This window comes from Drosophila serrata, unplaced genomic scaffold (assembly GCF_035046125.1).
Source record: "Drosophila serrata isolate PLE 108 unplaced genomic scaffold, ASM3504612v1 contig_182, whole genome shotgun sequence".
NCBI classification, from domain to species: domain Eukaryota; kingdom Metazoa; phylum Arthropoda; class Insecta; order Diptera; family Drosophilidae; genus Drosophila; species Drosophila serrata.
Window position 1 is genome coordinate 30,728 of NW_028257080.1, and position 137,819 is coordinate 168,546.

The 137,819-nt window shown below is 38.8% G+C and overlaps 5 protein-coding genes, 2 long non-coding RNA genes and 2 pseudogenes across 13 annotated transcripts; 6 read left to right on the forward strand and 3 right to left on the reverse strand.

Moving 5' to 3' along the window:
- Positions 1-10,191: 10,191 nt before the first annotated feature.
- On the forward strand, positions 10,192-15,154 carry LOC147644442 (uncharacterized). 3 transcript variants are annotated; one of them, XR_015270494.1, is made up of 5 exons: positions 13,485-13,744; positions 13,796-13,866; positions 13,941-14,580; positions 14,759-14,898; positions 14,967-15,154. It is a non-coding gene; the product is annotated as an uncharacterized LOC147644442 (long non-coding RNA). The 3 variants fall into 3 exon arrangements; XR_015270493.1 differs by having other exon boundaries at positions 13,251-13,744; positions 13,941-14,898; XR_015270492.1 differs by lacking the exons at positions 14,759-14,898; positions 14,967-15,154 and adding an exon at positions 10,192-10,318 and having other exon boundaries at positions 10,460-13,744; positions 13,796-14,291.
- Positions 12,155-14,131, reverse strand: LOC147644443 (uncharacterized; annotated as a pseudogene).
- A 7,189-nt stretch (positions 15,155-22,343) lies between the features above and the next one.
- LOC110178787 (uncharacterized) lies at positions 22,344-97,203 on the forward strand. Of its 2 annotated transcripts, none has more exons than XM_086827613.1 (7): positions 22,344-22,969; positions 50,337-50,362; positions 66,547-67,073; positions 84,020-84,122; positions 88,617-88,639; positions 95,386-95,717; positions 95,785-97,203. In XM_086827613.1, the coding sequence occupies exons 3-7, from the start codon at positions 66,659-66,661 to the stop codon at positions 96,106-96,108; spliced, it is 1,197 nt and encodes a 398-aa protein (XP_086683739.1). In that variant the 5' UTR covers positions 22,344-22,969; positions 50,337-50,362; positions 66,547-66,658; the 3' UTR covers positions 96,109-97,203. The 2 variants fall into 2 exon arrangements, with proteins under 2 accessions (XP_086683739.1, XP_020801697.1); XM_020946038.2 differs by having other exon boundaries at positions 50,337-50,358.
- On the forward strand, positions 68,736-74,634 carry LOC147644444 (uncharacterized). The gene is made up of 2 exons (XR_015270495.1): positions 68,736-69,508; positions 70,310-74,634. It is a non-coding gene; the product is annotated as an uncharacterized LOC147644444 (long non-coding RNA).
- A 2,107-nt stretch (positions 97,204-99,310) lies between the features above and the next one.
- Positions 99,311-101,345, reverse strand: LOC110178758 (uncharacterized). The gene is made up of 2 exons (XM_086827618.1): positions 100,678-101,345; positions 99,311-100,566 (listed from the first exon to the last, which is right to left on the reverse strand). The coding sequence occupies exons 1-2, from the start codon at positions 101,227-101,229 to the stop codon at positions 99,589-99,591; spliced, it is 1,530 nt and encodes a 509-aa protein (XP_086683744.1). The 5' UTR covers positions 101,230-101,345; the 3' UTR covers positions 99,311-99,588.
- Positions 101,346-101,597: 252 nt separating this feature from the next.
- Positions 101,598-104,064, forward strand: Bulli (regulator of MON1-CCZ1 complex protein bulli). Its single transcript, XM_020945987.2, has 7 exons — positions 101,598-101,788; positions 101,842-102,325; positions 102,380-102,772; positions 102,831-103,089; positions 103,144-103,543; positions 103,604-103,808; positions 103,875-104,064. The coding sequence occupies exons 1-7, from the start codon at positions 101,681-101,683 to the stop codon at positions 103,952-103,954; spliced, it is 1,929 nt and encodes a 642-aa protein (XP_020801646.1). The 5' UTR covers positions 101,598-101,680; the 3' UTR covers positions 103,955-104,064.
- A 105-nt stretch (positions 104,065-104,169) lies between these two features.
- Positions 104,170-118,051, reverse strand: Vps8 (vacuolar protein sorting 8). Of its 3 annotated transcripts, none has more exons than XM_086827615.1 (5): positions 118,037-118,051; positions 108,056-108,279; positions 106,679-107,986; positions 105,761-106,621; positions 104,170-105,696 (listed from the first exon to the last, which is right to left on the reverse strand). In XM_086827615.1, exons 2-5 carry the CDS (start codon positions 108,155-108,157, stop codon positions 104,266-104,268), a joined length of 3,702 nt encoding a protein of 1,233 aa, XP_086683741.1. In that variant the 5' UTR covers positions 108,158-108,279; positions 118,037-118,051; the 3' UTR covers positions 104,170-104,265. The 3 variants fall into 3 exon arrangements, with proteins under 3 accessions (XP_086683741.1, XP_086683742.1, XP_086683740.1); XM_086827616.1 differs by lacking the exon at positions 118,037-118,051 and adding an exon at positions 108,550-108,564; XM_086827614.1 differs by lacking the exon at positions 118,037-118,051 and adding an exon at positions 108,405-108,519 and having other exon boundaries at positions 108,056-108,352.
- On the forward strand, positions 114,454-115,366 carry LOC147644445 (uncharacterized). The gene is made up of 2 exons (XM_086827619.1): positions 114,454-114,581; positions 114,650-115,366. Exons 1-2 carry the CDS (start codon positions 114,568-114,570, stop codon positions 115,266-115,268), a joined length of 633 nt encoding a protein of 210 aa, XP_086683745.1. The 5' UTR covers positions 114,454-114,567; the 3' UTR covers positions 115,269-115,366.
- Positions 115,229-116,068, forward strand: LOC147644446 (nucleolar complex protein 1 pseudogene; annotated as a pseudogene). The gene is made up of 2 exons (XR_015270496.1): positions 115,229-115,418; positions 115,479-116,068. The product of XR_015270496.1 is annotated as a nucleolar complex protein 1 pseudogene (transcript).
- Positions 118,052-137,819: the final 19,768 nt, after the last annotated feature.

Genomic DNA, 137,819 nt, shown 5'->3' on the forward strand with positions numbered 1-137,819 from the left:
TCTGCATACATAGGTCATGGGAGAGAAGGCGGGGCGCTGGGCTATTAATAAGGGCTTTGTCTCAGTTTTGGCGCCTGTTGCCAGGGGATATTTACCCAAAACAGACAATTCATCAATTGGGAGCTCCCCGTCTGCCCGCCATTCAAACTGTCATATGCAGCTGAGATGAGGAGTCGGGGAATGGGGAATACGAGATGCGGAGACCCTACCAAGTGTCGTCTCCCCATGCCCCCATGGAGCCCCGGTCTAGGCCCTCGATAATTGCACTGTCACTTGGCTGAAGACATGGCAATTTGTGGCCATAAAAGCGCGCAAATTTGTTATGAGTATGCACTGGAAATTATGGAGAAAATAGTAAGCTATTAAAGAGATTTAATTGGATTTTATAGAATTTAAGAGAGACTTGAAAAAATGTATGAAAACAGGTCAACATCATGGTACTTTAATGAATGACTTTAAATGTTTCATAGTCATTTTAAAGAAATGATTTATAAGTATTGTAATACTTTACTTCCCTTAAGATTATTAAAAATGTATTCAGATCTTAGCATTATTTCTTCATTTCTTCTCCACCAAATGATGTTCAATAATTTCCCTGACTGTATCTGTCTCAGTCTTTATGGGGACCGTTGATGAAATGGAAATGCAAAATACTCAGATACTCAGACACTGCGATTCAGATACAGAATCAGAATCGCAGAGAGCTAGGGCCAGGGCGCATTGAAATCCATTTAATCGAGCCATCATTCTCTGGTCGCCGTCGTCGTTCGCTGTTGATTTATGAAATATTTTGTGTGCGCGCCACAGTTCGCCAAATGAAAATCCATTGCCCATCGTCCGATTTCATGGGGCACGCGCATTCTGCAGATACCAATGCAGATCCGCGTATCCGAGAGATACTTTGCTTTATGGATGAGCTCTGGCTAAGAGCTCCATCGCTAAGCAGCTAAGAGGCGTTGCACATAATTTGCTTTGATCTGTTTCGCATTTGGCCAGCTGTCAACCGGGAAGATCTGGATACGGGGGATACTGGGGATACTCGGTTACCTCCTGGATACGGATACCTGGGAGAGGAAAGAGGCTTTGTTGATGCCTGACAATGGAAGCGAAATCTTCTGGGTAGAGAGCCTGCTGTTTAGGCGTAGGTTTTAATGCCAATTGGACAGATAGTTTTCGCAATCAACTTGCATGTCCACATTAATTTGTTGTAATAACAAATTGAAAGTGCTTGGAATTATTTACGAGAGCACACATACAAGTCCATATATGAGAGAAAATTAAGATTTATATTTAGAATGCCATTTAAGGCGTTTCCTGTGGCCATAAACTATGGTATTTATGAGATAAGAATTGGAAAAGTAATATATAAAAGAAATTATATAGATATAAAATCGTTTTATGAGCGAATTTCATTCGCTAATCTTGCTAATAATTACTTATATTTTGTATAGATTCATTTCTGTAATTATTCTTAGACAACAAAGACGCTTTATAAACTTAATAACCCATTTGCATAAAACCTTCGGGACCTAAACGAATTTTATGTTGATTCCAAGTGACTTTTCAAAATTGCTTCTAATAAACTTTTTTCCCCCCACTCTACCACTGTACTTAAGATCAATGATAAAGCCTAAAACAAACACTCGAACCAACAGACAAAAAATAACCGAGAGCGCGTCACGTTTTCCCAAAAATGTTTTTGATTTTAAAGTGCTCCACAGAGACAGAGAGAGAGAGACTGGAAAATATGTTAAGAAAATAAAAACGAATCTCGAGCGGCGGATGTGTAACAAATTGAGGTTGAACCAAGCCCACATTATCACTGTGATAAGGCCATCGATCGATCGATCGGAGGCCTACCAGCTCTCTCATCTGTGACTTGGACGTGGTCTTGGGCTTGGGATTTGATACACTTTGAGATCGACCATCTGTCAGTTTCGCGGGGGGAATACTCCGAAGGCACTTGAGACACTTCTCTTGAACTTCAACGCCTGCCAGCCCGCTGTCAAAATATTTCAATGGGTTCTCAGTCTCAGTCGCAGTCGTTGTCCCGATCCAGATCCAGATCCCAATCCCAATCCCCGTTTTTTTATGGCCAGAGTCGCGTTGTGCGGTCTTTTGATGAGATCTCAATATGACGGCTGTCCAGCCCGTTTGTCTGCGTTTGTTAGACAAATTAAATGTGTTATTTCTCAAGTTTTCAATACAAACATTGAACCTCAGAGAGCGCAGACTGGGACTGGCACTTCTAAGTAAGTGAAACTTGTTCTAGGGGACCTTTTCCTTTTCCCAATTTGCCACGGAGCCGCATTCCCATGTCGCGTTCTGTAACCGCAGATGATCGCAGATCGGGGAGAGATCGGATGATCTTTGTTGCATTTTTCTTGTATTTATAAGGTTTCTGTCATTTCTGTTAAGGATTGAGTTATTTGCTTGCTGCCTCACTCGCCTGTTTTTTTGTGTTGTTGTTCTCTTTCCTTTGGGGATCCCCGCCTTGTGTTCCATGCAGAAAATGCGGTTGTTTGTTATTGTAAGGCGATACTTTTTGCCATCGATCGGCGACGATAACGATTGTCGCACTTCGTTGCGACAACATGAAACGCACAAATATTTGAATAAATCATAGATGGCCAGAGATTTTTTATTTATTTACAGGACAAACAAGGCGAAAGGTATTTTAATCAATAACGCAAATTCCATCAGGACAAAGAGGAGAAGTCTGGTTGGGTTTGTATAAGGACTTTGACGGGATTTTATGATAATTAAAAAATATTAAACTATTTTAGGAGTTGAGGTAATCATACTTGGGCATTAAATCTTGAAGACTGTACAAGGGAAGACCTATTGAAATTAAAGATGAGGTTTAAATTCAAAAGAAAACTATTGCTCCTAGACAAATAAACTATTTAGTCAAAATAAAGGCAAGTATTAATTAATTCAAATTCAACCTCAAAAAATACATTACATAAACATAAAGTAGCCTACAAAATGTAGTTAGGAAACCCCACTCCCTGGAGCTGCCTTTCTATTTCCTTACACTCAAATTATTTACCATTCAAGGCTGGAAAATCTAGCAAATTTCCCCAGTAAATATCGCCTTTAATGGCATTAATTTTCAATGGACAGCAGAAAGCCTTTGTTTGCATACGATTCAGACTTGTAAGCCATTAGGTTTGGTCCTCCTTGCCCACAGAACTTTCCCACAGCAATCAGAACTAATTTAATTCTGATAAATGACAGCTGCAGTCAACAATATTGTTATTGCAGGCACAACTTTCCCCAAAGCTTAGAGAGGACAAACAATAAAATTGCAATTAAGGCAGCTTGTAATAAACATTTGATAGCTGTTATTATTTACCAATAACAACGACAACACAACACACACAGGGAAATGGGAAAATTGTTTGCCAGCAAATTGATAAAATAGCAATAAAGTTAATTTTGCATTGGCCGGCATCGATATCCCTATCTGAGTCCGAATCAGAATTTGCTTTTATTGACAGTGTCTTATCATAACTAAAATCATTTGCATGCAAACAAGGCGAGGGGCAGTCTGGGAGGCGGGTGAGAGAGAGCCGAACATGAAAATTCAATAAGCATAAGACTTTCGAATTTACGACGAAATTAACAATAATATTGCAGTTGTTGAGGGCACAACACGAAGGCTGCCATCCGATGGGGACACTTCTATGTGTCGCCCCTGCACTGGCCCCCCATTGAGCAGGGGTTCGGTCTATAAGGAAAATAAATAAAAAATAAGAAAGGCACACAACCAGGTGAATTTTGTTGGGGTAAGAACACTTATTTACCCATTTAAATTTCAATTATTTATAATAAACTGCAAACTAACAACGAGCCATCACTCTAAGGTAATTAAAATGTTTGTATTTTAAAACTGTCTTTTATGACATAACCAGGCTCCCAATCCAAATAATTACAAATTAAATCATAAAGTGTATTTGTGTGTTCGCCTTGTTCTGGCATCCCCTGCTTCTTGGCTTCCTTTTTTTATGGTTTAATGCATTTATTTAATAAATTCATAGAGAATTCCGCACAACGCCGCCGGGGCCTGGGCCATCACGCACACAGAAAGTGGCAGTTGAATGGTTCCGTTCCGTTCTGGAGACCATTGAGGAGTAGTCGCCAGCCTCAGAGCATCGATTGTAAACGATTTTACGAGCTCGCCTGCAATAATCTACGCAATTTTATTGACACTCTGCTCCTTTGTGGGACGAGTAATTCATGCGTTTATCTCGCCGCGGGATATCTTCAGCTCCAAAGGAGGGGTACCCTGGGCTGGGGTGACCCTTAGGCGGAGACAGGGACTGGGACTGAGAGTGGGGCTGGTACTTTCTCCGATAAGACGGCGACCCACTTGACTCGAGTCGGGGAATGTTACAGGTTGTCCCATTTCGGTAAAGGTCTCCCATGACCTATCTGATTGTCACCTAGCGGCTGACTAATGAACAGCTAGATGAGATCGGGATTGGGATTGGGATTGGGATTGGGATTGGATGGAAGCTCGGTTTAAATGGCAGCTGGCTTTCAGAGTGTCTCCTCGTCTGTCTACGGTATCTGTCGCCGTGTTATCTGTATTTGGAAGTTTTTGGAAGCTATCTGGTATACGGCATCTGAATCTATGTGTGCTACTTAACAGAGGCTTTAAAGAACCCCTCTAAGGTCCCTCAGAAACCTCTCCTCCCATTTATAACTTTTAATCGCTTGTCATAAACTGCAATCGTATTAATTTGCCGCTCCGTCTGACATGCAATTATATGTAAATAAATATTTATTTAAATGCTTACTTATTTATGGTTTTTATGGCCTGCCAGTCAAACAGTTCGTTTCATTTGCCTTTTATTTATTTCATTTAAAAGGCCAGTTGAAATCTGTTGTTGTTTTATGGGAACTCCCTCATTAAATTCTCTACCTTTTTTTTTCCTTTATAGTGGCTTTCCAATCAGCATTTCTAAGACTCAATTAGGCAAGGGAAAACATTCACAAACCCAAATATTTGTAAACTTTTTTCTATCGATTGTTTCTCACACACACACAGACTGTGCGTAATTATTAACCTTTAACATTTTCACGCTTGAGCTTTTGGTGGGAAACAGCAAAGAAATATAGCTACCAAATGGGAATGAAAAATATCACAAAAATAACCCAAGCCAAGGGAGTAGCCCAAGTCTTTTTCTAGATATTATTAATGGACGTCTATTTGTCAGAAGGGGATGCGGATGCGCAGGCAGCCGTGACTAATAAGGCAGCCGCGTTGCTTATTCGCATTCGCATTCGCATTCCCGCTCTACGGAAAGTTTAACCGGACTCACTGCTAATTGCCGTGAAGGCGCCGCCGCTGCTTCTGAGGAGGGGGAGTTGCAGGGGAGAAGGTTATCCCCATGCAAATTGCGGCAACAAGTGCCAGAAATCCCGGCATTGTCCTCGCACTCCCAGCCATCTCTCCATCGCCAGGCCAAGGCGATTCCAGCTTAATTATCATAGCGCTTTCGGACACTTTCGGCATACAGAGAGAAGAATTTTTGCATCAAAGTTGATTGAAATATATGGAAAATATACCAGAAAACTATGTGATCGATCCTTTAACTAGGAATTTTAAAGTTTTTCTTTGCCATATAAATTCATTTTAAAGATAATTCTGTTATGCCCTTTCTAGACACAATTTCTTAGGCATTTTAGCTTTACATATTCCACACTAAAATATGTGGTTTTATTTCTCTCTCTGTGTAAACTGTTGGATTAGCAGCTTCCCGATTTGAGTGTGTACAACCAATCAGCAGCTGCAAGTCGCCAAATGAGCTGCAGAGCTTCGAGTCGGAGAGTTGGCGGAGTCAGTGCCTCCTCATGTGTCACCCGGAGGCTGGCTGCAACGTGTTGCGCTAATTTTATATGCAAATTATGGCAAAAGCGCGACTTGTATGCTAATTTAACTCCTCTTGTTCGGCCATATCACCCCCCTCCTGCCTGCCTGCCTGCCGCCCCTGGTTAGCACTCCTTTATTTTAATGATCCTCCTCGCACAGGCTGGCAAATATTTGGGGAATGTGAGACAGGCTTCTCTCTTATTTTCCTTTATTTTTCATTTTTCGAAATGTTTGCGTTTTTATCTGGCGCAAAAGTGTGAAATTTTGACGCGACGTCAAAGCAATTTTTCGCTTCACTTTGCCGCGATATGTGGATCAGTCTGGGTCCGCAAATTGGGGATTGGAAGTGGAGACTGGAACGGAGACTGGAACTGAGAATGGGAATCCGGGGAGCACTCCTTTCACCGCATCAGGGCCGTTAATGATTTTTGAATACATCATGCTGGGCCTCATTTTAACACACTCTGGCAACAGGGGCATGCTTAATGCCGTTGCTCTTATTTTTCCAGGGATATTTCTTAACTTTTTACACTTGGCAGCCTGTCAGGCTTTCTCAGATATGTGTGTGTGATTTTTTACAAGTCCTTTCGACTGTGTCTTAATTAGATGTGCCAGCAAAGAGGGACAGCCAACGGGGCGTATGATAAAGCTTAACAAATGAAGGCTCAATTAAAGAAAGCATTAATTATAAATGCAGAAAATCCTACATTTTTAAGGTTTTTTTTTATTTTTAAATTGAGAGAGGCCTCAGAGCATTTATAGAAGCACAATTAAACTGCAAAACTGGGTCACTGTAGAGTTATTTACCCTCCAGCCGCCGCCACTATGTGCAATCAGGCAATCTTGGCCATATTTTTTGTTCGGTTTTTTTCGAACATATTGCGAGGGTAACGAAATAGAAACAATTTATGAAAATTTGTAGAAAACGCCGGAGCGCAAATCAAGTGTTACTAAATTGTGAATAATGACTCCATCGTGGCTAAAAAAAAACCAAGAAATATAAAAAGCGAACCGCGCGACGGCTGACCAATTTCTGAGCGCTACAAAAGACCAATACAAAGTCTAACGAATCTAATCAAAAGATAAACTCACGCGCATCGACGAGGAAACCCTCCTCTAACGAGTATTTTAAAGTTTCAATCAAAAATTCGATACACTTTGCATGCGCGAAGAGCAGGGGATTTTCGGGATGGCGATGCTGCGGCACAGCTCGTGCAGCTAATAAGCTGCGGCTTACAGAAATGCGGCAATAATCATCATTTATTTTCGGCTTCTTCCAGCTTCTTTTGTTGTTGTTGCCGTTGTCGTTATTTTTTGTTTTCTGGCTGTGGCCGCAAACATGAAATTATGATTTTTATTGAAGAATTCGCACAGCGGGCGGTGTAATTAATCAGCGCTCGATGGAGTCGATGGAGTCGATGGAGTCGAGCGGAGGCAGCGTGAAACGGGCGAGGTCGAGTGTCAGCAGAGGCGGCAACAAGCCCCCCTTCTTCTTTTGCTTTTTCTTCAGGGCGTAGCAACTCCCCCCACCCCACCCGAAAGACAGTGGCTGCCGCAGCACAGGGGTCAGCTTGAGGCCGCCACGTTGCGTATGAGTAATTTCTGGTTGGTGCCGCCATAGCAACCCGCTGCGAAAGTGAGCTTAACGGTAGTTTCCACCGGCTAACAATTCCATTGCGTTCAACGCTGTTTGATTTAAATTGTTCCTATTGTTGGCCAACTGCCGCCGCTTTTTTTTTGTTTTTGTTTTAGGCCACACAGAAAATACAAAAGAGAAGCAGTCTTAAAGGTGTTTTATAATATTGGGAAGATACCGGGAGCTTGTTTTTAAATACAAAATATATTTATTCCCATTTATTCTCTACTTTCTTCTTTTGTTTAGAATTTAATAAGTGTTTCAAATTGATCCTTTAGTATTGCAAAGTCATCATAATATACATATTAATAGTAAAGTGTGACCTTAAGAATTCGTAACAATACATTTTACAACACTTATTTGTGGTTTGTTTAAAATTATTTGCAAGCCTCTTCGTATGTTGGTTTAATCTGAAACCCACAATTTTAGAGAGGTATCAGAAGCTATTTAATTATGTTTTATACATATTCATAAAACTATTTATCGACCATTTTCTATAAACAAAAACTTGCAACCCTAAGTCTTTCCTGAACTAAATTACATTGATGCAACTCTAAGATTTGATGACATGTTGACAGCTTTTGTCATTGTCATCTGCAGAAATTTTCATCACTTTCATTCTCGCATTAAATCTTAAAGGACTTAAAGGAGAATTCAATCAGGAAGGTAAGCCGTTTAAATTGTTCAGTTCCTGTAGCTCTCTTTCATGGGTATTTCCTTAATTTTCGCGTTCATAAAGAAGAAAACATACGAAAGGGTTTCAAGGAGTATTCTGGAAGGAAATATTTAATTCGATTGATTTAACAAACGGTAAGGCTTTTGTAATTATTATTTGATGCAGTAATTTCTTAATATTTCCTTTAGAAAACCATGCCTCCACGTCGTTGTGTAACTCGTTCTGCTGCCCAACGTCGAGCTGCTTTGGCTTCTTTGGGAAGGGTCTTTATAGCTAGAAGAGCCCCCACCATCCGACGTAGAAAGCCGGTGGCGGTTTCTGGACCAAGGCGTCCAAGAGGCCGTCCACCAGGACGCAAAGCAACTGTGCCGGCCTTGGGACCAAAGCGTCCTAGAGGACGACCGCCTGGACGGAAGCAAACAAGGCCGGCCTTGGGACCAAAGCGTCCTAGGGGACGTCCCAGAGGATCTCTGAAAAAGCAACCGCTGCGCCACACCGCTATCAAATGCGCCCTGGGAATCATGATGATCGTATTACCATTGATAATACCCGTTGTATTCCCCCTAACATATTTATTTAAATAAAAATATTGGTAAATAATTGTAAAGACAATGATTTCCTCTTCCTAAAGCACTCCCTTCAGCTTCTGCTGGGCACAAGTTGGTCCAAATATGTCCCAAACTTGGCTCAAACAGTATGAAACAACTTTGAGCCCGCTTGTTAGTCCGTGCCACTTAAGCCAAACCTAAATTACGCCAAAATCGATTGCAATTGCGTTGATTATCGCTGTCCAAGCTGGCCGTTGCCGAATTTATCGCCGCCAAATGCATTTCACGCGAAATTTATGTAGTTTACTGCTCCGCTCCCGCTTCCACCCCACCGAAAAAGCCAAAAAAGAAACCTAAATACAACGTACACATATTGGATTTGGAAGCTGGATCGGTGCGGTGGCTATTTGGCCACCGGTTTTAAGCGACGCAGCCGGCGCTCTTTTCGAACTGGCCCCGCTTATCGTGGCAATTACAACCCGAGATTTATATGGGCCGAGGGGTTGGCCAAAAGGTTGGGCCAAAACGGGAGGGCGGGGAGGTACACCCGCCAAACACCCGCACGGAGTTCAAACGAACGCAGCCGTCAGCCGGCAGAGTTAATCGCCAAGTGTTTCTCTTTTATTTTAACTTTTTTTTCTTTTTTTGGCCACAAAATGTCGAATTAAATGGATTTTTATTGAAATCAAGTTGCCCGTCGATGGCCGGCAATGCCGCGGGGGCTGAGTCAGGCGGCAAAGCACCGCTGATTGGATCTTAAAGGATCTAATTGGTCTCCGCGAAGTCGAGACAAGGCTAAATCACTGAGTAGCCGCAGTGGCGGTGGTCGTGAGGGGTCAATTGCTCCGGCCTGATCTACGACAATTGCAACGGGTTCTCTGGCCTGGCTAACAGAGCGCAGAAGTGGCAGTAGCCGCAGAGAGAGATATGATCGCCAGGGCTTCATAAAGTTCTTGGCAGTCGAAACGCTGAGAGATTGCCAGATAATCATTTAAAGTGTATTGAGTAATTGAACCAAAAGCCTCAAATTAAATGCCAAAAATTCAAGTGATTGCCGTCTCTCTTTGGGTTCTTTTTTTTACTAGTAAAGTTAAGATTTCTAAGGTGGGTCGGGAATTCAAAATTATAACATGTCAAATGTTTGAAAATTTAAAACAAGGCCTGCTTGGTGCAAATAAATTGAATAAAATCTATAAATCTACATTTCTGGGGCTAAATCTAAATTTAAAAACTTCATAACTAACCTTAAAATGCATTAATTTCAATTCGGAAAGCATTTCTAAGATAGTTTTTGTTAGATAAATAAAGCTGCATACCAAGCATTACAATTACAAAAATTAAAATTTGTTGCGAATTTTTAACAATTTTAATGATGTAACCCCTTATAAAAACTTGGAAAAAAAAAACGAAAAAAAAAGTTTTTCTCCAGAAGATGGCTAGAAAGATTCAGCTAAAAATGCTGATCAAGAATATATATAATTTATAGGGTCGGAAATGACTCCTTCACTGCGTTTCAAGCTTTAAACTAAAATATTAATACCCTGGAATATTTTTCGATATGTCAAACTATCGTATTTGTAAGTTATCTATATTTCCTATACAATATTAAGAGCGATATATATTTTTCTATATATAACATCACTTTTTGCCTCTTGTAATAGTAAGGACTTTCCCCTGTACCAACTCTCCTCGTTAATGCATATTTTCTTCTATTCCAGGAACCGAAAAAAACCTCGAGGGCTTTACCAAGATCCGACCAATAGAGACATAAGCATATTAGACACCATCGTTGGCCATATGAAGTTATTCACGGCCAAGTGCATTACTAATTGGCAGCAGATTTTTATCTAATCCAGCGCCATGAATTACAATTTTAACTAATTACAGTGGTGCCTGTGAGGAGTGGAACTTAGCAGGTGAAGGATGCGGCGCATCCATGTGGGCAGAGCGGCGGCAGCAACTCCTCGAGTGGCGGCGTTCAATGATTTATTGGTTTGTAATTTCCATTCGAGCCCACGAGCTGAACACCAATGAGCCAACGAGAGTTCCAGCCTGGTCTTTGGTCTTGGCCTAGACATGAGCTGAACATGCGACAGGAAAGGCAAACACGGTCCGAAAGACGCGCCGCCAGCGGTATTCCAAACTGGGCCTAAAACGATGATGGTCATGCACAGGGAGGATCGGATCCAACTGCTGCTCCTACTGCCGCTGCTGCTGCTTCTGGCCAAGGTTGACATCGGAGCAGCGTCAACTAATGAAGATGCGCGATGCATCATGCTCAGGCGCTTCCTTCCAGTCTCGAGTGCAACTCAGGATGCTGATGGCAATGGTGATGGTGCTGGTGTACTCTGTGCTCTGTGCCTGGTGTGCTGCCCAGTCAAAGCCCAGAAGCAATTTTCGTAATCAGAGAAATTCATAAAAATTAAAAGAGTCATTTGCATGTTGTTGCTGCACGAGCCTGAGAAGCTGCGACCAAACAGGGTACAGGGAAGACATGGTAAAAGGTATGGTAAGTAGACAGGAATCCATAACCCACAGAACACAAGAAAATTATAGCATCGGATGAACCAAAATCGTATGCAAAAGGTACAGGAAGGACACTCTGACCTAATAGGGTAGCTTAGCATTTTCAATTAATCATATGCAATATATAAATATTACATGTAATTTATTTTTAACACGAAATGAAACTAACTTTGAAAAGCCAATGTGTGTATATATTAAAATCTTTCAAATATCATAATTAAGCCAAAAATGCATTAATTTCAAATCAAATAACTTTTCTGTGCTAGATTTTTTATAGTTAACAAAACTGCATATTAAGTTTTGAAATTTAAAAAATTCAAATTTTTGACAAATTTTGACAATTTTAATGATGTAACCCCTTATAAAATTTAGAAAAAATCGAAAAAATTGTATTTCTTCAGAAGAAGTCTAGAAAGATTCAGCTTAAAATGTTGATCAAGAATATATATAATTTATAGGGTCGGAAATGACTCCTTCACTGGGTTGCAAGCTTCTGACTGAAATTCTAATACTAAAATTATACAAGGCTATAAACATTTCAAACATCTTCCAATCCTCTTATCCATCTTAACCACTACTCACTGTAGCTTGGTAAGTGCAAGAAGGATTTTTTTCTTGCCATAGTCTTGGCCTCTCCTCAACTGGTTTGCGCCAAGAGCTCTCGGCATTTGGGTGTAAAATAAAGGAATGACTAATTTTTCAACGTTTCGACGAATGATAAATGTGGCATGTGGCGAGCCCGAGAGCAATCATGTTGCACTGTCACTTGGGGCACACACACACACACTCCAGTACAGACTCACCCAGACACTTGCAATCACAATCGCAATCCCAGAACACGTCTCCTAAGCTCTGGCTGCCACACTGGAATTGTTGCAACGTCATAATTATCCAGCCAGTGCTGCTGCAACCCCTTCATGCAGCATCCCGAATCCCATGACCATGCCCCAAACCCTTTAACATACTGATTCCCAGGCCATTGCCAGCCTCAGACACATACTCCATGTTGTCCTCGGCCCTGAGAATGAGTAACGACTGTGCCGGTAAATGGACACAGACTTCTGCGAAGTACAGAGCAGGAAAGTCCGTAGGGAAAACGGGATGCAAGGATCTAAATTTAATATGGTAATTATGAGGATTAAAATAAATTAAAATACTCTTAAAGCTATCTCTATTGATTCTATAATTATTACATCATTTATAAAGCAATGTATTGTAATGTTTTAATATCTAATTACAGGCAAATCATTTAGGATATAAATCGCAACTGAACCCTTCTTTCCCCCCTGTGCATCTCCTACAGCCTAAAACATCTTGTTGATGCTATATATTCATATAACATATATTCCCTGCTGTCTCTCGAAACTTATCAAGCGGCTAACTGAAAGAACATTTACATTTTACGCGAGTGACGACGATCATCCAGTTGAAGTCATTAAGCCAAAGGGATCAGGTAAAATGTTGTCAAGGAGATTTAGGAGCCTCGCCTCGCTGAGTTATGCGCGGAAAGGATTCGACAGGCTGGCAAGGTGGTCTTCCCTGGATCCTTGTCCAAGTAATACAACATCGAGCGGAGGACCACTTCAAGTGGCAGCAAGTAACTGAGGAATGCCCTCGAGGAATCATTTTATAGTCATCATCGGAAGTTGTCCGGCACCGGGCCGAGGGAACCTAAGGAACCAGTCGCGCTAAACTAGTTTGGCGCATTTAATGAAGTCATTAAAGGCCGCGCGTGTGGCGCGATCTCAAATTACTTGGCATAACCGAAAATTACATACAAAAGGAGGAGGGGGCAGGAAGGAGGGGCCAGGAGAACCTAGCCATTGGTAAGGACGCGCCCAGAAGAGCTTAAAATAAACCCAGCAGGAACCGCTTACAAGCCGCCATCGAGACGAGGGGGCAGCAACTAATGGAGCTGGAAAACTGTTGACTGGCGGGAGTGGGACTCGGACTCGGACTGGGACTTGGACTGAGAATGGGAATGGGTCTTGCTCTTGGTCTCTGGTACTGGGTACTGGGAACTGGGAACTGGGAACGGGACTGGTGGAACTGCGAGTGAGCGACTGTCAAACCGGTAGACATGAACGGCGGCCACGAGAACAACAACGGCAGGAACAACCTTCAGCGCCGACTGCATCCGCGAACTAATGGACTGTGCAAAAATGAGTGACGCAGCATCGGATGACAAGTGTACTGTGAGAAAATACTATATAGTTTGTTTATATAGAATATTTTAAACACAGAACAACATATGGAAAACAAATCACACGACACTGCCTCAAATCCTATTTGTTTTTAACCTTTCTATACCAATTCCATACTATTACATCCTAGTATTTCCCAGTGTCCTTTGACTTGACTTGTCTAGAGTGCGGACATTGGATCCTGTGGCGAGCTGCTCACTGCTCCCAGCTCAATGCTCGCAGCTGCCCTCGCGGATGGCGGGTCTTTATATGCAATGGCCATATTTAGATAAGGTAACGACAAAATTTTTACAATATAAATGCTAAGTCTGCGCCTCCTTGCAGTCGTAAGAATGATGTAAAACGCATTGGGAATGAAGTGCAGTGAAGTGAAGTGAGCTGAGAGCCGAGCTGAGGTCCGATGAGAGTTAAATTCGTGTTGAAATAAATTAATTGCGCTAACTTGCAACTCATGCGGCACCCGTTGCAGGTTCCATGCTGCATGCTCCATGCTCCAGGTTCGAGGCTGCCCAGATGCAGATACATAGATGCACTGGGCCAAGGCATATTCACCAACTTGAATTTGTCGTCGGAACTGGGGGAGATTGGCGGCTGAATCTTGGTGGCTCGCGGTGGCTCTCGGGTGGAATGGAAGCTCGCCTGCAGCATCATGAGTGCCATCGATCAAAGTCTGTGTTTGAGAGGGTCTTACTTGGGGATGCGCGCCAGCTTCTCTTCTTTATTTTATTTTTTATTTTATTTGCCGTTGTATTTTGTGTCTCGCCTCAAGTCAAATGTCCACAAATTAATTTTCTTTATTAAATTTCAGCATGAAAAATGACGCGAAAAACGCTTCCGCATGCGCACCGAAAAAATCGGCAAGAGTCTTGCCAGGTGTCGACCGCAGTTGGCCATTTTAATTTGGCTAAGACAATGTGCCGTTTCTAGAGAGAGAGAGATTCCTGGCGGTAGCCCGAGCGTTTAATTGATGGGAAAAGCTTAGAAGCAAGTGCCACACATCAGAATTCCTCATTTCGTGTTGATTAATTCTCTGGCCATCATCCGCAGTCTGGCTTTGGCTTCCTTAACGGGTTATGAAACGCCTGCTGGACTATTGATGAGCCGGAATGGTAAGGCTATGATGGTTAATAAATAGCGGGGCTGAAACCAATTGAGCTCAGGCAAAAGGTGCAGTGAGAAAAATCCATTCAACATTATATACTTTGTTCAGTATTGAAATACCCCTTGATACCCCTTGACAATTTATAGCCATTTAATTAGCAGTTTCTGATTGATCTCTTTGCAAAGCCTGATCTCGTTTAACAGATATTAAAGATCATCTAAAGTAGCAACCAATTCCAGCCAAGTTTAGTTAATTAACGAAAACCAATTACCCAAACTGCTCAAAGCCAAGAATAGACAACGAATCGAAGCCGAATTAAGCCCCAGTGAGTACTCATAATGAAGAGATTAGACAACAAAAAGGTCCAAGTCATTTCCACACAACTTCAATTAGGCCGAGTTCAATGCAAAAAGGGGGCCCCGAAAGGAATTGGAAATAATAAGGCGTAACTAAATGGGCGCTTTAGTCTATAATCATGACACAATTTCCGCCGGAGTTTGTATTTGTATTCGGAGCAGTATTTCCCGCCCGCGTTTGTCAGGAAGTTCCCTTCGGACACATGAGACTCCGACTCCAACCGTTTGCCGATGAGTTTGCAGAAAAATCGGACTACTTACACGCGGAGCTGGAGCATCGTCACAGTTGAGAGTTCAACTTGAAGGGAAGCGACGACTCCGTCAGTCGTAAGTAGCAAACCTTAAATGGAGGCGATGATGATTTGTAATAAATTGAATATTAACCAGCATTTGTTCAGGCTCAGAGACCAAATTGCCAGCCATATGAGTAGTAGGGAGTGTTTGTAATGGGGGTACTCTGAATACAGAGTACAGAGAGAAAATTAATGGTTCCTTAATTATAAAATGAACTTAAACTTGTAGGTTATACTATAAATAAGCTATCCTTAAAGCACAGTTAACATTATTTTAAGATAATGATAGTTATTACTATCTCCTTGATATTATATTCAATATTTTCTCTTTGCATAAATGTAATAAAAATATTATTATGTAAATTCATAAAGCCCAGGAGGAAGAAGGTAGCCGCGAGTGTCACTCATTTGCACTCGTTTTGCTGGACGGGGAGCGGCAGATATGACAGGTGCACCAGGTGAGTTTGCCCCTCGTATCCACAGTTTCTGGTGTGGCACTCCTAGGCCTATAATTAAGATACCCAAGTGGTGTAATGCGCACATTGTTTCGGTTCAAGGAAAGGGTATATGTATATAGGAAGTTCGTTCCCCGCTCTCCTGTATAATTTGTGAACAATTACGCTTTGTAATAGCATTTAATGACTTCATTTTCCGAAATAGCGGCGTCTGCATTCCATTTGCGATCTTTATCGCGACTGCTTTGGGTAAAAATGTATATGGAAAAAGCTCTCAAGTTATGTGGGAAAAAATGAAAGAGAAATTCTGAAAGTTAAGTTATGGTGAAACCAAAGAAAAACAATTTAAAAATCAGAGAGAAAAGAAAACAACTCAACGACTCAAACTTAAAAGAGTAAATTAATTACAGAATATATTAAAATCAATGTAGAAACCTTTAGATATTTTTTATAAAATAACTATTCTTTTAGAATAACAAATTAGTTAGAAAACTTCTTCGTTTGCTGGCCAGAAAAAAGGAACATACTGACTCTACTGATAGGTATTATCCCCACAACTGTCCTCGGATGTTAAGTGCAAAATAACTTTGTTCAAATCGCGGCCCGGTTGCTAAACAAATTTGTAGTGCAAATTGCAAAAAGCTTTTAGCATTATCTGAATGGTAATCTGATCCGATTATCATTGGCAGCACCAAAGCACTGCGCCTAGGCCTAGACCTAGGTTGTCGGATCAACTTTTAGCCGAGATCGAACGGCCCTAATCCCGTCGCGGTGTCATTAAAAATATTTAAAGCCAAACCCCAGTGGAGCTGAAAACGAAAACTGAAACTGGTACTTGCACTGGGACTCGGACTGGGACTGGGACAAGGATCCTGATCCTCCCTAGTAATAATCGTAAACATCACTTTGCATAATAAGAATGCTCCATCAATTTGTGGACTATCTAAAGTGATATTAATTAAAAGATCATTTATATCGGTGTGCATAAAATAGCAAAATGTTCATGAAAGGACTGGCACTCATCACTGCCAAATGGAATCAGGCTCTCGCTCCTCGATGGGACTGGCCTGGCGCAGAAGAAGTTGTCGCTCAGTTGGCGCGTTGATATTTATTGATACTGACAATGGAGGACCCCGCCGCAGGTCTTCCTCCTCCTCGGCATCTCTCTCTCGAGGATGGGCCTGACAAGTTATGCAAATCGTAGAGACGACACCAAGATCAAAATAAACTTTACGCATGCAGGGACTCTCTGCAGGTGAGTGGGCAGAACGCACGACGACGACGACGATGAGGATGAGGATGACGACGACCACGACGACGACATCAACATCATTGCGGACAAGGTCATTCCGAGGAATGGGCAACTGTGGATCGGCCTCCGACTCTGGCAATTCCTCAAACTAAGTGACTCGGGCAGATGACCAACGAGGAGAGGAGCGACTCTGTCCGAAACGAGTGCAAAAGTGAAAGATTGATGGCGAAATTACTTTAAATGCCGGCGATGCCAGGAAGGTGGAGCAGGTGACAGGAGCGGATTGGGTCTTATAGAGGTGTGATAGAAGGGTTATAAAATTTCCTATAAATTATAAAATACTCTCTAGCTTATTGGGAAATAATAATTCAATCTCCAAACACTGTACCAGTTTAAATACCCTTTAATAGAGTTAATCCCCACCTGATCTCCACTTGGACTCATCCATGACAGTGCAAACCCTAAAACGTAAACAAGGCAGGCCAAGTCTTAGACAAACGTCCCGGTCTGTTGATCAATCTGTGCGACGCCTACCCAAAACAAGGAATCCTCTTCTTTGGCCTGGCTAAGTCTTCTTCACCCATCTGCGGCTCAAACTCTAGTTCCATCTGCGAGTCCAACTCCAACTCCAACTTGGAGATCCGTTCCCATCTCCTCTCCATTGGCGACAGGCGACAAACCTGTCTGGTGGCGAAGAGAAGAGAGTTTCTTGGGAGTCCATGCTATACTTGGCCACTTGGCTACATTGTAGACGGACTTTGGGCCGCGGCTTTGACTTTGGCTTTGGCTTTGGCTTTGGCCCATCAACTTGTCCATGGCTCATGGCTGAGCGATGGAGATGGGAATGCACTTAATAAAAATGTATAGAGGAAGATATATATATAGGAATATAAATAAATATAAAATACTTAAAATCAGGCAGGTTAAAAGATGGAATATGTATAACAATATAATCCTCGAAACCTTAAAAAAAACTATTTATAAATTCTTTTAAAGTATTATTTTCTTCTTGTGTATGATAGCTTTAAATCAGGATGGCTCTAAACTGAACTGACTGGGATCTTATTGGATGGAATAGGATGGTCTCTGGCCGGTCGGCTGGCTGGCTGCCTTCAATCAGTCGAACGCAATTCGAGTTGACAACATGTCGCAAATGCGTGAGGCTTTTGGGGGAAAGAAGGGGAAGGCAGCAGCCATGTTACAACATAGACCGCTCTTATGATTATATAGATTATATTGCCTGGCAGCAGATACATCCTCCATCCTCCATCCTCCAGTCCAGTTGGCCGCATGTAATCCACATAGATGCCCCTCGTCGATTCCCGCGGCTTGCGTGATTGAAAGATTGAGTGCCAGGCACAATTAAAGTGCTGCCCGATGATGATGATGTATGTATAGCAATTGTCACAAGTCCTAATTTGGTTTGCCTGGCTTAAGCCCAATGCAATGGAACAGGTGCGAGAGAGAGCAGGTGGCAGGAAAAAATGAGGACATCTATTTGAATAGAATTTATTTGATAAATCAGAAATGCAAAGGAGGGACTCCAATGAATAGTTGAGAAGCCTCAAGGCTTCCTCTATGGCAGTAATTCTCTTACATCTTTAAAGTGAAAGCAACAGAAATCAATTTCTTATAGAGCTTTATTACACTTGAAGAAAGGTAGAGAAAAGTATGATTAAAAAGCGGTCACAACATCATGTGGAGATTTCCAGAAATATTTAAAATAAAACGCATTATGAAGTCTACTCTCTCTTGAATATCTTTCAACTTCTGAAGGATCTTCTAACCATTAAAACTTGTTAACTACCCAAGTTCAAATGGGCAATATTTTCCCTTGTGTAAATAGCAAAAAACTTTGCTGACTTTGCCGACTCATCCAGCGTGTTTATGGCCAGCAGAAACCTTCATTATTTATGTGCTTATCGCGGTGATAAACCCGACTCAACGGCATTTGCCTGCGGACTGAGCTTGGTACTTCCCCTCTTCTTTTTTTTCAGTTTTCTTTCTAGGGAGTTAAACAAATCATTAAGTACATCAGGGGGATGGGGGGAGCTCAATCAAACGCCCATTCTGGGGAGCATTTGTGCACCTGTCGTCGTCGTCGCCGTTGCAGCCAAAGGCGCCTGGAAATCTGCGGAAAATTGCGGAAATGCGCTTCTGCGGTGCTTATTGGTAGCAGCATAAAGCCAGATTATTGGAGGCAACAATAAAGCTGCGCAACAATCAAAATAATACAAGATTTACAACGAAACGCAGTGGAGTTGGAGCCGGTTCGAAATAAGCGGGAGATTCCAATTGGAGATGGTGCCAGTAAACAATTTATAATTGAATTTAATCAATTTATGAAATATAATAATCTTGAAATAAATGAGAAGTTGCTTGCTTTAAACTTGTATATACTTAATTTAAAATAATGTAAATATATTTCGAAATAAATTATTTAATCATGTAAAAACTCAACCCATCGATATCGATTTTTTTTTCGATATTTTCCATTTCCGATTTCCACTCCCCATTGGCAATCGCCCATCCCCAATTCCGATTCCGATGGGAATGCAGATGGGCTTTTGCTTGCACACAAAAAGTGCAATGAAGATGCACAATAAAATAAATAAGCGCATAAAAGGTGAGCAGCGAAAATTTGCAGTAATTTGAGATTACGTTGGCATTATGGGAGGCAAAGAAAAGACCCGCCACGAGACCTGCAGTAAACCGTTGCCAACTTTTACTGCGGCGACAGCAGAAACTCAAAGCAACCCGGCCAAGACAGCCAGCGATCCAGGTCCACAAAGCCGCAGCTGTTAATGAATGGCAATGGCTTTGTTGGTAATGAAGTGTTGGCCATAATGCCGCCATGACGATGACGACCAAGACAAGACCCGAACGGGGAAGCTCCGCCAGACATTCAGACTTTTAGCCAGAAATGACGACATTGACACAGGGGACGATAAGCCAGATAAGGAAGTCCCCAAAACCCATTGAGTTGGTCTAGTTGGCTTTTGTCTCGACTGCCAGGATGTGCTACTGGGGCAATTAGCCAAGGCCAAGTCGGAAAACTAATAGAAAAGCATGGGAATAACATGAGAAAGGGAAATATATTTAATTTTCTAGGAAAAAGCAGCAGCAGGGATAAAGTCTCTCGTACCAAGAAAAGTAATCCCAGATGAATAGTTTATAAATATTAATTCTTCCTAACTCTTTACCCATTAAATCAAAGATTTATCTATAAGAACTATCATAAATATATTTGCTTTGGAATTTCTGAGCTCCAAATCGATTCTCAATCACCGTGGCCGCACTAAATCCTTAATGAATCTTCTGCAATTCGTTTAGTCATCTCGGTACTGAGCATAAATTATAAACATATATGTATGCACAAGGCTTAATGGAAAACTTTGATATGGTCGTAAAAAATATGACGTAAAATATTTTACAACCCAAACATGGCTATAAAGCTCAACTACACAAAATGTGTGCCAAAAAGAGAGGAGAATCCGAAGAAAAAATACTACACAATTCGATCCTCTCCGAACTTTTAACTTCTCCTTTTTTTGGAGTAGTAAAAATCAAAGAGATTTCAGTATTTGTAGTTAAATATTTGTCTTTGGTTTAAGCCGGAGTTGGGAGCTCCATCTCCATCTGCATTTGAATCTGCATCTCCCTGTGACCACTGCCATTGTCTTGGCCAGTTTCTCTCTCCGGGTTTTCTTTTTTTCTTCTACCAATAGCTGGGAGGCTTGACACATGCAAGACACAAATCATGATTTGCCGGGTAGATGTTACAGCTGCGCCCCTTCTGTGGACGTCAACAATGAAATTGTCAAGTGTTGACAAATAAATTTGAGGATTTTCGAGGAGATTTACTTATGCTAATGAAAGACACTTGTCACAGATACTCGCACTCGCACTCGTCGCCACTTTGCGGCATCGCCTTGAAGTGCTCCGGCCACGTTGCTTCGCATAAATATGTTTGCTTTTGGTAGTTTTCCTCGGCCTGAAGCTTGACTGAAGCCTGGCTAAAACTTGGCTTTCAGCTGATGCTTTGAGCCGGAAAAAGTACCGTAGCAAATTTGCAAAGTGAAAGAATTTGAGTAGAAACACTAAATTAGCAAGTACCAAAGAGGAGAAAGAGGAGTTCCTAGAAAAAAATTGTAGGACCAGGAGAGTTCGTCACATAAATATTTATGAATGTTTGAGGTTGTGAAATGAATTGCAGTGCCAATGATGGCACTAGTTTTAGAGATTCAACAGTTCTCAAAACATAACATTTAAAATTTCCAAATAAATGTAAAGAAAAAGCTGCAGATGTAAATAAAATCCATTTTTAGTTTTAGTCATTTTTCTAACCGTGTAGCGTCTACCAAAAAATTTCAAGTTGATTGGAGGTCACATCCGTCGCTCAACCTAATTAGAGTCCACCTGCACACGAAGGGATCCGAGATCGGAGTATATCTTTTTTCGATCCCTACGATGCCCAGTCATTTCACACGCTCATCAAATTGACGCCTCAGCCCCATCAGATTTGAGCCATAAATCCCCAGCGCCAAAACACTGGTAAAGAAATGAAAAATCTCAATTGCCTTCTACCTGTGAACTCTGGCCGATAAAAAACAATAAATTTGTGAAAAAAAAGATATATATACAGCCAAACTACTAAATTGCAGGCACACATATCAACTGGAGTTGCGATACGTGCCTATTTTGGGGTACACTGATAGAAAATATGAATAAAAACATGAAGTACGGGGTAGGGTAACTATTTACTTTAAAAATTTAATAAATTTGAAAACATATTTTTTTCCTATAGAATAAAAAGTACAGATATGTATGTAAAAAACCATTTAAAACTAGTTACCTTTCTCATACGCTTATTTTACCAGCGTAGACCAGCATAATTGAGTAATTAACTCGAAAGTCACTCGAAACGAAACCAGTTTTGCACTCGACTCGTTTCATTCCCAGGCATTCCACTCGACTCAGGTGCGCACCAGTCAGTGATGTCAGAATTTTTTAAATAAAAATTGCTAACTTCGAAGAAATGGTCCTAGAAACTACGAAATATTGTTTAATAATTCCCTAAAACAATCTATCAAATTAAAATGTTAATTTTCACCAAATAAATATATAATTTAGGTAAATTATGTGAGTATTTGGATTCAAACTCACTCACAATACTCAAGGAAAGAGTGAGTGTACCACAGCATAACAACACTAGTATGCGCAAGCAGGTTTTTGAGTGAGTTTATAGGAATAAAATGGAATTGAGTGTTTCGTATGTCAAAACATTCCCAAAATGGAATCGAAACAAACCTACAGCAATGTTGCTGCCTCCGTCGACGCCAGCAGCGCTGTCGCCGCTTATGCTGGCGCAGCGCAGATTGAGATACGTTCGCAGCGGTTCAAGATACTTTTGTTCAGTTCAAGTTGAGCGCTTTCTGACGTTCGTTCAAACGCATTTTCGCGGCCGCCTGCATTGCGCTTTCCGTTGGCGAGATTTTCGCGAAAGTTAACCAAACGCCGGGAATTGTTTTTACTGCAAAAATCTAAATAAATAAAGAGAAATCATACAAATTCTGTGCTTGTTTTGTGCTCTCAAGTGCCTGCATCTACACACACATACACACCACACACACATCGTTTTGTTTTAAAACCCATTTCAAAAAGTGCCAAAGAGAAATGTTCTATGCAAAATCTTTATAAATAAATAATAAATCAATTATTAATTAATCTTGCACAGCAAATGAAATATTTAAATCCATCTGCCTGTCATATATTTTGAATGAAAAATTCATAACCAGTGCAGATTGCAGCAGCAACAAAAATAAATAAATAAATAAAGTTGTGTGGGGCGAAAAGTTTTGCCTTTGGTTTTTCCGCACTTTCGACCACTTTTCGCTGTGACGCCTGCGCAGCTGACTGAAAAAATACAGAAAGAAAAAGCAAATCTAATTGGATACTTGGCTGCCAAACGGACACCGGAAACGGAAGTTGGCTGCCATTTGCCATATAGACTAACTAGCAAACACAACAACTGGCCCAGGTAGGTGAACACCACAGGGACGGGGCTTTGGCTAATTAGCCAACTGCAACTAGGGAAATTCCATTGTTCAATATATAAATAATAGTTAGAATATAAATAGAAATGGAATACAAAATAAAACAAGAGGAATACTCGTGGGATTCGCATAAAGTTTTTGACACAGATTTCATGTGATAGTTTTTGAATTAAAAATAATTATGTTAAGTGATTTTTGAATGTATAAGTATTGAAAATTGTCCTCTCAAGTAAGGTATTTATTCAAAATTAACAATCAAAGTGCTTAAGCGTAATTTAAAATATATATATGTTAAATTAAATCAATATAACTTACCTTTCCAGCAGAGCGGAAAATAAGTACAATCTCTTCACGTTTCCCAAGGCTACAATCAACTTTAAATCGAATCAATGTGTTTGTAGCTCGTAATATAAAGCTAGTTCTTGTTGACACCTATAAAATAATTGTTTAAAATACATTTTGTAATTATTTTACACGATTAGGGAATCTTGTTGAAAAATTTTGGTTGATTTACATTTGAAGCCTTGCAGGGCATTAAAATTGGATTCTTAAGCTTAGAACGCACTGAAGGAGTCATTTCCGACCCCATAAACCATATATATTCTTGATCAGCATTTTCAGCTGAATCTTTCTAGCTATCTTCTGGCAAAAAATTGCAATTTTTAAGATTGTAAATTGAGTATGCAGATTTGTTAAACTAGCAAAAACTAACACAGGACTGCTGTCCGAATTTAAATTAATGCCTTTTTGGCTTAGGTATGACTTTTTTAGGATTTGATTTTTAGGACAAATTTTCATATAAAAATATTGGTAAATATCGACTAAAAATTGGTATTGCAATTTCAGTCTGAAGCATGAAACGCAGTGAAGGAGTCATTTCCGACCCCATAAATTATATATATTCTTGATCAGCACTTTCAGCTGAATCTTTCTAGCCATCTTCTGGAAAAAAACATTTTTTTCGATTTTTCCTTAATTTTATAAGGGGTTACATCGTTAAAATTGTTTAAAAAAAATGAGAAAAAATTAAATTTTTTAAAGCTTTAAATTTAGTATGCAGATCTATTACCCTAATGAAAAGTAGCTCAGAACAGCTCTCCAAATTGCAATTAATTTATTTTTGGCTTAGTTATGATATTTTTAAGCTTTGGTTTTTCCAAAATATTAATAGCTATTCTTGGAGAGAATAAGTTGCAATTCAGTTGCTTACTTTTTTTTAATAAGAACTTTCACTAATATTTAGAAGATATAAAGCAAGCTAACCCGAAAAAATTCACACGATAACGACAATGACACCGAAACAAAAACAAAAAACAAAAAAATTAAAACAGCAAAAAAGAAACTCAAGCAGGCGTTTGTCACAAGCTTCAAAACATGCCAAAATAATGTCAGTCCGTCGGTTTGAAATTGTTGGCGTTTCTTTTGTGTTGTTGTATTTTGTTGCTGTGGTTTGTATTTTCTCGATGTTTGTTTATTGCCTTTGCATCTCTGGCATCTCGTCGTAGCCTGGCTTTTTATGGCCTGCGTTTTATAGTATGATTAAATTTGACAGTTGACAGCGTTTTGGCCTTATCGGACTGGCTGGAATCGCTCCACTTGGCGTGTCTTGTGTGTGTGTGTTGTGTGCGTTAAATGTTAATTGTTGACAATTTTCGTATAAATTGACAATTCAACTGGCGTTTTTCATGTCTCTCTGCGTTGAGTATGTGTGATGTTGGCCTAATGCATTATTAACTAGGCCAACATCCGAATGACTACGCACATCCGATTAAGCCTCACTTTACAAGGGCGTGATTTAATGGCCCGACTTTTGTTTACATTTCTTGGCGTTTTTATTCTAGCTGAACTGATATTTTTTTGGTTGTAATATCATGGATAATGAGGGGCAAACTTAACAGGTGATTTACATTGACATTAGTTGCTCTATTTGCGGTTGGTAATCAAAGCTGTGAAGTACAACCCACTTGGCATTGAGACTAAGAGGTTGAAGATATTAGTTGAGAATTGTAAAGATACTTTTAATGAGTCTTTGTGAGTTAGTTGTTACAGGCAATAAATTATATTATGGTTAATAAAGATAATTTACTCTATTTCTGAAGAGAAGTTGTTAATACAATTACAGAGATACTAAATAAAGCTTAGAATTTTATTAATTTGACCTTCTTTGTATTAACTTATACAATTAGAACATGTATTTCTGATTTATAATTAGCAAAATATATTTACTTATATTTTCCTTATCTAACTCAAGTCAAAGATGCCCCATTTGAATAATTATCCCCACTATAATATCCAATTAATCTCAATATCAGCATTAGCTGACTTTTCTGTACTGCAATAAATCAAACCGAAAGATACCAGCTTAAGCTCCTATCTAAACTATTCCCATAATTGTTTATCTAGGCTGGCTGAGATTATGCTGTTGTGAAAGATAGAAAGAGCCCTTAGTTTAAACGTGCTGAAATGTTCAAAACAAGCTACCAAAGTGACAAAACTTTTCTTCTTTGGCAAACTTTGCTTTTTCGCACACATTTACACAAAGAAACAAAAACAATCTCTCCCTTTTTAGTTTCCGACTTTTTGTGTGCCCAAGTCATGCAATGTTTCTTGCTGCAACAAGCATAAACATAATAAAGAAAACATTAAAAAGTAAATATAAAAAATATACGTATATAAAGTAACAAAATGGTGTAAAAAAAAATCAGCACAAGGTCAGGCCTCTGAGAAACACCTCGATAAGCGGAGCTGCCCTTTGGCACCCAACTCGTGGCTCTTAACTCTCAACTTTTAACTTTGAGCTCTCAACATTTGCTTAAGTGCCGGCGACTTCCGTGCGACAAATTTTTAGATTTTGAAAACATATTTGCAACACGTACACGCTCGCCAAATCGAAGCTATATATTTTTTGTAAACGAGAGACTCTTTTTAGACTTTCTTGGGGCTCAAATTTAAATAAGCAAACGAACTCTTGTCGGCCAAAGATTTTTAATTTATGAACCCCATGGCTATTATAATTCGCACTCTCAGAGGGTTTTTTTGCATAGATACAGTGAAGATTTGTATATAAGAAACTTGAGTTACAAAGAAAATTAATACTTATTAATAACATTTAATCATAGAACCTAAACTAATATGGTTGGCATATGTATTTATGTTATTACTCTAAAAATATTAAATGCCTCCTCATTCAACATTCATATCTATAAGCAAACCTTTTTAGACAATTTTTTATGGATTTCACTGTAACGTGTGTTCCCTGTACCAATGTGTCATTCATGTTTCGTTCTTTCTATGGCCATTTGTTCTAATGTTTATTCAAATTTCGCTGGCCGATTGTCTCTCGCCCGGCTGCTTGAGTCTGTCCTGTGTCTATGTCTATGTCTGGGCCTGAGTTTGGAGTCTAGAAGAGCAGAGTCTAGACTGCAGACTGCGGAAGGAAGCCCAAGATGGAGAAGCTCCCGCTGCCTGCACTTGAACTTGAGACCCTCACAAGTGTTTGTTCCCTCACAGAATCCACCGTTTGTGTGGGTTCGGTGGTTGGTGGCAACCCTTTTCCTTTTTTTTGTTTTGCACATTCTTCCCCTCGCATGTGTGCAGCTAGTAAAAAACAAAAACATGAATGAAATAAGCCTGGACGAGGGTGATATCGTTGACTCTGCTGCTGGTACAAACTCCCCCTAGACCCAGGCCAGAGAGTGAGATTCAGACCCGGAGCCCGAACCCGAGCCAGACACCTTTGTTTGCCCAGATCTTGATGTCTGGGGCGAGAGTGAGCCGCTTAGTGGCTTCCCCAATGGGCAACGGACGCTTGTCAACTATTGTCGAGGCCTTAATTAGAGATTTCTATTATCTGCCAGCCATTATGCCGATAGATTTAGCTGAGTTTGCTCATTTATATTCGTATATAACATATATATAGTGTGTATAAATTATATACACCAGACAGCAGACAGGAGAGTTGGGGGAATTGAACTTTGCCACTTAATTGAAACTTTTGCCTGCTCCACTAGGCGTATGCGTAATATGCGTATAGTTGCAACTGCCAAAAAGTTATGCCAAGGAGTTTGTTCCTTGAACTTGCTCACTTGGCTTAAATATTAATTACAAGTGCTTATTGCCAAATAATATTATGAGAGTCTGGAGGATATCATGATGCTGATGGTTTTGGGGGAAATCCAATTAGAGAAGCATTTGATTTTGAGTTCATTTATTACGATAACTTGTTTGTGATTTAATTGAACAGAAAGGTAACTTGTAATTTACTGATAGTTAAAGTGGATATTTGCTTGCAGACACATAATTTGCTAATAGTTTAAGTCTAAAAGAAAGTTAATTGAGCTTGAAATTAATTCAATAGAATTATATACTCATCCAAAAACCCAATTAGCACTTCACCAAGCAAACAATACTGATTACCATCTTATTTAATAATTCTAATTATATATTTCACCATTAAATATTATTCTTAAAATCTAGAAAAGTTTAGCATAGACAAATAAATTAATTTTCTTGAAGTTTCTTAGATAAACATGATAATTTCAAACTATTTATGTGCTTCAAGCCAAAATATATCAATCTTAGACTCTTTAAAACACTCGACACATTCTAATTAGAAATATCTAAAAACTTATCTAGAACATGTAAATATATTCCACACCATAAGAAACCTTAAAAAGAAATGCAAAAATCGAATATCAAGATAAGTTTTCAAACTCTTTTAATGAACAATACAACTTCAGCCTATTTATGTGTTTTATTCAATCATAAGACATTTCGATCTCTTTTTAGACACATTCAGCTAATCAAAAATAATGCAAATGAAGCTAATTTCAACTATAATGTGTTTATATATTCCGCTAATACAAAGTATGCTCTGCTTAGAGATATTTCTTCGATTTATCCCACAAGAAAATCAGAAGAAAGAACACGCCGACGCCAAATACGAAATAAAAAAGAAAAGAACGACTTTGATATGGGCTGATGATGAGCTCTAATTTCGAAATTATACAAGATTGGCTGAGTGAGAGAGGGGCTCAAGAGCCAAAGAACTGGAGAACTGGAGCTGAGGATGGAGATCTGAAGAGGCTGGAGCTGTCAGCTTGGAGCCCAGTTTTTGGTTTCAGGTTGTGTCTTTGTATTTCTCGTTTTTGTTGGGCACATAACAAGTTAATTTTGATGTAAATTTGTGTTTTGGTGAACGAATAATGGCAAGAAACCGAGCGAGAGGGGGAGAGGAGAGACCGGTTAACATAATCACTTAATTTTGTGATTGTGTATCTGTCTCTCTGCCGGTATCCGTATCTGTGTATCTGTATCTGAGCCGTCGTTTTCAGCTCGTAATCATAATCATCGCTATTGGAATTCTATACCCAAAGTTTAGTCGCAAAGAAGTGTCAATATTATTAAGTGATGATGTCCCCCTCACCCCGAACTAAGGCTCAATCTTTTGATAAACGAGGCAATGCTGTAAATAAAAACAAATGTTAGAAAAAAGGGGATAGAAAGAAAAAGTCCAACAAAAGATAGATAAACAGAGGCCGAGCTGAGCTCTAACTCATCCGAGTTGATAAATTGTATCTGTATTTATGTGTGTCGCTACCAGCAAATAATTTACAATGTTTGAGCAGGCAAACTAAAGCCGGCAAGGCCAACAAAAAACTGTAAAGAATACAAACAAAAAACAACCGAAAAAACATAAATAAATAGAAATAGCAAAGGCAGCAAAAGCAAAAAACACAGCACAATAAAAAAAAGAAGTAGCTAACATAGAACCACAAAAACAGAACAACAAACAAAGTAAACTCACTCCAAAAACAAAAAACATAAAAAGGGAAAAAATTGAAACAAATGCTGAATTATTAGCACACAAATCGCCGGCAGCAGCAACAGAAGATGGCGAATATGTGGATGCTGCAGCTAGTGGGTTTTGTTTATATTTTTATTTTCGTTGATGCTGCTTATTCATGGCTCTGCCAGCCAGTAGTCACAATAAAAACAAGAGCAAATTGCTGCTTTGCCAAGAAGCAGGCAGAAAAAAAAAGTTGTGCAGAAATAGCAACACGTGAAAACCGCAACAAAAACCTGGAATTGCAGGCAGGGGAAAGATAAATATGCATAGGATCGAAGTGGGAAATACCCTCGGAGAATGCAAATCCTAATAAAAATCTTAAAACAAAACCTTAACCTTAACAAAATAATATTTTGAAACTTTAAAAATCGACTTTCTTTTGAGCTTAAAGTCTTGGAAACTAGTTTAAGCTTAAAACTAGAGGCTATAGGTTATAGACTAATCTGTTCAAGACTTATATTTACTTCCATAAATCCCTCTTTTAGGGTAGAAAAAATGCAGAAATAAAAACTAAATACACATCCGAGTAAAAAAGCCACTCGAATCTGACGAAAGTAAAAACTAAACTCCATAAAACTCGCCAGCATTTTTGCCTTCATATGAATGAGAGACAGAGAGATGTGTGGGGGTGGGTCAAACCGTGAGTTCTGGCCCGCTTTATCCGCCGGATTGAGATACTCGAGATCCTTGAGATACGCTGGCAGAGAGTTAAACTCTTCGAGCGGCCCTCGGAGATGCAATTACCCTCGCCCGGCCAAATGCGTCCTCTGCAGACTGCAGTCTTCCCTCGGTGTGTGCGAGTGTGTGTTTTGTACTGTTTCTGATGTGCGGTGTGTGGAGTGTGCAGTATATGCAGTGTGTGTTGTGTGTTGTGTGTTGTGTGTGGGTAACCATGCATTTATGACGATTTTAAGCTCGCAGGCATCATCAGCAGAATGGAATGGGGATGGAATAGGTTGGGGATGGGAGACCAACCAAGCGAGCTAAACAAGCAAGCGTTAAAACCAAACTAACTATAAATAAAACCAAAAGCCAACAATAGCAAAAGAAAAAAGCAAATAAAAATCAACAGAAGATGAACCTAGGACAAAACATAGCTAGGGAAATGCAGAGGAAAATCTGTGGAATAATAAGCAATTATAAATATATAGATGGTAAAGTTTACCTATAGAGTAAAGAGGATATAAATATTCTACCTTGCCTTGCTCTTCATCTAATATCCCTATATTTATATAAAAAAAAAGAGTATCTCATAGATACTTTAGCTAGATTTTCTTCTTGTGTAGCAGCAGCTGAGAAAACGAATACACTGGACACGGCAGAGAAGACAAAGCAAAATAATAATACAAATAAGTATAGATGCATAGATATGCGGATAGTTAGATGGACGAGCGGAGGATGTGCCGCAACAGCTCCTTCCTTGTGGGTTCTCCATCCCCATCCTCTCCCGTGCACTCATCATCATCATCCACATCCACATCGTCGTTGTCGCTGGGCGATCGCATAGAGCCGTGGCCATAATTGTTTAGTTAGCCCAAGCTGGCCAAAAGCGTCTCCGCCCCAGACGCGACTCTCTGGCTTTGGCTTTAGCCCACCTGAGAGCAATGCTATCGGCCAATAAGACACTGTGTGTCTAAAGAAGTTTGAGCAATGGTTTAAGAAATATTTTTTTAAATATTAAAGAAAAATCTAGAAGGGATTAGGGGAACTACCAAGGAGAAATCTTGTCTAGAACCTTGGTTCTTTAATATTTGCCAAAGGTATAAAAAAAAGTATATTTGTAGACAGTGCAGGACACTGTGCCTAGTCGCTGCTGTTCTTTTGTGCAATCATGTGCAGGCAATAAGCTCAGGCTGAAGCTAAAACTGAACCCGAAGTTGGAGCTGGAGCTGGAGCTGCTCACTCCCTTTGGGCATCGGCTAAGGCTCGAATCCCGGGCTCAGGCTGCTGCGGCCTCGTGGATCGTGGCTAAAACCTGATTATGAGTGGCCCCAACTGTTTTGTTGGCTTACATGTTGTGTATTCTAACACGCTGCGGACGTCCTCATCATCATCGTCGTCGTCGTCGTCGCCGGTCTTGGCCATCGTCTTGGCTGGGATCTGCTGGGCAAACAAAATGCGTCTTTAATGCAAACATGCAGCAGCAAAAGCAGCAGCTTCCTTTGAAGTTTCTGCCGGATGGAGGGCCAGAGGGAGGTTGGTTGCATGTGCGTACAAAACTTTAAACAGGAATTTTAACAACTTGCTTTGTACTTGGCTTGTACTGCCTGCTCTCTCGGCGTTCGAACAACCGCAAACAACATAGCGCAACTTGCAGGCCCCAACAACTGATTTATAAAGAAAATTTCTATGGGCCCCCAAAAAGGAAGTGCATGCCGAGAGGCCTAAAGGGGGGCTCCGGGGGGTTTTAGCCTGATCGAATGCTGCATGCCAGACAACGTGCCAACAGTCAATAGCAAGGAAAAAACAGCAACAGAAAAAAGAAGGCTAATAGGCAAGGCAATAGCGATCGCAGCCAATTAGAAGATTTCATATTTATGCCACAATGCATTTCAATTAGGCGGTTGAAGAGACGAAAGGTCATAGTTGAAGCAAAGACATAACGCCCACAAATAAATCACATAAAAATAAAAGAGTTAAATTTCTTTGTATGTGGAAACAATGTGTACATTTCACTTTCAAATAACTAAACAATTATATTCCCTTCCTCAATAAATCTCCAAGCTGCCCATTAACATTTCCAATAAAACTTTAATATTCAAATGCTATTATTTACAAAGATTGCATTTACTTAAGACGAGGTCATTTAAGCTCTTTCCTCCCCTGCACCTAATCGGTTTTTGTTCAATGCAAACATCTTTATGGCCACACCATCAATCATCGCACAGATGCCCATCTCTGTGCATTTCAATTAGCCGAACGCTGGGGTTAAAGGTGATGTTGAAAAACGGCACATCAAAGCGCCCCCCTGATCAATACTGGAAATATGAAAAGGCATGGGGAAAAATAAACAAAGAAGAGAAATATTAATAAACAGGGGCATAAACAGAGGCAGCTGCTGCCGCGGTATCAAACATCTCTGGCAGTTCCAACTGTGGCGCCAACAAGTTGTTGCCTTATCGCGATAATTAACAAAAGTTTAATAGTCGCCCCCCGGCGCTCCTCAGCTGCTGCTGCTCCAAGTCTCCATGTGGTCAGTGTTTATTATTATTTTTTCGTTTTTCTTTAGTTTTTCGGAGGAGTTTATCTCTTGTAATTAAAAATTGCCACTTGCCGCACACATTTTAATTACGGATGCAAAATTGCCAGATGCACGCAACGCAACGCAACTCTCTCAAAAAAAAGCGAGAGTCTTGGCCCAAAAAGAAGGTCAGGGCCAGAATATTATATGGTTTTTGTATATATATACATATAGTTTTCTGTGCTGTGGCTGCAACCTCTCGACATCGATAGATGATGTAGCTCTGCACTTTCGACAGCTGCGGCTGTCTGACTGTCGGCGCATCGACATCAAAGTCACGTCTGTTACACATTTCTCATAATTGTTGAACTCGAGTGCCGCCACGACTGGCAAAATGCGTGCAAACTCGAAAAAGGAGGCAGCATTGAGATGTTCGGCTACCGCTCAAGTGATGACACATCAAGGTGGCCCACGGATGAGGAAAATCCAGCAAAAAACGAGATCCGGCTCAAGTACGCAGCTCCTTTTACTTTGTGGAGGAGCTACGCCGAGATGGAGTGTTCACAAGCTGACAGAGAGGATAGTTTTTAGGTTGGCTTTTAGTTTTTCTTATGAGTTTTCTTTGAGAAAATCTCTGGGGAAAATATGTCGTTAGAGTGAGTTGAGTGTGTTGGATTATTAAATATTTTCAGCACATTATATCATGTGTGGTTTGGGGAGACAAAATAAGAAATATACAATGCATTTAACTTATTCATTTTATATTTCCATCTGTATCTACCTAATTAATTCCACCTTTAAATAACCTTTTAAATGCAAATAACTATTTCCCAACTAAAGCATAGACAATGACTTGTTGCAAAACTAAAATTCAATTAATTTCAATAGTAAGTTCTTGACAGTTTCGAATTATTGCTTAGCTCTTTACTTATTTTGTACAACCTCTATTTTAATTTGCAATTTTCTGGTGTCCTTGACATCGGATTTCACAGAACGTACTTAACTTTTACATTGTTTCTGCTAAAAGTATCTCGTTACATCGCCATCCTCGCAGCGAGGTAGGTATTCGTGTCTGGGCGAAGTCTCTGTCTCAGCGACAGGCATTTAGCAACAATAAACCAATAAAGAAACGAATAAACCCATAAATGACATCAGTTCTATTAAAAATAAATAAATCCGCAAGAGCTTTGACAGGCGAACAGCGACGACAGCGGCTAAAAGCCAATCATCGAAGACTTGGGCTTTGGTCAGTGGCATAGAGATTCTTGTGGGTGCACTTTAAATAAAATATAATTTTAAAGTTAATTGGAAAAGTAGTAAAGAAAATTATTTCTGGACTAGCAAAAGAAAGCAACATGAAGGAAATAACTTAACCAAAACACTCTCTTAGTAATATGAATACTCTGCAGACATTTCTCAGACCTAAATCTAGAGTGTTATATGAAAGTAATGTAAAAAGACATTACTCTAATCAATATTTTATTATCTAATTAAATGTAATCTTAATTTTTTCCTATGTGTAAGCTAAGGTAAGCCAAGACACCTGTGCGCTCCAATCGGCGAACGAAACGTGTTCGCACGACGCCAACAATAGGCAACAACTACACCAACCTGACCTTTCTGCAAGAAAATAATACAACAAAAAAAGAAACCTTAAAAATGAAAAGAAACTTTATGAGAGGAGAACCCGGGAACACACCCACCACCCGAGAGAGAGACTGGGACTTCACATTCGTCATGCCCCTGGGAGCTGGGAGCTGCGCTATGTGGGTGAAAGATGGGTTCCGGGATACGTTGGGGATTCCAATGGATACTGAGGACGGAGTTGGGGGCAGAGAACAGGGCCAAGAGCTCATCAAATTCTCGCATGTTGCCCTGTCAAACTGCTGGGTGACAACGCACAACACACAGAGCCTCGTTTCGAGATACTCATGGGGCCATGCCAGCACCATCTGCAGCTGCTGCAATTCCTTTGAAAAATTCCACTAGCTGCCAAGAACACTGAGCGAAAAGTAGGGAACAAAATCAGACAGAAAAAAGAGAATGAAAAGGAAGTAGAAGCAGCGAAATGCATTTTTCTACTATGAAAATAACAAATATAAACTGGAAATAAAGTATATACTTTCTTTCTCACTTATTGAACTTGAAATACTTTAAATAATAAAATATAGATATTATTAAAAGTAGTTATTGAAAGTTGTTTGCATAATTGTTTTTTACAGTTTCCTTCCTGCTATAAGCCATAACATTTATGGGTTAAATGAGTGCTCTAAAATCATCCAAAGGATTGTCGCTTTCCCTCAGTGGATTTTTCTGGCTTTTGTTTGTTTTCGCGCGCCTCCCCATAATGTTTTTATGATGACCCACGGCGCAACATTCTCCGCGCAGCCTCCTCTCTTCACCAGCGCCCCTCGAATCCGCCTTAATCCGCTGCTGTCTTTATTTTTGCAACTGGCTGCAATTAGCTGCAGTTGCCTGCAACTATTCTTGCCACACACGGATGGATACACACATTCGGTGCAAGTCCATGGTCCGTGGTCCGTGGTCCGTGGCCCAGCCATGCCAGACTGGATGGCGTTAAGACCGCCAAGCGTAAAATTAATTTTACGAAAATATAAAAAAAACGCAGGGGCGAAAAATGCAATGAAATTTGAGCATCGATTGTGGGTCAGACCCATTGACAGGCCAACCAGCTGGCCCCAAAGATATGTAACTCCCTCTGCAAAAAAAAAAAAAAAAATTGAGAGAAAGACAGGGAACACTCGATACATTTTAGATTAATTAAATTGTATTAATTAATTTGATATTACTTTTAGGAGAACTATTAAGAAAGTATTTAAACAAATATTTATTGAAGAGGAGAATTATTTGCTTAAGATTACAATTTCTTTTGAAGAGGAAAGAAGAAGACATTTTCTATGAATTTACCGCCCCATTACAACTCTTTGAGAATCGCAGAGGAAGGCCCTACTTATAGGACAACTATTAAGAAAGTATTTAAACAAATAGTTATTGAAGAGAATTATTTGTTTACGATTACAATTTCCTTTGAAGAGGAAAGAAGAAGACATTTTCTATGAATTTACAGCACCATTACAACTCTTTGAGAATCGCAGAGGAAGGCCTTACTTATAGGACAACTATTAAGAAAGTATTTAAACAAATATTTATTAAAGAGGAGAATTATTTTCTTACGATTTCAATTTCCTTTGAAGAGGAAAGAAGAAGACATTTTCTATGAATTTACCGCACCATTACAACTCTCTGAGAATCGCAGAGGAAGGCCCTGATTTTATGAATTTACTTTATTTGTAAAACATAGAAAAACAAATAGAATTAGGCCAATTTTTTTACTTCAACAATGGAATTCTAAATATTCCTGTCATGAATTTTTATGTTGTTATTATTTTTTAAGATTTTTCATTTAGTTTTGGGTTCCTTAAAATGTATATCCCAACCCTCTTTAAAGTTCCTCCAGCACCTAAGCTCCACCGTACCTATAAAACAGGCTCCGGAGACGCCACTGGCAGCTGCTGATTCTCCAGGTAGCCGGAGAAAACGCGAAGATACCGCAATCCATTTCAATTGCCGCGTCGCGTTTAAGATTACGCAACCGATTAGCCAGGCAGCTGGGAAATGCGGCCCAAAGGAGAGCGAAAGAGTTAATGGGGATTATGGGGATACAGGGGACCCATGCAGGCACGCGTAGCTCCACTCGGAAACTTGTTTATTAGATGACCAGTTAGGTGCTATTTTTCCCGGCACGTGCCCAGCCATTACTCACGTACTTTTCGTACTCAAATGACAAAAACCCATGTCGTACAATATTTCGTTTTCGTACTCATAATCTGTTTCCCTGTTTCAGCAATTTCCCTCTTTGAAGCTTATTAAAAATCAATGTTACAAAAATTTCATTGCCACCAAAAATAATATAACAAAAATTCTGAAGTTCTGGCATATATTTTCAGCAAGAAGAAAGAAAGTCAGCAAGAAATTTAGCTGAGCTTCTTTGGACTAAAGGTTTTCATTTATTAATCAGTGGAATAAAACGACAAGTTTGTCAATAAAAAGAAGGGAGGAAAAAGGCGGGAAAAGCTGTTGGGGATGAAGGTGAGGGCGTAGAGCTGCAATCAACCCGGAGACTCAGACACAGAGCAAACAAAGTGCAAAATGCTAAAAGTGAAGCTAAAACTGCATAGCAACAAGAGACTGGTAAGGGGAATTATAAGTCGACGGGAAGATAACCTTTTAGAGGAGTTTTTAATTAATTTAATAATAAATATTAATAAATTTAGATTCAGTTACTAATGAGAAATTGGTGGCATTCTTTAAGAACTGTTTACTTTATAAAGATATTAATAAGTTTCTAACAAGGTAGTTCTCTAATCCACAAGAAATTGTTTTTACCTATAAATCTTCCTTTGAACTATTTATAATTTTTCTGGAATTTGAAAAGTCTCCTTAATATCTTCATATATCCCCCAAAACACCCCATCCTTTACAGGGTATCACAACAACTCAAACAACATCCCATTGCAGTTTGCAGTCAAAGTTGACTCTTTTACGCATTTTTAAGCGCTCCTCCTCGTCGCCTCCCCCGACACTGGCACACCCCTTTACATACACCCCCTCCCAGCTACCCCCCTTCACCTAAATGTAGTGTGGGAAAAGTAGGCGTGGCCATTGGGCAATAAACGGTATATTCCAACTTTAGCTCAAGCTTTTGCTTTTGTTGTTGCCTCGGCCTGCGCCTGGCCTGGCCTGGGCCTGGGTTCGTTGATTTCATTTGGTTTTACTTGTGTATTTACTCGCTTTTTTGTTTTATTTTTGCCTCTTGCTGCAATTAATTGAGGAGCGACGACTAAAAGGAAGAGATTTTGGATGCCAGAGGGGAACGTGACGAAGGGCGATGGTTTTAGGAGGAACAAACAAACAGAGACGTCATGTGAACTGTCTGGGACAGTCTTTGTATCCCATATCCTGTGAGAGCAGCTTGTCCATTAATGGGCTCCCCTAATCAACTCAAGTAAGTGAGGAGAGCGACACATTGAAAGGGACACAGTTAGAAAAATAAAGAAATCAATTATATTGTATTGTATGATAATTTCAAAAGACATACTTATAATAGAACTACAGAAAATGGGTTCACCATTACAACTTTTTGAGAAGCGCAGAGAAGGGCTTGTTGCAAGAGTTTTCTACGATTACGATTATAATTTTTTGAAAAACGCAGAGTGCAATAATTAAGTCCTAACTAACAGAAATAAAATGTATTAATTACAATCAAAGGTTTATAAAATCCTCAGGAATTTCCAAATCAATTCAATATTCTTCCTGTGCATTCCCCTCCAGAAAAAAAAATAGAAGGAGGCAGAAGTAGGAAATCAGACAGTCATGCCTGCTCATCGGGGATAAAGAACGTCATGATCGAGTCGACGGTCCCCCGGCACAAATTGATTCATTAGTCAAAGTGACTTTTTTATTTAACCAAGTCCGAACTGCATTCTATGCGATTCGATTTGCGTGCGCCTCTCTTGGCATTCATTTATTTATCAAATTGCATTTGATTTGTCAATTAAGTATGCTATTTATGCTTATTAAGTCTGGCGCCATAAAGAAATCAAATGCTAAACACGCCCAGTGTGTCCAGAGAGAGAGAGATATTCATGAGCCATGGAACCGGTTGCTAGCCAATCTCGTCGTGGGCCTCTGGTCAAGAGCCGTTCTAGGCTGGCCAACTGGTTGATTGGTCTCCAACTGTTATCAATAAATGAGCCGCTGCTTGCCGTTTTGATTGTGTCACATTTTCGTGTTTATTACGCCCTCTCCCCGCAACAAAATCTATTTTTATTACCAAATTAATGTTGTATTAGATCGCTGGCGAATCAACAGGCGGTCCAAAACGAAACCAGTTGTCCCTTTAACGGTTACACCGCTCTCCCACGCAATTCCCAGGCCTTTTGGCCATTGGTTTTTTCCAGCTCATTCCCACAGCAACTTGGCTACTTGGGTTGGCCAATACTATGTTGACTGCACCCTACGCAACACATGGCCCAAACGAGCGGCTCACACACACTTTTATTTCGCTTGCCATTTTTGGGCCAAGTTGCGTGCCAATCGACGGCTAGATTTCCTGCTTTTTTCCTAACGGGGTAGAAGTTAATTAGAGAGCTAAAGCAAAGAGCATCTTTTGGCGAGTGAAAGTCTCCCTGGGGGTTGTCTTCACTTATCGGATTGTGTATTCTTACAATTAGTAGTTTTAATTAAAAGAGACTTAGGAATTGGTTATAAATTTAAGGTGCAGTCTTGAACAAAGCAAAATGACGGGACAAATAATTTGAAAAGTAATTTAAAATGCCATAAGTTCTCAACTTTATAACCAATTTTTGGAAATAACTTTTGGAATTCTTATTTATATTTTAGAATCCCTCCAAATAATCTATAAACAATGGGAAACTCCGGATAATTGTACCACAAACAACTGCTGCTACTTATTCCCAAATACTTTTACTTTCCACCCCATAACCGAACATAAAGCCACAAAGTCCGGCCAGAGATCAGCAACTGTACGATATCTATATGTAATCTATATATAGTGACAGCCGCAGGGGAGCGGCCCGAACCATCGGAGTGTCACCTTTTGCGGTTCTCCCCGATCGCTGCCCGGTCCCTGATCACCGATCTGCGAATCCCCGGATGCCGTAATCCCCACTCTTTCTGGCGTCCCCTGTCAGGCGTAATTTTATACGATCAGCTTTCGATTTGGCTGAAGCCTGAGGTTAAAAATTAACATGACCAGAGCCGGCGATAAGTTGCGATTGGTATTGGGGGGGCTCTGTGGGCTCTGGGCCTTTGGCTTTTGGCTTAAAGGCAGCAGTACTACCACCACCACCACCACGGCCTGCCGGCAACTCGCTGTAATTTTGTGGTTTTCGTACATAAAATAAAAAAAAGAAGAAATATATATAAAAAAAAAAATAAAAAGAAGTACAGGTAAACCCAGAGAGGATGCGGGGGAAATGCCAAACGTTGTGTCGGGGCGGAGTGCAATTGATATGGCCAACAGAGGCGAACGATGAAGCGGATTCGCATTCGATTGTCAAAGGCAGTATTGGCCATGTAAAATGCATATATACTGGGATATATATATATAGATATCTGTATATATCTTTAGTATCTGTAGTATCCGTGTGTGTGTGTGAGTTGCCTTGCGGTTATGTCCCTTTCTCCGCACAGATGAGCTGTCTTCCCCCTTCCCGGGTTTTTATGCGATATGAATTACACAAGTTTCCTGGCACTTTTGTGCGAGCGTTTTATGGTCGTTTTCCTCTTTATTATAGCCACCGTTGTATGTGTGTAAGAGTATACATATATTTATATATGATGTATAGAAGTGTGCGTTATAATATAATAATTAAATGAATTGCCAAAGTGTGTCCGTAGCAGACGTGCGTCGTTCGTCAGGAACGTAGTCGGAGCAAAGCATGCAAATTAGGGATGGGAAAATGCTTACTTTTTGGGGGAGGAAGACGCTAGGTGCTTATATTTTAAATAGAATAGATAAAAAGCAGGAAATTAACTTTTAAAAAAAATTTTAAAAGAAGTATTCAAAAGGTCCAGAAACATAGAAAAATAATTCATATTGCTTAACAACTGATTTGTTTAGCACCGACTTTGATATACATCCTTCCCTTGTAATTTAATGTTTTTAAATATGAATTTATACTTCCTCTACAATTTCCTTGCAAACATAATTTAAAAATGAAATTATTTAAATTTTTCTATTAAAGGATGCATTATATTTTCAGCATTCCAACAATTTGTTCATATTATTTCACACATTGCTCATTTTAAAGTCTCCAAACTTTGATGGAAATATTTCTATTTAATATAAATTTATAAAATATACAAATATTATTAAATTTTGTCTTCTAACCCCTCACGATCTCCTCTCTAACCTTAGTACACCAGTGTGAATATTTCCATGAAGTTTTTTAGAAAGCCAGCAGGACAGAGCTGTCGACCAAGTTCCTTTCGTCGTTGGCCTGTCGAAAAAGGGTTTTATTTTTGCTGCGGCCTTTATTTGTTTTTTATTCTCCTTCGCTTTTTCCCTCGGCTCTGTTCTTTTACACTCGAGGTGTCAATTTCAACGCCCTTCTTTTGTTTGCCGGATCTACATATATAATCATGTATATGCATATGGATATTATATGGCCAGTACATGGTTATATATATGGATATTACCCTCGTTTTTTAATTTCTGCCAAATTATGCAAAATGTTCGCTCGCTCGCCCTCCAAAAGGGCTTAACAAATAAACTTCTCTCACTCTCTCCCTGGGCGGTGGTGCACTGGGAGAAAAGTGCTGCAGGTTCTATAATCTATAATTTAAGGCAGAAACAATACCACACCCCCTCTTGAGAACGTGTGGGAGCAACGAAAAACGCCCACAAATATGCTGCAGCATAAATATTGGTATATTTTGTGGATTAATAAAATACGGAATTAATAAGCGGTTCTATGGGGGAAGCATGCACTGTAAACAAGTTGTATAGTGAAAATGTATTTAATATAATGAATAATATATAAATGTTAAGATTTTAGTTTTTTTATTCTTGCAATTTGAAATTTAACTATAATATAGTATTGGAAATCAATCACTAAGCTTAAAATATTAGCATTTTTATATTACACTTTCATCGACAAATCAAAGTTTAAAAATTTCATAACTAAGCCAAAAGAGCATTAATTTCGATTCGGAAAGCTGTTCTGTGCAAGTTTTTAAAAGGTTAATAAATCTGCATACCCAAATTTAATTTTTTTTAAATTAAAATTTTTGTCAATTTTTGAAATTGTCAACAATGTAAAAAACTGCTATAAAATATTAAAAAAAAAAATTTTGAAAAATGTTTCATTTCCTAGATGCCTAGAAAGATTCGCCTGTTGATGCTGATCAAGAATATATATGATTTATAGGGTCGGAAATGTCTCCTTCACTGCTTTTTGAGCTTCTGACTGAAAGTATAATACCCTGAAAGGGTATACATATCCGCATTCTTTAGGTAGATATTCAATTCCTACAACGGACAGCTTAAAATACTCATAACTAAGCCAAAAATGCATTAATTTTTATTCGGGAAGCTGTTCTATGCTAGTTTTTGATAGCTTGACAAATCTGCATACCTAAATTAAATTTTTAAAAGGTTTGAATTTTGTCCATTTTTCAAAATATCAACAAGGTCAAAAAATCACTTAAAAAGTCAGACAAAATTTCAAAAATTGTATATTCTTTCCTACATGCCTAGAAAGATTCGCCTGTTCATGCTGGTCAAGAATATATAGGGATTATGGGGTCAGAAATGACTTCTTCACTGCGTTTTAAGCTTCTGGCTGAAAGTATAATAACCTGAAAGGGCTAAAAAATAAGCCTAGAAAAATATTTTAAATTAAGGGTTTTTTTCAATATTCATATATATTAATATTAATTATTATATATTTGTTAGCCTGGGTAAATGATTTCAGTTAATAAATAAAGAGTAGATATATTTACAACTCCATATAAAAACAGCTAAGTGTGGATAAGCTCAAAAAAATATCTTAATAAAAATCCCAACAAATATGTTTTATTTTTTTATGATTTCCAATTATAAATGGAATTTTAATATATTTTTTTCAAGTGCATTCCTAGCCAGTCTGCTCTGTGGGGCGTTGCGATATCAGCACCTCATCCTTCGACTCGCACACATGTGTCGCCTCTGCTGCTTTGGATAAATTTCTGGCTTTTCTTTTCCTTTTTTATTTACTTCTTTTTTACTTTTTGCAATGTATTTTCCTTTTTCATTTATTTTTTGGGTGTGTGTGCTTGGGGGCGTGGCCTGTTGCATTTGCATGTGGTGTGCGTTCCCCGTGCAACTGACAACTCAATAAAATGTCGCTATTTTAATTTCGCCTGTGATGTCGTCACGCGGATGTGACATAAGGCCTCTCCCTCCTCCACTTTTGCTGATTCAGTTGCAGCTGCGCCGCCGGATGATGATGATGTGTATATGGAAGCCAGGGAGCAATATGCGGTTTATGGCTTTGATACCAAGGAGCACCAGTACCAGGAAAATGCAACACAGTTGAGAATGTTTGGGGCTCGGGGTTCATTAAATGAAAACTAAACTTAAGCAGACTCAAGGCGCGGTTGCAGCTCGTAAAAACTTGCTTAAACTTTAGTTTTTCACGAGCAATGAAAAATTAAGAGGCAACCAAGATGCGTTTTATAACTTATACAGAGAAATGGATATATCTTAAACATTTTTTGTAGTAAATATTTAATGGAAAGTAAGGAAAAGTTGAGTAGTGAGTTCCTCTTTTCATATAAATTTAAACAAAAATGTTATCATTTATTATATGTTGATTATACATTTATAAATCACTATTAAATCGGAAATAGTTACACTATTATTGTTACCATTAATAATAGGATCTCCCTGTTCCTTAGCCAAACCATTAAACAGGTGTAAAAGGCTATTGGCTCCCCCGCTGATGATTCCTATTAAGTTTCCCGATCTCCAGTGGTTTCAAATGAATGTTAATTACAACCGTTACGGTTCTTGTTGCTGCCTCATCAATTTGCATTCCCGGCGGAAATCGTTATGGAACTTGAATCGCTGAATCGGAGCAACTGAAGCATTTTTTGTTGGGTTTTTGGAATCGCCAAATTTCTCTGCGGGCTCTCTTTATGTTTTTTCAACATTTCCTTTTTTTGGTTGCACTTAACCCCTGCGCGGTGTCTGGTGATGTTGCACTCACCGTGTTTTACTCAATATTAATGAAGTCATTAAGACGACATCTTCCTCCAGATCGGCGCGTAATGCGAGCGAATTATTAACAACCTTCTCTGCACGAAAACAAGCTCAACTTCGAGGCACCAACTTCAGATACAGCTCAACATCTCCCCCAGATTCGGCGGGATCCCTGAACCAAAGTTCCGCCGACGGCATCAATAAACAACAACAACAAAAACAACAACTGGGGCAGCGGCAAAAATTAATACACGACTACAAAAACAACAACAAAAAAAAGAGTCCAAGAAACACAAGCGGCTTTCATAAATTTGCATGTCGCTGTCACGGCAAGACGGACAGGGGGCAGGGGGCAGGGGGCAGGGGCAGGTGGAGGGGCTGGAGGAGCAGCAGCAGCAGGGGCGGGTTATGAGGGGGCGTGACAACAAGTCAATTCGACGCTCCACCGCTCGAAATGTGGCACAAAAATCTGTTTTCGGCAGGCCCAGAAAACTCGGAAATCTTTAACTGAGCAGACAAGTTGCAGGAAAGTGAAAACGAAGTGTTGGTTACCCTTCAAAATAATAGCAAAATTTAATTTAAAATTATAAAAACATACAATATATTTCTACATCAGTTAAATATATGAATTTATATTTATATTTTTAATTAATGCTGTAGGTTTAACAATGTTTACATTAATTTTGTTCGGTTTTGTCTTTAAAAGTTGAGTTTTTTGATTGGTTCTTACTAAAGATATAACTGTTATTAAAATTAAATAATTAATTTGTTAATTTAAATTCATTATTAACCATTTTTAAATTCATCCACTAATAATTCCTTTATTTATACATCAAAGATTGGCTAATTTTCCTCACAAGTACCTGCTCCTTTGAAGTGCATTCCCTGTACTCAAAATTAAGGAAAGGGTACTCCTACTCCTACTCTCTACATTAAATGTAAACACCGAATAAAAAAAGAGGCAGGAGGGAAAAAATTATTAAGACCCGGGCATAAAGAACTGCTGGAACAGCGCAAAAAATTGTTGAACGCATTAGAAGATTGATGCTGGCGGCTGTTTGCTCAGGGTTGCGACTCCCTGCTCCGCCCTTCCTTTACTTTACTTCACTTTACTTTTTCGGTGGACTTGGCCGAAAGTGATTGCAATTTTTGCTCTCTTATTTTGGCCATGTTTACTTTGTGCATGAGCAGATTTCCTCCTTTTTTTTGTTGGATTTTCGGGTGGCGAGTAAAACGAAAATCAGGAAGGAATGCAAAGACTTATTCAAAGTTTCCCAAGATGTTGATTTTTTGGGAGGGGGCGATATTCTTTTTCCATTTTAGCCACTGTGGAACTGGGTTAATAAGATCGCTCCGGACGAGAGACTACCGCTTTTTGAGCAGCATTTAATAAATAGCTGCTTTTAACCGAGCAAAGTGACTCTCATTTATTATGCATCAAAGATAAACCTAACTGAGATTAATGTCTCACTTCAGGTCCCGAGATATAGGAGAAGGAAATAGCCACTGTTTGTATTTTTTTTTTGCTACCATTCACCTGGCTCTAATCATCTCACCTGGGAACCACACACACAGACACACACACACACTCTTTCTCGGGGGGTAATTGATACCAAAAGGGTGAGAATCATGCAAAGAGATTATCCGGCACACAACCTGCACCAATTATGTCCACACAAGGTAATAATAAAATAAGCTGCACGTTTTATTATTCAGAATATATCCAGATCAACTGGGATCGGGATCGGGATCGGGTTCGGAGATCGGGTAAATCCAATTACCGCCGCTTGTTTGCTACATGCTGTGGATATAACGTGGTATTTTAATTTTAATTTGCGGGGCAGCTGCAAAAAAAATACAATACAATAAAAAACGATAAAAGAAAAGCTGGCAGCACGCAAAGTTAAAGCTGTTGAAATTGCGCCAACCTTGGATCCCGAGTGGGTTCGTTTTTTTATATTCACTCTCCTGCTAATTTGAATTAATTTTGTTGTCAACACGTAGTCATATAAGGATGTGAACAGTTAGCAGGCAATCTGCTGGGTAATTGGGTGGCCGAAGGAAGTCACTCAAGTTGGCAGTGCAGGTGATCATGGGAAAATTAACCTTGCCTTGAATGAGATTTTTTTCGGTAGATTGTGCAGTCACTGGAAAATGCCACTGAGACTTTAGGAACAAGGGAGAAGTCCAAGAAAGGAAATCAAAAAGTGTGGAATTGTTTATTTGGAAGCAGAAACAATGCTCTGAAAAAGGGGTTTATCTTTGAATTTAAAAGCAAAGTTCAGCTGCAAACTATAGGTAACAAAACTAAAACTACAACGTCTTTGAAAATCACATAATCCAACCTAGATAATACCCATAATCAAGAACTGATAACTACTCTGCCTGTAAAAGCTCTCCTCACTTTCCTCACAAACACTTTTCCGTACCGCCTCAAACCGTTTCCAATTCTCGTAAATCTTTGGTAAAAAGAAACCTCATCTCGTCTATTGATGGCCAATAGAGAAACTACTCCTCCCTCTGGCCTGAGTCTATGTAGGTTGCCTTGGAACGCCCAAAAATCTCAGCTAGGTCGTTGCGATTCGGGCCGCCGTTAAATACAGACTGCAGATTCTATAAATCAGGCGTATTTCTCAACACCTTCGCCACCATGCCGCCGCTCTCAACCCGCTCATTAAAAACCATTAAGGAAAATATTTCGCTGGCGAAAAATTATGGCGTAAATGATACCCAGAACCGCCCCCCAAAAGCCACCCTATAAACGACCTCCAAGATCCCACCGAGACCGACACGAAGCCCGGCCTAAACGCGTTCCAGTGTCTTAACTCGGTTTCTGTGTCATTTTCTTGTCTGCAACTCCGGGTTTTGAGCGTCAAATAAATTTAAGTCTACACCTAAACAGCCGGCAAACAAAATAAAATAAAGCACTTGGAAAAAATACTAAAAAGAAACAACATTGGGGAGGCACTGGGAAAATTTGAAGAGTGATATAAAAAAAGAAAAGTTATGTTTTTCATCACATGAAGTAACCATATTTCGTAAAGAAACAACACTTACTTTCCTTTTTTCAATACTTAATTATTATTTTTGTTGCATATAACTTTAATGATTTTTTAATTCGTTTGTTTTTAATCTTAAAAGTTAGTACTTAAAATTCCTCTCAGTGCCTCAGTTCTTTGCCATTATTTTTTGTTTTGTTATTTTTTTCGTACTGAGTGCTCTTTGCAGCGAACATTTGCAACAATTTGTTATTGGCCATTTAAGCCGTTTGTTGTTGGCCATAGTTGCTTTTGGCCGTTGGCGTAGCGAAAAATCTGTTGAGTGTTAATGACATTTTTATGTTTTAACGCTTGAAAAGCTGCGGCCGCTGGGAAATGGCAGACAGTGGGGGAAAACTCCAATTGAAATTCCCGCACCTGGCAATGCTCTATTTTTTTTCTTAACTTGTTTCTTTTCTTTTATTTTCTTCATTTTTTTCAAGAGGTGAGGTGAGGTCTGGTTAACATTTGTAGCTGGTTTGAGTTATTGGCTTAGCCTGTGCTCATCCCAGGCCTAATGGGGGTTTGTTGTTGGCCAAAATGACAGGTGACCTGGCTAACAAGTAGATGGGGTTCATGTTCTTTATCTATGCCGCACAAAATGGTTAGCAAAATGATGGAAATACTGCGAATATTAATTCTATTTATGAATTTTGAGAGCAAAAAATTCAATAAATACTAATATTTTCAATACAGAGTTAAGAGCTCAAGAGGCTAATTAAACACATGAAAAAAAGGCAATAAATAACAATAATTTTCCAATGCAAACTTCAAAGTTCAATTGGTTAAATGTCAGGGATCAGCATTATGTGCATTTTTTTCCTATACAAATACTGCCAGCTCCGACGCTTTCTCCTCTCATCGCCAAAGCAAATTCAATTCCGTTCAGTTTTTGGCCTCAGCTTGTGTCAACATTAATTAAATTTTCTGCGCGCATTTGCAAAACTTTTTGAGCAGCTAATTGGATTTTGGCCGAGCTGCATTTGCCGGCAACAGAAATAAAGCAACAACGGCGACAACAAAATAAAGCAAATTCGCGTGCAGCCGCGGACTAATAACCGCCGAAGCCAAAGCCAAAGTCGGGTTGGGTTGGGAAAAAAAAGGTATATATATATGTATATAAAAACCAGTCGCCCGCTGCAAGTTTCCTGCCTTTTGCTCCTACTCCTGCTCCAGCTCCTGCGCCATCCTTGCCTTGACTTTCCGCTCCTGGGGAAGTTTTTCAAGCGAAAAAAATGTGTATATAAAAAAGGGAAATACTCCTATTAAATGTATTCCTTTGTTTCAGGCTTCACTGGTGCCTGAAATTTCGCCAAAAATGTTTTCTCTGTCGGCCATTCGGCATTTAATGATTTACGTGGCCCAAACAAGTCCATGGTCAGGCAGAGAAAAAAACAACGATCAGGTTTTCTTAGTTCTTTCTTTGAAAAAATATAAAAATTCTATAATTTGATGATATTTTAAAGCTAAATAAAAGTTATTCTCTTTAGTAATAAAAATATATTTAATATTAAAGGAAACGAGAGGAAGACTTATAATACTAATATTGAATAGATCTTATTGTTCATTGTAAAAACCATTTTGTTTAGTAAATGCAGTTAAAAAAATTTAATATATATTTTCTCAAAAATGTTCCGCTTTTTCAAATATAATTGAACAAGTATTTACCCAATTCTTCTAGCATTTTCTCTCAGTGCACACCAAGCAGGTGGTCCCCGGGCCTTTGGACAAAACTGTTTGACTTTTGGCCGCGGTGAAGTGCGTGTGCGGGTGGGAAAAGTCTGGCACTGCAATTAACAAGTGCAACGACTCCGTAGCCTTCTCCTTTTCCTCCTTTCCGATCCTCATCCTGCTCCGTTTCCTTGGCAGTACTTCCTTCTTGCCAAAAACAATGGCCCAAAAAAAGAGAACCGAGAAAAGGAAAAGAAAACGCTGCAACTAATAACACTTAACCGTAGCCCGAGTCAGGTCTTAATTATGGCAAACAACTTTTTGTTTTTAGTTTAGCCGCTAAAACGCTTCCTGTGAGACAAAAAGCTGCCAGCTACTGAACTTTGAATGCACCTCTCACTCCGATTTTCCCTGTGAGTTTTCCGGGAAAACTGCAGTGTGCATGTCGCTACATATCAACAAAAGATGCAGCAGCCACCTCCACACTTCCACACACTTGCCAAGCGTTTCGGTTTGGTTTCGGTTGCATTTTCCGACTTTTTTTTCGGTTTCTGCACTTTTTGTACGTTTATTTTTTTGCAGACTTCAGTCAATGCACTCTCTATGACGTCGTAGCCGTCGTCTGACTGCACAAAATGAAAAAGTTTCGCAAAAAAAAGTAATGAAATCCAAGGCCCAAAAGGATAAACTTGAAGCGAAAAAAATAAACAGGGGATTTTGGTAGAAGCCTGGGAACTTTGGTAATACCTTGTAAAAAGTTTTAGCAAGGAATAATACTACAAAGATATATAAAACATATCAAAGAAATTTGGGAAAATATATCTATAGAATGACATGCCATTAAGAAACCGTTTTGAGCTTAATTTTTATAAAATTTTTTAATGAAGTGCCCATATTTGAATTTATTTTTAATACTTATATAAAAATATCTCATTAAAAATTAAAAAGAATAAATGTGTCATATTTAAGATATAAATTGTATATTTAAAGAAATCTTTAACATATTTTTGTTAACCTTTACCAGTTGGTTGAGGGGTTACATCATTCATAGTTTCCAGAGTATCAAGAACAGCAATTCCACAACCAACAAAACAACACAACAAAAAAGTTAAAAAAAAGCACTCGTTGCATTTTTCTTGTTTTAATTTTTTTGGTTTTGTTGTTTTTTTTTTTGCACAAAAAGCAAAAAACAAGAATGATTATTAACGCCTGTTGGGTATGCCACAGGACGATGTCTGCAGCGGTTGCAACTGCAGCAGCAGAACAAGCATCAGCTACAAATCCATCAATGCACCAAAAGAAATTCTTAGGTACTAAGAATATTTATATATTATACTTATTATAATATTGTATACGATATTATTTAATTTATTAATTTATTATTAGAGTGCCCATTGTTTCCCTCCTGTTTATCTTTTACATTTTTATTTATTTTTTTTTTTTAACTATTTCCTCTACTATAAACATATTTTCGTTATTTATTTTGTGTTTTCTGTCTAAACAAGTATAATTTAATATGGTTTTATGCACATTTTTACCCAGAAATAATTTTTTAAATATATATACTAGTATGTAAAACATCTATTTTTATTTTCTGTGTAAATTTCTGAGTTGTTGGTTTTGAATTCTGACTGCTGGCTGCTAGGGTTCCCGCTCTCAGACTCCTCGAGAACCGAAAGGCGGCAGGCTACTGTGCAAACACAGAGCCGTGTTGCTTTTTCGGTGCATTCGCCTGCAGCGGCCTTTGGATGCAAAAATGCAGCCGGGCAAAAACAACATGTCACAGGCCCGAGGCAGGCGGAGGATGAGATGATGATGGCTGCCTGGCTTGGAGCTATAGAGTCCCCGGGCCCCTCTCACTCATTAGGCCCGTGCGCTGCACTTGTGCCTGCGCTGCACCGTATCCTGCCAAAGTTGGCGGGACCACGTCGGGAGACGTGGCCTGGCCTGCATCCTGGCCAAGTCTCTGCCTCAGTCTCAGTCTCAGTCTGAGGCAGTTGAAAATTACGCTCTCAGACACAATTGTCTTGGGCCTCGGAGACTTGTTCGCCTGAGGAACGGGGACCCGAAACGACAACAATGCCTGCATTTAAACGCAATCTTCGCAATGGCTAGACAGACTCAAACGCAGACATTTTTTTGCCTATCCCTTGAGGGGGGTGGAAGAAAAAAGAAGGGAGGCAGCGGAGGCGTGGCTAGGTGGCAAAAGCGTCGCGTCATCGTCGCGTCTGGAACACTTGAAATTTTTGTATATGTTCATTAGAATGTGCCCCATGACGAGCACAAGGAGGACGATGCTTGAACGCCCTGAAGTAGGCAACACTTTTGGCACATGCACTGCTTTGATGCAAGTGCAAACGGGGCATTACGAAGGTGGTACAGTTGTGCGTGAAGAATTTTACGGAAACATTTATGCATGTGAAAGCATGAAGAGTTGAGTCATGGTTCTTAATTTACTTCTTCAAGTAGATTGGTTAAATACCTTCAATTGAAATCACAAGGAAACTAATTCTAAATAACATAGATTTTTCTTAGGAAGTGTATGCTAGGAATTCCGAACAATGTGAATTTGTTTTCCTTTTTTTCTTTTGAAATTCAACTTGTAATTATATGTATTTAAAAACTAACTAATTTTATATCATTTATATATATAATTTCTATAGACCGATAAGAAAAATATTAAAAAACCCAATTAAAAACTACTATTCGGTAAATACCTTACCGTAACCACACTTTACTTTATGTTAAAATAAATGCAATTCCATTTAAAGCTATAAATACGACATAAATATTTAATAATATTTTTTTCCTTCCTCTATTTCAGAACCTGTCCATGGATTTATGAGGTATGTACGTTAAGCCCCGACCACAATATGCGAATAGTATTTAAATCCGTTCAGGGGCACAAAAGCCGCTTACGATTAATGCTCGCAACCTGCATATAAAAAAAATGTAGAAAAAATTCAAACCAAATAAAATTATAAACGAATCTATTATGACAAGTGCGTGGGCCCTACAAAGTCTTTATTCCCCCGTTCGCATTTTTTTTGTATTTTTCTTTTATATACACATATTTTTTGAACAAAAACAGCAAGAGAATACGGGGGCTGTTGTGTGTCCAAAATGATGCTGAAGTGTGTTCAAAGCCGAGGGGGAGCCCATCATCATGTCAAACGGCAGCAGACAAGAAAACCTAACGATCGAATTAATAATGCCAACAAAAGGGAGATCCGAGATACCTGTGCCTTTGCCTCTGCCTCTGCCACGCCCCGACCAACAATAGAGACAGCCGTGATTGACAACTATGTTGAAATATCAAATTATAATTTCATAAATAGATGGGAAATGGGGGAAGCTAAGAGGCTTTAAATCGGGTAATTGCCTGATCTATTAGGCCTGGGTGTGGATGTGGCCGAAAGAGATCTCCCGACCAGATTGAAGGTCAATGACAACACGTACAAAACATAATTGATTATTAAACTGACGGACAGTCGGTCCCTAAACACTATTTAATAAAAAGGGTGCGGGTACGGGCACGGGTACGAGATTGCTGGAAACATGTTTTAATTTCATGCCTCGGATATCGGACATTAAGGCCCGAGGAATTTTAATTGCCACTGGTCGGGGCAGCCTTGGTTTCCACTCCACTCGTGAACTAGAAAATAAAAACACACCAACTGCAATTGGCTTTGGCATTCACATGCTTCGTTATGGCCATATGAAAGTGCCACATAATTCTGTATCTCTCACCCCGCAGTGCCGGCGGCCAAAACAATTTTCACACCGCCACGGTAATATAAAACTATATATATATCTATCTATATGTGGGCTCTTCACCATTTTTGGGAAGCTGAAAATGAAAATCCAATCAATGCCCGCCTGCCAATATCCATTGCGGTTAATGTGGTTTTCTGGCCTCGACTGTTTGGCGTTCGGGGCGTAGTTATAGTTTAAGAGCTTCACAATCGTATGTGGGCTGCCAATTTTATGTTTGGCCAAGATTTCCTTGGGTAACTCGGAAAAAGAAAGTGGTGAAGATTTTTCTTCTTATACGTTTTTATCACAAGAAAGTACTTGAAAAGGAACTCTCTTAATTTTGGATTAGTTTTACCCTTAGAAGCTCCGGAAGCGGTTTAAGATTTTAATAATATTTTTCCCCCTTCATAAATCAACGAGTATATAAAATATAAGCCATGACAGCCTCAGTTCAGTCTAAAAGGCCTCTCCCACCGAACACCACAAGAATCTTTGCCTTAGTTCTACTGTAGGGAAGCCAACCTCTTGGGCTTATAATTATTGTGAAGTAACCCGTTTGCAAGCTGTGCAGAATTTTTAGTTTACGAGCACATAAATGTAATTGGATGCGCAGAAAATATTACAGTATATATCCATGAGAAGAGTGTGTTTATAAATTTACCTACTGGGCACTGGACAAAAATATAACAATATTCTGGAATTCAATTTGAAGACTTTAGTGGAGTTTTTATCATCATATTTGTAAAGAAAAAATCGTAAAATGTTGTTATATTATTTTAACCTATTTAAATACTTTAAAATTAAATAATTCAATTTCTATATTAAACAAGTCTAGCTTTATCCGTCGTATTAATTCTCTCAGTGCCCTGGTCGATTTTTCTAGCCTGCAATTTGCTTGAAGCCAGCTGTGTTGCAGCTTCCATCTGGAGTTCCTGGAGACTCTTGCGCATGGGCAAAAGGCGAAACGTGTCATCATCGATTATATCGAAGGGGGGTATGGACTTCAGTATGAGAATGGTGATATGGAGCTCTCCTCTCTCTAGGGGAGCAGAGAGGAAAAATCGGGAGCTGGGCAAACAAGTGGCTGTTGCTATCGCTCTGTGTTATCGCTGACGTTGGCAGTCCCCTGGGCGCGTAACTCAAAGCGACAACACTTGACACTAATTAATACATACGCACCGACCTGGGAGCTGGCTTTTTTCCACACCGTTTTCCCATTTTCCATCTAACCAGCTGCCGCCACCCACTCGGCTTGTCGACGCGCTCTCTCCCTCTCGTCGCATTTCAATCAAGACCACGTCAGTCATTCAGTCAGTCAGTCAGTCATTCAGTCTGAGCTGAGATTCTGGCTTGATAAAGTTGTTTGAAAGTGTTGCAGCCTGCACACACAAAGACACAGACACGCATAGTTGAGTGCCTAACTGGCACATTGACTGCAGCAGGCAGCAACGTGCAACCTGCAACACAGGCAACAGTAACTGCAGCAGCAACATTAACCTGCAACAGTTGCAGAGAGAGAAAATATGTGCAAGATATTCTAGCTTTATTAGGAGGCTTGTTTTCAATTCAGTCAATTAGTTCCTTTCAGATTCATGGTAAATATTCAATATACTTTATCTTCCTTTAAATTTGTTTGGTTCATATTGAAGTGATTTAAATTGCTTGTACCTATTCTATTTATTCCTAATTTTCATTCTATTTCAATTGATAAAGTTGCCTGTGGTTCTTACCAGTATTTCACTCTTCATAATCATTTCAAAAATTAATAAATCTCATAAATTGATAAATGAGTTCTTCAAGAAGCCCAAATATTCTAGGTAACCATTATTTTTCCATGTGTATAAAATAGAAATAGGGAAGCAGCCGTCTAGAAGAAGAGTGTGTGCCATTGTACTGGGCGATGCTTATCAGCTTGTCGACGTCGCGGTCTCCTGGCCTCACGCAGCAGCAGCACCACCCCCAGAGACACACCATCAAAGACCTTCTACCAGCCCCCCAGTGGGTGCTGCTTGATAATGTTTACCGTTGCACTTCCTACGCCGATTAAGGTTAGCGCACTTTAAGCAAACGATTGAGTGGCTACTTGGTGTCAAAACTTTAATTAAAACTTGGCTACCACAGAAAGTTTGAAGGATAATGCTAATGAGGCCATCGAAAACATTTTCTAAAAACGAATTAATAACAAATTAAAAATACTCGGCAGTTTAAGGAAGCTTAGAGGTAATAGAAATTGAATTTATTCTACAAAGATAAAAACCTAAAAACTTTGGGTAATGCTGTAATGTAAAGCTGAAGGAATTTGTATAATAATTTTAAATGATTAAATTTCAGATAAATATTAAGGAATATAGAGGTCCTACTCTTTAATAAATAAACAAACAATAAAGCTGTTTAATAATCCAATTTATATAATATTTTTCATTTTGCTGTTAAACTGCAAGTTTCTATAAGTTTTATATATAAACCTTTAAAGAACTTAAACACCCAACTTTGCGAACTTTAATTCAATGCAAAATATGTGAATTTTAATTTGAATATTTTATCCTGCTCAAATTAATAGAAATGTCAGACAATAATAATCCCGCTGGATTATTTTCCTTCACTCACTAGACACAATTATTAAATTTTGTGAGCCATCTTCCCCCCACAGAACATTAAAACCCCTCAGAATAGTGCCTTCAAAAACTTATTAAGTAATTTAAACAACATTTCCATTCAGACTCGCGTTGATTTGACTTTAATTTGAAATTTTACACACCAATAAGCCACATTTAGCTGTCAAATTTCCAAAGCGAAATATGCAAATTAAATGCGGCAATTCTGGCATTTCCTCTGTTATTATAGCCAACGTGCCGCTTTTTATTGACCAATTAAAAATGCTTGTGATTCCGGACTGGGACCGAGGAGGAGGTGGGAAATGATTCATCTAAGTCCGAGAGCTGTCTCTCAAGTCATCAAGGAATGCATATACCTCGTTTTCGGGCCTCTGGCATTTCTTAGCTTTTATTTACTTTATTTTCTTGACAATGCCACAGACAATGATCGATGAAGTTGCGCCTTGGACTTTAACATTTGTGCCCGAAATCGAAAAACGAAATCGAAACCGAAATCGAAAATAAATTTTCAATTGATAACAAAGGAAAATCGACACAAACTGGCATTAATTTTGGGCTCTTTAAAGCCAAACTTTGACACCCGATGCCTGAATAAATGCTTAATTAACACTCAATGGCGCGCCTTAAGCGGGCTTTCATGGGTTAATCGGAGGGGCGGAGGCGGTGGGGTGGGGGTGGCGTTTGTTGCCAGCTAAATTGCGGCAATTGAAGGCGCAACGAATGCAACTCAAAAAAGTCCCAAGCCGAAATTAAAAGGCGTTTTTATTTTGCCTGTTTTTATTTTTTTGTAACCAAAAAAGTAAACAACGCCAAATTGACATTTTGCCTCTCGACAGGCAGCGAAAAATGGTTTTTCAGTTGGTTTTTCGGCGATTTTTCCAAAGTTTTCCTCGTATCGAAGAAGGCAAGGCCCAGCAGGTCGCCGTTGAAAATGACAGTTGCAGTTATTTTCGTTAGAAATCAACAAAAGCCAAAGCCAAGTCACTAAAAATGACTGACTCTTTGCCTGACTGAGTGACTTTTGTTTGGCCAATTGGCGGAAAGTGAAAAGCGGCAGCGGCTCAGCCACCTGAGGGCAAGGAGTTGCGCCGGCGCATTGCATCATGGCCCAAAGCATTTAGGCCGCGTATCTGTATATCTGAGTATATGTGTGGGTGCACGAGCAATCGATGATCGGATAGCGTTGAAATCTACTCGCATGTAACGTTTAAATTTGTTGGAAAGTTTACAGATGCACAGAAATTAAATGATTAAATTAACCAAATATATCCTTTTAAGAAATATGTAATTTAATGATGAAAAACCAGACTGCAGAATTTTAAAACTAGGCCCTTTTAGGGATGGCCAATATAAAGTATTGACCAAATATTGGTCCTAGGAACTTTAAAATATATAATAAAATAAAATATAACACTTGATAATAATATCTTTAATTTACCATAGATTTTAGATTTTTTTTGTATGTGTACCACCTATAGCTGTGGCTTTTCATGCCTCCTTTTTAGATTGTTTTTTTGTTTTTTATTTATTTTTCGCTCTCTCGGAGAGCAAACAAGAGTTGCACGATTTTCTTGTAATTTTCCAAGCAATTTCCAAGTACGAAGAAACCTCCGCCAAGTGCCAGTGCCATATAAATCCTCAATGTTTGTTTAATTTCGTGTGTATTTTTTTCGTTAGCCTTCCTCTACTGTTTGTATTTTTATTTTGTTTTAATTTGTCCCAAGAAAAAAAAAAGCGAAACGAAAATAAACTTGCAGGAACAACAACAACATTGAAATTTGGCTAATTGTGTGGCGATCATTGCTCATTACGGCTCATTATTTGTTGTGGCTTGTACAGGTTCTTGTTCCCAATTTTTTCCAATCGCCCGCAAGAGAGGGCGGAGAAACCCATTTTATTGTCAATGATCTTGTAACCAGATTAGCATAGATATTGTATCCCCCATTCGCGATTAGATGGCCGAGCACGATTTTGTTTTGGGACAATTGTTTGGGAATGTATGTAATGCGGCTTGTTCCTAACGTGGAACTTAACAACTTGGCAACATTGTTACCGCTAGTAAAAGTTTTCAACAGGAAGCGGCCTGGCCTGGAATGCTCCCTAAACGATTAACAAAACAAAATAGCCAGAATTGCCGGAGATGCCTTTAAATTCCAAATTCAATCAGCTTATGAAAGATTTGCATATTTATTCGATATAGATAGATGCCTCTTAGGGTGTGTTTACGACGGTAAGACAGAGAGCCTTTAAATATATTTGCATTTAATTTCAGTTGAAAGGCTATTGTCTGCTTAAGGTGTATTTTTTATTAAGCAATGGCGTAGATAAATCTTTTATGATTAAAGCCAAGAACTTGAAAAGCCAGAGGAATTGCCAAAGGGTTTATATAAATTTATTCTTTAAGCAGTAAAAATTCTGAATTTAAAATCCTAAAAATACCTTTTAATAAGGGAGTTTTGTAATAGGAAACTCTAGATAGTTTTTAAATATATTCACTGCCCACTGATATGATCTAATTTCTGCCTAATTTCAATGTCCAACAACCTCCTCATTATGTGAGATATTCATCATAAAACCCAAAGCCTAAATCATTTGCCATTCGATTCAGGGAGACAAGGTTCCAAACTTGGCATGATTTCATTGGCAATCAACAGGGCTCATAAAGACCATCACTAAATGGGGGCATAAAAGCCTGGCCAATAAAAGCTAAAGTTATTTTCTTTGTTTTCAGAGCAATTTGGTAACGTTTCTCTGTGCTTTTTTTCTAAGAGATTAAAGTATAAATTACAAAAGAAACTTGATTTCGCATAGGCAAAAGCGATTCCGATCTGACGGATTCATAGTCATAAAGATTTCAACGTATTTTCAACGTAATTCCTTTCGCGTGATTGGAAGATGCCATAAAATCTTCGGTTTTTTTTTCTCCTTTCTGGATTTTATGGGTCTGAGTGAGCGTTTCAAATGCCCGACCATTGTTTCAAATGGCAGTGAGTAAATAAAATTGAGCAGCTCGTCGGTTTTACAAAAAATTATGTTGATTTTGCATATGAGAAGCAATGGGCTTGTGGCATTAAGCCTGAGTTTTTACGACTTTCGCTTTTAATGGCCAACGGGCTCCGGAAAGTTGGACTCTGCTGTAGGTCGCGTTGCCAGGTCCCAAAAGTCGCCACCATCCGCATTGCCAGTGCCACTTATTATGAAATATTCGATATCCCAGATATCCCATTTCTGCTCCGGCTGGACTTGGACTGGAATCTTGAAAAATCTACGAGGCACGAGGCATGGACCGTGAAGCAACTGGAAAAATTCAGAGCAAAATGAAAGCGAGAAGAAAGGAGCCTACACGGTGAAAATAATCGATATTTATATCAAATACTATACCTGAAGAACCTAAAATTGGGTGGAAAGTGTTTAAAACAAAAACAAGTTAATAACAAATGTTCAAAAGGATTTTCTTTTAATGATCCTCATACAATTTTTACTTTACTATTACTTTATTTCCATGAAGTTTCTAGGAAATTCTCTCTAAAGTAAAGTATCTCAACTTATATCAATCATCTTAACAGGTTTTTAGTAGCATCTTTTAATTTGTATCTTATTTAAAAATGCAGATACACTCTATTTTAATGATTTCTCATAGAAAATTCTCATCAATATGATCAGCAAAAGTCTATTCAATAATTTGCTGTGCATTTTGCGGGGTCAGGGATTGAGAGATTGAGGCTCTGCAAAGCGATACAAATCGAACCGAGGCGATCATCGACTGGCTAAGTGCAGAGTCGCCGATCAAGTTGCACTTTCTGGCTGCCGTTGCAGTGGATATGTTGCTGCTGTGGATGTGTTGCCGTTGCAGTTGCAGCATTTCGAATCTCAGGAGGACCTGCCTCCTCTCCTCCTCGCCAGCCAGCTCTGGAGTCTTGTGAGCTTGGAATTTTTGGAGTGTGCTGCCAGCGGCACAAAATGCTCGACATAAAGGGCAAGAGTTCAGGAAATTGTGACTGTGGCAAAAATATTTTCGCTATTCTTCACAGTTTTCCCTCATTTTTTTCGCTTTTGCCGCGGTGAAACTGTAGCCGATGCTGGAGCTCCAGATGCAGATGCAGATGGAAATGCAGATGAAGCCGGGCTTGCAGATGAACACTTTATAATTTTTTTCCTACATGCCGGGGCTTTTGGTTAAGCCAGAAAGTTGGCGGAAAATTGAAAGTAATTGTCACCTTTTGAGTTATTTTCATTTCGATTTCCTTTCGTTGGTCGATCGGGTTGGCGGCATGGAAAGTGTGCCTTTTGTGATGAAAGAGAATGGGGTTCGGGGTGAAGGTGAATTCGAGATGAAAGTGTGGCGAATTAAAAGAAAATGAGTTTATGACCAGTAAGTAACTATGATCAGTAATTCAATGAACATTAACTAACTATGATCAGCAAATAACTATGACCAGTAATTAACTAAGACCAGTAAGTAACTCTGAACAGTAAGTTCCTATGAGCATTAACTATGATCAGTAAGTAACTATGATTAATAAGTATCAATGAAAATTAAGTAACTATGAGCAGTAAGTATGTATGATCAGTTACTAACTTTGAACACTAGTAAACAATGACTTGCAACTTTTGTAACACAACACGTATCTGAGACATGCCTGGCAGCAGTCACTTCGTTCCGGGGATGTTAGAACCAGTTGGGAATCATATGCAAAGATGTGCGAGATTTGCTTTTAAATAAATTTAAGCTATTTAAATGAAACTATGGAGTTATTCTTCAATATAATTTTACTAGTATATAAGTCGGAGCATGGCAAATCGGTGGACTATATATATACCTATATATATCTGCCATATGAACGATCGGACAATTTTAAGAAAAAAACTTATAACTTTTCCAGTATTCTACAGATTTGCATCAAATTTTATATATAGCCGTTATATATTAATCTAGAATTTTGTGTACCATTTTATGAAAATCAGACTACTATTTCATATATCTACCATAGAAAAGATCGTTTAAAATAGAAAAAAAAAATGCAAAACTGTAAATATAAAATGTATAGTTGAATGAAATGAAGACAGGCATTACTTAATTGTTTTTTAGCATAAAAATATATAATTTATATTGAATTATTTCCTATTGATCGAATTTCAATCTACAAAAATATAAAAACTTTGGCGGGCCGAAGTTAGCCTCCTTTCTTGTTATTTGATGATTTTTCTATAGGTCGCATCTTAAAAAACTCATAACTAAGCCAAAAAAGCATTGATTTCGATTCGGAAAGCTGTTTTGTGTTAGTTTTTAATAGGTTAATAAATCTGCATACATAAAATAAATTTTTAAAATATATAAAATTTTGTCAATTTTTCAAATTGCCAACCAGGTCAAAAAATCACTTAAAAAATCTGAAAAAATTTCAAAAATTGTATTTTCTTTCCTTTATGCCTAGAAAGATTTGCCTGTTGATGCTGATCAAGAATATATATGGTTTATAGGGTCGGAAATGACGCTTTCAGCTTCTGACTAAATTTACATACCCAGGAGGGGTATAATGATTTAAAGACACATAAGTTTTCTCAAAATCTATCTTGTATGATATAGGAGAGGTGGCTTCCCTCAAAAGCATTTATTTCTAATAAATAACGATAGATAAAACAACAAATTAAATTGATATAAACAGCTAATGACCCAAATATATTTTGTACAAATAAAAAGAAGCAAACCTAGAATATATATATTCAAATTAATGTCATACGAAACTTCTTGAAATATAGGTATGTCTCAAAATAAAAATAGAATCACAGAAAGTGAAAATAATGAAGACCCGCGATGCACACCCATTCCATGCTTCGTGTTGAGTTAATTTCAGCGATACATCTTCCATTTAATGACTTCATTCCCGACTTCATCTGGCAGTTGCATCTCTAATCAGCAATTGTTGCTAAGAATCTCCATCTACATGACACAACCAATTAATTTCCAGATGCCTTATGCAAGTCTAAGACCAACTCAACTGTGTTTCCAGTTACCAGTTTGTTGTGTGTGTGTTTGGAGTGTGTTTATTTTTGCACAACCAATCTGCCGCTCTAATAGAGACCTGGAAATCATAGGCACCCCCGCAAAGACAACACACTCGACACACTCACTCAGGCAGTCAGTCAGTCATTCAGGCAGTCATTCAGTCATTCATTCACTCACTCAGTGAGTCAGTCAGTCGGCGCAGCAGGCGGGGTTGCAAGTTAACATGGCTGCACATTTCGCCAACGGGATGCCGGCTACATGCGCCGCATCGTCGTGCATGCAACACTTACCAGTAACAAAATTAAAGGCAAATCGCAACCAATCACAAAGATTACCCCCACACACACACGAACAACAAACAACAAAATGGCCAAAAACGTACTGCAAAAAAAAAGGCAAGATGCCTGAAGAGTGGCGAGGAAAAACCATACAAACGTGGCCCCAAAGGCGCCGTTCCATTGGTATTTTAAACACTGCCAAGGCGCATAATCAAAACGCTTAAATTATAATAACTTTATTAAGTCCCGGCTCGAGCAGCGATCCACCCGCGCCCTTTTTTTCGCTCTCCTCCCAGATAGATCCCCACAGCCAACAGGTGTAGTGCAGAAAGAAAGCAACAAATGGCAAACAGGTAAACTCAAAAAATAGTAAAACATGAGGAGAGAGGCTGACCTGGGGTTGGAGAAGCTTAAATACCCTGGAAATATATAGTATCTATATAGTATAGAGACATTTATATATAGCACAGGAAGATATTTAAATTATTAAGAACAAAAAGAGTTACCTATTCCAAAGATTTATTATCATATTAATTAACAGATTCTTAATAAAGAAAAAAAAACACAATAATAATTAAACTATTACAATAATCAAGGATGTATTTTTTTCCAACTATTCTTTATAAAACCTAGATACCGTATAATGACTAGAACTGCAATCTATTTGTTAAAGTACATTTTCTAATCATATACAAAACTAATCATTGTGAGACCAAAATAAGGCTCTATTAAAGATTTGTTTCACCATTTTAAGAACAATTTTCAACTCCAGAGTCATGTCCCATAACCCTATACCCCCCTTTACAGGGTATCACCGGCAATTGTCTGTTTTTGAACGCTTTTATTATTTCTTTTCGAGTGGATTTTACTTTGTACACACTCGAGAAGCATTGTTGGAGTTGCCGGTTCGGTTGGTAGACTCGCTCCCTGCCTGCTGACTGCTGTTTATGATTGTTTTTTCATTTTCTCAAGTGATGAGTAGGATATCTGTCTGCCGGAGAGCTACAGAAACGGCAAGAAGAAAAAAAACACAGGCAACAGCAACAGCAACAAGCTATTTGCGACTCACGACTTTTCATGCAATTTTTGAATTTAAAATTCTTCACACACTCTTTTCATTATGTGGCTTCATTCCAGCTCCACCAGAGATAGATCCATCCCATACCCATCTTGATCTCCTCTCCTGCCCCATTGGACTGGGTACCCTTGTAGGGTAAAATCAACGGCCCGCCATCGAAGTCGAAGGCGAAGGCAGCGCAAAGTAAGATGCTACTCTTGTGGCCATCTTTGAAGTGGTTGTTGTAATGGGTGTAAGCCAGCCAGGGTGTGTGTGGGTTAGGAAGAGGTGTGTATTTGTGTTTGTGTTTGGTGTGTGTACGTTTGGGAGTGTGGTGGAATCATCGAGGGAAGACGCAGAATCACGCGCCATTCAAGTTTGAATTGTCGCTCCAGAAATAAACACAGTGGTTACACAAAAAAACTACATAAATAAATAAATAAATAAACATGTAAATAATTCTACAAAGATTACAAAAAATAAGTAAACATGTTGGAGAATAAGTATAATATTTATTATGGAATTGTCTGGATGAAAATTACAATTATTTCTCTTTTCTTGAAATCAAGCCTAAGTTTAAACTCCATTATCAAGCTAATAATTCCCCTTATTCCTGGTTTTATACTTTTTAATGACCCACTGATCTCATGATATAAGTATATACACAACTTCAATATTAAGTATCAATTTTGTATAGTTTTTCTTCATTTTTTAACCTTAAGACTTTCCCCTTTAAAACTTCCTCAACATCCTCGACATAATCTTTTATCCACTGCTATTATCTCTTGACCAAAGTTTTCTATAGCCAGTTTAAGCCTTTTTGTTAACAACCAAAACCACTGTGCAATCTGGCCAAGACGATGACTGGCCGCTCGCCCGGCTCAGTCAGTTGAGCTGCCCCTGGATGTGGCTCAGCTGCTGATGATGACTTCGAGCTGGTGCTCTCGGATCGGATTCGAGGGAACGAAGGGACCGCCGCGCCGGCTCTTGGTGGTCCAATTCAACGAATTGACTATAATCAGTCTAGTGCCAAGTACGTTTCAAGTGTCTACTCATGCACTTCTGTGTAGCGTGTGGTGGTGGCCAACAGCCGAGAGCCAAGAGTCCCGAGAGGGCCAACAGCCAAGAGCCACCATCCAGAGCAGGCCGGCCGGCAAATGCTGGCTTATGGCTCTTGGTCGGCGAGTTCCAAGTGGTTTGCTCTCGTATGCAAATGGTTGCTCCCGCTCCCGATCCCGATCCCTATCCCAATCCCGATCTCCCTTTACATACAAACCCCCGGTCCCCGGTCCAATTCCCACTCGAGGACGCTCTCACGAGTGCCGCGGCGCACAAAATTAATTTATTACAATGCAACAAATTACAACACTCATTAATATTTTAGCCAAGTTCTGTAAGGTGCACATAGAGAAATTTAGTACTTGAACAAATATAAAGTAATAGGATATATAGTGCTAGTTGTCAAAGGGAAAAGGGCTCTTAACTATTATAATATTGTATATCATATTTCCCTGTCGAAATACAACCTCTAGACAAATTTTCCTCTATATTAAAACCCAAAGAATTTCCTCCCAGTGCACATTGCGTACTTGCTGCAAGAGTTGTAACATGTGACTGGCCTGGAATTTAATTCGCCGACAGGTCCAAGGAAGCTTGTAACCTGCATGTTGACTGGGCCGAGTAAAACTAAAAAAAAAAAACTTGGCTAAGGCCGGTTAAGGAGCTCGGAGGGGACAAGGGCGTGGCGTCTGGCTGCAAGTCTCTCATACCTAATAAATCTGTAATTTGTAATTAATGTGAAAAATTGCCGCCCGAGACGGGGAACAAGCCTAAATTGTTATTATATGGCCAGGGTCCAAGTTCCAGTCCCAGTCTGGGTCCGAGTGTGGGTCAGACTCATAACTCTTCCACAAGTTCGCCAACTCGCCTGAGTGTGTGTGTTAGCGTTTCATAAATATAAATTAAGCCACTTGGCTAACGCACAGAAAAAGTGAAAACTTGGTCAACTTGAAGATTTACCTTACTTTGCCAAAAAAAATATTAAAAAAATGAGAGCATGAAAACCAGAATAAAGTCTCTTTATTGCACTTAACGTCGCAGGTCGCTTAGATGATGGCCCCCGAGATGATGCCACATGGCTCCATTGTCTGCTGAAAGCCACTCATGCGGTGTGATTAATATGGAAGGTGGCCAAAATACTGTAGAAGCCAGGCCAAGACAGCCAAGCCAGGCCATTCTGTATAAAAATACATTTGAGAAATGGCTATTTATAAATGGAGAGACAACTTAATCAAGAGAATGGCAAACAAAGTTGCTAAGAAATTTCTACAAATAAATAAAAATGTTTCGGAGAAGTAATCAAGAGATCATGGGAAATAGAAATAATGCTGTGTTATTATTAAGAAACAGAAAAAATATATTAAAGTGGAATTAAATTTTTGAATATCTTATTATTAGTAAAATATTTCAATAAACAGACTCCCCCTTAGGCCTCCTTCTAAAGAAATAAATGTAAACATTTGTTTTACCTCAAAGTGCTTTCCCATTCACCTCTTCATATTTCGGTTCCTGGAGTTCTTGAAAACAGTCTGCTTTGATGTTTCTAAATTTAGAGTTGGACAACTTTCTGGAACACAATTCCTCCATTAAGTAAAAAACAATAAAATTGTTTGACGGGCGGTAAAAATGTCTGCATGATTGATAATATTTGAAAGTTGAAAACAAGCTAACCCCACGACCGCAACGGGAACCAGGAAAATAGCTTTGATATATCCAAATATTCGCGATATATCCCCCAACGATCCCCCCGCCGATTCGATGCGGTCCTAAAAGCAGCGGGGGCAGTTCAATTGCTACTCGGTTGGTCACTCACCGATTGAAAACAATTTATTCGGTTATAGATGCACTGAGAGGAATATATTATATAAATCAAAAATTTAAAATCTCATAACTAAGCTAAAAAAGCATTAATTTCGATTCGGAAAGCTGTTCTGTGCAAGTTTTTAATAGGTTAATAAATCTGCATACATAAAATAAGTTTTTAAGATATATAAAATTTTGTCAGTTTTTCAAGTTGTCAATAAGGACAGTCACTTTAAAGTTTGAAAAATTTTTTAAAATTTTATTTTCTTTCCTTTATGCCTAGAGAGATTCGCCTGTTGATGCTGATCAAGAATATATATGGATTATGGGGTCGGAAATGACTCCTTCACTGCGTTTCAAGCTTTTGACTGAAAGTATTATACCCTAAAAGGGTATAAATATTTGCAGTCTATTTAAATTACGATTTTTCCAAAGTCCATAGTTTAGAAAAGTCATAACTAAGCTAAAAATGCATTAATTTCGATTCGGAAAGCTGTTCTGTGCAAGTTTTTAATAGGTTAATAAATCTGCATACATAAAATAAGTTTTTAAGATATATAAAATTTTGTCAGTTTTTCAAGTTGTCAATAAGGTCAAAAAAGTCATTTTAAAGTTTGAAAAAATTTTTAAAATTTTATTTTCTTTCCTTTATGCCTAGAAAGATTCGCCTGTTGATCCTGATCAAGAATATATATGGATTATGGGGTCGGAAATGATTCCTTCAGTGAATTGTAAGCTTTTGACTGAAATTTGAATACCCTGCAAGGGTATAAATATTCGATTTCTTTTTATATAAAGATTTTTCTACAGTCCGCATCTTAAAAAACTTATAACTAAGCCAAAAATGCATTAATTTCGATTCAGGAAGCTGTTCTGAGATAGTTTTTAATAGGTTAATAAATCTGCATACATAAAATACATTTTTAAGATATATAAAATTTTGTCAGTTTTCCAATATGTAAACATGGTCAAAAAGTCACTTAAAAAGTCTGAAAAAATTTTGAAATTTTTATTTACTTTCCTTTATGCCTAGAAAGATTCGCCTGTTGATGCTGATCAAGAATATATATGGATTATGGGGTCGGAAATGACTCCTTCACTGCCTTACAAGCTTTTGAGTAAAATTACAATCCCAGGCAAGGGTTTCATACAACACCGATTTGAAGGCAGTTTTAAAACTACAATGAGACATAATTTTCTCCCAGTGCACTAACCAAAAGGTATCGCAACCTGAGTGAGTGATTCAATGGAGCAAAACGTGAGCTAAAGACGTGATCCAGCAGCAACAATTGGGGAATAACAACAAAAAGCGGCATTTATACGCCTGATGAGCGAAGCTACGGGGCGGTCGCCGATCGGTCGGTCGGCCTTTTGAAACGTTATAAAAATTTTGTGTTATTCACTTGTGATATTTTATTTTTTCCCAACGAATCAATCACAATGATTATGATAAATGATTTCGGTATTTTTCGTATTTATATTCACTATTTTCGTTCAAAGCCGCATTGTTGTGCTGGAATGGTATTTATATACCTCGGACTTTTTGCATTATTAAGCCGAATAATGGGCGTTCAGTGAGCTGAGAGCTTGTAATTGCCGGGCTTATAAATCACGGTGAAAAGATATAATTTCGTTACCGATGATCTCTTTGGCCCACTCTTTGATTAGCACATTTGTCTGGGAGTTTCACTTTTCAGCGCTCTGACCCATTGAACTACAAAATTCTGGCGGATATCTCTTATGTTTTAATGCTGATTTATTTCTTCCAGTTTTTTTTTTTCATCTGTATTTTATCAGTATTTTTTAATCTTGTTAGAAAACTTCATTAGTGTCAACTTGGCAGTTTTCTTGGGCTGATTAATGTGTGTCCAACGGAGGTAGAGGAAAAACTTTTCGGTAGCTTATGGGCAATGAGGAAAAACCTGTCTCCTAACCTGGACTTTGGTGGGGAGGAAAACTCTGGCGGCACGCCCCTTTTGTGTTGGTCAAACGGTATTAAGTCTTTTACGGTGGAATTATTAATTGGGGTGGACATTCGGGGGTGTGCATACTAATAAGGTGGGTTTGAATAAATATAATCATAAGGATAGCCATAAGGTGTTTATTCTCTGGTTTTTTACAAGAAAAAAACAACTTTCAAAATACAGTGGATATTGAAAAGAACAAACATGATCAATATTTAATAAGTTTTCTTAAAATAAATATTGAAATATACATAAGAAAAGAAGAGCAAACTGAGGAACCAAATTTTCCTGATTGCTTAAATATAGTTTATATTTTTACTGAATCGTAATAAACTTGTTACTGTACCCGCTTAACAAGCTCTCTTAACCGACCAGTTTTCTGGTCACCAAATTTGACAAGATTTGCCAATATTTGTAAATTATTTGAATTTCTGTTTTGAATTATGAATCTATTGGGTAACTGTGAGCTAACAAGTTTGTCCACTCCCATTGCAGAGTCGCCCCCTCCCAAGACGAGTGACACTGCTCCAGATCCCAATTGCGATCCCCCAAACCAGATCGATGTGGCCGGAGACGACCGTCTGAGGTTCGCCCGAGCAGGTAGAAAATGGCGGACACTTACCAGGATGCGAGCAGCACAATGCGCCCCGTGTTTCCCAACTCGCGACTTGGCTCCTTGGCCGGCGCATCCTTGGGCGGCCTGGAGAGTCAGCTGCCGGGACCGCTGCCGGATGCGGATCCCCTAAGCACCACCGCTGCTTCCTCGGCTGCCTCTGCCGCCGCCGAGGGCTACAATCCGCTGGACGATGACCAGTGGTGGGCCAATGCCATCGAGGTGGACACCTTCGACTCACCGCTGGCCTTCGACGCCAGCGAGAATGGACTGTGGAACGGGCATTTTGTGCCACCGCCACCCCGGCCACCGTTCCTGGATGAAAGCGTCGCCGCCGACGGCCTGACCACCTGTGATCTGTGCACGTGGGCCTGGCAGCGGAATGCCTACTCCCTGGATGGATCCATTGGTAAGTCCCTATAGGATATAAGCCCTTTCTATCCCTTGCACCCTGCGCTCCTTGGCTTTTTCAATTAAAAGTCTCTGGCAAGACAATAATCTGGCGGCCGTGCATCGATCGCTGATATCAATTTATCAAACTGATGTTGGGCGTGCGTGGCTCGATTGCTTTTCGGCAAGCGAGAGAAAGAGCGACTCCTCCTTCACTAAGTTGTACACGGTTAAAATTAATTATTTTATCTAATGGGAGGCATTAAAAATATATAAAGAAAAATCGAAGAAGTTTCAACTAGAGAAGAATAGCGAGAGTTTATCTACAAGCCCCCTGACACTCAGTATCTCTAAAACTTTAATATATTACATTTTTAATAAACCTTCAAATATTGTTATAATTTTTCAAAGACCTTCTGAAATTTTCTCCCAGTGCCCCTTGTGTTTGCAAATTTAATTTGTGCACATAACTCTTTGTGGCAGCTTTGGGTTTAGGCGTTGTTTCGCCAAAGTTCCAAACCCCAAACACAAAACCGAATCCAAGCCCAAGATCCAGGGATCCACCAGGCACGAGCACTATCGCCCCGGCACATCGCCAGTCATTTGTCTCTGCGCTTGTAAAAGCCGAAACAGTTGAGGGAAACAAGGAGGCCAAGGCGTCCCTACCCTCCCGACTTAGATGCGGAAAAGTTTATGAAAATATGAAGCAGTGGGCGTGGTGAGCATGGTATCCGAAGATGGGATAGATAGGCTGGCGGAGCCCAAGACTAAGCTCTTTAATTTATCGAAAGAGAGAGAGAGAGAATAAATGAAGCCCGAGCCCGATCGGGGCAATGGAAATTCGGGAAATGGAGTCCCGAATTAAAACTCAGCCAGCTCTCATTAAAATCAAGCTTTCATTTGCGACTAAATGCAAATCGTTGGTGCCCTCCCCGAGGGAGAACCTGTTGGCACTCACCCCATAACCCAAATAATACTCGTAATAGCACAAAGCGAATGCCAAATGACCGTTGTTTTTACACTGCAAGTAGAGTATAGATTAAATTTATGTGTTATATTATTATAATATATTTAGGAATATTTATGAATACAATTTTCATCTAAAATGCATTAATGCATACTTCCCCTTTTTATATTTTAAAATATTTATTATAACACCTTACCCAACTCAAATGAATCTCTTGTTAGCTCATTTCTCTCCGTGTTCCCATATGGCCAGGTCTGTGGACTGTGGTATATGGCATGGCATTTAGCCGTTTGCCGTATTTGATTTCCAGGAATCGCTTTCAGGGCAAATTGAAGTCATTATACATAGTAAAAACGTTCGCAGAGTTGAGCCGAGGTTCAAAACGCAGCCTGCGATGGGTGCCTGGCGTTATTAGGCTAATTATAGAGCCGGACTCGAGCTCGGACTCTTTCACCATATGTACATATATATATACATATATCCAATATATATATATATATATAAATGACTTTATTCATGCCGACGACGACTGGGCGACTGTTTGTCGCGCCGAATGTCTGGGATTTCCTGTGGCCCAAACGACGTGTCAACTAATTTGCAACACTCACCTGGACGTGGGGCGGCAGCACCACTTCCATGGAAGTACCTGCGGCAGCCTTTGGCAAAAATATTATATATTTTTTTTTAACATTTTTTGGCGAAGGGATTAGGCCGAGAGTTGAGAGAGAGAAAAAAAATTTGACTAATGTCTTAATTTTGTGCTTAGGTGTTTGTGGCGGTTCGCTGCGGTTTGGAAGTCCAGCCATTATGGCTTTTGCAATGCGCTACACTAGAGATGGACTAAACAGTTAGAGATATCGGTATGAGGGCGATAAAAAGTTAAGAGATCGATAATTTACTTTAAGTGGAACTATTTAAAGATTTGCTATTTGAAATTTTCGTAAAAGGAGCTTGTCTATGTTTTAACTTTAAACTTCGACAGCATATAATTTCTTTGGGGATATCTTGTCGACAAAATCAATATTTTTCATATCAAAAGATAGATAATACATTGATTTTAAAGTAAAAAACATATTTTATCGATATTATATCTCAGTTTTCTAAGAAAGATTCAACACAATTTTCATTCACTTCTATTTTACATCGAATATTTTACCTTATCAATATATTACATAACATTTTCCTATCCGATATACATCCCTATAATGCCTGAATAGGCGGAAAAGTCGTGCCTGGACTGCAGCGAATGCCATTCACTTCGCTTCATCTCGTCGGTCCTCCAAATTGAGCTTTTGCATGTCGTGCCCAAAGTCTCCGGGACTTTACTTTGTTTCTGACTATGTTGTTTCCTCTGGACTGCTGTGCTGTTGTTCCTCGGTTCTCTGCCGGCCGAATTGACAGCTGAATAAAATGTTATTATATTTACACCATAATTTGCATGGCAATTAATCAAATGGCATGCAAAATTCGACATCGGCCACGGAAAGGTAAAGGCAATCCCAGGCGACACATTCGCCTGGTGTTGGTGGGTGCCAGGCCAAAGTATTTCTGGGAATTGTTCTAACAAAAGTTTCAAAGCGAAGCGAAAAGCAAAAACAGCCTAAAACAAAAACAAAGCACAAATAAAAACGAAAAAGTTTCGACCCGCCTAAATGTCTTTATTAGGATTCCAGCTGGCTGAAAATGGAGCTCGTTAAGGTTGCCTCGAAATAAAGATGGTATGAGATTTTTATGAAAAAAAAGAGGAATTTATTTCATTGTGATAGAAATCAGCAAATTCTTTGGCTAAAAACAAGCTTTAATGGGTAGTATTTCACATTTGAAAAAGTAAATATATAATTACTTGATTAAAATATTTATTTAAAAAGTAAACTTCCGTTTGTTCTTACATATTTATAGTTTACTTTCTAAACTAAACTGTGCAAATTATAGTCGTAGCAAGCCTTAATTATAATCATAAATAAGAATTACCAGCGGAAGCGATAAATGCAAAGGAAAACAGTTTAGTTGGATGCCAAAACCAGTTGGTGCTAAACTCTCTTCCCTCATCGAAAAACCATTTCAATAATAGGATATCCCCATTTTCCTGCCACTTCCTGCCAACTTAAGCCAGTCGTTTCTCACAATTTTATGCTTTATGGGAGATTTAGTTAACCGCTTGATTATTTCAACAGCATATTTGGTGTATAATTTATGCCCCACTTTATGCCCCTCGTCGCACCCATTGACCAAAAAAAGGTAATAAAAGAATAAAGGGTAACAATTCTATATTCTGCAAATATTTACAGCAATTTGTGGCACAATAATAAAAATGAAAGGTCTCTCGGACGGCGGACTGAAGCCAAACCAAAAGACCCCAAAAAAGGACTCGTGTTTGACTTTGTGCGGCTGTTGAATAAATGTTTTATTGCAATAACAACGATATCCAACAACAACAACAACATCAGGGGAACAATGAGAAAAGGCAGTAAAGGAAAAGAGAGAAAAAAAACATAACATAACATAAACAACAAATACAGCAGCTGTTGTATTTTGATACTTTTATTATTATTGTGGTGGTGGTGGAAATAAATTCAAATAAATATATTTAAGTTGCTGACTTTGGCCTCAAGTGTTCACCGCCTTCCCCTTCTGGTCTATTAGAACCATTGTCCTGGCTACACCATAAATATTGAAGGACCCATAGACGAGAGCATTTATTGACAGGATTTATGCAGGCTCAAAGCAATTCGGCAAACTTATTTCCCTACAATAACAGGATTAGGAGAAACATGTGATTTTTTGAGGGGAAAACAATAGGGGGAGTAAGCTGCTTCGAACTTTAATAATATTCCGATATTAAATTGTAGGTAAATAAATTCTAGGATGAAAACCAAATAAAATTTCATATTTAGATAGATAGATAGATTTAAATAAATATTTTCTTCATATATCATAGGAACTTTTTTTACAAAATTGCTAACAACTACTTATAAAGCTTTTTTCCTTTTTTTTAACAAATCTTAGACTAAAATCCAAACACTTCTCCATAGTTTCCTAGTAATATGCCACTTCTGAAGTAGAATAAATGATGATGGATTATCTTTTAAGTGGCGGAAACTCACTATACTCTCCTCCCGAAAAAAAACGACTCTACAAAATTTTCCGCTTCGCCTGTGTTCACTGGCCATTGGCCATAGCTCGTTAACGCCAAGCTTTTGGGCCAAATACATGACTAATCTAAAGATTATGAAATTTATGCAAAAACCGCAAGAGACGTGATTCCTATATTATTTTCTGTTCTTTTTTTCGGCATCTGCTGGGAGATATTCAAGCTGTAAGCGGAAATGAGTGACTTCCTCTGGTGTTTTTGTTATTTTCCCAACTTTTTCTCTCTCAGTATCGTTCGGTTCCTTCTGTGTGCTCTGAGTCGTATAATTGTTGCAGCCAGAAGAACGCACTGTGGCCTGAAGCCATAAAAAGTAAACATAACACACAGAAAATATAGCAGCAGTCAAGAGGAGTTGGACTGGAAGTGAGAAAACTTATTTGCTATATTCAGGGAATTTTCCATAATTTCTGCTTCGTTTGTTGTTGGAGTTTTCCTTTTATTTATGGTAGGTACTTGTGGATTTTGAGGGGAGTATTGTCTTGAAATTTATTGGGATATGTAAAATAAGGTATACAAAGATTAAAATAAATATATTTGTGACTTGTAGTCTTTGAATATGAATGTATCTCAAAGCTTAGAAGGAGGCTTAATAATTTGATTACCTCAAAAAGTATGCAACATTTCTTACCCACTTAGAATAAGGTATTCAACAGTCGACTCCCTAGACTATTTCTTTAGTTCTGATTTGTTTTTTCGCCTTTTTCCTTGGCGTTTTTTGTGTGGTTTCCCCACCTCGAGCCCAAATGCAAAATGTTAAAAAAGATAAACAAGAGACGGTCGGAAAGAGATCGAAAAATTATTATTACTGCCAGTGCATCAGCATGATTATGATGGTACTGTCCCTCTCTATCTCTTTTTGTTTGTGTGCGATATTTCCATAATATTTTTAAACTTTGTTTACATTTTGCATTTTTATTGTGGCGTCGTTTATTCAGTTCTTGCCCCGCTTTTGTTCCTTTTTTAATCAATTAGGGCGAGCGACTTGCGTGGAGTAGAAACCAAACCCATGGTTCCACAGTCCCCATAATCCACGGAGCAGAAAAATGAGATCGTAGCCCCGAGAGAAACGTGCCTGGACCACACACACAGTACCCTCTATATGGTATATATGGTTTATATGGGGGCTTAAGATGCGGGCACTCACACACAGAATCGGCTAATAGAATTGCTGAAATGCTGATTAAAATAGTTTTCACTTTTTAATTACGATTTATGCGTTTAATTTCGCGCCACTGTCTGCGGCGTTTTGTTACTAATTATTTGTGAAACGATATCCGAGGCTTCGCTACTCCATTTCGAGATCAAAAGAGAAGGAACCATCGCCAGACAAACATTGTCTCGTCGGTGACGAGGGAACACATCAAAGGAAACTGTAGACTCAGTTTTCCCGCCTCGCAACGTAAACATTCTCTAAAGAGGGGGAAAATCACTCTTCATTTGCTGGTGAAAAATAAAAATTAAAAATCAATTTTTTTTACACTTTTTCCCTCCCACACACACACACACACACACACCTTCCTCATTAGCAGGAGGGAGGAAAACTTATGAAATATTTTGCACCGAAGCGACAAAATTCTGTCGGCAAACTTTGCCTTATTTTTAGTTTAACGAAAAATCTAATTTACTAATGAGCCGTGAGCATTCGTGAAATGCACATAAATTTCGCCTAATTGAAAATCCATGCGCGGATAATTATGTGCGTCAGTCAGCATTAAATTTTCGGGAAAATGCCCGGGCCCTGAGGGCGGCGGAGAGGATGTGGAGAGAATGGTTTCGGTTTTCGGGTTTCGGGGGAAAATTTGTTTTGTGGCTCTGGGGAAATCCGGCGTTGAGTGGTCTTCGAGGTCAGTGTGAGTGACGGCTGGGTGATGCCTGATGGGTGGCTATCCCCGAAATTTAGGAGTCGAATTAGGACTGGGAATTTATTTACTGGTCATTTAAAGATGCACCCGCGGCGGGTTTCCACAGAAACTCAACCAGCTTTTTGGCCAAGAAGCTTCTTCTGGGCCTGCTTCCCAGGAGCCTTAATGGGCCTTGGGAGTTGCACAGGGAGAAAATGTTCACATAAGCTATCTTTTGTAGTTACAGAATGTTTTCTTTGCAAGCCTATTGTAAAGGGAAAATTATAGTCCAAAGGTTTATACGAGAAGGAAAAGAGGAAGCAACTCCAATTGCAATGTGATCATGGAAATAATCATAACATATTATATATATTTTTTTCAAATCCCACCAAAATCAGGTAAAAAATTCGTTTTCTCTCAACCCATTTTCCCAATGTATGCTAAACCTCTAACCCACAGAAACAAAAAGCTTAAACCATCCACTTAGTGCCACCGAACACTTAACCCCCAACTGTCCATCAAGTTTCGCGAAAATTAAATTTAAATGTAGCCAAAGTCGGGCTATTAGAGATCAGTGAAAATGGCAATAAAAATGCAGCAGTCGCAGAAGCTAAAGGCTTTCCACGGGTAAAACAATTTTCCCAAAAAAACACACAGGTGTGTGCAGTGGGAGTGCGACCCTGCCTCTATTCATTAAGGTAAAACGGGCATTTTCTGGTCGAAGATCATAAAACTTTTTATGAACTGACAACGACGGCAACAAACTGTCCCCTCCTTGAGGCGGTGTTTACTGTAACACCTAATGTTTGACTAATTTCAAATATGTTTTTACGACAGCCTACCTGGTAAGCCAACAGAAAAAAGCCCAAGTTGTCCCGTTTTTTATGAGAGAACGTTGCCTTTTCTACTGTTTAAATTTTGATTAAGGCGATGCGTGGCGTTGATAAGGCTCATGTAACTGTTGACTTTTTTTGGGTCGTTCTGGAGTGATCGTAATATCACGATATCAGGGAGAGACCCGGAGGCCTCTTACATTTTGCATTTGCATAGGCGACCGATATGGATCAACGGAAAACACTAAAATGTCTCAGTCTCCCCCTCAGCTCAGTTTTTTTTTTCCTGCATTTTTTTACGATTTGCCCCTTGTTTGTTTAATTGTCTTTTACGTCGACATTTAAGGTTGACTTCGTTTTATTATTTACGAAGTTGTGTCAACAGTTTTTTTAGTACGGATATATAGGTTGTACATAAAGCATTCTATGCCCATTACAACGACATATAAATACACTAGAGTTTGATATAAATTACCTTAGGAAATATATAACAAAAACACATCTAAATCATGTTGCCTAAAATATATTAAATTCAACCATTAATAATTTCAAGGCTTTCGAAAACTATTAAAAGATTTCCAGAATATGTATATACTATCCATAAGATTAACCTAATGCGCCATATAAATAATCATCTAGGCGAACCAACATTTTCCATTTGCCGCGATCGAGTGGGCGTGTCCAAAGTAGAATTTTATGCATTTTCCAAAAATACAGAATCTTCTGGGCTTGCCTGGCCTCATAAATAAAACATAAGCTCTCTTCGAGGGACACATAAAAAATAAAAATATGTTCAACAATAATAAATACCAAGAAGAACACAAAAAAAATAGAATAGATAGCTTTCTGCACCAATTAACGTAGCTCAGGCATTTATGTGTCGTTGCTGAATTTAAATTCTGATTTGCGCTTCATTAAATCACAAATTTGAATTTGTTTATTTTGGTTTCAATCATAAGCAAATGTTGTTGCTGGCTTCTCGGCCTAATTGACTTTGCCTATAAAGTTCTTCGTTGTCGGGTACGAAACTAATTAAAATTCAACTTGGCAAAAAGTTTTCGCCTAAGCAATAAATATTGTAAAATATGTACTCTGACACGGCTTCGCCCTCATCCGTTTCCTGGGAAATGGCGGCGCATTCCTTGGTTTTCCCATGTGGTTCCATTTGTCATTCGAGTGCCAAAGTTTTTCCACTCGAGTCTGAGATGGAGCCGGAGCTGGGAACTGGGAGCTGAAAGCTCTGCTCTGGGAAAGAACTGCCATTGATAGGTTCCATTTGAAAATGTTGCCAAATGTTACCAGGGGAAAAGTCTCAGGGAAAACTTTTGGCTTTTTGGGGAACTTAACCCCTGGAATAAAGGAGTGCAATTAATCAGTGCGTGGGAGGCTATAGAAACTAATGAGAAGTACACGTAGGGAAATTGAATATAAAACCCCAGCAGGGTTATAATATTAAATTATTATTTATTATTATTATGGAATAAAATGCTAGTATATTTTAAATATTTATCCTTCACAGAAAGTCAGAAAGTATGCTCGAATAATAATATTATGTCAATCTCTCATTCGAAAACCTAAATTTCTAAGGTTTTTCATACACTTTTGTTAATTTTTAAATATTTGTTCATATTATTGATCAACTATTAAAGAAAATACCGTTTAAAATATATTTCATTACATTTTGTAGACGTTTTCACAATTTCTTTCCCGAAACAAATTATTTTCCCAGTGCCTGAGCACCAAAAAGTCGTTAAAAGTAAGCATTAAGTTTGATAAATTGCTTCTCATTTGAATAGAACTGCAGAGTTTCGGCACCAAAAGGGGATCCAATATCATTAAACAATTAAAATCCCTGCCCATGAATCTTGGTATTTTCCCCACCGGGGAAAAAGGGAAAGGAAAATCGAGAACTCATTTCAAGAAGCGAGAACAAAACACCTGAGAGTTACACAAACACAGACGAGAGGCATTTATCACGCAGCACTAAAAGTCAACTTGCAGGAACTGGAACCTTATTTACCTGTCTAGACCTAGAGCCCTACCTGAACCCCGTGGAAAACAGGACAGTCCCGAAAATAAGAAGAGAAGGTGGAAATGTTTGTGTGATAAACCTAATGAGCAAAGGGCAGTTGGGGAAACTATAGATAACGATCGGAGAAACGTTTGCCTGAAAATCGTGTGCCGTGTGGCATATAAAACTGTTGTCACTTCCCTGCTGCCTCTATGACTTTTAAATATTTCAATTTGTGATACTGCCCGGATCGAATCTCCTAAGAAATGCCTAAAAGGTTTCCTCCGCTTTCGGGTGAAAAGATATAAAATTCAATTAAGACATTTCAACATTAAATGAGCCGCTAAAAGAGTGAAGATACAAATGAAGTGGCCCCGTGAAATATCTAAGAAATATGCATGAGAAATGAGAGATTCCTGGGCATAATTCTGCCTCTAAATAATTACATGAATGTTTAGTAGATAATTTGTTGGCATTGTTATGCAAATTCTGAGGAGCTCTCCTTCGGCCATAATTGAGACATTTTGATTGTATGGAAATCCCATATCTACATTCTGAAAACATTCGCATTTTAAATGAGAGAATTAAGAATGCCGCCTTGGCTTCGGCTTTGGCTTTGGCTTCTCCTTATTAATAATGATAACTCTTATGTAGATTTTATGTATACTGCCTCTCTCTCATTTCTGTCGGCTTTATTTTATTTTATTCTTTTTTGTTTTTTAAGTTTCTTTTGGGTTAGTTTGACAAATGGCGGTGGTCCAAAAAGTTCCCTGGTGTCTCTGTTTAATTTGCCTTGGCTCTCAGCGATCGCTATCAACTCGGGTAATGCCTAATTTATGTGGCAACTCTGGTCGACTTTAATTTATGTCTGGTGCCTGCTTATATAACTCTCTTTTCTCTGCTGCTCCACACACAAGCGTGTTAATGCACTAATTGTTTTCGGCAATTAATCAATGTTTATGTGGGAGAAAAGTCTGTCTGTGTCGCTCTCGTGTCGCAAACAAATAAATAATAATTTACGTTGACATTACATTAATCCCAATGCAATGTCTAGGCCAGAAACGGAAAACTTCAAGTCCCCCCGCCAGGGGGAAATTGAATTTTCCTGCTCTTTTGCATAATTGAATTTACTCCCGTTTCCCGCTTTCGCTGGCAGTCAACAGATTTTGGCTTTTACTTGCCAAGTCAAAGTCATTTAATGGCATTATGCCAATATATATATCTGCAATGAGTGCCAAGATAGCCAGAGAAAATTAAAAAAAAAGAATAACAAACAGATGGAAAAATGGGAGTAATCAAGACAGGCTGTAAAAGAAAGACAAAACTTGGCAGACAGTTTGTTGGCAGATTTTTAAGTGAAAAGTTTGAGGCTTCTCAGGGGGTTTTCCTTGGGTAAAAGTTCAATTCAAGTCAAGGATAAAACAAAATATAGAATTTAATTTGGGTTAGACTTGAGAAATTTTAATTAAATTACATTTCAATATAAATTTCATTTGTTTTTTATAAATATAAATATAGCTGGGCTTTTCAATGTCAATAAATCTAAATTTACATCTTTAAGCTATGTTTACTATCCTCCCCTTGGAGCCAAACAAAATATTCCACCACAAAACAAATAGTATTCATTATTGTTTCTATTTCAAACAAAATTATTAAAAACTAGAACTGAAGCTAACCGTGAGAAGACGAAGTTTGCATACCCTTCTGTTAGCCAAAAGATCATGGATTCAAATGTGCAATCGATCATAACTAAGCCAAAAATGCATTAATTTCAATTCGGGAAACTGTCTTATGTTAGTTTTTATAAGGTTAATAAATCTGCATAGTCAATTTAAAATGTAAAAAAAATAAATTTTTTTCATAATTTTTTGTTTAATTTTTAACATAAAAAATGTTTAAAAAATTACATTTTTTTTTTACTATCAAACATGGCTAAATCGACCCGGCAGTTGATGCTGATCAAGAATATATATGATTTATAGGGTCGGAAATGACTCCTTCACTGCGTTTCATGCTTCTGACTGAATTTATAATACCCTTAAAAGGGTATACAAAAAAACACCCCCGCAATATAGAAAAAACTTCCTAGAGCAGTTCACTAAATTACTAACAAAACCACTTGCCACTGCGGTAAAATTAAGTCATTAAACCCTAAAAAAAAGGAAAAAACTGAAACTGAAACTGAAAAAACTCTGAATAAACAAAGGCTAATGATGGTTACAGTAGCCTGTTTCTCTCACCTGCCAAAAAACAAAAGCAGAGAAAAAAAAGACAAGAAAAAAAGGTAATTTTCAAACAGGGTAGCAACTGGAATATGGTGTGGTATTGACCACAAATTAACAGTTGTAACATGGGCCTCATGGATACAAAAAAAACACACTGAATGAAAATGTTACCTGCAGTGCGTAATTACGGTGCACATTACAAACACACACGGGGATACACATTTGCACTTAATTGTGGCGCTTAATTAGACCAAAAAGGTGCAGAAACAGAGACGAAGCCAGAGAGCCAACTCAGACAATGGCCCAAAGCGCCGCTGCTGATGAGTGTCGAGTTGTGTTTGAAGAGCGAAGGGTTTTTGAGTGCGTTTCCACATGCAATTCAATTCAAATGTATTTACATGACATCCCACTCTGGGACAACTCAATTTCGCTTAATTGTTTGTACGCGTAATTGTTGGCCAAAAGGATTCAGCATTGCTGCCCGCCGCTAATGATCCCTCTCCAGAGGAGAAAGAGTTTCTTGTGGCTCCCCACAATTAAGTTTCGACTTTCGAGAAGCGAAAATTCATCCAAATTGCATGTGAAATTCCTGCGAGCTCAACTTCTGTCGAGAATTTTCGGCATATGTCGCATCTTTTGCGTTCACTCGCAATCCGCAGTCGCATTCGCAATTCTGTATCTGTATCTTGTATCTGGTGGCGCCGCCGCTGGGGGTCCTGTCGATCCCCCACTCCGCTTAACCCTCTAAAGCCTCTCCTCTGCCTTCTGCTGCTGCTGTCTCTGCGCCTGCGCATTCAGTTTAATTTTTATTTCATTTTCGCTGACAATTTGCAGCCGCTGACCGAAAGTCAAGTGCAGTGAAAGAAAAGATGAAGCTAAATATAATATATTTAGGTATTAAATAAATATATTCTTCGGGAAATTAAGTTAATAATATATTTTATAAGATCTAAAAGTAATTTTTATAATTCCCAAATAGTTTAATCCGGTTACTTGTTATACAAGTGAGATGGTGTTCTGCTTACCCAAGTTTACAACAACTTATAATTGATTTTAATAAACTTCCTTTGAAATACAATCAGTATAATATTTCTGGCAGTGTCTTTTATTTAACGACTTTCGGTCCGAACGCATGTTGCACTTTGCCGTTGTTGTTGCTGTTGTTCATTTGATTATCGCCACTGTCGCCATGTAATTTATTATATTGGCTTAACCAAAAGTATCCCCGAAACCTGGCCCTCTTTTTTATTTCTTTAACCTTTGGGGTAACCGCCGCGTTGCTGACATTATTTAATTTGTCATTTAATTTTCGAGTTGCCCTTTCTTTCCACTTGAAATCGACCATATGTTTTGCAGAATTTATATGTACATATATACTTATAAGAAAGTTTTGTAAGGGAATATCTGTATATGTGCAGTGACAGATATATGAGCTTCCGCGAAAGGTGATGTGTATTTGACTTTTAGCCCACAGCTGTTATTTATTTATTTTTTGGCAAAAGAATGGCTTCGTTTGAAGGGTTTATAATTGTTTAACCTTTGCTTTCTCTGAATAAATTCATGTATAAATTGGGAAATAACTCCCTTTATTTATTGGATAAAAGGGGAATACTTTCTCAAAAGAACATTATTTAAATAATATTGAACATTTACTTTATAAACCTGCACACGCTTTAAACCTGTCACAATACTCTATAATAATTATATAGAAATTTAATTAATTAAAGGCATTCATTCACGGTGTTTTAATAATCTCTCTCTCCCGCCCCACTCAATTTATTATCTCGAATTTAATTTGAATCGCGGTATCGCCCACCGTCAGCGCTGCGGCGAAAATGCCAATGCCAAAAAAGTCGCTAAATCATTTCTTAATTGCTCAATTTGAAAACAAATGCGACCATTTAATTTAATTGTGTGGACTGTTAATTGAGTCGTAGTCGCCGATGCCTTTTATTGCTGCACGAATGCAGGCCCCAGTATCGGCCACGCCCCCCCCAGCTTCCTAGCCCCCCAGTTCGATATACGTTGTTAGATAATGCCCAGGAAAACTTGTTGTGAGCCAGCCTGCCCCGTTTCATTTTCGGCATTTTTTGGCCAGGCAATTAAATCCCAAAAAAAAAAAAAAAAACAAAAATTGAGGCACACACACACACAAGCATTGGAAAATGAAAACTGCGACAGTTTTTGGGGCTCAAATGCTCAGCTGCAGTGCCTGTGGGCCGCCAATTTTAATGATTTACAGCAGTAGCTGCATTAAAGATACACAGGGAGAAATATATAGTGGTTTCTAAGGGATATAATACCAGGAAAATATATTTTAATATTTTTCAGTTTATATCTTTAGAAAATATTAAAAAAAATAGGTTAAAATCTAAGAGAAAAGGCTAAGAATGGGATGAGTAAATTGATTCTTTTCGTTTTTCAATCGCTTGATAAATGTATTATTTATATTAGATTTGTGATTAAATTAAATTGCAAGAAAATATCCATTTTCCGATACAATTTTAAGCTTCCGAAATACCTACAGATTAATGAATTTTAAATTCAACTCTACTCAATAAATGAATTTCAATTATTTTATCTCTGTGCTCCCGTCTTAACTAGCTCTCCCACCGCCTTTCGAGCAGGTGGGTTAGCGATGTCGAAATTTGCATATGGTATTATGCATTATGCGATAATGTGCAATAAATGTCGTGGAATCGGAATTATGTCGCTCTGGCTTTCGGCATTTGAGATACAAGCCTGTTAACTTGGCCGATAGTGGAAAGCGGAGCGGTGGGAGCCATAAATCTTGAGAGCACTTGCCCGGGCAGGCACAGTGGGCATCATCAATCATCTGCATGCAGATCGATTATTACAATTGCTGACAGACGGACACAGACAGTGAGTCGGCGGCTGCGGCGGTTGCATCTGCGGGCCCTCATTTGTATCTGATGGATGTATCTTCAACCTCCTGCTGCTGCTGCTGCTGCTTTTGGCCGACTCGACTGACTGCAATTCCGCGGAAAAGCCCAGCACAGCTGCAGCTGAGAGCGGGAGACTGACTCCTGCTCGTGTCAAGTCGAGTAAAAGTTCCAAGAAAACCCAAAGCCACTGGCCATGTTCTGTTCCCAAAAAAAAAAAAAAAAAAGTGAAGCATTACAACAGCAACTTTGCCTTTGCCATTGTCCGGCACGAAATTATTTTAATGAGTTGCCAATTAGGACCGACTACGGTCTCCACTGAAATAGATCAGTCAGCGAAAGAGGCTGCTAATAAATACCTGCAAGTACCTGTACCTGATTGCGTACACCGGTGAGCAGTGCGCAGCGAACAGGTGTTCACTTCCAGCGAGTGGCATAAATACGAGTGGCTCAGGGGCTGAATGGATACAAAAAACAAAAAGGGTCCCCTCCTCAGTGTCTTGGCTATTTACGAGTCTTTTGGGGAATTGCCTTTGGATCAGCCAATCCTGACAACAGCATCCGACAGCAAGAGGCAATCCTTGGTCCAGAAATCTGCAGGGGAAGTGCCTTGAGCTGGAATGCAGATGCTGCATGCGATTGGCATTGAAAAATATATATGCAAATATTCAAGGGTGACAAGGATTATGCCAAGATAATTATAAAACCTAAAAGCGAACTCTATTGTATATTATACATCATTATGCTTCACAAATCTAAAGAAATTATTCAGATAAGGAGGAAGTAGAAAAGGTTTCCTATAAGTCAAGATTAAAATAAGAAAAGATAACTAATACATATTAGAGTCACAATCTTTACCATTTAAACTTGAATTTTAAACATCCTATGAAAGTAAAACCATATTTGAATTGAAGAAAAGCCTTTTCCTATTGTCAAAACATTTTAAAATGAATTTCTTTCTTTGAATACATATTCAAATTACAAAGTTATTAATTTTAAATGTAAAACAAACACAAAACTCATGTGGAGCCCCCGTCAAAGTGCTTTATTTCTCGCTTCTCTCTCAAAACTCGTTACTCAATTAACAAGTGGAGCAAGCTCGTTATTCCCATTTTATATTTCTTTGGCTTTGTTTTTGCTTTTCTTTAACTTTTTCATAATTTCGTATGTTTTTTATTCTTGTGTTTAACACTTTCTGAGGCGCCGCTTATTAACGCGTTTCCTGCTGGCCACGCCCACATCCTCAATTCAAGCGAAAATTGCTTTTCACTCGCTCCCATTCTGTTTGTTATTAATTACACAGTTTCCAAAGACCTTACGCACAGTTTCCAGTATCCGAGTTTATTCTCTCAGTTTTTTCCCCCTTTTTTTGGCCAATTGAATTATAACGAAGCGAAGACAATGAAAGGAGGATACAGGAACTGGGGGGTTTCCACCAAAAAACAGAAAGAAAAAAAGAGATGCCGCGGGTAAGGGTAACATAATGGCGTTTGCTTTCATTATAGCACCGGCCAAGCGTTCACCGGGCATAGCATAAATATTTAAGCAACTGACAATGAGATAACAAACGATGAAATTTATAAGCGCGAAAATTGGGGTCAAAGGCAAAGGAGGCGCGAGCCTCCAGGAGTCAGGACTCAGGATCCTGGGAGAAGCACAAGGCAAATGTTGATAGTCCATTCATCAGTTAGCAGCGGCTAAATTACGTTCATTTTGGCCATAACCCTCACTCCATTTGTTGTCTTTTGGCTAAGAGGGGGAAAGAGTTGGAGAGAGCTGAACTACGAAAATTCAAGCCCAAGGGTTCAAGGTGAAATATGGTGTAAATAGGGTTTATATACTCTCTTAGGTACCTTTTACCCTTACCTATAAATTATCAGAGAAATTAACGGGAATTTAATTAAATCTTATATATTTAAAAATACATAAAAAGACAAGTTTATAAATTAAAGTGACTTGCCTCCCCTGTTTATTTCATCTTCAATTTCGCTTCGGCTTTTATCAAAAGGACATTATATAGTACATTTATATACCAAAGCGTGGAAATGCCAAAGGCACCCTAAATTATTTATATGCGTGTTGATTTCTGTTTGCTAAATTTGACCTTTTTCCCTTCCCCTTCTGGCGAGTAGAGATGGCCACTTTGAGATAGCGGTGGGCCGGGCTAGGAAAAAGGGTCAAAAACGCAGCCACCGGCACCGTATGTGTTGGCCAGGCTAAAATAGAGGGGGGAAGAGAAAGAGAAATACATAACTCCTCATTCACTCCCAATGCTCGCCTCATTTAACGGCGGCCATAAATATTCTAAATCACCAGCGACGACGTCGGCCTCAAGTTGTTAAGATAATAAAGTTTGTAATTAATTTTGCATCGTTAAATGCGCCGTGACTATCATACAGATACGAAAGTATTTTAAAGACGCAAATTTCGAATATATTTACTTTGGGTACTGTATTTTTAAGAGTGATTCCAAGTATCTTTCAGTTACTGCAGGTTTAAGTCTAATTGACTTTACTCACGAATCGACAAGTTCCATGGGTTTATAGAAAGAATATTTGTTTTATTCTTGAACCCTTTACATATAGTTTAAGCTAAAGCTAAAGCTTAAGCTAAAATAATAAATAAAAACCAAACTCTTTGAAATTCCTAAAGTGAAAAATTGCCAGCTTATTCAAAGAACTATTTTTAATTACAATTAATTTATTTACTTATTTAAACACACTTGGGGAACGGCTTTAATAGATTTATTTATGCTTCTTTGATGGCCTGCCCTGCCCACTGTATTTCATATTTATGTGTACACTTTATATACATATTTCATAGTCCACTACCTATTCATATTCATAACTTTTTATGAATTCATCTGCTTTATCGCCATCGCGCCATTAAAATTGCATAATCATAAAAGTATTACATCCACCGTTGATCATCTTGTTTTATTATGCCCATTACACACACATGCTATGCCCTCAGATATATATTTAACAACAAACTGTTTACATTAACTATTTTTTGTGGTTTTCCTGTTTTCCAGATACCGCCGGCGAACTTGGATGGGCATTCACCCTAATCATAGTTTCAATCATATCGGCTCTAATAGGTGCTATTGTAATGGTCATAGTTCTAAGATGTAGGAGGTGAGTACAATTTAATAATTAAAATATATAGTATAGTTAATAAGGAAATATAGGTAAAGAAAATATTTTTAAGGATAGTAAGATCTTTTTAAAGGTTTTTATTTGAAAAGCCGATAAAGAGTTTTAAAAGGGAAATGAATACAAATTTTCCCTAAACATCCGATAGTTTTCTATTAAATTATGCTTTCTACAAAAGTTATGCAACTGATCAAATAGGGGAAAAATTAAGAGAAAGCATCGTAATATATTTTCCATAAAACAATCAAGGATCCCGTAATTCACAATTTAAAAATACTCAATAGAAACTTAATTCCTTTTTCGGGTTTTTAAAATTATTATCGGTGTCATGGGTCTTCATAAAAGGCAATTTCCATAATAATTTTTGGACATTTCTCAAACATGTTCAATTGCCGACAATAAATTTGAATCTCTCTCTCTTTTTCCCCAGAGAGAAGAGCTCATAAATTGACCATTCAAGATTAATTGGCTAAAACAGGCGGCGAATAAATTAAAAAGGCAAATAAATGAGAATTACGAATAAACAGTCACATTTTGGCATTTAGCTAGAAAAATGCGGCAATTAGTCATGATAAAACATAGTCATAAGTACAAGCACACACACATATGAGTCTCTAGAGAAGAGTACATTCAACTCTTAACCCCTTGACGACCCCAGCGATCCATCATGCAGCGGCGACATTTACAACGGCCAGACAAATTGAATTTTTTCTTCTCCTTCATTTTTTTGTTAATAAAAATACAGCAACTTCAGACTCGAATTCGCGCGAATATCTGAGCTGTGGGATCTGTGTAACTATAAAGATTTACAATGCATTGCCCACACGGGCGGCACACCAGCAATTCAATTAAACGCCCACCGAAAAAATAAGTAAATAAAACCTCCTAAGTGAGTCAACGGCAAACGCCAACAGAATAGCGGCAAAAGAGCAGAATAATCGAAGCCGAAAACAAAGGAACATGAAATTGCTTTATTACTTAATTGCTCTTTAAAAAATAAAGAAAAAGAAACACCAACCGAAACAGCCGTTTTGCCACAGGCGTTCCTATATGGCCAAAATCGTAGTTGAAGTCTCTTTCAAAAGGCCACCGAGAGTGGGTCACATACTTGAATCGAATACAGAGAGAAAATTAAAAGGTTTAAATGTGAGAAAATTAAGGTTTTAGTAAAGAGAAATGATTTATAAATATTATAAGAACTATTATAATGATATGAAACCAAAGGGAGAAGAAATAGTTCTCAGAAAATTTCTTAATAACATTTTAAATATTCAAATTTAAACATTTAAATGCTCTAAAGTCTCAAAGTATTTTTTTTTTTTTTGTTGTAATATATATTTTCTGTTACTTTACTTGGGATACAATTAATTTTTCCCCGTGTATCTACCCGATTGAAGTACATTTAAATGGCCATTTGATCGCAAGATGACTTGTTAAGGGTGCGGGGGCGGTACAGAACAACACACGCGAGTGCCAAATTAACAGAAATTTTTGTCCGATTCGATTGGATTCGAATTCGGATTCAGATTCAAAGTTGGATTCGGTTGCGCAGGCGCCGTCGACGCCGCAATGCTTGTTTATTCCGTAACAGCCGTGGGCTTCCACTCTTTTTGATATTTTGAAGTGGAAACGCTGGCCACATGTCGCGTCCAATTAAATTGTCATGTCGTCTTACTCGGCGGCATGTTTGCATAAAATTAATTCTGCAAATTATCCGCCCAAACCCGAAAAAAGCAAACAAAATCCAAGAAATCCCCCAGACAGACAGGAGTTGTTATTGAATGGAGTTGTGCGATTGGATGAATAAATTTATGCGTTATGAAAAATAGAGAAGCGAAAAATAAACTTTCAAATAATTGGAAAGGATGCTCAAAGAGTCTCGTTAAAAATTATATAAGAAATCATGTTTGTATCTATTATATATAATGCAGTTTTAGGGGAATGGTTAGTTTGCAGTTTCCTATAGTACTTTGCTTTAAAAATAGTTTATTTGCAGCATAAAACAAGTCAGTTAAATATTACACAATTTGATAGTTCAAAAATAAGCAATAAAAAACTCATTAAAAATTACCTTTTAATATTAATTAGACCCAACCCATTTCCATATTCAATTTCCCAATAATATATGCACATTTTCCGACAAGTTGTCTCAATCAAGTGCCTGTCCTGTTACCTATTCTCACGCTTTTTGGACCAAATTTGATTTTGCATTAATCACCTGTAGACCCCCCTCTGCCACCCCTCCCCTCACCTGTAATCGGGCCGAATGTCAGCCTTAGTCACTCATTTTGGGACTTGTTTTCGCAACCGTTTTTCTTGGCCTGTATGTGTGGAGCATGTCACGTCGTGGTCGGACGTGTTGGCTGCCAAATTAGCAGCAATTACATGTAATATCGGTTACACTTATTTGCATATTGATGCAATTCTCGATCTGGTCGTAATGGTGCTATAAATTTGCTTGGCACATGTCCCCACCAAGTCACCTGGCATTGGTTTCTGTTTCTGTTTTTTTGTTTTTCCCTCGACTTGATTTGTTTAGCTTGGGTGCTTAGGTTTTTAAGTCTTATAAGTGGCACCTGCCATTCGGATTTCGTGTGCTTTTCTGTGTATTTTTTGACAATGTTTACTCAACGTCTAGACGGGGTAATGTCTTTCGAATGGTCACTGTAGAGGCTATGGCGGCTTGTCGGAAAAATTTCAAAGTGCCATTGCAATAGAGAGACTTGTTGTTGACACCTGGCTAGCTCAGAAAAACAACAACAGTCGTGCCGAGTTTGGCTTATTTAATAATTATTTTAATAGTTTTAATAGTTTAAAATTATTTTTAGAGACTTGGGTAGCTCAGGGGAATAATTATTAGGAATTTAGGAAATTCTTAGAGTTCGGTTTTAGTTATTTTATAATAGTTTTCATGTTTAAATGTGTTTTATGACACTTTAATAACTAAAAGTAATAGATGGGGAATTATTTTAAATTGTTTTCATGTTTAAATATAATTTATAGGCACTTAGGTAGCTCAAATGAATAATTATAGCTTTATTAATATTAATCATTAAACATATTGGGGGTTTAATTATTTAAATTGAAAAGTTATTAAATGTATGTCTTTAACCTGGTACCTTTAGCGAAAATTAGTTTTAATTTAAATTAATTCAAATCATTAGAAAATGTATATTTTTCATAACAATTCACATTTTCCAGTGAATACAATTTAATCTCAACCTCAAACAACTTTCATTTAAAATTAATCCACATTAATCTCCCCAAAAATGACCAAACATTAACTGTAATTATGAATATTAACCTTTTATGATAGCTCTGAACCGTTTGATTCAATCTCAGCGCCATTCCCATAAAAGTCTTACATTTTCGCAACTCAAGGCCTGAACATGGCTCCTTTGAAGCCATATTAAGTTGGCCAAAACAAAAGTCAAGTTTAAAACGCTTAATGCATTTAAGACACAAAAAGGCGTGTTCAATTAGCATGCAAAAAACCCGATCAACTTTTATAGAAAAAAGTGTAACACGGAAAAAAATAAAAATAAAATAGAAAAGCTACGAGCTACAAGCGCAGAAAATTGAACATAACGCCACGGCAATGGCGACGATGGAAAATCGTTGGAAAATACGATGAAAAACCAACGGGGCTGGGTGAATTAGCGCAGAGCCAAGGCCCCCGAAGACAGCTTCGACTGCTTGTTCAATTTAATTGAATTGAGGAGAACAAAAACTGCAACTGAAACTAAAACCAAAACTGAAAGAAAAAACAAGGAGTAAAAATCGAATTGGCAGTTGTGGCTCGAGTTGAGTTAACATTATAATCGATCAAGGCAAAGCGAGGGGAAAATTCAGCGCATGCCGCAGTGCACTCAATCAAATCGGACAGACGGTTAATTGATACGCACAGATCGAATATATATATAGGCAGAAATCGAGAGGTGAACACACGAGTATATATCCATTCAGGCCCCAGGTTCGTGCCGTTCGATCTGACCCAGAAAAGCGCAAATATGTGTGGCTGAAATGGAAAAACTTCAAAGAAAGCTTTGGCAAAACACCTGTCAATTTGTAGTTTCTTGCCTTAAATCACTCAGAATTCAACCAACAGAATAAGTATATCTTCTTATTCTTGCTTTGTTAGATTTTATCGCAGAAAATGGTGATATTTTCCACCTGACCACAGGTGTATAATGCAATTCTGTTGTTCTGTCGGCGGTTTTTTATCTTTACCTGTATTTATACATATTTATGCTCGGTATTAGTTTTACTGCTTTTTAGACCCACACGCAACTGTCGGCTTTTAGAAACTGATTTTTGCGTGGCTCAAGTCTCAAGTTTGTGTCCTAAGTCATTCGTTTTGGCATTTGCCATTCTGTCGCTTGACATTTACTGTATAACTAATTTATGCTCGGCAGTCTATTAAAAGTTTCTGTTTATTAATTGGTACACATTTTTTCCATTCTTATCTCTTTGCAGAATTAAATCAGCGAATGCCAATGGTAAGTGAACAAATTGTTTTTATTCTTTATTCTCAGCTATTATGTAAATGAGAAGAATGATTTGTTGTGGGTGATTAAATGGGTATTTAGCAGGTTGTATAGCTTAAGCATGGCAGTAAATTTATGTCTTTTATTGTTTAGAAGATTATAATAATTATTTAAAAGGAAAATAGCTAAATCGAATTACAATTAAACTATTTATTTGTTATTTAGATGCATAAGAAATGGGTAAAGACTTTAAATCTCTATATATTTCAAGAGAAATGAGTTGCTTTTATAGTTATAATTAAACAATTTCGGGAACAAATTTTTCAAAAAGGTTTAGAGTAAAAACTTCCATGTTTAGTTCTCACATTTTAATGAACACTTTTTTCCCAATGAGAAAGTCTTGTCGATTCCATCCCTTCAATATCTCATTTCCTCCTAAAAAAAAAAGCCTGATCACTTCGGCATTTTTTGCCTTGCCTGATTAATTAGCCAAGCCAACTCCCGGGTCAGGTTTTTTCTGCCCATCATCATCATGATCATCTTCGACGGGGGCTTTGCCTTCTCTTTGCATTTTCATTTCCATTTTTAATTGCATAATTCTGCCGTTGCATGCAATTCACAGAAATCTTTCGTTCCGGCTTCGGGTTCTTCCCCCTTTCATTGGCCCTTGAAAAGAGTGGCAACATTTTAATTTGTTTGTTGTGTGGCAGAAGGAAGGCAAAAAACTAACAAAATGAAGACAAATTTTTGACGACAATGCATGAACTTCACGTTCGTGCCACAAATCTGAGATGCTGCCGGCTGTGGCTGCTCCTCCTCCTGCGGCAGTTGAAACCGAAACCAGGAGAGGGATTATATTTGCTCCCGGGGGCTACGTGCTGTCTAAAACTTTCGAGTAAAAGAAAATTTGTAGACAAATTAAGGCAAAGGCAAACAATTGTCATGGTCGCAGAGACTTCGTCAAACACGTTTGAAAATCGTGCAAAAGCTAAAGAAGACAAAAAAAGGTTGAGATTGGAGCAAAAACTTTTTACTATTTTGATTTAGTTGCTCGAGTTTGGTATTCTTTTTTTGGGAAGTAGGCAAATTTATTGACAAACGATCTTTCAAAGAGGTACAGTCAGAAATTTAATTACTTGCTTTATTTACCTTTTAAATATTTCTAATATTTTGTAGGGAAAAGTTATGTTTAGAAAACTTTTAAGGGGTTAGGAATATGTTGTATATATTCCTTATTGATTTATTTTTGATAAATATAAGAGTTATAGGGAAATAAATTAGTAGTAATAAGAAGAATGTCCTTGTTAACTTAACAAAAATTAAATTACTTTATTTTTAAAGTATATTGAATGTTTCTTAGAGAAAAGTTATATTTGGAAAACTTTTAAGGGTTAGGAATATGTTGTATATATTCTGTATTGATTTATTTTTGATAAATATAAGAGTTATAGGGAAATAAAGTAGTAGTAATAAGTAGATTGACCTTTTCAAGTCAATTAAGTATTGTTAACACAAATTTTTAAATCGAAAAAAATTCAAATTGTGTTAAAACATTTAACCCGAAACCTAATACCTATTTTCGGTCAGTGTGACGACCCTTTTAGGTCAAATTCCCGGCCCACTCTCTCTTTCTCCCAAGGGCCTCTTGGCGCCAATTTCACTGGCAGCCGCCTCTCTGTGGGGCTGACAATCGACATGCAGGACAAATTGTTGACGGCATTTAATGTCACAGCAGCCAATTAGCTGTCCCCATGAAAATGCTCGTTTCTTGTTTTCTTATTTATTTTTTTCTGTACGATTTTTTTGGCAAAAGTTGTCGTTTTTTACGTTGCCCACTTGTTGTGTGTGTTTTTTTGTTTGTGGTACGCATGGTTGCATGTTGTGCCAAAGGAGGAGGAGGACTACAAAAAAGCACAACCAGAAAAACAAACAATCGCCACAAATCGTTAAACTGTCAGCAGCTTTTAAAGCGCGTGATTATGTCCAAGTCAACGTCGGACTCGATGCCGAGAGTTGAGAGTTGAGAGACAAGCGCCAGTTGCCAAACTGTTTTTTCCAGCCTTTATTTTTATTTGGCCGAAAGAGAAAATTTTCAATTGACCCGAAAAAAAAAATTCACATTTAAGTGGTGTTTATATATTGCAACATTTTTTCTCTGCAAAGGTGAAGCTGAAAAAAGTGGGTTTGCATTTAAATGTGGGCCACAATTTTAAGAGATGCTTGCAGATTTTAATTTGTTTTACTGTTTATTTGATCGAAACGAGTTGTATTTAAATAAATAAAGAGTTTTTAATAAAAAGGAAAAGTTTTTTATCCAAAAGAAGATAAATAAATAAATAAGAATCCTTGTGGTAAAAAAGTATTTCATTTTTAATAAAGCCTGAACTGAAATTAAAAGCATTTTCATAAGGTTTTTATATTATTTAAATAGTATTTACAGTTTTGTGAAAAAGAATTTCAATTTTAATAAAGGATTAACTGAAATTAAAAAGGTTTTTATTAATCTCTTGAATTCTTGAAAGTATTAATGAGTTTTTACGAGTGACCAAGGTTTTATATACACATATTTTATATTTTCAATGATAAATTTTTTTTTATTTTTTCAATGATATCTAAATATTAAATATTACATTTATTATAAATAGTATTTTATATACACATGTACATATTAAAATTATACTTCCTTTTCATTCTCATTCAATATAAAAACTATTTTCAATAGAAAAGTTATTCCCTCTCATATTGACCCCCTTCAAAACCCCCATCAGATATTTCCAAATTTACATAATTAACCCACAATCGCCGCAAATAATCAGCAGAAAATTACAATTGCCAAATTCGATGGTGTCAGTTTCGTACGAAATTTTTGCAATTATCTTTTAAACAGCAGCCAACGTGTCGTATGCGTAACATGATTTTAATTATGCATACAAAGAACTCACGACAATCAAGCAAAAGGCACAACGTAAAATCAAAAAATAAAAATAAATAAATTAACGAAAAATGCTATTTGACATTTGTGTGCATTAAACGGGCAAGACACCGTACAGAGATTGGCATTATCTCGCCGACTATTAAGACTTCATTACACATGTCATATTTGCCATTTACTCGAAGGGGGGAAAAAATAAAAAACCAAACCGAAGCGAGGCAAAAATAAAAATCTACAAAATATCAACAAAACACAAATTAAATTCCAAAGCCCAAGCTGCTCGTTAATTTTTACTTTATTTATTTTCTTTCAATTTTTCATATGGACAAAAGTTGACTGCGAAATATTTTGTTAACAACAATTTGCCGTTTGTCGTTGCCGTTTTGGCCGCTACTGACACAGCCGTGCAGCGGTGACGGCGATAAGCAGGCAAAGATAAGGCTGCAAGCTACCAAGCTTTTATAATGCAGTTGAGAACAGTGGGAAAGATATTAAAAAACAAGAAATAAAGTCAAATTCGGGTTCTCTAAATTTGCAGAGAAAATTGGACACAACTAAGTCAAAAATGCATTAAATCCCAATCGGAAAGCTGTTCTGAGCTAGTATTTAATAGCTTAACGAATCTGCATTACTGTATTTAATTTTTAAAATATTTAAATTTTGGTCGATTTTTCAAAATGTGCTTCATAAAATGTTGAAAAAATTTTCAAAAATTTATTTGCCTTTCTTACAGGCTAAAAAGATTCGCCTGTTGATTCTGATCAAGATTATATATGGATTATAGGTTCGGAAATGACTGCTTCACTGCGTTTTAAGCTTCTGACTGAAAGTAAAATACTTTGCAGGGTATACATATTCGCATTCTTTAGGTCGATATTTTATTCCTACAACCGAGAGCTTAAAAAACTCATAACTTAGCCAAAAAAGCATTAATTTCGATTCGGAAAGCTGTTCTGTGCTAGTTTTTAATAGCTTAAAAAATCTGCATTACTGTATTTCATTTTTAAAATATATAAATTTTTGTGAATTTTTCAAATTGTCAACAAGGTCAAAAAGTCACTTAAAAAGTCCGAAAAAATTTCAAAAATTTTATTTTCTTTCCTTTCTGCCTAGAAAGATTCGCCTGTTGATGCTGATCAAAAATATATTCGGATTATGGGGTCGGAAATGACTCCTTCACTGAATTTTAGGCTTCTAACTGAAATTTTATTACCCTGCAAGGGTATAAATATTCACATTCTCTTTATATGAAGATTTTTCTATAGTACGCATCTTAAAAAACTCATATCTTAGACAAAAAAGCATGAATTTCGATTCGGAAAGCTGTTCTGTGCTAGTTTTTAATGGGTTAATAAATCTGCATACTTAAAATAAATTTTTAAAGTATATAAAAATTTTTCGATTTTTCAAATTGTCAACAAGTCAAAAAGTCACTTTAAAAATCTGAAAAAATTAAAAAAATTTTATTTTCTTTCCTTTCTGCCTAGAAAGATTCGCCTGTTGATGCTGATCAAGAATATATATGGATTATAGGGTCGGAAATGACTCCTTCACTGTGTTTTATGGTTCTTACTGAAATAATAATACCCTAAAAATATGATTATAATTATATTCTAAATTCCCATAAAAAAAAAATCTATGATCTCTAGGCCTTGAATATATACCAGAAAATAATTTAAGCCTCAAAACTTATACATTTCTTAATAAGGTTCTGGGTAGAATCAAAAAGTTAGTATTACAGCATATCAAATGAAATGTACGCTAAAAACCAAACAAGTTTCTTGTATAAATTCAGATATATTCTCCCAAATGACCACTGTACTTGACTTGAGCATTGAGAAACTCAGAAGAAACCCCCAGCATAAAAAAAAAATACAAATAAAATCGTAAGTGCAATGCATTTGAAGTTACAGCTTAGAGCTCAGCTTGGCCGCGACTCGATTCAGCTGACTTAGCTGTGCAGTAGCCGCGGCAACATCGTTAACACGGCGCAAAAACAGCCATTAAAGCCAAGTTCCAGATGGAGCTCCAGCTCCGACTGGAGTGGAGTGGAGTGGGGTCTCCGGAGACTGGGACTGGGGACTGGGGACTGGGGACTGGGGACTGGGTGTTTTGTGGCATTGGTGACATGCACAAAATGCATGTATATGAGCACCTACGTACGATAACTCCTCCGGTTCGGGGGTAATAATCGCCAGAGTCATAGCCATAGCCATAGCTGCTGGACATTCGCCTGGCGGAGTACGTAAATCATAAGCATAAAACGACTTTGACTTCGACTCTTAAATCTTAAATGGCACACGGAAAAAAATAAAATAGTAAAAATGGTGCGAGGTTCTGAGAAAAACTAGGACTATGCAATAATTTTTTAAGGAGGAGAAATATTTTAACTAGAGAATAAATTGAGAGAGCTTCAGGTTACATAAATTAATGTATTGATTTATTAAAATTTTCCTTTTATATGTTCTTTTTATTCCTGTAAGATCCTTAGAGGCTATAATGTTTATGAGGCAATTTCATTCTGTCGCAGTTATTTCTTTTACTTTCCCATAAACCTTAGATTAACTACTGAAATTAATACACATTTTTTCTATGTGTATGTAAAACTGCATTATGCATATACACACACCGATGTACATAGCTTGGGAAACCATTGCAGCACCGTTGCGTATGCACCACGCTAATTAGTTGAATCGCCCCAAGAGGCTCCTCCGAGTGGCTCCATCTTTTCCGCGTTAATGAGAGTGAAAGGCGAGTTTAAATAAATACTACCGAGTTTATACATGTGTATATATATATAAAAAAATGTATAAAAAAAAGAAATAAAGAGCCAGGCACACATTTCGCACAGAGTTCCTGTAACCAAATGAGTACGCAGATGAGTTGGAAATCCGAGCCCGTGGCTGAGAACAGGTCTACTGCGTTTACGGCCGGGCAGAAATTATTCCCATTGAGCATTTGCTGACTTCACTGTCTATAAATTATGAGTTTAATGACGGAAGAGACTTTATGGAATCCCGGCTATTTGGATTTTGAGTGCCTCCGTTGAGTCACAACCCTCCCAGGCCACTGCGCTAGATCACATGTGCTGATTGCGCCGGCCAGAAAGGAGCAGCTAGTCAGCCATTTGGCATTTTCGATGGCCACTCGCCGGCTGGAGTGGCTGCAGTGGCTGCAGTGGGTTCAGTGTGTGGTGCTTGGTGGCTCAGTGGTGCTGCCGAGTGGTGCAGTTTGTTTGCCACCTCGCTGCCAGTTGACAGCCGTTTAATTTACGCTTTGTTTGTTTGTTTGTTTCTCTGTCTTTTGTTCGGTTTCGAGGAGGTGAATGTTTGATTTATCGCCCGATTATAAACCAAAATGTCATAGATTTTCTGCTGCGTTACGATTTCGATTTCAGTGGATTTTTCCTTTTGCCCTCCCCCAAAAAAGAACTACCAAAAGTCCCACGATTTACTAGCCTTTCAACAGGTGTCTTTAGACAGAAAAAAATAGGGTATTATTAAATATTTGTCATCTAAGTAAATTAGTCAGAGAAACTCGACATTTTAGCGAGCTAAATGAAGTTTGAAATTCAATTAGTTTTTTAATGGAACATAGAAAACTATAAGAGAAAGAGGTTTCATGTAAAACCTTAAAATTCCCTCGTAATCCGATTTTATTATAAAAAAAAAAACCTCAAGCTGCCACAATCTGTAATTGTCCATTAAAAATGCATGTAGTTCTTGCAATTATCTTTGAACAGCGGCCAACGTGTCGCATGAGTAACACGATTTTAATTAAGCAAACATAAGATAACAAAAAAAATATCACTAATTTCCATTTGCAGGTGGTCGCCCGCAGCCTTGGTGGTGTCGCAATAACCGCAACGGTGGTCAGAACCGATCGCCCATCTCGATCAAGCATTCAGCGGACAGTATCCGGCGACCCACAAGTAATTCCGGTGTCTGGACCTGGCTGGGTGGCAGTCGACGCTCCTCCGCTGGCCCAGACCAGATCGGACCGCCATCCACATCCCCGGCGGAGAATCATTATACGCACATGGACGATGCCTACAGTCCGGTGGGTGTGAGCGAGGCGCTCTACGCGGAGCTGGATAGGGAGTCTGTGAGATCGGCGAATCCCTCGTATCAGAACACGGCCTACAGTCAGTGTGGCGAGGTGAGTAAATCTATCTATGCTTTATATATATTTTTGGATTCTAAAATCCTCTCTTTTTCCCTTGCAGAAATACAATTTCCAGGGCCACGAGCAGGACATTCCCATGGTGGTCTCCTCGGCGCCGAGCAGTGCCTACTACTCGGACCTGTCGGTGACGGCCATGCCCGGTGGTGCCAGTGGCAGCAACCAGGGCGCCTACGAGATCGTTGGACTGAATGTCATGTCCCAGCCGCTGCCCAACTGGGATCATGTTGGCGGTTCAGGGGGAGGAGTCGTTGGAGGGACTGGCCTCAATCCCAGCGAGGCGGCGGCCATGACGCAACGGAGAGGACAACGACTGGCGGCCATCAACGAGACGAGCACCAGCACAGTGCCCTCGGACTATGTCTAAGTTTTTGAGGAATACAATTACGATATGGAAAATAATGTGAAATGTTTGGCGAGCTTAACATGTTAATAGGATTAGGATACGTTACATATAAACCCCTAGGCTGTAGGGTTAAATTTACACTTAGACTTAATACTAGGTACTAGCAAAGGCAATTTTAAAATAAATACAATGCATAGCGCCAAATTCTGTTAAACAGCCAGAGAGAGTGAGAACTCTATTATAAATTGTTTTATGGTCTGCAATTGGTGCGCTATGCATCCTATTTCTGATATTGTCTTTGGTATTACCTTTTGGGAGTTAGCGTGGACGAATCGTGTCTTTGGTTTATGTCTGACTTTAGAAATCCAATCGATATATAGGGATATATTTATACACACACTTACAAAACAAGGCGAGAATTGTATTATATGTCTAGTTTTTATATAGTCTCTAAGCAACGATTTAATCGTGGGTGATATTTAGCCTAAAAATATGCTATATTCTTATGTTCTATGTACTTTAAACATTTTCTGAAAATGTATAAACACCAACAAACGCATTTTTCGTAGAATTAGACTATAAAAAGTGAGGTCGTATTTCCCCCCAGGATCAGCAGTACACGAATATATATAGAAACGATATATATATACACATATATATACAATACGAATAAAAAGCATATTTATACACTCATATTTACAGCAGCAAACGAACGCATTTACTATTATATCTCACCAATATGAACTATATATCTATATCTTTAAACAATAACTGAGGCAAACATATTTACAACGATTTTAATGCAACCAGATTTCACCAATATTTACCGAGAATAAACCAATATCGGGGGAAATGATATACTGGCACCGTCATATCATTTACCAACAAAACCGTAATCTTACGCATAGCTATCTATATACATATACCATTTACAATAAACAAAAAACAGACTCACGAGACCCTTAGCAGACGTATTTTAGTTCTTAGTCGCTATTAATTAATTTAATTTAATGACACTCACCAACACACACACAGACACATACGATTCCTGTACATTTTTGTTTTAGTTGAAAATATAATTAAACAATTTATTGCTATTTACATTCTGAATCCCAACAAGAATGCAGTTTTTATTGGTTAATATGGGTTTAAAGGTAAGATAAAGGTTTAAACAACACCAAGAATCCCACTACCCACACCAATATTTTTTAGCAGAAAATGCAGTGCTTATATTTTATAAATACTTACCAGTGCTGAGTCGCCAACTGATTTGGTTGTTTATATATTATTTATGAGGCCTTGCCTATTTCGGTCCGAGTCTAAATAATATTCGGAAATTCGATATTTATCCATAGTTGTATACCTCAATTTTTGTTGACAAATCAAAGTTTAAAAAACTTATAACAAAACCAACAAAAAACAGTAGTTCTAATTCGGAAAGCGTTTCATTGTTAGGGATTATAAAGTTAAAAAATCTGCATACTCAATATAAAATTTAATAAATAATACATTTCTTAACAATTTTTGACAATTTTAACGATGTAACCCCTTATAAAATGTTGAACAAAAATTAATAAAAAAAAAAACTACTAAAATTGTAACACCCTGCCAGGGTTATTTATTAATTTACCCTTTTTTTTTAAATTTAAAAATTGTCAAAAATTCACTAAATCTGGCAGACCGAAGAACACAATTTTATAATCATAAGTAAGAGGAATATGCATTCAATATAAAAAATAAATTAGTTTCTCACTTACCGATTATCTCATATTCGTTTTTTTCGTCTTCATCTTATTCTTGTTTGATTATTAATTAATGTTCGCACGCGAAATGTAGTATTTTTCCTTCCTTTCCCTTTCTTTTAACTCACAGAATTAAACACATTTAATATAATAATAAATTAATCACTTGAAAAAACACACGGAATTTAAAACATTTTGGGTATTAATTAATTAAGCACTTAAAAAAAACAACAAAATACACAGAACTATAATCATTTCATTTAATAATTACTTAACACTTCAAAAAAATGCACAGAATTATTAACATTTAATAAATTAATTAAACACTTAAAAAAAAATAACAAAAAAAACTAGGGAAAGGAAAGAACTTTATTAAAACGCGCACAACGCACCGATAATCCGCGCACTTTTATATTCGCTTGGCTTATTCGCGCACTTTACTGTTTCAAGAACTGTTAGTCCAAAACACACCGCAAGAAAACATTTCGATTGCGATGTCTCTTTTGGCGAGGTTTCTTGCCATGCAAACACACATGCAAATGCGTATGCAAGGGCGCCAACACACACACACATATTGGCGGGTGCTGCTGCGGTCCGCAAGTGTCTCGACTTTTGTTATTGCACTTTTAGTGGCTTTAATACTTTATCCACTTGATAATTGTTTTAAGAATGTCTTTCTTTTATCACTTTTGTCTGTACATATGTACGTAATTAGTTATTAAGTTCACTACGACACTGCGGAATCTGTGCTTTTTTCACATTCCGTTATCCACTCACGCAATTGCAGTTAGAGGGCGAAGCAGAGCTCACTTCATATGGATTTCGGCAAATTCGGCAATTGCAGTTAGAGGGCGAAGCAGAGCTCACTTCATATGGAATTCGGCAAATTTCTTATAAAACGCACATATTTGGGGCTTATTTCAGTGTTTCCTCGTAAAACGCAGCTAGTTTTAATGATTAAATAGCTTAGATTGTATTATTAAGCTTTTGACCGGACGCTAAGCACACCTTCGCAGCAGCACAAAATTTTTCACTTTGACACTTTCGATCTCTCCCTCTCTTCTTCGGCTCTCCGCTCTCGTCGCCACTGGAAATCGTTTGACATTGCGAGCGAGGATTCCAGTGGCGAACGAGCAAAGTGGAAGGGAGAAAAGGAGAAAGAGCGATCAGTGGCTTCTACTCGCACTTGTTAGAGGCGGGCCATACTAGGTGAAGCACGTGACGAGCGCCAGAGCGCGCCCACGAGATATTTAAATTTTTTAACTGGGTTCACGTGTGTGGTGGCGGTTCAGGTGGAGGAGTAGTTGGAGGAACTGGCGGTAGGCGGTCATGGCGCAGCGGAGGGGACAGCGACTGGCGGTCATTACCTGCACAGTGTATAGTGACACCTTCATATGATTTATATCACTCATACATTAGTTCGTAGTCGCTATATATTATAAACCTTTATTGTTGTTTTAGTTGAAAATATAATTAGGCAATTTATTTATATATGTATATTTATTGTCGAAATTCCAAGAAGGAAGCTGTTTTTATTGTTTTTCATGGTTTGGAAGACATGGTTACATGGTCTTGTGTGTAAATTCAGCTTTATATATCATTTAGTTATGGAAAAATTAAATCTCAAATTAAAAAACAAAAACATAACAAAACAATAAAATTTAACTAAAAAACTACCTAAATTATGACTTTAAAATGTAAAGCTTAATTCAAAATTTAAGTAAAACAAAAAAGAAAGACGCCCCAAGGTATCCTTCATTTACAAAGTCGGATAACCCAAGCTCGTCACCTGGAGAATAGTATAAGCCGGCTGTAGTTGTGCCACTATTACCGGAGTAGCAACCTCGATTTGAGGTATGGAAGTCATCAATGTTTCCCCGGCAGGCGTCGATGCTTCTCCCTCTTTGACAACCTTCCTTTCATGGATCAAACGATGAGTCCTGAGGGCCGCCGGCTGTATGAACTTCTTGCCGCACTCTTGACACTCAAAGTTCTTCTCGCCGGTGTGGGTCATCTCATGGTACTTCCGGGTATTCGAATTGGCAAACGATTTCTCACAGTAGCTGCAGGCATAATCCCGTTTCTTCTCGTGAATGGCGTTTACATGCTTCTTGAGGCTCGTGGAGCTGTTGCAGACCTTGGAGCAATATTTGCACTTCCAGCTCCGCTCCAGCGTGTGGAAGTTAATGTGCAGTCGCAGCTCATTTTTGGTAGTCTTTCGCAGTCCGCAGTAGGGACAGCTGTAGTTCTTAATTCCCTGATGCCGCATCATATGAATTCGGAGCTTCTCCTGGCTGATGAACCTCAGCGTGCAGTCCGCCATCTCGCAGGCGAAGGGCAGTTTCAGTTGGTCGCTGTGCGTGTGCCGATGGTGGGTCAAGGCGGCCAGATTCTGGAACACTCGGCCGCAGAACTCGCACATATGCGTCTTTGGGGGCTCCCCAAGACCGTGGGCCTTGCTCTGGTGGAGCTTTAGGGAAGCCTTGTGCCGGTACATCTTGTGGCAGCCCTCCTCTCCGCAGATAAACCGTGTGCCCTCCGCTGCATGCAGCAGTTCGTGTTGCCTGCACTGCTCGTAGCGATTGAAGGACTGTTCGCAGCCTGATTCCGAGCAGTGATAGAGGCTGTGGCCATCGTGTTCCTTTTTGTGGTTGACTAGTCGTTTGTGATCATCGAATTCCTCGGAGCATAAGTCGCAGGTGTAGACGGTATCAGATGTCGAGATGACATCAGTTTCCTGAAATGTAGAGAAGAAATTAAGTACATGTTGTGCTTGAAAGGTTATCAACTTATATGAAATAAGTTTAAATAACCCATTAAATACTATTATAATATACATTATTTTAACCTGTGGTTTGGCTTTCTTGGGAGAAGCCTTTCTTTGTACTCTTTTTGAAACTATTGGTGATTCCTTGGGACTTAGGTTCCCATCGCAGAGGATCAACTCGGGCGGTTGGAGGGAAGGCTGCTCCTGGTCAGCATTTAACTCCTCTTCTTCCACCTGTTCTTCTTGATTTTCCAGTTCATTCTGTTGTTCCTCCATACCCAGTTCTTCTTCCATTTCTTGTTCCTCTACCATCTCCTGTCCTTGTGCTTCTTGGTTCTCTTCAAGGAACATGGGCTCCTCCTGGATAATTTCCCTTCGCTTCACCTTTTTCTTAAGCCGCCACTTACGATCGGCGGTGAGGCTGAGGGCGCGAAAGGCGTGGTACATCTCCAACTGCTCGTAGCACTGGCAACAGATCTCGCTGGGAATAATGTGGACATCGTCGGGATCCACAACCAAACCGGTGCAATCAGAGAACTTGGCGGCCAGCTTTGGTAGCTCCAGTAGGTTGTAGGCCTCGTCATCCCGCGCTACCGCCGTAAAGCAGACGCGGCACTTGTCCAGGTGTCCCATTTCATTAAATTTTAATGAAAACTAAATCAGTTTTAAACGAAATCAAAGTTTTTGCGTCTCCTTCTTCCTCTTTCTTGTTTATTGTGTACAATAGAGCTGGGGAAAAAATCAATTCTAACCACGATACTATCGGTTTCTGCCAATAATCGATTCGGCTTTGACAAAATCGATGTATCGATATATCGGTTTGGACAAGCGGTAGATTTAATCAAAATTATCGTGATAAGCTATCTTAACTGATTAATCTGTTAATCAATGAGATTTTATTAATATTAAAATTAGTTTAAATATAGTTTTTTATACACACTATAAAATAATATCATTTGAAGCTTTTAAAATGCCAGAAGCTTGCAGTCCCATCTCTAGGTGCAGTGATAAACTCACATCTCTAATAGAAGGTGGATAACGGAGCTGCTCGAAGTTTGTTTTTGTTGTCTCTCCCTGGAAAACAATGGAAAATTCCAATGGAATACACTATATAGAGCTATCTCCAAATCCCATAAGATTCGATGCCGTTAGCCAGCTCACCAATGTCTTTTTCGATGATTCTAATAAACAGGTAACTCGTTAATTACCTTCCAAACACAGACAGTGAAGCACTTTTTCCCCAAGATCTTTGCAGTCCGTTCGGGAGGAGCCACTGGGGTGGTGGTCAAGGGACCTGGCCCCACCGAGGACACCGTCATCTCGTTTTGCATGAACGACCGGGGTGGTGACATTCGTTCCATTAAGTTCTCGCCGGACAACCAAATCCTGGCGGTGCAACGAAAGGAAAATGCTGTGGAGTTTATTTGCTTCAATGGAGATCAACCGCTGCTGCAGGACATTATTACACACCAAGTGAAGACCACCATACATGGCTTCGTGTGGGTCCACAACCGTGAGGTGGCCCTCATCTCGAACACGGGCGTGGAGGTGTACACCGTGGTGGCGGAGAAGCGGCAAGTGCGCTCAGTCAAATCCCTGAGCATCGGCATCAAGTGGTTCGCCTGGTGCTGCGATGCCAATGTGGCGCTGCTCTGCACCAGCGAGGGCAACTCTTTGATTCCAGTGCTGGTCAAGCAGAAGGTCATTACCAAGCTACCCAAAGTGGACTGTAAGTGTGAATCGGGATGTAGTTGAACTTTGTTATCAATCTTCTTATTTTTAGTGGGCTCTCCCAGTCGCGATGTGCAGGAGAGCAAGGTGACGCTGGGTCAGGTTTACGGCATTCTGGCTGTGCTCATCCTGCAGCCAAACAGCAGCTCAGGACAAATGGAGGTCGAAGTGCATTTGCTCAATGGCCCAGGACTGGCGCCGCGCAAGTGCCACATTCTTCGCTTAAGTCTGGTGGGCAGATTTGCCATAAATACAGTGGACAACCTGATTGTGGTCCATCACCAGGCCTCTGGGACGTCCCTGCTCTTTGATATCTCCCTGCCCGGCGAGGTAATCCATGATGTTACTCATCATGCTCCTATAACGCCAGGTCGTTCAATTAAACCCTTTGGTTTGAAGTTGCCTTCCCTATCGCCCGACGGTCAGATCCTGCAGTGCGAGTTGTGTGAGTTTACTGCAGAATCTACTTATAGAACCCTAAATTAACCCCTAATCCCTTACAGATTCGACTCACTGGGTGCTGTTCCAGCCCAACATCGTCATCGATGCCAAATTGGGCTGCATGTGGTACCTTAATCTGTGCATTGAACCCTTGTGTCATCTCATTTCCGATCGCATTCGTCTCACCGAGTTCCTGCTGCAGCGCAGCAATGGCAAGCAGGCCTTGTTGAAGGTTGTGGCTCAGCTCGTTGATGATCAGTACAAGGGCACCCTGTTGCCAGTGCTGGAGACCATTTTTAGCAAGATTAACAAGATATATGCGTAGGTAGAAAGCATCAGCTCATCTTCCTTTACTTACTACATATTTCTCTCTAGGTCCTGGGTGCAATTGGAGCTGCAAAACCAAACTGCTCAGCCCTCGAATGTCAAGACTTCCTCGCTGAAACAGGCTACGCCTCCTATCGTGCTCATTGAGCAGCTGGATATGGTGCAGATCTTCCAGCGGATAGCCCGACGATCCTACACGGAGTCCATCCTCATGCTATACCTGCAATCCCTGAACAAGTTCAATATTGCTGCTCAAGAGGAGCTGAGTAAGATGATTGTAAGCGAGTTGATAAACAACCGCAGCTTTGATACTCTAAGGCGTCTAGTCAGCTATTCAATGTTGCTGGAGTCCAAGGCGGTGGCCTGCTTTTTGCTGGCCCATTCGGATGTGGACACGGCCATATCCCAGGTGGCCATCGATATGCTGGGCAGGATCCAGGCGCATGAGGTGGGTTGATACACATATGTAGTTCCTACATTCTTTACATTTTGTTATTTGTATTTCTAGATCATCATTGAAGTCATGTTGGGCCAGGGCAAAGTAATAGACGCCCTTCGACTGGCCAAAAACTCTCTGGGCCTGGATAAGGTTCCAGCTCGCAAGTTTCTGGAAGCTGCTTACAAAACCAAAGATGATTTGATTTTTCACAGCGTCTTTCGATTCTTTCAAATGCGCAATTTGAAACTCTACGAGACTTTGTCCTTTCCCAAGGGTATGTAATATATATTTTATATACATATTTCTAAATTTCTTATCTTATATATACTTTATTTAACAGCCGAACAATGCACCGAGTTTATACAGCATTATAATAATACCTTTCCCGCTGATAGTTCCATAAAACCGGCTGTGAGCTAAGGCCAGGTCCTTAGTTAGATTTTATTTGTATTATAAAAAGTGTGCTTGAAAAGTATTTATACTTTGATATTGTATTGTAAATATTTTATAATAAAATAATATATTTTAAAGTTTTTAGAATGTTTTTTGCTGACAGAAGTAATGTCAGTATTGTAATTTTAGTTAATCCCTTGATAATCTTAATAGCCAAGTGATTTCCCCACAAAAACTCACACTTATCATGCAATTGCTTTACTTACACATACAATACAATACACAGAGTTGTACAATAAATACACTGAGGAATATAAATGGAATATACAATGAAATAATTAACAGAATCGCCTGGGCGGAGCCTTCAGCTGCAAAGCACCCATCTCCAAGGACGTGGAAATGCTGATCAGGCTTTTGTTTGGACGCGGCAAGGTCAGGGTCTGCTCCTCCATCGGCGTAAAGCATCGCGGACACTCCTCAAGCGTCGTTTCCGCATCCTCCAGGCACTCCTCGTGCAGGCCATGCCCGCAGCCGCCCAGGATGAGCACCTGACTCTGCTCATAGAGTCGCTGTCGGCACACCGAGCACTTGGTGGTGGTCACCCAGAGGCCACGACGTGCCTGCCGATGATGCTTCTGGAATTCCAGGTGAAGACCCTGGCACTGAATGTCGGCACTGCCTCTCAGAGCCTCCGTTTGCAGCCTGGAACTATCCAGCATGCCCATGAGCAGGTCTTTGATGTCGCCAAAGCTGCTCGACACATTGTGGGTGTTCATGATCAGCTGGACCAGGTTGTGCAGGTCAATGTGGTGCGAGGCCTCGTGCAGCAGGAACTTGGTGATCGATTGGAACTCCTGATTGGGCAGGACATATTGCAACAGGACGAACCAGCAGCGCTCCAGCTCCGCAGGCGGCAAAACCTGCACAGATCTCGCCAGCAGAGAAGGCATCACCCTAGCCTCCTCCACAGCTTCCTGGCCCGTGGCCAACTTCAGCATATCCATGGACAATTCAAACGCTTTCGTATAGCTATTCTGCATCTCGTACAGATAGATCACAGCTCGGTTTAGGTGATGGCTCTCAACTATGGCAATGGCCCTATCCAGGCTATCCTGAAGCAGACGGATGTTGCAGCACAGGAACTCCATGACCACCTCCTGTGTCTCTAGCTTACAATGCAGTTCCAGCAGAAGCTCCAGATGGCTCGCATCCAGTTTCGCTCTACGATCGTTGAGGCACTTGAGGAACACATATAACCGATTCTCCTCCGTCCTTAGGCTATCTAAGAGTTCGGGAATCTTTTCGGGATAATGCAAAGCCAACAGTCGTGTGGTTTCCTTGTCATTGATAGCCAAGAGCTTCCTGAGGTGGCGTTTCAACTGCTCATAAATGCATCTCTCCGGGGTGTCCACATAACGCTCCATATAGGCAAACATGGTCTCGTGGCGGACCTCGTTGCGGATATAACAATCCAGGATGGTATCGTAGCGTTCTAGTTTCTCAAGAAGATACTCCACCACGCAATAACACCTTGCCCGCTCGGCCAGATGCAACTGCTCCTCATCGCTGCTGATCTCGGCGAGGCAATTTGAGGAGAGCAACTCGTGCCAGGCATTCTCACGTTCCGAGTGCTGGCGACTGCTCTCGTTTGTGATCTCTTCCTGCGCCAGGTGACTCAACACGCGCTTCAAGAGCTGCTTATCTCGGGGTAAACACTGCATGGAGATCTGCTGGGCTATAAAGTTCAGGAGGCAGCCAATCTCCGCCCACTGGAAAAGAGAGAAAGGATAGTCATTTGAAACAGAGTCGGGAGAAGGTAGCACCTCTACTCACTGTGGCATTCTCGGGCGTCATAATCTCCAGCAGCAAATTGATGATCCTTTTGCGATGCGACAGGCCCAGCTCGTTGCTAAACTCCTTCTCTTGAAAGGCCAGCGAAATCACATTCAGCGTTTCCCTTGTATCGAACTTGAGGAGAGCTCGCAGGTAAGGATATGGTAACTCATCTCCAGCGGCTGTCTCTTTGGGCTGCTGCGAAGTCAAACATCTGAGGACATCGTGCTTCACCTGATGCACCTGCTCAACGGGAATCTCTCCACTGGGATAACCCCTGCCTGCCAGGCAACTGGATACATAGACCAACAAGCAGTTACCCAAGTCAGTCTCCTCGGGCGTCACCAGGGGCAGCAGCTCCGTCAGCGCCGCCGTATAATCATTCAGAGCCTGTGTGTTGAGGTAGATTTGGGCACGGTACAAGCGATGCTTCTTCACGGCCTTCAGGACTTGATTTAAATCCAAACACATCCAATCCAGCTTGAGGATGAGCTGCTCCAGCTTTGCCGGCGAGTGTTCCAGCCAATAGTCCACCAATGCCTGGGAGATCACAGGATTCACACTCTTAATGGTCTCGCGCTCAATGTGCTCGGAAATGTGTTGCAAAAAGAGCTCGGAGCTGGTGTTGTGCAGCTTCTCCCAGAGCTGTGTCCACAGCAGGTCCAGTTCACCCACGGTGATGAGGCAGTTGACAATGGAGCCGAGACAGTAGTCAGGCGCCCGGGCAGAGTTTGCTATATACTCCTGGAAGAGCGTAATAATGCGCTCCTTGGCCTGGGCACGTTTACGGGGGCGATCCACGGAGGCCAAGTAGCCATCAAGGGCGAGTTGGCAGGCCTCTTGCCAGCGATGGTGTTTAACCTGGAAGGAAAATCAAAGATTACGATTTTTTCACTTGATTTTAAGGAACTTTCTCACCAGGTAGCTTATCCTCTCCGACCAGGTCCTCACCCCTATGATATGCAGGGATCTGGCACCCAAAACATACAGCTGTGTGCCCCTGGACATCACCGAGTTGTAACAGGCATTTGAACCCGCCAGGGCAAAGGCAGGCGAAACATTTCCACCCGTGGCCAGGCCCTTGAACTGCGCCGAACCATAAACCAAGCCGGCATTTGCCATATCCATGCACTCCAGCTCCTTGCTTGATCTCACATCCACCAAATGCAGGATCTCCGAGGTATCCAACGAAGCCACGCACTTGGGACCCAGCCAGTGGGCCGACAGTAGGTTCCCCTGCAGCTGGACATGACGCAGGTACAGCAAAGTGATCCTTCCATTCGAAACAAAGAGTTGATGGAAGAACAGCTGGTTACCCCTGCCGACGACAATCACAGGGTCCACCGAGCGTGTGGTATCCGCCGCTTGGATCAACACCAAGTGCCAGGCAAGCAGGGGCAGGCAATCCGGAGGTCCCTGAAGCGCATGGTACTTGATTACACGCAATCTAGGCCGCACCGTGACGATAAAGTACTTGGAGAGCGTGGCCAGGGCCACGATACAGTACTGATCCAGTTCGTGGCGTCCATTGGCATCCATTATGAGAGGCTCCACGGCGCAGACCTCACCACGAGCACCGGAGAACAGGCAACGTGAGCTGCAGCCACGAATGCCCAGTTTCCTGGTGAAACTCAGCGACCAAACAGAGCCTCCGGCGTCGGCACACAGAGCTAGCGAGGAGCGGGAGGTCCACTTCACGTGCAGCACACCCGTATTCGGGGTTATCACATCGAACAGCTCCCGCAACACATCGCCCGTGTGCGTGTCCAGCATGATGACCAATCCCCTGGAGTAACCGGCCAAAAGTCGCGTTGAATCCGCATTGAAGGCCATGCTGGCCACAGCACCTTGACCATGCTTGTCCTGGTGGGCCCAGCGCAGTGTTTGTGTGACATCAAAGTTGAGGATGTGGCCATGGGAGGTGCCCACGGCTATGAAGGCGGCCACGGCGCAGGAACTTGCCGTCCCGGAGTTCACACGCTCGGCGGCGGAGGACAGCTGCGCGGAGATGCCATGGAGCAAGGTATATCGCATGATGGAGCCACCACCGCCGCGGCCATCTGTCCTAATCGTGGCATCGTCGCCTATGGAGGGCGTGGGAGTAGCATGGTGAACCGGCATTCCCAGCTCGGAGGCCACATCCGAGTCCGCCTCGAATTCGCTGAGCACCGACTCCAACGTGGGCAGCACATCAGTGGGCGGTATGGCAAACTCCGCATCGTCCAGCTGGGAACGTAAAAAAGCCCCGAAAGACGTTAAAATCAGCACTTTTTCCGGCTAAGCCCCGCAACTTACATCTTCAAAGTCCAGCTGCAGTGATTCGGCCAGCAAGCTGTCCGTGGAGCCCCGCTCCGATTCTAGCAGCGATTGCAGCGAAGGCGCCTTAAGTCCCGACATGCTCCGCGTTTTCTTGGTCCTTGGCCCTCCCCCCGAATCAAGAAATTTCGTTAATTTGTTTTTATCAATGAATTTTTACGCCCATTAAAAATTAGTGTTGGTAAACTGTTGAAAAAAGGGCACTGTCCACTCTGGCAAAATTATTGCACATTCTATTATTTTATTTTTAAAGAACAAAACCTATATTTAGGGCGACTGAATGATAATTATAGTATTCTATTATAATATCGGTGATATATTGCCATACTTAGTCAAATAGGGAACGATTCATAAATGTCTGCGACTGAATTGTTGAACAGCTGTTTTTAAGCTTTCAATGGATTAAGTGTAAACAAAGTAAATGCAGGAATACAACAATAAAACAGAGGTATTGGGAGCTACCATTAACTAACCTTGAATTTCAAGATGAAATCGGTTAAATTGCTCTAAGAAGTAGATCGTATTACATTTAATAATCTTAATTTTATTGCTGCGCCAAATTTGTTAAAAAAAAAAGAAACCCACACTGAAAATATCGCATAGGTGCTTCTAAGGAACAGCTGTTTTGAGTTCTGTTAAATTACACTCCTTCTGTCTGCATGTTAATACATCTTACTTCCTACACGTAAAATGGTTTCCTTGACGTGTAAGATGTAAAATTTTGAACAACAGCTTCAGAATTCAGAGTGACCGCAACACTACCAACGGAAGAGAATTCTGTTAATGAGAATCTTACATGATGTCCGTCAAATTAGCGTCGATGAGTTAGCGTCGAAATGGAACGGTGGGAAAATGGAACACTGAGCGGTTGTTTAATTTTTAATTTATTTCGTAATCAAGGCACTAATTTGAATAAAATAAAGTTTCTGAATGCTAAAAAATGAATTTACTATTATTTTATACTGGGTTTGAAAGTATTCGACAGTTGGATATATTAAAAAAAAGCATGTGAAAAATCGTGTTTTCACGGATTTCTTAATATCTCTGCTAATCGAACGCGTGCAGCAATACCCGATACGCCAAAATAAAGGACATTTATTGTACTTTTAGCGTACCAAGTTTCAATTTTTTCAAACCGTCAGTTTTTGAGCAAATTGCATTACAGTGACCTAACCTCGGGGTCGGCTCCATACAAAATAGGGCATCAAAAATAGTAAGGCATATAACTTCGATTTACGAACGCGTGCGCATATGCACGGTATATAGGCTTACTAGGGGAAGATTAAGGAATATTTGGTGAAAATTTCAATTGTTTTTAACCGTCAGATTTCGAGAAAATCGAATTACAGTGGGTGGTGTATTTGGGCTGATATCCAAGGCGCGAACTATGAAAATGGAACCAGATGGGAACCAGCAGAGAACCACTCGCTGAACCAGACCATGGAACCATGTTAAGAAAAATACTAAATTAAATGAAAATAGCAATTTGTTGCATAAAATATTAAGAAAAGTGACTGACAATAAATAGAAGAGCCATTCAAAACAATTTAGTGTGATTTTCATCTAAATTAACGAAAATGTATCTATTTTGTTATTTTTAGATTATTTTAGTATATACCACGGCACACCAAAATCGACGATAACTTTTACAAAAATCTTACTCTCTTAAATGAACGCGTGCAAACTTGCACGGTATCTCAATAGATAGGGAAAAATAATCTCTAATTTCGAATTAAATCTTAATTCGATCTAACCGTCAGATTTTGAGAAATTCAAGTGTTTCTCTTTCCGACCTCATTCACAAACACTGGTTTCGTAATGACCCTAACGCCATGTGCCAAGCCCCAAACCATATTCCGACGCTAACTTTTAAAATATTATAACTCCCTTAAATGAACCCGTGCAAACTTGCACGGTATCTCAAAAGAAAGGGAAACATATTCTCTAACTTCGAATTAAATCTTAATTCGATCTAACCGTCAGATTTTGAGAAATTCAAGTGTTTCTCTTTCCGACCTCATTCGCAAACACTGGTTTCGTAATGACCCTAACGCCATGTGCCAAGCCCCAAACCATATTCCGACGCTAACTTTTAAAAAATTATAACTCCCTTAAATGAACCCGTGCAAACTTGCACGGTGTCTCAAAAGAAAGGGAAACATATTCTCTAACTTCGAATTAAATCTTAATTCGATCTAACCGTCAGATTTTGAGAAATTCAAGTGTTTCTCTTTCCGACCTCATTCGCAAACACTGGCTACATATCGATAGGGGCGCTTCCCACACCCTATCGATGAATAACCCGCCAGAAAATATTCCTATTGGCCATTTAAACAATTGTATGAAATAATCATGCCACATGAAAGAAATTGACATTACAAGCATTTTGGTAGTTGTTTTATCAAAATCCGTTCAGTCGTTCATGAGTAAACCCCACTTTTGCATTTATTTCCATAAATGTTTATACGATGAATAAATATATCTGGCAGCACTGCCTACCTTAAATTAAGTCAATTTGATTTAAAACTTTATTATAAAACTTATGCAAACTGAAGATCATATCATTAACGAGATCGCAATTCTGAACATTTTGATGCACGTTTCGTCAAAATCCGCTCAGTCGTTCATAAGAAATACCGATTTTCGTATTTATTTCCATTTATGTACCGGAAAAATATAAATATATCCGGCAGCCCTGCCTGCCTAACATTAAGTCAATTTGATTTAAACATTACTATAAAACTTATGCAAAATGGTGATCGTACCATTAACGGGATCGCAATTCCGAACATTTTGATATATGTTTCATCAAAATCCGTTCAGTCGTTAAGGAGAAATCCCGCCTTTTTCATTTATTTCCAAATATGTGGCTGCTTAGCATAATAACCTCAACGCCATGTGGCATCCCCCATACGATATATCGACGCTAACTTTTGAAAAATTCTTACTCCCTAAAATGAACGCGTGCAAACTTGCACGGTATTCCAACAGATAGGGGAAAATATTCTCTAATTTTGAATTAAATCTTATTTAGATCTAACCGTCAGATTTTGAGAAATCAGCGATTTCTTTTTCCAACTCAGTCATATCGATAGGGCCGCTTCCCACGCCCTATCGATGAATAGCCCGCCAGAAAATATTCCTATTGGCCATTTCAACAATTGTATGAAATAATCATGCCACATGAATGGAATTGACATTCCAAGCATTTCAGTATTCATATATATTATATATTGTATGTAATTATAAATTATATATTTCGATATATCGATAGGGCCGCTTCGCACGCCCTATCGATGAATAAGTCGGGATCTAAATTCCGGTAAATCCAATTTTCCAGAATCGAATCACGCGTTCTAACGTAAGCGCGCAATATACTTATTTAATAAAATGTAGTTTAATTATTTTAATTTATTTTCTTTTTCAGAAAATGAATTTTTATTTTTATGGCGGTAATGCGATTAGCGGTGGTGGCGACGGCGGTCTCCCAGGACAAGGTGGAGGCGGCGGCGGTCAAGGAGGTGGAGGCGGCGGCGGTCAAGGAGGTGGAAAACAAGAAGCCACCTTCACTTCATGGAAGAAAGATGTATATGGGAAGCATAGGAGTAATAAGTGAGTGCATATTGTTCCTATTTATTATTTATTTCGAGTCGATCTAGCCATGTCCGTCTGTCCGTCTGTTTTTTGTTTTTTTTTTTGCATCACAGATGCAATATATATACACTGCGCGTCATCAGATTAGCGCCTGTAAATTCAAATTTAGTTATCTCGCGTAATTTTTGGCGTACAGTTGTGAAATTTTTTGTGCTGATTAATTGAATAATTGTTTATAAACTGAGAATCAAAATGGGTAAGGGAACTGTCCTATCTTTAAAAGGAAAATCTAAGATCGAAGCCTTTAGTGAAAGTGGCTTTTCTTTACATAAAATTGCTGAAAAAATTTTTTGTATACATTTTCTTTTCAAATATATTTATTTATATATAATATTATTGTTATACTTATTATTATGTACCTTATCTTATTTTGAATGCAGTTGTGTTAAGTAGGATTTGGGCATTTATTAGGAAACTTTATTATTTTTAAATACCATTAGTTAACGCATAAATGTAAACAAAAAACTGAAAATACTGACATTTTTTTCATGTCATTTTCATTGTCGACAAAATAAATTCAAGCTGCCAATATGTAAACGCATAATAACAGATGTCAGCTTTGCGATTATCCAAGCGGTTCTAAAGGAATTTAATGACTTGGATATCATAGCATACAACAGCATGTGTTTCAATTTTTTGTACCAAAAAAGTGAGACATTCCCGACAGTATGCGTTCAGTTTTGCACGAGCCATTATGCAAAAATAATGTGTTCAGACATTGACATAACTGTTGGGTTGTCAAATGTTGCATTAAGAGATTTCTTAAGAAATGCCCTGGGTCTGGCTTATAATATAGTTACTATTAGTGAATTAGAAAAATGGTTCTTTAATATAGTAACCATTCTTTTATCACCTGTTATTAATAACAAGGTACGTGAGGCTAATTTATACTTATTAGGTAGTACCTCGATGGCTTTTGATTTAAGAGAGCATGAGACAAATGCTATCCCAATTCAAAAAAATTTTGACTATTCACTTAAAACCATTGCTGGTAAAAGTGAATTTTACAAACGATTCGAAATAATTAAATCTCAAGTATTGGAGATAAGTTTAAAAGAATCAAAAATGGGGGAAGAAAACCCATTCTATCATCCTAAAATGTCAGAAATTATTTTAGGAAAATATATTGTTTATGCACCATTTTGGACCAATGTAATGGGAATTTTTATTGATTTTAGCAATAAAAGACCCAGCAATGGTCCTGTAGAGTCTCTATTTAAGACACTGAAACACAGTGTCATAAAAAATAAGCAGGGGCTGAGACTAGGAAGATTCATTCGTAAAATGAATGATTTTTCCAATTCTGTGGTGCGGCAAGTTGAACTTGCACATCCAGAATTTTCTCGTTCCCCTTTGACTCATGGTACGGTTATTAAGGCAAAACCAAGAAATTTTGCTTTAAAAAAAAAACAATATACAGTCGATATGTTATCAAATAAAAAATTGTCAACTGTCAAAGAAAGTTGGCAAAACAAAGGTAACAAAAAACTGAAGATAGGGTTATTCAAAAGAGATTTTTCAGGGCTAAATACAGTCTGTGAATTAGAAATAAATAACCCGCAAAATATCGACTTAAATTTAAATTCTATATATGTTGACCATTCATACTCCAAAAAGGGAAATATGTTTAAAATGGAGGAAAACTTTAAAAATGTTCTTAAAAAAACGTTCGAATCAAGGACGTTTTTTACGGAAAATAAACGGTTTTATGTTATAAATTGTAAGACTCTGTTCTGGTCTATACATACAATGAATTTAAATGAATTTGTTTATCATCTTGAATTAGATGATATTTTAACACTGCAGAACAAAAAGTGGCTCTCTAACTTTGTAGTAGATGCCGCTTTAACTGCTCTTATTTATATATTAAATGACGCTAGATTCATTAACCTTCCGTGTCAACTTAATGATTATTGTTTTCAGAATGAGGCTAAAATTAAATAAGCTTATGATGAATCAGCTCATCATTTAATTATACCTCACTGTTACCAAAATCATTTTAGTATATGCTTTGTAGATATAATTAAACAAGAGTTTATGTATTTAGATCCTTTCGGCCAAACAACAATGGCCGAAAAATTTATATCATATTACAAAGATATATTAGACCGTATTAGCAAAATGAATTATAAGTGCGTCTCTATAAAACACGATACTCAAAAAGACGAGTATAATTGTGGCATCTTTATATTGCAGTTTGCAAAATGCTACATGCTGAATAACTCCATGACAAATTTGCAGCCAGCATTTTTGTTTAGAAAGGAAGTTTTTCAACAACTGCTTTGCCTGGGTGATTCCCTTGCTGACATTTGCTTGCATTGTGGCAAGCATTCATTCGGTTCTTGTCTTTCATGTAACACATGTGGACGAACAATTTGTGTTGAATGTGTTTCCAAAAATTACACATCTACAGCTGTATTTAATATTTGTCTAATGTGCAAAGCTACTTAGGCTGTAATAAATGAATGTAATCATACAGCTGTATTTAATATTTGTCTAATGTGTAAAGCTACTTAGGCTTTAATAAATGAATGTAATCATACAGCTGTATTTAATATTTGTCTAATGTGCAAAGCTACTTAGGCTTTAATAAACCAATGTAATCATTACAGCTGTAATACACAAAATTAAGTAGTGGAATAGGCCTAAAGGGGATACCACTTTAAAAAAAACGCGCCATTCACTCTACCTCGATGGTGGTGCGGAAAGGAGTGAACACCTTATATTTCATTAATTATATAATAATTGCCGATATTTCTTAAAGGGTTTTTCGACTGTTCCTTTTTTCTGGAAAATACTGGCGCCGTCAACCTATTGGTAGTCGTCGTCTTCTTCAAATGTGGCAGCAACAGTAAGTTTTAATTATCGTTCTCCAGATATTTCAAGTAACTAATTTAATATATTCCTCCATCTAACCAGGGCCCTGTTCCGGAACAATTACATCCCTGAGTCGCCGAGCTACATGAGTGTTTCTCCCCAGTCGCCGGAGTCGTTCAAGGACGTGCTCGAGGACTTCGAGCACAAGATCATGCCGGGCGTGGAGCACTGGAACCATCCCAAATTCTTCGCCTACTTCCCGTCGGGCAACTCCTTTCCTTCCCACAAATCCTTTAACAAAAATCAACAGAATGGCCAAAAACCGCAGAACATTAAATTTGGTGAAGATGGCGAGGCTGTAGCTCAAAAGTCCTTCAATAAAAATGACCGAAAGCCACAAAAAATGAAGTTTAGCGAGAATGGAGAAGATGCATCTCAGAAGAGCTCCAACAAAGGCCACAAAAAGCCTGACCAGATCAAGAATTCCCAGAAAATTAAATTTGGTGATGATGGCGAAACCACAGAAAGTGCCAAGACGCCACAACGCATCAAGTTCGATGAGGACGGTGATGGGAAAAACGTCTCCGACAGCGACGACAGTGACGAGGATGTGGGACAATCCTATGCCAAAAAGCACAGCAAATACCAGTCCAAAGTGGATGAGGAAGAGGAGGCTCAAAAGAAGTGGTACCATGTGGTACGTATTAAAAAAAAGAAGTAAAATAGCTTAATAATAATTAATATCTTCTATCCCGGCATGCGGATTATCCCTCAACGAATGAGGTCCTGGACATGAAGGAGAATGAGCAGCTGGAGCTTTATAATCTCTGCAAGAATTCCTTTAATGCCGAAAAGAATGCTTTCAATAAGCGTAAGTGTTGCCTTTAAAGGTTTTATAAATATTTAAATAAAATTTTCACTTGCACTTTAGGTAATCCCACCGATGCCCGTTGTTTGCAGACCGCTCTGCACAAGGGTACGGCCAAGGATCGGGCCAATGCCGGCGCCTTGCTGGTCACGAGCAATCCTCTGGGCAACCTGGAAGCGCTCACCACTCTTATCGGCTTCTGTAAGCTCTCCAACAAGGCCAGCAACTATGTGATCACTGTGCTCACGGATTTATGGCAGGAAGTGCTGCTGCCGCCGAATAGGAAGCTCCTAGCCGTGCATACTCGTGGCGCTGATTGGAAAAAACTGAAAAAGGACGACAAGCTGCGGAATGAGCAGAAGCGAAGGGTCTACGCCTATAGATACTTCGAGGGAGAGCTAAAGGATCAGTACCATGAGTTCTTGAAGAATGTTATGCAGGGCCTGCAGACGGGCCAAGAGCACAACAAGAACTCGTCCATTGTGGCTGCATCAAAGCTGCTGGCCTACGCGCAGGAGAAGGAGCAGCTGCTGCTGACCATGCTGGTGAACAAACTGGGTGATCCCATCGCCAAGGTGGCCTCCAAGGCCCTGCATCACCTCAGCGAAGTGGCTCAGCGGCATCCCAATATGTGCGGAGTTATAATTTTTTAAAAGTTAGCGTCGGAATATGGTTTGGGGCTTGGCACATGGCGTTAGGGTCATTACGAAACCAGTGTTTGCGAATGAGGTCGGAAAGAGAAACACTTGAATTTCTCAAAATCTGACGGTTAGATCGAATTAAGATTTAATTCGAAGTTAGAGAATATGTTTCCCTTTCTTTTGAGACACCGTGCAAGTTTGCACGGGTTCATTTAAGGGAGTTATAATTTTTTAAAAGTTAGCGTCGGAATATGGTTTGGGGCTTGGCACATGGCGTTAGGGTCATTACGAAACCAGTGTTTGCGAATGAGGTCGGAAAGAGAAACACTTGAATTTCTCAAAATCTGACGGTTAGATCGAATTAAGATTTAATTCGAAGTTAGAGAATATGTTTCCCTTTCTTTTGAGATACCGTGCAAGTTTGCACGGGTTCATTTAAGGGAGTTATAATATTTTAAAAGTTAGCGTCGGAATATGGTTTGGGGCTTGGCACATGGCGTTAGGGTCATTACGAAACCAGTGTTTGCGAATGAGGTCGGAAAGAGAAACACTTGAATTTCTCAAAATCTGACGGTTAGATCGAATTAAGATTTAATTCGAAGTTAGAGAATATGTTTCCCTTTCTTTTGAGACACCGTGCAAGTTTGCACGGGTTCATTTAAGGGAGTTATAATTTTTTAAAAGTTAGCGTCGGAATATGGTTTGGGGCTTGGCACATGGCGTTAGGGTCATTACGAAACCAGTGTTTGCGAATGAGGTCGGAAAGAGAAACACTTGAATTTCTCAAAATCTGACGGTTAGATCGAATTAAGATTTAATTCGAAGTTAGAGAATATGTTTCCCTTTCTTTTGAGATACCGTGCAAGTTTGCACGGGTTCATTTAAGGGAGTTATAATATTTTAAAAGTTAGCGTCGGAATATGGTTTGGGGCTTGGCACATGGCGTTAGGGTCATTACGAAACCAGTGTTTGTGAATGAGGTCGGAAAGAGAAACACTTGAATTTCTCAAAATCTGACGGTTAGATCGAATTAAGATTTAATTCGAAATTAGAGATTATTTTTCCCTATCTATTGAGATACCGTGCAAGTTTGCACGCGTTCATTTAAGAGAGTAAGATTTTTGTAAAAGTTATCGTCGATTTTGGTGTGCCGTGGTATATACTAAAATAATCTAAAAATAACAAAATAGATACATTTTCGTTAATTTAGATGAAAATCACACTAAATTGTTTTGAATGGCTCTTCTATTTATTGTCAGTCACTTTTCTTAATATTTTATGCAACAAATTGCTATTTTCATTTAATTTAGTATTTTTCTTAACATGGTTCCATGGTCTGGTTCAGCGAGTGGTTCTCTGCTGGTTCCCATCTGGTTCCATTTTCATAGTTCGCGCCTTGGATATCAGCCCAAATACACCACCCACTGTAATTCGATTTTCTCGAAATCTGACGGTTAAAAACAATTGAAATTTTCACCAAATATTCCTTAATCTTCCCCTAGTAAGCCTATATACCGTGCATATGCGCACGCGTTCGTAAATCGAAGTTATATGCCTTACTATTTTTGATGCCCTATTTTGTATGGAGCCGACCCCGAGGTTGGACCACTGTAATGCAATTTGCTCAAAAACTGACGGTTTGAAAAAATTGAAACTTGGTACGCTAAAAGTACAATAAATGTCCTTTATTCTGGCGTATCAGGTATTGCTGCACGCGTTCGATTAGCCGAGATATTAAGAAATCCGTGAAATTACGATTTTTCACATGCTTTTTTTTAATATATCCAACTGTCAAATACTTTCAAACCCAGTATAAAACAATAGTAAATTTATTTTTTAGCATTTTTAAGCTTTATTTTATTCAAATTAGTGCCCTAATTACGAAATAAATTAAAAATTAAAGGCCACCTCCATGTTCCATTTTCCCACCGTTCCGTTTCGACGCTAACTCATCGACGCTAATTTGACGGACATTCTTACATGTATCGTAAACGTGTCAAATGTTATGTAGACGTGTAAAAGGTCAATTAACAGCTTCGGAAATAGAAATAAAATACTAAAAAGTGACGAAGAATTATATTTATACTTTGGTATTTTGCTATATTTTCGACACCAAAAGTGAGAATTCGACCGCATGTATCTGTAAACTTGTAGGTCGGTTTTTTTTTGACGTGTGAGACGTAAAATGTTAAACAACAGCTGCGGAATTAGAGTGACCGAACAAAAATTATAAGGATTGCTAGAAAAAAGTGGCAGAGTGGCCAAAACGAAAATATCAGATTCGCTGGAAAAATACGTCACGACACCAGTTTCAAAACAAAACTCGATGTCGTGGGGTCATAGTGCAAATTTTGTTTCCAACGCTGCTCCTCCAGCTCATCTGTGCGCGGCGAAAATAATTAAAATGTGTTAAAATGTGCGTTGATTGGAGAGCAGCAACTATTCGCGCGGTAGATAGAGGGACACCGCGATAATTGCCGTTGCTTATCGCCCGAAAAAAGCCAGAGTTCGCTGGGCAAAGCCAAAAGTAAACGCGAGTGGAAATTTCGATTTTCGTATTGTTTTGTTGTCGCGCTGCGGGGCAATGCCAAAGGAAACACTGAAACAATTGCGAAACTGGCGCTGGCATTAGTTATTGTTTAATAATCGGCCCGTGTTTGGGGCCAGAGCGAGACGGATAAATAACTTATTTGTTTATTTGCGGCTTGCCAAATTCGTCGCTCTTTCTTGCGTCTCTCGCTCTCTCTCCCATTCGCTCTTGTGGGGCTCTCGCGTTACGCGCCTTTCATTCATTCGCGCGTGTGTTTGTGCGGGTGTGTGTGACAGTGACGTAAACAAATGCACAAAAGCGAAAGAGTGCAAGAATTTGAAAAATGCGATTGTCGATTCACGTGCCAAATAGCAGCAACAACAAAAAAACAATGAGCAGCAGCAGCAGCAGCAGAGCAACAAAACCAGCAACAACAAATTGAAATAGCAGCGTCGTTCTGTTCGTTCTTTGGCTCTCTGTTTTGTGCCTCACATTCGTTGCATTTGCGAGACTCAGCTGTGCAATTCTGCACTTGTGTTGGTGAGCGCAACACGTTTGTGTGCGAGAGAGAAGGAGAGCGAGGCGCTCTGCCGCCGTAGACGTAGCCGTCGCTGCCGACGCGGGCAGCGTGCGTCACCGATGCGACAGGTAAGAGGAAACGGCGATTTGCCCAATTTTCCCAACACAAAATTAACATAGTTAATTACTTGTCAAATGTTGCCTATGTATAGGTAAATATGAACTTATCAATTAGCAGAAAGGCGGCACCTTTGCAGGTAATTTTCCAGCACACACACACACTTACAAATACATAAATATGCAGCTTCGTTTACGCTTTCGAGATAAGGAAACGAAAACGAGTTGGAATCACGTTAATGACGCTTGTGGAGCATTCTTGCACAAACGGCGGCTCCTCTTTCGCTCCCTCTTCCACTCAGGTTCTCTCTCTCTGTCTCTGTCTCTGTGTGTTTCTCCTTGTGGCCACTTACCCCGTTCATCAGGCATTGCGTTCCACACACTTGTCGATCGGATCGGAAATCGCTGGACGACACATTTCCAGTCCCCGTCGCGCTAGTTTTTCCACATTTGTCTGAAGGGGAGATAATTGGGGAATGGGAATGGGAATGGGAATGGGTAGTTACCTGGAATTCTCATGGGATACGATTTCATATTTTTATGGAATATTTACGTTTTAAGTTTTAGATACTTTTCTACCTTGAGGTTATTTATGAGCGATCTTAAAATGTAGACAATATTTTTGTATCTGTAGCTATGGAAAGAGATTGGGGAAAGAGAGTTCTGTTTATATCTGACTTGCAACATTACCCTATGTTTTTATCTTATTATTTAACAGATTCTTCTTTTATTATGGTATTTTTAGTGGTCTAATTTAATTCCATTTTACTATATCAAAGAAAATTTACTAACTTTGGGGAATAATATCACCTTTAAGATATTTATAGTTTAAAATAGAATGGTCTAGTTTCTTTAAAACTCCTATAAATTTATATTTAAGTAATTTATATTCCTCAAATAATCTTTAAATAATGCAGGCATTTTAATATTATTTATTTCTGACCTTTGCCTTTGTTTGCTCTCAGGTAAATATGGTAAAGAATTTGATTATATTCAGGAATGTTTGAATGTCTAGAGATTTCAATGCCGAATTATAAATTCCAAATGACGTCAGTATACAAATTTTGATTAGACTTCATGAAAATATAATCTAATGTTCAAAGCTTTTTTTAAAAGAATTTGATTTATATTTCCTGTCGATTTTGTAAAGAAATCAGGTTAATATTCGACCAAGAATTAATATTATTATACAGACTTTAAACTTCAATTGTTTTATTTACAGTACGTAAAGTTAAATATCCATTTTCATGCCAAATTATTGATTCCTTAGAACAAAACCATAAGCTTGTTCCATAAACCTCGACCAAGATTTTGAAACGTGCCCAAATTTCGCATATTTCTTGGGAATTATGTATTGTTTGTCGAGTTCCGGGGGATTTGAGACCCAATAATATGATTTCCAGCTAGAGCATTCCTTATATGAGGAGCCCTGCCCCCTCTACCACTCCACTACACTCCCCCTAATCGCCGTTCTTGTTTATTATTGTTGACCATGCGCTTTTTGTTCCTTTATTTTTTTTTACTCGGTCTCGCCTTTTATTTTCTTCTCACTCTCTGTGTGTGCTGTGTGTGTGTGTGTTTTCTGGTCGTTCATGGTCACAAAATTTATTGGTCAACATTTTATCTTGGCCGTAGCACCCACGTAGACTCCTTTTCCAGCAACTTGCAACTTGTTTGCGTCGCCTCCACCTTGGTCTTTGGTCATCTTGGCCAGTTCCCAGCTCTCTCACCGGCTCGCCCACATGGAAATTTAACGCTTCAACACGCTCCGATTTTCCTCCAAAAAGCAAAGTACAAATAAAAAATAAAGAAGAAGAATGCAAGAAAAGAAAAGTATAATTCTCTCGAGAGCAAAGCTCGCACAGCGTTCAAAACAAATATTTTCGAGATAAGTTATGGGCATATTTCGTTGGTTCCGTTTCGTTTTCCTGGCCCCTCCCCCGTCCATCTCCTAATGGGAAATATCTTAATTTTTATAAACTTGGCCCCGTGCACATAAATTATCGGTGAGCGGAATTCTTCTCGCGGCTTTCATGGTTTTTTCTCTCGTGTTTTCTTTTTGTCTCTCGGATTTTTCTCGCTTGGAATTTGTTTGTCTTGGGCATACTTTTCGTGACTTTCCGCTATTGTTTATCTTGCTGATTGTTTATCTTGATGCCTCTCCGATATTTTCGGGTGCTTAAAGCAGATATATGTATATAGAGTGGAGCCCCGCATTCAGGGAGCATCCAGCAAATTGGCAATTGCTGTGGAATGGCTCCCAACTTGTGCAGCTGCCGGGTGCATAACTCAGCAGAGGCCCTTCAGGCATTAACCCTTTGTTGCCCACATGATAAACGATAGCTTGTTAATAAATCACAAGCCAAAGCGAATGAGTGAGTTTTGTGTGTGCGTATGTATGTCCTGGGTGGTCCAGGACATGCTGAAAAAGTAGTAACAAGGTTGTCTGGCTCCTTCTTTTTTAATGCACAAAGAAAAAAATTGTATAACGTTACATGTTTTATTTTATTTGGTTTTGATTTCAAGACACTTTTCTTACCTAAAATATTACTTAAAGGCCAAACTTCGATTTAGATTAGGAATCAACATTAACACATTTTTTGATTACAAGGTATTAAAATTTCAGTCAGAAGCTTGCAATTCACTGAAGGAGTCATTTCCGACCCCATAATCCATATATATTCTTGATCAGCATCAACAGGTGAATTTTTCTAGGCATAAAGGAAAAAATATAAAATTTTTGAAATTTTTTCTGACTTTTTAAGTGACTTTTTGACCTTGTTGAAATGTTGAAAAATCGACAAAATTTTATATATCTGAAAAGTGTATTTTATGTATGCAGATTTGTTAACCTATTGAAAACTAGCACAGAACAGCTTCCCAAATCGAAATGAATGCTTTTTTGGCTTAGTTATGACTTTTTAAAACTTTTAAAACCATTATTTATTTACCTCAGTGTAGTCCTGGTGCCACAACTCCTGGCTGTATGCAACATGATTGGCTCTGTGCACTCAGCACAGGATACTCGTATTTCATATGCCTTTGGTAGATTTATGAAGTGCCTTGGCCGTCCTGAGTCCTGGCCCGAGTCCTTAGCCAAGTCCTTTGCCTCGGCTGCCTTTGGCATTCTAATAATTTTTTATTGTTGTCGTTTAAGTGGCCCATTGTACAGCTGGCAACATATTGTGTGTGCTCTAGCTGCAACATCGTCCTGCCACTTGATAACAGAAGGTGCTTTCCATTCGGTTCCCATGCCCCATCTCTTTTTTGTTTGATTTTGGCCCTTGCCAGCCCATCCATCCATGTGTCCAGCCATCCAACCGGCAGTTGTCCAATTCTGCATTCTTGAAGTGGACTCTCTGAGGGAAGACTTTTATAATTAGACTTTGCGATTAGTTGTGACGGCTAAACCGGAAGAACAGCTTTTGGGGCGACGACTTGACTCGAACGAGAGATTATTATCAATAATTTTAGTTAATTAAACACGGGTGAGGAATGTGTCTGTGAAGACGAACCGAAGATTTCACATTTATACAATGATTTAAATAAACAAGTAATTGGCAAGTTGCCTTGTTTAAATCTATTGATTAAGTAAGGTTTTTGGGAAGATTATTATATATTATTGTATTTTATATTCTTTTTTTAGAGAACTTTAAATAGAGCAAAGGTTAAACGTATATATTTTCTTATAAATATATTTTGTGCTCGTAAATTCAAGCCGGAAACAATTTATTATAAGAACTCTGAATCATTCAGTTTTCAAGAAAGTAATCTAGGTTTCACTTAAAGAATTGTTATTATTATTTTTAATACAAATGTATTAGAATCATAATATTAAAAAGTTGAACCTATTATACACCTTATCTTTATGAAATTTAATTTAATCACAACTCGTATTCCCATTCCTCTTTTTTTATTGCAAAAATAAGTACCTTATTGTTGATAGAAAACCCCCGGTAAGACGCTTTTATGAAGAACTGTAAGTAACCAGGTACTGAACCAATTTCTTATGCTTAATGCCACGCCTCATTCCACTCTCGGCTAAAAGCCGATCTAGGACTTAATCTGGGCCCATTCTTTACGGCAATCTATTATGTCTAAAGTTCAGCTCACGCCTTTCTTCTGCTCCTCTGACAAATCTCGTTTGATGCGGCTTAGGATGATGATGCATTGAGTGTCCCAGTTTCCTCTGCCGGCTGCCATTCATTCGTCCCCCGTTCATATTTCTTTCATGCTCTCGCCGAGCATTCACACAGAGAGTCAGATGGGATGCTCAGTGCATTCGACTTAGCCATTATTCCTGGGCCACGCTGACAATCAACGAGCCCCTGTAAGAGGGGCCAGAAAAAGCCAGGCCAAGTGGGGATGAGGAGAGGGTTATGCGGGAAAGTGGGCGGAAAACATGGCTCAGATGAAGATGAAGAGGAGCTTCTTAATAAATGATTTGCCGCATGTTGGGGCAAGAAGAAGTCCTTGTTTTTCGTTTTTGTTTTTATATACCAAGGTAATCTTTGAATAAGAGAGAATATATTTTTAAAGCATGTTCTGCCTAAAAAATACAAGAAATTATATTTAAAAAGAAAACTTATAGGTTAAGAGAACCTTAAAATAAGTTATTTCTTGTATAAGAGAAATTTTCCAAAAATAGCCCCGAAAAGTATACAACTCTTTTTCGCAAACCAATTGTAAGGTATTCTATGGTCGCCATATGCTTTCCCCAGTAATTTGCTGCGGGAACAAAAGCAAAATGCCAAATAAGCCGCCCGAAAAAGGTCGCATTTGCATCTGTGGGTTACCAAGGGGATCGAACATACACACATATCCCAAAGGATTATATATATGTACATATATATGCTTATATTTTGGGGTACACAGCACTCCTATGTATTTCAAAGCCCGCATCCCGGATTGATTTTACATCGAACTCGTGGCTGGCATTTTTTCCCCTGTTGTGTTCGGTGTGTGTGTGTTGTGTGGCCCCTGCTAATTAGCAGGTCCCAATGGGTCTCCGCGAGATTTGTCGGGATTCGGTGGTTCCAACTGTGTGTTAATGACTATGCTAATAATTGCCTTTGTTTGTTGTTATTTCCACTGCAGCTGGCGGAGGATTCCCAATAAAAACTAGACAAAGAGCCAGGCTTTGCCGTTTCATTATTGTGGAATGCTGCTGGCCTTTGCCGTTCGATTTCCCAGAATTTTCAATGACTAAAAAACCAGCGAGAATTTTATTTTTATGATTTTTTAAATGAGATTTATTGATGAGGATTTTTTCGAGGGTTGTATTTATTATTTATAATTTATTAGACTTTATTTCAAGTATGTTTCTGACAAGTTTTGAGTACTGTTTTGTAGGTAGAACAATGCTATTCCCAATCAGACATTCAGCTTTTATTTTATTTATTTATTGCTACTCATCTAGGGATTTCAAGTCGAACCAATATTGCCCTTCACTTGCCACTTATTTCTACTCCTGATTGCAGTTGCAAACTTCCTTCCTGATTATCCTCACTCCCTGCATTCCATTCGGATGTCTAGAAACTAAGTTTTCCTTTTTTTCCTTCTCTTCTGCAACTGAAGCAGCCTCATTTGCTACAGCTCAGTGTAAGCTGCTTTGCTCTGCTATCATTTCCTTTTGGAAAACGTATTTTGTGCAGTAAATGTTTCTGTCAGTGAGGTTTTCTATTGCTGCCTGCAGCTGCTGGTTCGGTGGCAAACCGTCCTTAGTTATTGTTCTCTATTAGGAAGAGCTTTGGACTCTCAACACCCCCATTCCCTTTTCGCTTAAAACCATCTAACTCGCTTGCCTCTCGGTTTCTGTTGCTGTTTGTATTTTAAAATTTTAAACGTTGCAAATGTTTTGCAACATTTTGACGGCTTTACCCAGCTGTGCAGCTAGAATTTTCACTTTTATATACTGCTTTGCAGTTGCATTCGGTTGCCATTGTTGCTGTTGTTGTTGTTATTTGGCCAACACACTCTCGGCATACCCAACACACACTCGCACACACACACACACACTCGCTGCTGGCCACACAATGCGGCTGCTTTTTGGCCGTTTTTCGCACACATTTTTCAAACTCGAAGGCTTTTCGCGCGATGCTCTTTTCGCTTTTTTGTTTATTCCTGTCATTGCTTTTTTTTTAAGTATCTCCTTCTAGCTCACTCTCTGCTCTCCATCTCTTTTACTCTCTCTCTTTTGGCCACAAATATGATGTGTATGTGTGTGTATATAGGCCTTTGTGTTGTTGTTAAACAAAAAATGTTGTACATTGCGTTTAAACCGGGAAAAGGAATAAAATAACAGCCAAGAAATTAGGAGATTCGTTTAGGAGAAACAAGCGAGGAGTACACTTGAAAAATTCGGGGGAAGATACAAAGGGAACATAAAATTGAATGCACTTCTAAGAATTTTTTTAAACTTTCTTTCTTTTCTTTTTGCATGGTGTTATAATTAAAGTAAGAGCTTAGCATTGAACATCTCATTTCTTACGTTTCTAAACATATATATTCATGATCAGCATCTACAGTCGAAGTAATCTAGCCATGTCCAAGAAGCAGCAGGTTTAAAATGTTTATTTTTGTTAATTCAAAAGCTTTTCCCTCAGTGCCTTGTAGGAACATATAAAATAGCCTCATGTAGAGTAAAAATATAAATTGTAAGCGAAACACAAGCTCTAAAGCCGCCTAGGCGGGCTTTTTGTATATAGGGGCGTGGCATCCAAAGTTTATCCCGCTTACTGCCACTGCTTTTTCTTCGTTTTCCATTTATTATTTCTGTTATTTTTGCATATTTTTTATGTTTATGCGTCGTTCCTGTTCCACACACGCACGCATGGTTCTCCGCTGATTGCTTTGTTCCGGCGGTTTAACATTTTATACCAACCCCCCTCGACCTTAACCCGAAATATCCCCATAACACTTTGTAATGCTTTCATGAGGCATTATGCGATATACGAAAAAAATTTGTATGCCCAGCATGCAATTTACCATTTATTAATTGTATTTGTTTAAGCCTGTGACAGTTATTTAACTTATCAAATTAGTGGAGAGTTTGTTGTGAGACTGAAACTGAGATGGACTACAAATTATGAATTGGTTTTATATATAAGTTCTATTTGATTGAATTTAATATGAATTTAGGTTGTTATGTATCATTTTTATTGTTGTCCATTTAACCTAAAACAACATCTTTCCTAAAACTGTATTAACATGAAAGGAAGCTAACTTCGGCACGTCAAAATTTATATACCCTTGCATATTGAAATTCGATCACTAGGAATTAATACAATATAAATTATATTTATATAAATTATATCATAAAAACAATAAAGTTTTCATTGCTTTCATATGATATAGTAGTCCGATTTTCATAAAATTTTACACAAAATTCTAGATCAATATCGACCGGCTAAATATCAAATTTCATTGAAATCTGTTGAAAACTGGAAAAGTTATAATTTTTTTTCTTAAAATTTTCCGATCGTTCCTATGCCAGATATATATATGTATATATATAGTCCACCGATTCGCCATGCTCCGACTTATATACTAGTAAAATTATATAAAAGAATAACTCCATAGTTTCAATCAAATAGCTTGCTCTTAAATTTGCTCCAAAACAAATCTCGCACATCTGTGCATATGATTCCCAACTGGTTCTAACATCCCCGGAACGAAGTGACTTCTGCCGGGCAAGTCTCAGAAATGTGTTGTGTTACAAAAGTTGCAAGTCATGGTTTTATAGTGTTCAAAGTTAGTAACTGATCATACATACTTACTGGTGATAGATACTGTTCAGAGTTACTGACTGCTCATAGTTACTTATTGCTCATAATTAATTACTAATCATAGTTATCTACTGATTGTAGTTATTTAAAGTTCATTGATACGCTTAATGATCATAGTTACTTACTGGTCATAGATACTTACTTACAAGGGTATAAAAAGTATAATTGATATTTAATACTTATAAAGGTAGTCACTATTTTATTATTATTAAGAAAACCATTTCCTTTAAAACTTTAACATAAGAAAAATTCAGAAATTTGAATATGGATATACCTATCTGCAGACTCTGCTTTTTGCGGAAGTGAATTTCTGTTTTCTATTGTCCTATTATTACATTTAATATAGTTAGTTCATTAATTATATATTTTCACAAACTCAAATTAGTTGACAATTTAGTAATCTCTTGCTGGCAAACCATCAAAGTTCGTTGAGTTAAGCAATTTTCAATTGAAAAACGGCAAATGACCAGCTGGCCAGCTGGAAAGGGCAAACAAAAAAATCAAATTACAGCATTACAAAATTACATTTTAATTGCATGATGGTTGTGTGTTTGTAAGTGTGTGTGTGTGCATTCCCTGCCATGTTGCAGTATTCAAAAGGGGAAAGGTCCTGGGTGAAATTTTCGCGCATTTAGCTGTTGTCGACATCCCTTACCCCCGTCGTCCAGTTGGTAAAGTTTTTTTTTGTTTTTTTTTTTTTTTTTTTTTTTTGTTTTGTATACCTTTGACAGAACGGAAAATGAAACGTTTTCCGAAAAGCCACGGCGACGCTGGCAGGATAAAGGATAAAGTGTGCGTGACATGTCCACGTCCGTAACCCCCTCTATATCCTCTACATAGAGTCTACAATCCTCCCCCCCCCCGCCTTTGTGTCTACACAGGACTCCCTCCCTCCCTCTCTCGATTCATTTATGTGACGCCGTTTTTAGTTGCTAAAACTTTGCTCTAAGCTGCCGTTTTTGTGTGAATTGATGGGTTGGTGTGGAAATGGGGGCGGTATATAAAAGGGGACCATGGATTAGGGTTTTCCTAGGGCGTCGGAGAGGAGGAGGACTTTTGGGCGGGCGGACGGACAGGGTATGGCAATCGAAATGGATGGCATAAAGTCAATTTGTAAAATGGTGCGCCGGTTTGGTCGGTCATCAATGGACTGGAAAGCTCGTGCCGGATATGGACAGAAAGAGATATTAGTTTATCTGGCGGAATTGTCGGGACAGATTTATCCATTGCATTTTTGGCAGTTGAAAAGTGGATTTAGTCTTAGTTCGATTAAAGTTTAAATGGGGAAAATGTGATTAGATTGAATGGTGAAATGGTAGAGTTTTGGGTATTTCCTTTACCACTTTTGGGGACTTCCAGGACTTTAGAGTAGTTCATTGATATATGGTTTTCTAAGTATTACAATTCTCCTAACTATTTATTTACGAGAACTACCTTTTATCAATCAACATATCTCATTGGAATTTTAATTAAATTCCTAACTACTAATCAATTCCTTTTATTTTCAACCTATTTACTTCCCCACAAATTTCCAAATTAATGCCATTCACTTAGTCCTCCCTTTGTTTTGTCCTAATTTAGGGTATAGTTCTTTCCTGTACCCCCACCTTTGGCTCCCTTTTCATTTGCAGCCTCCTTTGTGGACTCATTACTGTTCGTTAATTGCATATTTGAAATGCCCAAAAGATCACAATCATTTAGCCATACACGTGCCTCAATTACAAATTCCCCAAGGTGTACTCCCCCACCTCCCCCTTAACAACACACAATCACAGCTGCACTCACACACGTTTCCCACACACACACACAGATCCTTGTTGACCCCTTCCCATATATGGCTGCTGGTTCAATTGGTTCGTTCCTTTTTAAAACGCATTGACTCGTTTTAAGTGTAATAGAGTTGCCTGCCAGACACAGATACACAGGCAGATGCAGGATACAGATACATAGATACACACGCACACAGCTTCAGCAGTTGGCACATGCAAATGGTTGAAGCAAAAACCTATGGCAAATCATTGAAAAGCCAAAAGCAACTACAGTTGAACTTCTCTTAATCGAACTGGGGTCAAAAGTTTTAAGTTTTAGTTACTCTATACTTTGAAGATAAAAGATTACTTTTTAAAATATTTTCTGTACTAGTTTTGAATTAATTAAAGAACGCATAACCTTATGAAGATAATGGTTAAACATACATACTACTGTAAGCCTGAACATTTTTAGGAACTATCTAGAGAATTTTTTGTGCTATAAACTGTACCATAAAAACTTTATTTGTACAATTATTATTAAGGTTTATGACATAATTATTCTGCTTTATCTTTAAAAGGTTGGTTTGTATAATTTGTAAAACAGCCTGGAAGTGTGTTGTAAAATATATAATAATATAATCATTTGTAGGAGTTTGGAAAAAATTTACTACTAGTGAAAAAAACAGCAAAAATCAGAGGATCAAAATCCAACTATCCTGTCCTTTACAAAATTAATTATTTCCCAGTGAAGCTTTGTTTTATTTTCATTCTATGAAGCTTATGTAGGCCAATTTTACTGTAGAAAAAAATAGAAACGCGGCAGAACAAACCTTGCACCCGAAAATTTACAACAATAAAAAGAGTTTTAACACACACAAAGCGCTTGAACCCCGGCAAAACTGCAATGCGACAAGAGCTGAGCTGCAGTTGAACAAGGACCAAGGACCAAGGACCAAGGACCAAGGACCAAGGAACGGGAGCGAGGCAGAGCCAGAGGCCGACAGCAATGGAGTGACCAATACGGACCATGGTTCAAAAGCGTTCGAACTTTGAATCCTTGACAAGTTCCCAAAATTCGCCTGCAGTTGGGGAAAAGGGAAATGGAAGTGGCCGGAGGGGGAGAGGAAGAGAGTGTGGGTGGGGAAAGGGGGAGGCTGAGCTGATAGATTGTAATCCTTGTGTGCTGCTTTCAATTGGCTTTCCCGTGCCCCCCGGAAAAGTCGCATCGAATCCGAATCCCCCCCTAGAGCATCCAAATTGTCAATTGGCTTTGTGTGTTCAAGAGAACCAACATGAGAGTGCGAAACTGATGGCAGATCGAAGGGAGGGGAAAGTTGTGCAGGACAGTGTAGTGATTCTATGGCCAGTGTTCAGTGTCCATTGTCCTGTGTCCTGTGTGTGTGTGTGTGTTAATTTAGTTTTGTTGTCATCGGGACAGGCTGGCCAAAAACAATTGAAACAATAACGACACAACCAGGAGGAGGACAGTCAAGATTCGAGAAGTTACAGTGAAAGCTAACTAGGGCGGTTAGCTTAATTACATTAACATGTCGGTCTGACAGGATGCAAATTTTGTGGTTCCCTGAAAATATATTATATTAAAGATAGTTATAAAGAATGATAAAGAATTTCATTAAGTATCTAATAACTTCTGTATTTTATTTAATTTCAGTTTTCTAAAAGTGCAACTGAAGAGGAAATTGATGGTCTTATGATGTGAGTAAAATAAAGAAATATTTTCAAGACTAGAATTTTCTGTAAGAAAAAGCTTCCCTACCTTAGATTTCCCTTGATAAAAATCCATATAAATTTTCTTTTAAGAAGGCTTAACTTGTTGCATGTCTTATGCTAATTTGTTTTCCTATACCCTCCATTTTTTTACACTTTTTGTTTCTCCTTTCTTTGCACGTCTGTCTTAGGGAAACCTTTCACTGTAATTTGCGTTAACCCCTGAAAGTCGACAGCCTTGTAAGCCGCAAAATGCGTTTTTTGTTGGCATTTAGCATTTGATTAATTGCCAGACAGCTCGGAATAATGATAATGTCTCGGCCCCCTTTTGGCCAGGTCTGGCAACCCCGGGATCCAAGGCGGATCCAAGACCCTTTAACTTTAACCTCTACCCTCAAGGTGCTGGCAAGTGAATTGGGGGTTGCTTCCAAGGGTTTTCCATGCACAAGAGAGGATGAATGGGATGGTGGGTGTGAGTGAGGAGGTAGGCGTCGGCTATTTCGTTAACAATAAATAACGCTTGAGACAGGCCCGAGGGTTTTTGTTTTGCCAGAGCGAAACCCCTCGAGTGCCACGAGACGACGAGAAGGTCCTTTGATCTGCTGGCAAGGAAAACGTGCGAAAACGCTTTAGATGGAGATGCACGGGGAAAAAGTGGAAGACTTAAGGCTAATTTAAGGATTAATAATTAACTTAGAAAAGTTATTATCTTCAAAATTATAGAAAATGGTACAGGATAAATTATGTTTGGTATTTTAATTACCTTTTGCAAACTATCTTACCGAATGATCTGAATATTGATCTACAAGCTCGTGAAAACCTTATAGTTATATTTTAACAAAAATATATAGTTATACCCAAGTAAATCCTTTGATATTCGCTCTATCCATAGAGCTATATTTTGTCTCTGTGTACAGAAAAAAGCCAGATTGATGTGGCGTCTAGTGGCGTCTACCTTGTTTGCTTTTCATAATGAATGCGGCTCGAGTCAAAAGGAAAAATAAGCCAAGCTCTGGCAGAGGGAGTGAAATTCAGCTGAGGACTTGATGCAGGAACTGGCAAAAACAGGATACACACATCACGGCGTATCCTGTGCTGTCCTGGCAAGTTTATTGATCAAATATCGCATGTCACTATCCATACACACTCGCACACACGGGGGGGCAAAACCACAGGGGAGGCAAAGAGAAGAGATAGAGTTGGATTGGAACGAAGAGAAGCCATTATTATCCTCTGCTGCTCAACCATAAATGCCAACTAAAAATGTCATTTAAATTGTCGTTATGTCCTGTTTACTATTCTCTGTCATTTGGCCAACTCGCCGGCCATCATCCTGTATCAGCGTTTCGGTTCGTTCTGGCTTGTTTTGTTCCATTTTACTTTTTATTTTCATTTTATTTTGTTTTGTTTTCTACTCTGGGGCCATCATCATCATCATCAGCATCAGCATCAACGTCAGAGGAAAAGCTTCCTGTTTTTTATACTATCCCTTGCTAACCGCAGGCTTCAAATGAAAAACGAGAAAAACATTAAAAACGACAAAAATAAATTGGCGTAAATTATATATACGGGAAAAAAGTAACAAAACGAAACGAAAATAAAATGTGGCCCAAATATTTCAGTGGCAAATCAAAAATTTGTAAAGACACTCGCCGGGGGGATGATTTGACCCCCGAAACGAGGGGGACTTTGGGTTGGAAAAACACCGAAATAATCCACCATGACTGCACAGTGGTGAGGTGTGGCGTTCAAAGTTGTGAAAATTTAATTAGCGTAAACTTATAATTAATGCGGCAATATTAAGGGATAAGCTAGCTAATGGAATTTAGCTGATGTATACATTTATTTTCATTAAGCTTGTGTTTACACTGAAACGGGGTTTAGGCTAATGGGAATATTAAATATTATAGAAGGTGAAAGCAAGTGGGTTTTCAATAAAGCTGAGATTATATTTGAAGTTTATTAGGCACTGATTAAGAGTGAATATATGAGCTGCTGGTAGCTTTTATAAGATATTAATAGGTCAGTAGTTTGCATAGTTAATTTGTGAAGGAATTGATTATAATTTCCACTTGAAAAAATATAAGAGTTCAGCGTACTCTTAAATTCTGTTTAACTTTTTCATCATCAATATAATTGAAATATATAAACTCTGTCAGAAGCATTTTAATTTAGTGACTTGCCGTATTTATTAAACCCATAAATATTCATTAAGAATTCTTGATGCATATCATAAATCATTTTCTTGTTTAAAGCCTCAATTTAATCCACTGTGCCTTCATCCCCCCCCCCACCAGTGAGGCATCTAAAAATGCATTAAAAAAGTTTTATTGTTGCTTCTCTTTTTTTTTATCCGGCGAAGCGTGCGTCGGCCATATTTGTTTGGCTTCCGTTTCCGCCGCAGAAGTCGACGTCGGAGTCTTCCTTTTCCTCCCTCTTTTTGCCGCCAACGGAAGTTGGCACATTAAAAAGTCTTTTGGATCCCGCTGCCTTCCGTTGCTCTGGCATATCCTGCGGGGGCTGTAGTTCAAGGAGGCGGCGAGAGAGAGTGTATAAACAAAAACAACATCTTCATCCGAGACGCCTTGCCATCGTCGTCGTCGTGGTCGCAGTCGTCCTTTGTGGTCATCATCTGTTGCCAAGGTGTGAAGAGCCAACATGCCGGCCCTCAATGACCCTCATTAAGTTAATGGTCAGCAAGCAGCAGCTCACTCGGGGCCCCAAGCCCTGTTTGTTTGTGGGGCAAAGAAAATTAATTTTAAAAAAATTTATTAATTTTCCGCTTCGCATTGCAAAATGAGTTTTTAATGGCCGTCCCATTTTGCCTTTGTGGTTGTGGCGAGTCCTGGGCCCAATTAGAAAATCAATACGCTGCACTTTGACACAAGTTAATTCAATTTGTCGCTAGCAGCCAAATGTAATTAATGGTTTCGCCTCGCCTCGGTTTGCCTTTTGGCGGCACCAGCTGCCTAATGAGATGAAATGTCCCATAAAAAGTTTTCCAACAACTTTTTTCGTCTTTTCCAGTTAGCATTTATGGGAATAGCAGCTATAACTGACAGATTGCGTTAGCCGCCACTTGATTTATATTTTAACTGTCATTTAAATGTTTTTTGATTCGAGTTTAATTTTGAAACGAAATTAATAATTGAGATTTGCGGTGGAGCGGCGAGTGAGAGTCATCATAGCGCCATAGTCATCAATCAAGTGCGGAAATCTGCACAAAACCACTTGATTTTAATCACCAGTGACACTAACTACCCACGAGCGAGGATGATCCTAATAAGCCCTGCTATGTGTCATTGTGGGCACTTCAGGCTGATTGTTATTATGATTACCATTACCATCACAAAGAACTCGGTGTGTAAGCACTGAGAGAAAGGAAGGGATACTCCCCATTAAGTCTAATTTATTTCATATAAATATAGATAGGTTTATTGCTTCTATGTTTGCTTATTAAAATTAGATGGGAAAAGAAGGAAAAGTTGCAGGGATTGTATTGAATTTTTAAACCCTTGCAGGGCTAGACTTTCAGTCAAAAGCATGAAACGTAGTGAAGGAGTCATTTACGACCCTATAATCCATATATATTCTTGATCAGCATTAACAGGCGAATCTTACTAGACATAAAGGAAAGAAAATGAAATTTTTGAAATTTTTTCAGACTTTTTATGTGACTTTTTGACCTTGTTGACAAGTTGAAAAATTGGCAAAATTTTATATATTTTAGAAATTTATTTTATGTATGCAGATTTATTAACCTATTGAAAACTAGCACAGAACAGCTCTCCGAATCGAAATTAATGATTTTTTGGCTTAGTAGTGAGTTTTTTAAGATACGGACTATAGAAAAATCGTCATATAAAAAGAATGTGAATATTTATACCCTTGCAGGGTATTAAAATTTCAGTCAGTTCATCGAAATTAATGCTTTTTTGGCTTAGTTATGATTGATTTTATGTTTAAAACCATAATCCTTTTCTTACTTTTCTTGTTCAATACTGTATTTACTGACCGTTCCAACCTTAAAACTTTACTTTTTGTTATATTTATGCTACGTTTTATGCATTTTGAAATATACATTTTAATATACAAGGTCTAAATAAGATACATTTACCTAAACCAAAGACATTAAGAAAACATGTCAATAAATATATCTTTAAATAGCTTTGTAATTCCCATTTAGCTCCACAAAAAACACCACATTTTTAAGGCGATTTCCTAGATATCCTTGAGATTTTTGTTCCAAGTGTCTAACGTGGCTAATACCAACCGCAGACAGCTCAGCACAACAAAAAAAAAGTAAAGAACAGCCAAACTAGCCGACATTTGGTGAGCTTTTTATGGGGGCAACGACAACGACAGCAAAAAATGGCACAACATCTCTAATATGAGAGTTTTATTTTATTACATTTTATTACACATAAGTTGGCAACAAAATGCGTTAGGACTCTCGCCGAGATAGACAGTTTCCATTGAAGCGGAGGAGTTTAGAGCTTGGGTCTTCAGCACGTAGAGCGTATCTCCGTTTCCGCAGATAAACGCGCATTCGTATCTGTGTGAATAGGCAGGCTTCTGGTTATGTGTGTGTATGTGTGGTGTGTGTTTCCTTTTAACAAAATGTTTTGATTTCCATGGGAAGACAGCAGGACGCTGCTTCAACTAATCTGTTATCCCCGAGCAGAGTTTCCTTTTTTTTTTCTGGGTATGTGTGTTTGTGTGTTGGTTTTTGCCTTTTCAATTCATTTTATTTATCGGAGCATGAAAGACGCCTTACCATCACACACACTGTCTGCTGTGGAGTCTGATTGGGATACGGATTCAGATTCAGATTCAAACACAGATACAAATAGAAATCAGCAGATAATAAAAGAGCAGAAGAAAAGCGGGCTAAAACCAAATCAAAATGAGAAATCGCCACCTCATACCATTTTCTGGGTGCCAAATATGTGAGAAAAGCAACATTAGAGGGATAGAGTCATGGAGGGAGAATTTCTTTATACGCTTCTAAGGAAATTGGTATGAATCGGCACTGGAAAAAATATAGAAACAAATATGAAGGATATTTTATGAAAGGAAATCAAATAAATACAGGGAAAACCTTTTAAAATAGTAAACTGTTTCTTTTAATGTGAGAATTTCTTACTTAAGGTATTTAAGAAGTTTGCTGTTGCTGACTTTCTTTTTAAACATCATGTTTACTATGGATTATCATTAAATGTCCTTCACAAATTATCTATAGGTTGAAAAGTACTTTAAGTATGTTTTCTCCCAGTGTATGTTGGTATACTTGTTCAAATTCCAATGGCCAGGCAAACAGACTCTCACTCAGTCAACAAAATAGCACTCAGGACAGAAGAGTACACACATCATGCTGGGTTCTATCTTTGAAATCGAAGCTGGCCGTCTGTGGATGCTGTCTATAATTTCCCCTAATTGATATTCATTTTATGCATTCAGGCTCTCGGCCTGGCCAGTTCTGTTTACGAGATATGTATGCTTGCCAGAAGGATTCCCTCTCAAATATCCTCATCAATATTGCTCCTCAGAGTAATTGCAATTGTGCTGAGCTGCTGGCTCGATGCTTTAGGGTTTTTCGTTATTTCGTAGCACACTTTTCAGGGCCGGCACTAATTAGTCAATCTGGTGGCTTGAGGAGTAGGATTCGAGTTCGAGGTCGGCAAATTGAGTTGGAAATTCAATTTGGCAAATCACAAAATGAAGGAGGAGCCCCAAAAAGCAAAAAAAATAAAAAAATACTACAAAAAAGAAGTGGGAAAAATGTCGACCGAAGCAATGGCATAAAAAAGTTGCTGGCGGAACAAAGCTCAAATGAAACAATGCAGCGCCAGGCAACAACAATCAAGTGTTGTCGGTGGGCAATGCACTGAGAGAAATGGTAGAATTAGCTAGAAATTAGTTTTGAAATTATATTAGAAGTTCTTATTTCGATATTCCAAGTGATATAAATATTTCTTTCTTATATAATTCAGACAGTTTATCGTACTAATATTTATATAAATTATTGTTTTATAATCTGGCCAAAATCGTATATTTAATAGCATAAATACAAGTTTATATTCAGAGCACTCTTTTTCATTATTTCAGTAAGTTTTTTAAAAGGTTGAACATAAGAGTCTATACTTTCTAGAGTTTCTTCTGTAACTTCTTCGTCAGAAGTTTACAATGTGCTTTCTCAAAAGGATATATTAAACCCCAAAATACCTTTCTAAAATCCTTAATTAATAACTAATAAGGATACTATTTTTTTCCAAAGTGTAGACAACTCCCAAAGGAGTCAGTTGTTGACAACAACAAAATGAAGTTCACTTGGGTTGCTGGGCCAGCAGTAGCTATGCTCTACTATGCTCTACTATGCCCTGCTATGCTGTGCTATGTAGGTGGTACTGGTCGCCGTTAGTTGGGAGTCGACGGGCCTTTAAGGACACCAATGAGAGCCACGTTAGAAATGACAACAAGGATGCGATGCAGCTGCGATGCCTGCCTACCCAGGGCCATTGTTGCTGTTGCTTGCTATTATCCTGCCACTGGCAATAAAAACCACCGTTCGCCGTTGTCGTTGTCGTCGCCGCCGCTGCCTTTTTGCCTCATTTTTTTGTTTCGTATATCCTAGACAGAACAGGCAGGCTGCGTTGCTTTGGATTTTTGCAACTTTCATGCCAGGAATTTCTCGGTCAGTGACATGGCCCCAAAACGACGACGACGACAACAACGAAACGCGGCTTTTGTTGCATGTTGCAAGTTGATTTCTTTGGTTCTTTTTTCTTATTTTTAACGTTGTTCGTTGTTTCCAGTCGTGTTGTGGCCTGTGGCGTTCGTTGTCACAAAAAAAATCTGTTTTTGGTTGACTGCCTAACATTGCTAAATGTGCATAGGCAACGACGACAGCGGCAACCACAGGAAAATACAAAATAAAAATGGGAAACTGACTTGCCTGGTGGCTGCCTGCATTAGAAAACAAAAATTCCAAATGGAAATATGACTGCCACAACGACAAAGCTATGAAGGCAGTTTAAACGCATAATGAGACTGGCAAAAGGTGCAGATGCCAAAAAAAAAGAGAGAAAATTGAGTTATTAAAGCTTAAAGAATATTAAATTCAAACTATAAAAACTTCAATAAAATGTTGTTCAAACCCTAGAAACTACATTGGTAAAAATAAACAAAGAACTACCAGGGAATTGTATGAACTTACTAAAATGTAAACATTGTAAGAGGAGTAAAAATGGAGCTATCTTCTGGGGTTGTGACACCACATTGCTACAAAGTATATTTAACAAGAAGGGAAACTAACTTTGGGGAACTTAAAA

Excerpts from the sequence above, each read along its gene's own strand:
- LOC110178787 (XM_086827613.1), top strand. The coding sequence starts at position 66,659 with ATGGCGGACACTTACCAGGATGCGAGCAGCACAATGCGCCCCGTGTTT. Across the intron at positions 67,074-84,019 it reads CTCCCTGGATGGATCCATTG|ATACCGCCGGCGAACTTGGA; the intron begins GTAAGTCCCTAT and ends CCTGTTTTCCAG. Across the intron at positions 84,123-88,616 it reads ATAGTTCTAAGATGTAGGAG|AATTAAATCAGCGAATGCCA; the intron begins GTGAGTACAATT and ends ATCTCTTTGCAG.
- LOC110178758 (XM_086827618.1), bottom strand. The coding sequence starts at position 101,229 with ATGGGACACCTGGACAAGTGCCGCGTCTGCTTTACGGCGGTAGCGCGG. Across the intron at positions 100,567-100,677 it reads CCAAGAAAGCCAAACCACAG|GAAACTGATGTCATCTCGAC; the intron begins GTTAAAATAATG and ends TCTACATTTCAG.
- Bulli (XM_020945987.2), top strand. The coding sequence starts at position 101,681 with ATGGAAAATTCCAATGGAATACACTATATAGAGCTATCTCCAAATCCC. Across the intron at positions 102,773-102,830 it reads GATCCTGCAGTGCGAGTTGT|ATTCGACTCACTGGGTGCTG; the intron begins GTGAGTTTACTG and ends AATCCCTTACAG. Across the intron at positions 103,809-103,874 it reads GACTTTGTCCTTTCCCAAGG|CCGAACAATGCACCGAGTTT; the intron begins GTATGTAATATA and ends TTTATTTAACAG.
- Vps8 (XM_086827615.1), bottom strand. The coding sequence starts at position 108,157 with ATGTCGGGACTTAAGGCGCCTTCGCTGCAATCGCTGCTAGAATCGGAG. Across the intron at positions 107,987-108,055 it reads TGCAGCTGGACTTTGAAGAT|CTGGACGATGCGGAGTTTGC; the intron begins GTAAGTTGCGGG and ends TTACGTTCCCAG. Across the intron at positions 105,697-105,760 it reads TGACGCCCGAGAATGCCACA|TGGGCGGAGATTGGCTGCCT; the intron begins GTGAGTAGAGGT and ends TCTCTTTTCCAG.